This window comes from Eubalaena glacialis, chromosome 5 (assembly GCF_028564815.1).
Source record: "Eubalaena glacialis isolate mEubGla1 chromosome 5, mEubGla1.1.hap2.+ XY, whole genome shotgun sequence".
Classification (NCBI taxonomy): Eukaryota; Metazoa; Chordata; class Mammalia; order Artiodactyla; family Balaenidae; genus Eubalaena; species Eubalaena glacialis.
In genome coordinates this window covers 145,946,907-146,091,085 of record NC_083720.1, presented here as the reverse complement: position 1 = coordinate 146,091,085, position 144,179 = coordinate 145,946,907, and the positions used below count along the sequence as shown (strand labels likewise).

Sequence of the window (144,179 nt, the reverse complement as noted above, 5' to 3'; positions counted from 1 at the left end):
GTTGGCTCATGTGTAAAGTGAGAATTAAAATCGCACTTGTCTCATAAGGTTATTGTGAGTCTTAAATGAGATAATATATGCGGCATAAAGATACTAATTTATATTTTATTTTCCTTATGGTATAGAAATCAGCAGGAATGGGATTGTGTTTTATTTCCTTCCTTTTTTCCTCCTCGTCCCTCCTTCCCTCTCCTCTTCCCCTCTCCTCTTCCTCTCCAGGGTAGCCTGAATCGAATCCCTGTTTGTGTGGAGAGGGTGAGATGGGGTACGAAGACAATTTCCTTTTATGGTGACGGGGCTCAGGACACACTACCCCAAATATGGCACCTCGGCATAATGAATATTTTAAGCTGAAGGAGTTGGAGAAAATGGTAGGTCACGCTGAACTCTCCCCAACCCTTCTCCTCTGAAATAGGTCAAAAAACCCTCACGTGAGAGGTGCCCTTCCTGTACCCGGAGGGAAGGCACATCTTCATCTCTGAAGGCAAAGGGATGCCAAGGAAGAACCTGGACAAACAGGCCTTGCCAAGTTTCCCTCAGTTACTACACTCACCTCCTGAACTTAGCGTACCCCTCCATGACTATCCACTCTTCATCAAACCTAGCACACAATACTCAGGTCTAACTCTTTCTTTGGGACTTCATTTCCTTATAAAGGCTCCGGTGTAACGTAAAACTTATATTAAGTAAATTTGTATGCTTTTTTTTCCTATTAATCTGTCTTTGTCCATTCAATTTTCAGACCCAGACAGTGACTGACCCTAAGAGGGTTGATAAAAACTTTTTTGGCTTTTCTGTATGTGTGTAAACTTTAGCTCATTGCTGGAAATATACTAGAGAAAGGGAAAACAGTGGTAGCAAGAAGCAGGAGAGAGATTTTTCCCAGGCTGGAAGGCCCCAGAGATCTGTGGGTTCCAAGAGGAGAAGGAACCTGAGCCCAGATCCATGGCCGTGGCCAGAGGTGACGTGGTCTTGGTAGGTACTTTTATGGTGGCCTCATAGGCTGGATCCAGGCACCCAGACTCCCAGCCTTGAAATATCTCCACAACCAGGCCTGGCACAAAAACGCTAAGACTGCCTGTTTGGCAGCTTTATGAGAGTTTATAATAGCTGCAATAAAAGGGGACCAAAGAACAAAGAGGCTATTCCCCATTTTCCGGAAAGCACATAAACCTCACATGCTTTTAGGTGACTCCAGCAAGGAATAATAACTGAGATTGAATTTCTTAGTGAGTTTCACAGGATTGGGTTTGGTATATAATTTAATGTGATTTAAAGATGATAAAGATATACAACTTTTTTTTTTTTTTATATCAGGTTCATGTATATAGAGCATTCGACACAGTGCCTGGCAAATAGTAAGCACTTAATAATACTTACTATTACGGCATCTTTAATCTCTGTAGAAAACATTCTTATTACTTTAGTCCTTCTAAAGTACTAGCTGTTTGGAAAGCTTGCTAAGCTTTCTTTACTACATTAACCACCACCACCTGAGTAGTTCATGTGCTTTGATGTATTGTAGAATGGATGTAGCATCCAGTTTGTAGCACAGCAAGAGTGTACATTAAGATATGGAATGGGGGGGCTTCCCTGGTGGCGCAGTGGTTGAGAATCTGCCTGCCAATGCAGGGGACACGGGTTCGAGCCCTGGTCTGGGAAGATCCCACATGCCGCAGAGCAACTAGGCCCGTGAGCCACAACTACTGAGCCTGCGCGTCTGGAGCCTGTGCTCCGCAACAAGAGAGGCCGCGATAGTGAGAGGCCCGCGCACCGCGATGAAGAGTGGCCCCCGCTTGCCGCAACTAGAGAAAGCCCTCGCACAGAAACGAAGACCCAACACAGCCAAAAATAAATATAAAAATAAATAAATAAATAAATAAGACCCGGCACAACCAAAAAAAAAAAGATATGGAATGGGAATTGTCAAATATCTGGAGCTACCACCTCATTGTCAGCTAAGATTGCTGTTCATGTGCTGATGTTAATGAGTCAGAGTTCTGAAAATTTCAGGACAAAGCAGTTATAAGATCTGTGTTTCTCCAGTCTTTCTGGCCATATAACTGAGCTCTGAGGCCTGATGCTGGAACAAAAATTATTATCTGGGGGGGGATAGAATAAATCCACAGAGGTTCTAACCAAGTCCAAGTCTAATTCAGCTACAGAACAACTCAGTTAACTTGCAGATCTTTGCATTAGTGTGAGCAGCTTTTGCAGGAAAGAGCTCTCTGCAGGAGGCCCCTTTTGTCTTGTCACTTTAGCAAAGCTCTATTTTAACTAACTTCTGGCCCAAGCACAACTTTCAAATCTTTTGATCACACAAAGCCTTGCGTAACCTGTTGGTTCTTTCCTCAGATCGAAGAAATAAGAATTAAGAATAAGTAATTAACAGATGACCAGATCTTTTCCCCAACCTTCCCTTCAGTAATCTCACAAACTGTGTGAACAATATAGCATCCAAAGACCACAAGGAGTCAACAAGCCTTCATGCAATGGGAGATGGTGACAAATCTGACCACTATCTCATTGATTAACTGAGATTACTTCTCCATTTTCCCTTTAAAAACTTTCATGGCTGAACAGAATCTTCAGAGCTGGATTTGGGACACGAGTCTGCCTTCTCCCCAGATTGTCAGCTTTCTGATTAAAGCAAATTTTTCCATTCCTACCAACATCTGTCTCTCACACTGACTTCTGAGCAGCGAGCAGAGAGCCTTGAGTTCATTAACATTAGATTCTGACAAGCTCTTCCCTTCTGAAGATTGTACTGTCAACGCTCATCTCTCACCCTCACCCAGGTGCCCAAGAAAGAGAAACAAAGAAGTGAAATTAAGTGGCTCTGGCACTGCTAACATGGAATTACCAACAGTTCAAACATCCAAATTCTCAAAAAGAAAAACTTAAGAGCTCTATCCCCATTAATGCTCAAATGACTGTTTTTGAACACATTTCTGCCTCTTTATTGGACCTGATTAAAGTACCAAGAAATGTCACTTTACCAAATGTTTCAAAGTTATTAAGTGTTCTGAAATGACCATTCAAAAAGCTTCATGTTAAAGTAAAATCTCTTCTTTCTTCCACAGAACTGCTCCTTAATTTAACAAAGTGCAGCATGGAAAAATCTGAACTAATAAACAAATGGGAAAATAGATGCACAGAGAGGTAAGTAACTTGCTTAAGGTCACATGGTTAAACCTGGCAAAGCTCTGTCACCAGAGGTCTGATCGCAACGAGAGCTGATTGTTACTTGCGTTTCACTTTTCTGAGTTGCTTATTCCTTTCCCCATTGTTCTCATGTCCTCAGAAATATGTAAAGCTCCCGGAATGTTAAACCTTTGACGTATATTTGTTGCAAACATTTGCCCCAGTTTGTTCTTTATCTTCTACGTTGTTTATGTGTTTTGAAGGTTTTAAAAATTTTTTGTTATTTAAAAATATTTAAGGCAATATCTATCAGCCTTTTGACACATTAAAAAGCATATTTAACTTTTGCTTTTTTTTAAAAAAATTCTTTCTTTCTTTCTTTATTTATGGCTGTGTTGGGTCTTCGATTCTGTGCAAGGGCTTTCTCTAGTTGTGGCAAGTGGGGGCCACTCTTCATCGCGGTGTGCGGGCCTCTCACTGTCGCGGCCTCTCTTGTTGCGGAGCACAGGCTCCAGACGCGCAGGCTCAGCAACTGTGGCTTACGGGCCTAGTCGCTCCGCGGCATGTGGGATCTTCCCAGACCGGGGCTCGAACCCGTGTCCCCTGCATTGGCAGGCAGATTCTCAACCACTGTGCCACCAGGGAAGCCCCTAACTTTTGCTTTTATAAGTTCCTTCCTTCCTTCTTTCCTTCCTCTCCTCCTTTCTTTATCACTGGTGCTTTTTTTAAGAGTGTGAAAATAGGGAGTTCCCTAGTGGTCCACTGGTTAGGACTCCGTGCTCTCACTGCCTAGGGCCCAGGTTCAATCCCTGGTCAGAGAACTAAGATCCCACAGGCTGCGCAGCACAGGCAAAAAAAACTAAAACCAAAACAAAACAGTCGATTGCACATATATTTTTTCAAACAATGTCACTTTCCCTTCCGACTCCACCCCCATCATAAAGACTCTGGCAGCTGGGAGGCTGTGGTTAAGAATCACTTTTCAGCTGTTCACTGCATGATTCCTGTTGTTCATTTGCTGAATCTTTAGGTATTTTGAAAAGTCTAGTAAGTAATATTAATATATCTTATAATCTTGAACTATCACCACAGTACTAGAATGAACCCCACATTGACAAGATATATTGTTCTTTTAATATACCGTGAGACTTAAGGGTTTTATTTTATTTAAACCTTTCTTCTTTTCTTAAAAATTTTATTTATTTATTTTTGGCTGAGTTGGGTCTTTGTTGCTGCGCGGGATTTCTCTAGTTGAAGCAAGTAGGGGCTACTCTTCGTTGCGGTGCACGGGCTTCTCATTACAGTGGTTTCTCTTGTTGCGGAGCACGGGCTCTAGGCACGCGGGCTTCAGTAGTTGTGGCTCGCGGGCTCTAGAGCGCAGGCTCAGTAGTTGTGATGCACGGGCTTAGTTGCTCCGCGGCATGTGGGATCTTCCCGAAGCAGGGCTTGAACTCGTGTCTCCTGCATTGGCAGGCGGATTCTTAACCACTGTGCCACCAGGGACGTCCAAGGGTTTTATTTTAAAGAAAAAAATTTCCTGTAGCTCCTTTTAACATGTAAAAAATCATAAACCTCTTAACAAAATAGTTTCAGGTAAAGTGATTTAAATAATTGATTATATATTTAGAGTCAATTTTTGATCAATTAGAAGGAAAAAACAGATATTCTGAAATTATAAGTGAAATCGGAAATCTGACTTACAAAAACCTGAGCTATATACGTTTTCTATGTATTGAATAGCTTTGAATGTTAACTATCTGGGGGCTAATTTCCTGAGACAAGCACTTGGATGGGCCTTCAAAACAAAGCACCCAGAAATTTAAAACGGTTGAGCTTACTAAGTCTTCAACCTACAGAACAACAAACACAGTGAAAACTGCTTTTTTCCAGCAAGAATCATGTTTTATAAAGAAAATGAAAACAAAGTGTAGTATTCGCTTGGAGAAATGAAAATTTCATGGACGTCTTCAACCCTCTTAACTGTTGCTTGAAGTTTAAATCAGTCATTCTGTCAGGCAAGCTGTCTGTTACCTTGACATAATAAAGGCTGAGTTAGCCAGCACTTTCCAAGACACCTCCCGTGGTTGTCTTTTACTGATGGCTCATTCCAATTCTAAGTCTAGTTTAGTTATCTAAGTTAGCTAGACTAGCTGCAATACAGTTGTCAGATTATTCAGTGTTTTAATCCATTCTGGCTGCTATAACAAAATACCACAGACTGGGTGGCTTATAAACAACAGAAATTTATTTCTCACAGTTCTGGAGGCTGGAAGTCCAAGATCAGGGGGCCTGCGTGGTCAGGTTCTGTGTCTGGTGAGAGCCCTCTTCCTGGGTCCGAGATGGCCATCCTTTCCCTGTATCCTCACGTGGTGGAAGGGGCTGGGGGGATCCGTGGGACCTCTTTTATAAGGCCACTAATCCCAATCTCCTGGTTACCTCCCAAAAGCTCCACCTTCTAATACTGTAACTTTGGGGATTAGAATTTCAACATGTGAATTTGGGGGGAACATAAACATTCAGACCATTGCATTCAGTTATAGGAAGTAGCCCGATGACCGTTGTTTACTTTCTCTTGGGGGGAGAAGGGGTGAGAGGGTGAAGAAGTGGATTAAGTTAAGGAATACTTAGAGCTCGACTTCTCAGAAAATTGACAATTTCCAGATAAATGGATAAATTTCTGGGTTTTTTGATTAATGGCTGTCCTTTCATCTAGTTATAAACCCTGGAAGAAAAAAAAATATCTGGAAGAGTTAACTTCAGTCAATTTAGTTTACTGAAAATTTTGATAATCAGTGCCCTCATGCCAAACAACAGAGCTTTTATGGTATTTTGATTGACGGATATGCGTTTATGGAAGTTGGTGGTAAAAGACTCACAGTCAGCATTTAAAGTGCATTTATTTCAGTTAGAAAAATAAGGAGGTATATGTGGTTTCCTCCTAGCATCATGGGAGGGTGGTATTATGATCTCCTAGTGTGATGGTATCAGTACAACTTTAGTTGACAGAATAATAAAAAAATTTGAAGAGGAAGGCAAAAATGTCAGAAAAGTAAGAGGACAGAGTATAATAAGAGAGAACATCTAAACTCATTGCTTTAAAACACATGAAAATATTTTAGACATCATTTGTTGGAAATTGTTATGGGCTGAACTGTATTCCTCACAAATTCGTTTGCTGAAGTCCTAATCCGCAGTACCTCAGAATGTGACTGCATTTGGAGACAGGGCCTTTAAAGAGGTAATTAAGATCAAATGGAATCATTCAAGTGGGTCCTAATCCAATGTAACTGGTTCCCCTAAAAGAAGAGGGGACTTGGACACAGACATGCACAGAGGGAAGACCATGTGACGATAAGAGACAGAAGACGGCCCTCTACAAGCCAAGGACAGAGGCCTCAGAAGAAACCAGCCTAGTCAACACATTGACCTTGGACCTTCCAGACTTCAGGACTGTGAGAAAATAAACTTCTGTTGTTTAAGCCACCCAGTCTGAAGTACTTTGTTACGACCACCTAAGCAAACTAAAGAAGCAAAGTGTATACCCATCTGAGATAAAAGTGAAAGAAAACATAACACTCTAAAAAAGAAATGATATGAAACCACATTTAACTCCATATTCCTTTTCCTCCTAATGAAATTTCATTTCCTAATTGATTGCTGTTGTAAATCTGGAGTTGGTCTAGCACAGAATGATGTCATGGAGAGGGAGGGGCCGATTACACCACCCTGAAAGAGTCCTGTGGCCCCAGATCAGGGTTTCCAGGGCTCCACCTCAGTGAGCCCAAGCAGTCTTCCCTCAGTGGAGAGAGAATGCTGAGGATGTAGTACCTTGCAGAAAGAACCTCAATCTTAGGAAGATCTGTAGGAGACAAGAGGAGGACCAGTAGCTTGGTGGCTTGCAGGTGTCAGTTTACATTGCAGGATTCCCTTTGATGGGGTTCAGGACGTGCCACTCCAAAATATGGCACCTTGCCATATTAAATATTTTCAGCTGAAGGAGTTGGAGAAAACAGCAGAAGCAAGGACACTCTGATTTTGCCCCTACCCTCTTCCCGAAAACAGATCATAAAACCCTCATGTGAGAGCTGTCTTGCCTGTATCTGGAGGAAAGGAGCATCCTTACCTTTGAAGACAAAGGATGCCAAGAAGAACCTGAACAAAGAGACCTTGCAAATTTCCCCAGTTTACTATGCTTACTCATAACCCTTAGCCTCTCAAACTCCTCCATGACCATTCACTCCTCATCAAAGCTAGCATCAAATACTGAGCTTGAACTGGGTCTTTGTCTTCGTTTCCTCAAGAAGGCTCCCAAATCATGTAAAACTTATATTAAATAAATGTGTATACTTTTTGCCTGTTAATCTGTTTTTGTCAGTTTCATTTGCAGACATAGCCAGAGACCCTAAGAGGGTCGAGGAAAACTTTTTCCTCCCCTACACCTTGGTATCTTTCACATCTGAGCAGAACTTTTTGAACTTGAAACTCTTCCAAGAGAAACAGCTTCCTCACCTCCCCTTATCAAGAAACACTGCTGCATAGAATGACACTGTGAGGGCACTGGCTTCATCCATGTTCCTCCCTTCGTTCCAAAGACACCATCAAAGGCAAATGGTTTGAGGGAAAGAGGGTATGTTTTAGTTTTTAGGCAACCGAGTCAGAATGGTATCTGTAGGAAAAAAGTACTTCCTTCTGACCCTGCTATGCATCTGCTTAAATCTTTTCCTATCAAGAGTGAAGCTTGTGTTTGTAAAAACAGGATTCTTGCAATATAGCTAAGCTGGTGTGACTTTCAATGATCTGCCCGTAGACGTCTGTCTCAGTAAATAAGTTATTTGGCCTGAAGGCAAATATCTTACAGTATTATCTGCTCATGCTGAAAAGCGGATATAAAATGGGCGTCCGTGCATATGAAAAGAGAAGAAAGGGAGCCTTTGACAAGGCAACTACTTTATCAAGCATTCTGTGCCTCCTACCTATTTTGCATTTTCAGATGCAGAAATCTGGGTTACTATGGCTTCCAATGGTGTTAGTAAAATATAAGTTCCTGATGCATGTCTGCTTATGATAAAATATAGGTGCTTATGCATATTTGCTTTAAGCACATTTGGAGTAAGGAGATCTTTCCATTTAGGTTTTGCTAATACTTTTGCGAACAGTAGACCCCCAGATGCAACAAACTTACCAGGTGGCTCAGCAAGATCACCAGAAAATGGCAGCCTATGGCATCCCTCTGTTTACTTATTTTTTTTTGTTTGTTTCTTGCACCATTTTTGTGCTTCCTCATACAAACTTTGATTATTTAACTCAAATTGGGATTAAGGTTCTGACTAGAATGCCAGCTTATAATGGACAATGAAATATCACTGATGCAATAAAATTTCCCCAGAAATATAATGAAATGGAGAAAATGATATTCATGATATTTATCAGAATTCTTCCTGGGAGTGTTCTGTATGCAGTTGGAAGGAATACTTTGCTATTGCACTCTCCAGGAGCAATGCATAGTTGCACTTGCCAGGCTGCCTTTCAGAAGGGTGGTCCTGGTAGCACGAAAGATTTTATTTTGTGCTGAGTGGAGTATGTTAGTTTGGGGCCAAGTGGAATAGCTAGAAATAATAAGAGAAAGGCCAGTCTTTAGCAGTGGTGCATCTCCATGCAGCGTTTAGCATCACCTCAGTATGACTACCAATGATTATTAGAAAGATATACACAATACAATAGAATTATGGAGAAAGGATATTGAATTGGCAAATCACAGGGAACCCAAACAGCAAATAAACATATGAAAAGCTGCTCAACTTCACTGGTCATCAGAGAAATGCCAACTAAAACCAAAGAGATATTGTTCCACAGTCATCATATCATCAAAAAGTTAAAAGCCCAATAATATTAGGACACACAGAGGATATTATATTATTCTCTATAATTTTCAGTTTGTTTGTGAAATATTTCAACATAAATAGATTCGAAAAAAAAGAATATTGATTTGAAGGGATTCCCATGACGTGCGTCAGTCTGGCTGTGTTAACCCCTCTGCATTTGGCCCTGTATCACGTCATATGAAACCTTCTGACAATTCCAGTTCTCATGCAGAAAATACTCACACTGCAATTCCTTCAGGCCCAGGCATTCTGTGAGGAGCTGGGGGACTTAAGGCCAAAGGTGTAGGCGCCAGAAATGGAAGGAAGTTCCCTATGCTTTCTGATTTTCTGTGAAATTTCCAAAACAGAAAGTTAGAGATTTTATGTTGGGTTACCTATCTTCATGATGCTTAATAATGAGGCCAGAATTGTTAAGTCATGTGCTTTGGACTTAAGTGGGAAGTTAAATAAAAATATACTAAAGACCCAGGGAGGAAATTATTGCAGAGACATTATACGTTCACCACATCATTTTGTTCTCTTTTCATGTACACAGGAAGGCTACATTTACACACCCGTCTTGCTACTACTTGTGAGCATGTGACTGAGCTCTGGCTACAGCAAAGTAAGTGAAAGTTGCAACTTCTACACCTGATATCAAACAGCCTGTGTCATCTTCTGCTCTGTCTTTCCCTGTCCATTTGTCTGGAAATGAAGGACTATGAGAATGGTGGAACAACAACAACAAAATATTGATTTGAAGGGATTCCCACATTGCCCATGTATCTCCATCCGGCTCTGTCATGAAAGAAGTCTGGATCTCTGAGTCACCACATGGAGTAGAGCCTCCTGGGAAAGCAAGATAACTAGGAATGTCTGCACTGGGGACTCTGTGTGTATGTTAGAAATGCATCTCTTTGTGTTAAGCCTCTGAGATTTTGGAGCTACTTTAGTGCCAGAAATTAGTCTATTTGGACTTAACCCAGTAATTCCTTAGACTAATACATATTTTCTTAAATGTCCCAGGAAGTCCTTCGAATGTCCCAGAACAGCCACCATCTAACTGAGAAATATTTATTAGCTAGACATTTAAAATAAACAGCTTTGAAATGTCTCTATCTATTTTCCTCCTGCCATTGTCACCATAAGGAGAGACAAGGCCAGGAATATGACATGCTTTCTGAAGAAATGATATAAAAGCTGGAGCGGAAACTAGACTTTTGAACTCCACTGTATACATCTCAGGGTTTGGTATTAGTATAACTTCCTATTTCCTTTCATGTGTTCTATGTGAATGATTCGTTTCCAGGGGCAGGCAGGGGTCTGGGCCTGCTCCTTCTAGCGTAGCTCATCCAAATACATTTATTTAGTGAGCTGACGGATATGACTTCTTAGATTTTATCAGTATTTGGTTTTGCATTATACTTGTGACTAAGAGTTGGGGTTTTAGTTATGATTTATGTTGGAGAGTTTTTATTTTTCAAGCGGGGTAAGAAATAAGATTTGATATGTAGTGAATTTTTGAGGATAGATCTGAGCAAATCACCCCAAAATTTAGACTCTGAATGGCCACTTGAGACCAGACAGGAGTGACCATGTGAGGGTAGATCATGGCAACCACTACATGGTGAAGTCTTGATGTACATATCCAGCTACCTCCTCGGCATCTTTCCTTGGAGGCCTAATAGTTATCTCAAAAGGGACATGTTCAAGCGTGAAATCTGGTCTCCCTCCCATACTGGTAAATGGTTGCCCCATCCACCTCAGCATCATCCTTCACTCCTCTCTTTCCCTTTATATCTAATCTGTCAGGATAATTCTGCAGTCCTTCTTTCAAAATATACCCTAAATCCATTTTCTCTCCTGGATTATTTAATACCTTTGGACTGTTCTGCCTGTTTCTGTCTTTGCTCATGGTTTCCTGTGTCACTCAGATAAAGCCAACGTCTCAAAATGGCTTCCAGGTTTTACATGATCTGTGCCTTTCTCTCTCCTCAACTTTCTGCTACCTCATCACTGACCCCTCACCCTAGCACTCATTCTGTTCCAGCCACACTGACTTCCTTGATGTTTCTAGAACAAATCAGACATGACCAACCTGAGGGCCTTCCATTTGCTGTTCCCTCTATTTGCAACACTCTCCCCTCATTTATCCATGTGAGTTGAACGTCACTCAAAAATGTCAGTGAGGACTTCCCTGATGCCTTGAGTCTAGCAAGTCTTTTCCTCCACAGCCCCGTTCTCTGGACCACATAACTTCCATCCCTCTCCCAGTGGGTACTTCCTAGATCTTCCTACTGGTTTTATTTTCCTCTGTAGCACTTACTACCATCTGATATTCTTTTTTTTCTCTCTCTCTCTCTTTTTTTTGGTTACCATCTTAACCACTTTTAAGAGTACAGTTCAGTAGCATCAAGCATATTCACATTGTTGTAACGACAGACACAGAAAAACAGAAAAGTTGTCTAGAACTTTTTCATCTTACAAAACTGAAACTCTATCCTCAGTAAACATTAATTTCCCCTCCCTCCAGTCTTGGCAACTACCTTTCTACTTTCTGTTTCCATGATTTTGACTACTTTAGATACTTCACATGAGTGGAATTATACAGGATTTATCCACTGTGATTGGATTATTACGCTTAGCATAATGTTTTTGAGGGGCATCCATGTTGTTTCATGTGACAGGATTTCCTTCATTTTCAAGGCTGTATAATAGTCCATTGCATATGGGCAGCTATAACAAAACACCATAGACTGGGTGGCTTATAAATGACAGAAATTTATTTCTCATAGTTCTGGAGGCTGGAAGCCCAAAAACAAGATGCTGGCAGATTCAAATCTGATGAGGACCTACTTCCTACTGCCTCCTAGTTCCTTTGTAGCTGTTCTCTCACTGTGTTCTCACACGACAGAAGGGACGAGGGAGCTCTCTGGGGCCTGTTTCCATTCACGAGGGCTCTGTCCTCATGACTTAACCACCGCCCAAAGGCCCCACCTCCAAATACCATCACACTGAAGTTAAGATTTCAACATATGAATTTTGGAGGTCACATTCAGTCCATTGCAATCATTTTTGCAGAAATATTACCTAATTGGTATTGCATCCTTAGAGCATCCTATGAGGGGCACATAATGTCAGTTTGTCCCAAATGCAAAAATTAAATGGACCCCAGGCTTAGCAAGAGTGCAGTCTATAGACACTCATGCACTGCTGTGTACAAAGTTCACCCATGTTGTCCTTATTATCAAATAAAAAAATTGCATGAATTTTAGGTAGCATATTCAGCAAATAGATCTTTTCTTTTGGAAAAAAGGAAAGTCGACTGTTTCCCCTCCCCTCTGGTAGAGAAGAAATGGAAAAGTTTGCCAAGCAGATGCTGTAAATGTTGGCTAAAAGAATTATAAATTTGAGATTCTGAGCACTGTGGGAGTTCTTGTTATTACTGTCCTTGGACAAGTCATTTAGTTGTTGATCACCTTGTTTCATCTTCAAAATGATGGAAAATCATGCTTACTGCTCACCTCATCTCTCTCACAAAGGCACTGGTGGTCTAACCCAAGCAAAGGCACTCAAGGGAGTACCAATCCTGTAATTTAAATGAAAGACACACAGAGAGGCAACACTCTAGTATTATACAGACTGTTTTCATAATTAGCTTAACAGCAGTCCTTGGAAGCAGCAATTTTAATATATTGTACATTTTCTAAAAAGTAAACAACAGATGAGGCTGGGACAACCATATTGGAAGGAGCTGATAAAACACTGATCTCTAAAAACTCCCCTACAACGAAATACAATCCTGTAATTAAAATGAAGTCCCTATTTATTAAGGAAAAGTTAACAGGTCTTTTGGATAAGAGTGGTTTATAAGATGAATAGATCTAAGGCTATTAGAGTAGACAGTCTCATAGTTAAGTCTTTGGGGGGATGGCATTGCAATTATTACACTGGTATCAGTGTCAAAAACAGACACCGGGCTTCCCGAGTGGCGCAGTGGTTGAGAATCTGCCTGCCAATGCAGGGGACACGGGTTCGAGCCCTGGTCTGGGAAGATCCCACGTGCCGCGGAGCAGCTGGGCCCGTGAGCCACAATTACTGAGCCTGCGCTCCGCAACAAGAGAGGCCACGATAGTGAGAGGCCCGCGCACCGCGATGAAGAGCGGCCCCCGCTTGCCACAACTAGAGAAAGCCCTCGCACAGAAACGAAGACCCAACACTGCCAAAAATAAATAAATTAATTAATTAAAAAAAAAAAAAACAGACACCATGGAGCTGGACAAAATTAACCATGTTTTAGCCAGTTATCTTCTGAGATAATGTCTATACATGTTTAAAAACTACATGTAACTATTACAGCGCTCTTTCTCCCTCGTTGTCTTGACTAGAGTTTGCTTCTTGACAGAGGATGCTACTCTCTGTGCAGGAACTTGTTCTTCCAGCTCCCGTGTGCCGAAGGGCTGGCTGTCCGTTGTTGCCAGACCTTGGCAATCCAACCTTTGTGCAGCTTAGGTGTCTAGCTAGAGTCTTCAAAATCCCTTTTCTGTCAATGACCTGACCTTCTCACCCCTTCCCCTTGTTTATCCAACATCTTGGGACCTAGCTGACCCATCCACCCCCATTCCGCCACTGGAAATTTCAAGGAATATGTAGACTGTTGTATGGCCAGCTTCAGGGCATGTGATCTATGCTGTCACACAGAGCTCCACAATTAAAAGGGCCCAACAGTTGGTTAAATATTCTGCTTTTGCCATTTTGAAGTCCTCAACTTTTGAACAAGTTTTATTCTACAACAGGCCTCGCAACTTTTATAGGCAGACCTGATTTTGTTATAAGTTAGGTTTCCCAAGAAGCAGATTCTGAGATGGAGATTAGCAGAGAGGATGTTTATTGGGGATTGTTGGTATCACCACTTGTGGAAGCGGGGAAAAGGAAGGAACACTGGGCAGGGGGAGAAGCTGAGTTCTGACGCAGTCTCAGCGAAGACCTCTCCAAGCCCACAGGGAACTCTGATACTAGCATGGTCTTTAGAGTCGTTCTGTGTGAAGGCAAGGAAGCCAGGCTTTGCATTAACTGTCAAGAGGGGAGTACAGCTCAGAGAGCTGATTCTTTTCATCCAAGGAAATTCCAAAGAGAGCTTACAGCTGAGGGCCATCTCTCAGCAGCTGGGGGAATCTGGGTGGCACACCACAGCATCCACTACAGCTACCCGTTCAAACATTTTGCCCTTAGCTCTTCAGACGTCATTCTTCTAATAACCTCAAAACATTCCTGGGCATTTTGTCCTTGTGTGGACTTGCTTTACCTCAGAAATCTTCGTGTTCTCACTCCTACTGCTGTGGCTGACCCAATACGTTCATCACACAATTTTCTCTTTCTTGGGACAAAGAAAGACTATCTTTCCCATGTATTTAAGTTGAAACTGAGTCCCTGTCAACAGAAGTGTGAATGGATATAGTGTGCCACTTCCTATCTGAGACATTAAGGATGTATGTGGGTTCTCACACTCTCTTTTTCTTTTCTATAGGTTGGATGTAAAGATCTCTGAGATGGCAGAGTTACAAAATAGAAGCTGCCCTGGTCTGTGAGCCATTTTTGGAGTAGATCTTTCAGAGACAGCTGCCTCTTCCACTGTGATGACAGTGACTAAAACACTGCTCTTCCACTTCAAAAAAACAAAACAAAGAACAAAAAACATCAACAGAACTTCAGGCTCTTAATTTCTGCTTTTCTTCCAGATTCTCAGCCTCTCTTAGCCATCTGCCTTCCCAAGCCAATCTGCAACTCACAGTTGATCATGAGAAACAATCTTTCACCTACACCTTTATTTGCTTTGCACACTTTTCTCCTGCTGTGCCCTTTCAGCCAACCCTCAACTCCAGAGAAATTCAGCAATCCATTTTTTCCGCTCCTATACTAGAATGGCTCAGTACTGCTGGAGACAGTCACAACCATTTGTCTGACTAATGCCACCACAAAGTCAGATTTCCATTCTCAGCTAGGTCTTTAGCATTTCCTGGAAGTTCTGGCTCAGAACACTCTTCAGTCACCTCAACAACCTTTCCCAGATTCACCTGTTTCTACATGTTCTCTACTCAGTCCTTATCCTAATCTTAGCAGAAACCCTATTTCTTCCAGAAAACAAAACAAAAAAACTATAGACAGAATCTCTCTCCAACTTTTTACCTATACAACTTTGGATAGTACTCAAGAGCATTGAAGGGATAATTTTTCCTCTTGTGAATGAAAAATGTTGCCTGCCAGTAAACAAAGGATGTTGTACAGCCATCAAGCCATCACATTACAGCTGCCCCAATGGTGAGCCCTGAGGGAACTCAGGATAGAAACAGGATGCTTGCCGTCTAGCAGTGAACTGCTGCAGCCACCCCTGACTGTGCACCCTGAGGAGACTCAGGGTGAGAAAGCACAGGATACTGGCCCTAGATAGCTGAGGTGCCCATCAAAGGAGTGATTTCAGTGAGCCCAGACTCTTGCATCTTCCCACACATAGAAAAGTGCTAAATTCCTTGAGATGTCTGGTTTTCTTTAATTAACAGTGCTCTTTTGATGTTCTAACTACTTGGCCTTTGTTGCATAAACTCCTATACATCCTGGCTCCCCTCCTTGCCTCTTTGGAGCAGTCCCTCGGAGTGACCCAAGAGTCCTGTCTCCTGGGCTTGAAGTCCTCAGTTTTGTCTGTTGAATAAAACATAACTCTCAACTCTTAGGCTGTGCATTTTTTTCAGTTGACACCCTTTACATTTTTTCTCCTTTGTTTTTCTGAATTAAATTACAAATTAAGCCCACCTTTGAGTCCTCACCACCAGGGTTGTAAGAAATTCAATTTCCTCCTTGTTTTGAAGTTGTACAGGATCTAGGGAGCTTGTGTGGGGCCTGACACATGGGGAAAAGGCCTCTCGACTCCCACCTCTTATGGGATAATGTTGATACTTCAGGGTCCAAACCTGTGGGCCCACCCAAAAACTGGCAGCTCTACTATGTAGTGCCTATTTTCTGCTTGTTCTCTCTGAGGTGGGGTACCACTCTGCCTGGTGTCCGGCATTCCTGTATGGCCCACATCTAATTACTCTTTGAGTTTGGTTATCTCTTGAGATGCTTTCAGAGACTGGAGACACTAGTCTCTGCTTCTCGCAGGACATGTCAAAACCTCTACGCCTTCCTAGTTGAAGGGAATTCCATGTCCTTTCTTCTATGACTATTTCAGCTTCTCCTCTTAAAGTTATTCAACTCTCACTCCACTCCCCAAAGGGATGAGCTAGCATAACCCTCTCAGTGACTTTCAGTTTTTAAACACAAAAACTTGGGGGCAGTCTGTCTTCAAGAAACTTCTGCTTGACAATCTATAAGAAATGGATAAATTCCTAGGAACATACAACCAAGCAAGACTGAGTCATGAAGAAATAGAAAATATGAACAGACAGATTACTTATAAGGAGATTGAATCAGTACTCAAAAACCTCCCAACAAACAAAAGTCTAGGACCAGATGACTTCACTGGTGAATTTTACCGAACATTTAAAAAAGAATTAATACCAATCCTTCTCAAACTCTTCCAAAAAATAGAAGAGTAGGGAACACCTCCAAACTAATTTACAAGGCCAATATTACCCTGATACCAAGACCAGACAAGGACACCACAAGAAAAGAAACTTATTTACAAGGCCAATATCCCTGATGAACATAGATGCAAAAATCCTCATCAAAATATTAGTAAACCAAATTCAACAATACATTAAAAAAAAGCATATACCATGTTCAAGTGGAACTTATTTCAGGGATGCAAGGATGACTTAACATTTACAAATCAATAACTGTGATACACCACATTAACAAAATGAAGGGTAAAAATTATACAATCATCTCAATAAGATGCATAAAAATCATTTGAGAAAATTCAACATCCAATTAAGATAAAAACTCTCAACAAAGTAGGTAAATAGGGAACATATCTCAACATAATAAAAGACCATATACGACAAGCCCACAGCTAACTTCAGACTCAGTTGTGAAAAGCTGAAAACTTTTCCTCTAAGATCAGGTACAAGACAAGGATGCCCACTCTTGCCACTTTTATTCAACATAGTATTGGAAATCCTAGTCAGAACAATTAAAAAAAAAAAAAAGAAATAAAATTCATTCAAATTGGAGAGGAAGAAGTAAATAGACATGATAGTAATAGACATGATAGTATATATAGAAAAACCTTAAAAACTCCATCAAAATGTTAGAGTAAACAAATTACTATCATGTCTATTACATGATAGTAATAGACATGATAGTAATAGACATGATAGTATATATAGAAAAACCTTAAAAACTCCATCAAAATGTTAGAGTAAACAAATTCAGTAAAGTAGCAGAAAACAAAATTAATACACAAAAATCTGTTGTGATTTTATACACTAATAATGAACTATCAGAAAGAGAAATTAAGAAAACAATCCCATTTACAATTGCATCAAAAAGAATAAAACAGCTAGTAATAAATTTAACCAAGGAGGTGAAAGACCTGTACACTGAAAACTATGGGACATTGATGAAAGAAATTGAAGAAGACACAAATAAATGGAAAGACATTCGATGCTCATGGATTGGAATAATTAGTATTGTTAAAATGTCCATACTACCCTAAGATATCTATAGATTCAATGCAATACCTATCAAAATTCCAACGGCATTTTTCTCAGAAATAGAAAAAACAATCCTAAAATTTACATGGAACCACAAAAGACCCCAAATAGACAAGCAATCTTGAGAAAGTGAAACAAAGCTGTAGGCATCACACGTCCTGACTTCAAACTATATTACAAAGCTATAGTAATCAAAACAGTATTGCATTGGCATAAAAACAGACAAATAGATCAATGGAACAGAGAGCCCAGAAATAAACTGACACATATGCCACACTTTATTCTACTGTTGATAGAAATTTTGGTTGTTTATATTTTGGGGGGTAAAATGAATAAAACTGCTGAAAACATTCTTGTACATGTTTGTGGGGGGAGCACAAGTGCTCATTTTCTGTTGGAATTGAGTGGAAATGCTGGGTCATAGGATATGTGTATGTTTAATTTTAGTATATATTGCCAAACAGTTTTCCAGAGTGACTGTACCAGCTTATACCCATCAGCAATGTATGACAGTTCCAGTTGCCCTAAGTGTTGCAGAACCCCAGAAACCGTAAAGAAAAAAAAGTTGATGAATTCACATAAAGACAGACAAAACCTATGCATGGCAATAACTAGCATAAAACAAAGTTGGAACTCCAAAGGTAAACTGGGAAAAAAATTTTGCCATGCATCATATTTAAGGAGCTAATTTTCTTTAAAAAGAGAAAAAAAAAACACAAAACCCTGGGAGTCCTTTTAAATCAATTCAGAAAAGACCAACAACTCAATAGACAAGTGGGACAGGACATTCAAAGACAGTTGAAAGTAAAAACAAATAATCTTAAACAGGAAATGATCCCCAGTTTCAATCATATTAAGAGAAAAGCAAATTGAAAGTATATTGAAAGCATTTTTAATATATATGATTGGCAAAGAGAAAAAAGTTTGATTAATGTAGCTAAGATGTAGAGAAATAGCTACTTCCATTTAGTAATGGTAGGATTCTAAACTATGGAGAGCAGATGATATCCATTAAAATTAAGAATGCATGTACCTCAAGAGTGATATGGATCAATTGTGATGTATTACACAATGGAATATTACAGAGAGAAAGAATGAATGAATTACAGGACTTCCCTGGCTGTCCAGTGGTTAAGATTCCGTGCTTCCAGTGCAAGGGGCACGGGTTTGATCCCTGGTCAGGGAACTAAAATCCCACATGCCGCGTGACGCAGCAAAAAAAAAAGAATGAATGACAGTTCATACACCGTATAGATGATTCTCGCAAGCGTAGTGTTGAGTGGAAGAGCCCGACACCTAAGTTCAAAACCAGACAAAATTAATCTATGGTGTTAGAGGTCAGGGAAGTGTTACCCTTGATGGAGCTCACTGAAAGGGAACACAAGAAGGGCTTTGAGGGGCTTGTAATGTCCTGTATCTTGATGTGGGTGCTGGTTACACGGTTGTGTTTTCATTGGGAAAATTCATCAAGTTATAAACCTTGGATTTGTGTACTTTTCTGAATGTATGCTATATTTCAATAACAATTTTAAAATAAAAAGTGTATATACATAGTCAAAAAAAAAAACCTCACACATATGTTAATTAATTTAAGACAAAGGAGGCAAGAACATACAATGAGGACAGGACACTCTCTTCAATAAATGGTGTTGGGAGAACTGGACAGCCACATGGAAAAGAATGAACCTGGACCACTATCTTATACCATACACAGAAAATAACTTGAAATGGATTAAAGGCTTGAATGTAAGACCTGAAACCATAAAACTCCTAGAAGAAAACAGGCAGTACACTCCTTGACATTGGTCTTGACAATAATTTTTTGAATCTGACACCAATAGCAAAGGCAACAAAAGCGAAAATAAACAAGTGGGATTACATAAAACTAAAAAGCTTTTGTACAGCAAAGGAAACCATCAACAAAAAGAAAAGACAACCTACAAAATGGGAGAAAATATTTATAAATCAAATATCTGACAAGGGGTTAATAATCAAAATATATAAAGAACTCATACAACTCAATAGCAAAAAAATCCAATTAAAAAATGGGTAGCAGATCTGAATAGACATTTATCCAGAGAAGACATACAGATGGCCAACAGGCACATGAAAAGATGCTCTACATCACTAATCATCAGGGAAATGAAGATCGAGCAGATCAAGGGTACAATGAGATCACCTCGCACCTGTTACAATGGCTATTATCAAAAAGACAAGAAATAACATGCTGGCGAGGATGTGGTGAAAAGGGAACCCCTCATGCTGTTGGTGGGAATATAAATTGGTGCAGCCATTATGGAAAACAGTATGGAGGTTCCCCAAAAAATTAAAAATAGAATTCCCACACGATCCAGCAATTTCATTTCTGGGTAACTATCTGCGGAAAACAGAAACATTAACTTGAAAAGATATATGTACCTTCATGTTCACTGTAGCATTATTACAGTAGCCAAGACATAGAAGAAAACTTAAGTGTTTCATTCATCAGCTGATGGATGAATGGATAAAGATATGATATGTATATTTATACACACACATATACATACAATGGAATGTTATTTAACCATAAAAAAGAAGGAAATCTTTCCGTTTGCAACAACATGGGTGGACCTTGAGGGCATTACTCGGAGTGAAATAAGTCAAACAGAAAAAGACAAATACCATATGATCACACTTATGTGGAAGCCCCCCGCCCCAAAACAAAACTGGAACTCATAAATACAAAGAACAAATTGGTGTTGCCAGAGGCAGGGGGTGGGGAGTGGGCGAAATGGGTGAAGGGGGCAAAAGGTACAAACCTCCAGTTATAAAATAAGTTAAGTCCTGGGGATGTAATGTACAGCATGGTGACTATAGTTAGTAATACTGTATTGTATATTTAAAAGTTGCTAAGAGAGTAGATCTTAAAAGTCCTCATTAGGAGAAAAAACATTTGTGACTATGTGTGATGATGGATGTTAACTGGACTTAATGTGGTGATCATTTCACATATACAAATGTTGAATCATTATGTTGGACACCTGAAACTAATGTAATGCTATATGCCAATTATATCTCAATTAAAAAGAAGAAAGATTAGTGTGCCAGTTGGTTTAAGCCACTCGACTTTAGGGCCTTTTTGTTATCACAGCTTAGATCAAACCCTAACTAATTCATGTCATCCATTTATATGAATCATTTTCTAATAATCGTGAAAGTTTTACTTATGAGTATTAGAAAAATATGTTGTTCTCTATTCTTGGTTACAAATTCATTGTGAGGCCACACATTTATATTCCACTATTATTCACCACATTGTACAGTTTTCTTAACAAGACTATTTCAAATTTTAAAATTATGAGACTTTCAAAAACAAAATAGATTATATTCAAAAGCAAAAAAATAAATATATGTGTGTGTGTGTATATATATATATATAAATAAAATACTTCTGCTCTCTGCTTCCACTAAGCAAATGCCCTGAGGAATGGGACACAAATGCCTGGCCACCCCCTTGGAAAGGAGAAATTTTAATATGAACAAAACACAAATTTATAACTTAGTTGGTTATTTTGTCACTCTTAATTGCATCTATATCCATCCTTCCTCTTTTTAGGTTTAAGGTAATTCCTTAACCCTGACTTTCATCTATTCCGTTTCTTCTCCTCTGAAACCTTGATCAGGAATGACTTTCCTTTTTACAGCATCTTCAGTGTTACTCACCCTAGAAACATGCTTCAGTCTCTCCCTATCTGCAAATTGTCCTTCAACCCTGCGTCACTCTATTTTTTTAGTTAATTAATTAATTAATTAATTTTTGGCTGTGTTGGGTCTTCGTTGCGGTGTGAGGGCTTCTCATTGCGGTGGCTTCTCTTGTTGAGGAGCACAGGCTCTAGGCGCGCGGGCTTCAGTAGTTGTGGCACGTGGGCTCAGTAGTTGTGGCTCGCGGGCTCTAGAGTACAGGCTCAGTGGTTATGGAGCATGGGCTTCGTTGCTCCATGGCCTGTGGGATCTTCCTGGACCAGGGCTCGAACCTGTGTCCCCTGCACTGGCAGGCAGATTCTTAACCACTGCGCCACCAGGGAAGCCCAACCCTGTGTCACTCTTGAGTACTGTCCATCTCTCTTCTCTTTCAGAGCCAAACACCCTCAAAGGAGTCAGTCTTCGCTTCCTCGTCTTGCATTCACTCCTCAAGCCCCAGCTATCTGTCTTCTGACCACAATTCACTGAAACTACAGTTGCTAAGGTCATTTGTGACTTCCAGTTGCCAATGCCAGTGAAAAGATTTTAATTCTGATTTTGTCAGACCGCCTCACTGCATTTAAAATTGCTGATTTGCATTCTTTCTGGAAATTGCCTAAACTGTTTCTCCTTGTACCCACAATCTTCCTCTGAGCCCTCTGAGGGCTCGTCTTCCTCTGGGGACCCTAACATGTTGCTGATTCCCAGCAACTGACCAAGAATCACTACTTTTCTCATTGTACTCACCCTTCTTGGGTGATTTCATCCACCCTCATTTTTTTTAATAGGTAAAAAAAAAAAAAAAGGCTTAAAAATTTGTATCTGATGTCTCCTAAATTAAAATCTCCAACCCTGAGGTCTCTTCAAAGGCTCAGACTTTCGTATCTAATGGTCTGCTGGGCATTTATGCTGGGTGAGGAGCAAACTTACTCTCAGAAACCCCTTTGTAGACACATGTGGCAGATTCTCAGGGCCTTGTGATGACATTCATATATTACTTAAAAATATTCATTGACCTCACTATCTCATTAATAGTGTGGAAATATACATGTGCTAAATATTTTAGACATTTCACCAACCTCAAATACATAGAGAACATGAATTTAATGAGCCCCGTAAACTGTAACCTTTGGGATAGTGCCCTGAGCTTAATCCCTGAAGTGTCCCATGGGCCTCAAGTAGTCCAGATTCTTTGATGCCATATATTAAAAAAAAAATGGGCAGCCAAACCCTATCTCTGGCATGGTATTACACTTGCCTAAGGCGAAGCTTTTTATGAAAAGTATTTTTGGAGCAACAAAAAGGACGAAAAGCTGAGACTTCATCATTTTTAAAGAACAGGTTGCATGACTGCTGTGCCAGCTTTCTAACTGTGGCAGATTGTATTTTCACAGACTAAATGATCTTCTGCAAAGTGACCTTGTCACCCTCCCATCAAGCTATAGGAGCTAGTTTCTTCATTCCATTGAATATGGATAGGCCCTGTGGCTGCACTGGTGATAGAGTATAGCCAAAATGACTCTGCCAGTTCTGGGTATAGCCCTTAACTGTCCTGCTTCCAGCCACCATGCTGTGGGAAGCCCAGGCCACATAAAGAGGATATGCACAGGTGTTATGGCCCCAGCTGAGCTCCCGACCAAAGCCAGCATCCAAACCAGCCATGTGAGTAGCCGCCATGAATGTTCAATCCATCCGTCCTCCAGAACCCCAGCAGACATGACAACTGAGAGATCCCAAGGGAATAAAACCACCCAGCTGAGATCAGTTATACCTCAGAACTGTGAGAGATTAACAATAAGATTGTTATTTCAGCTGTGAAATAAAATTCGTATTTTAGGGCAAGACGAGAAAAATTTTAAACAAAACTTTTCTCTGCCCTTCGGCCTCCTCTCTCCCCTCACTGTGCACTGTATATCCTTCCCCATCGGCAGAAATACCTGCTAAACCATAGAGCAACATTCTCCTAGCGTCAACAAGACAACTCCTTAAAGACAGCATTCCTTCTTGATCTCGTAAGGGTTCACATGACACTTAGATTTGGATTATGTGAACTGTCAATAATATGTCATCTAATGTACAGCCCTCTGTCTCAAAAAACTTGTATAACTGAGCCTTGATTTCTAAAGGGCGGAACAGTTCTCAGAGCTTTCTGAAATGCTCTTCCTGGGTTATAATCCTCAAATTTGGCTCGAAGAAAATTTTCCATTTCTTTCTTAGATTGACTAATTTTTCATCAACACAGTCTACTAAGTTTTAGGGTGGTTTGTTATGAGGATAGATAGCAGAACACTAATAAATGCCTGTGTTTATGGCAGAATTTGGTCTGCAACTTGCTTTCTTTATAAGCAAGGTATTGAAGTTGTAGGGAGGCTTATCCCTTATCTACCCACCTCCAAATATTGTTGCCTATTGAGATCTAACAAAAAGAACCTATGAGTTATATGTGACCAAACTGACTTGGGGAGATAAGGCATTTCCCCCGGTACTAACAGAGCAAGAATTTCAAGGGTCAGAACCCAGATAGTAGGCCTGTGTAATGTGGTTTGTCGAATAACAGAACTATAGCTTCAAATGGTACCATAAGTTACTGGGTGCTGACATGGCTGAGAGTATAAAAGTCAGGAAAGCCCATAGATCTGTAATTCTTTTGTCCCTGTGTACAAATTGTTCATATACATTGCCTAGACACCGCATTTGCAATGTGTCTCCTTAAGATAAAAGGGAGGCAATGAGGAACTATGTCAGCCCTTCACATCCTTATCTTCGCATTGCTTATTTGCTGCTTCAGGAACCAGCCAAAGCAAAAGCAAGCTTGAATGAGTCAAGTCCATATTCTCAGCCATCCTGAAACCTGGCACAGGTGGCCTTGTACAATATCTCCATCCCAAGGCTCCACAGGCATCTCAAATGCATTGTGTTCCAAGCTGAGCAGATCCTATTTCCTCCTAAACCTACTGCCATTACCACCTTCTCTGTCTCAGTAGGTATTAATCTCCATCCACCTGTTCACCAGATTTCTCCTTCCACCTCTTTCACCACACCCCAAAAATATCTGAGGCCAGTTAATATGACTTCCTGAACAGTTTTTAGGAATCTCTTCCTAATGCTGTTTCAAGATTCTGGCCTCCATCATGTCTCATTTGGACATCCTGATTCATCTCCCTGCCTCCAGTCTTGTCTATCTAAAAACTCCCCCCTCTACTCAGCTAGCAAAGGAAGCTATCTACAACATAAATCTGACCGTGCCACTTCTTTGCCCCAAATCTGTTATCCTGAAAGCAGCACATGGCTTCCTTGCTCACCTCTCTTGTCTCATTTCCCACCACTGCTCGCAGAACACTGAAAGCCTTCTTAAGAACACTGCCCTCTCACAAAACTGAAACACTTGTCAAACGCCGAGCTCTTTCCTGCCTCAGTGCCTTTGCTCATGCTGCTCTCTGCTTGACATACCCTCTCTCCATGCCCTTCCCACCTTCCCAGTCCTCAGCCTGACTCGTTTCTTCACATTCTTTAGAACAGTAGAGCTTGAAAAGATCCTGTTCCCTAAGAAACACCCCAGGCCAATTACAACAGAATTTAGGCAAGTGGCTCCCAGGATTCGGCATTTTTTAAAGCTGCTCAGGTGATTTCCATGGCAGCTTAAGCTGAGAATGATGTTTTGGAGTCAGGATGCTCCTTTCTCTCCAGATTGAAATGCTCCTTTATAATCCCATCATGTTCTGTAACATCTGTTTTATTGCACAGTCCGCGATGCATTATAATCAGCTGTTTACGAGTTTGTCTCTCTAGAGGATATGAACTTATTTAGGGCAAGAACTGTTTTTTCAAATTCGTATTTTCAGTACTTCGCTTGGTGGCTGGTAGGTACTAAACAATCAATCACCCTTCATGAAAGAGACTGAATGAGAAAACAACTAAACTTATGCTAATAATCATCTTCAGCATATTCATATAAAAAGTAAATGAAAATGTCATCCTCTTTCACTCCAGCACTATTCATTTCTGGTAAGTCCCAAAGCACATAGGTATGAGTAGGGTTAGAATACATAGAGTTTGCTTTATGATTGGAAATGAAGATATTAACAAACCAGAGCAAGCACTGCAGATTTTGAGCAGGGTCCCCTCAAAGAGGCACTTACAAGCCCAAGAATGTGAGACGGGCTACTGAGCTGTAGTGAGAGGTAAATTCTTGCTTCAGAGAGAGAAATAGAAAAGTGAAACATTTAGGGTTTACTCAATAACTTTACAGGAAAAAAAACCCTTTTCTCCTATTGTAGTTTCATGAGAAACTTCATTGGGTGGGGCTAGATATAATAGAATATAAATGTGTACTTTTGAGAATTTAGAACACCGTAAAAAGGGAAATAATAATTTAGAGAATTAAATTATTAGAATACTGAATTAAATGAGAATGTTTGACATACATACCAACCTGAAAAAACATATTCTGGAATCACTGCAATTCACTAGCCCATTTCTGAGCATCCACATTTCAAGTCTCTGTGAACTGGAGCAAGAAAGTCTCTGATACCAAGAAACTTAGTCTAATAATAAGGGTAATGGGATCAATAACGTAAATACATATTTTGAGCATCTACTAGGTGCCAGGCTTTGTCCAAAGATCTTTACGCATATAAGGTCAGCTAATCTATGGTTAACTTGTTAGTCTCACTTTTTTAGATGAAGAAACTGAGACTTAGGGAGATTAAGTCATTTGCCCAAGGTTGATAAAACTAGGATTTAAACTCATATGTTTTTGGTTCTAAACCATTCTGCTTTCTTAACAGGGGAGATTAAATATGTACATCAATTACAAAAGTTAGAATGTGATATATGCTGCCAGCAAACAAAAGGCCATGAGAGTATGTAACATAAAGTTTTACTTCTCACAGGGGACGGATAAAAGCAGACATAATGGGGAAGATACCTGATCCAGCTCTCGTAACTCTCCTTAAGTTTAGTAACTCTCCTTGTTTTCTCTAGTGGTTTTATTATAAAATATATTTGGGTTTACGGAAGAGTTGCAAAAATAGTACAGGGTGTCCCCTTGTACCCTTCACCCAGCTTCCCTTCAGGTTAACATCTTACATACTCACGGCACAATGCGCAAAACCAGTAAATTAACATTGATACAACACTATTCACTAAATGACAGGTTTTACTCATATTTTCCCCATTTTTCCCACTAATGTCCTTGTTCCCGGCTCAAGTAACGAATTTTATCAGGAGAAGATCAAAGAGGAAGATATTCCAGAAAAAGGGAAGTCCCTGAACAGTGAAAACAAATTCTAAGCCCAGGATACTTCTTCTAAGATGACCAATGATGTTTAAGGAATCTAAATTGCTTTATTAGCAAATGGAGAATTTTCCATTGCTGTTTACCTTCCTGTCAGTCAGCTCTGTCTGGTTGAACATATAGTGATAAATAAAAAGGGAAATAATTCCTGTTATTCTCTTCTTGCTCTGACGTATTTTCCTTTTGCATCACCAGTAATAGAACATTAGGCTGTGTGCATTTCAGTGCTAATGCACTCTCAATGGCTTTGCTGTCTTGGTCTGACAGTTCTGGCCTCATTGTAACATACCACAGGTCTGAGAAAAATATGCCAGTCTATTCTGTATTTCCCCAAATAACTTTTTCATTTTGCAGGGTAGAAAGAACCTGCTCTCCAAAAAAGCATAAACAAAGCCATTAAGTTCATCCTACGTCTTCTTCTAAAAGGCTTTTAGAACAGCCATATTAAAAAAACAACCACCATAAACCCCATGGAGCAATAATACACTAGACATAAATTTAAAGAGTATGTCTCCATTAAAAACAACCATCACAGAAACATTTACCTGAGTCTCTGGCGAAATATGAATGATGGGAAATGTTGAACCTTGCCAAGTTCTACGTGAAGAACCAAAAGAATACTTTCTCAGAGGAATAGCAAACACGTCTCCAAGTTAATTTTCTTTTTTTCTTATTGGATTTGATGCATTTCAGCCATGTTCATGTTCATCTACTTTTCTATTTTGCCCTCCAGATAATCACCTGCATATATAATTTTAAAGGTGAATCAAGAAAAGTTAATCATTTTTTTAAAAAATAAAAGTCACTATCAACTCCCTTTCTTTGACTTTGAGGTAAAACATGGGACATATTCTGGCTGATCCAAGGCAGAGGCAGGGCTGCAAGCTGGCTGTGCCCACGTTATCACAGACAATGACTCAAAGGTCACCAGTCGTCAATACTTCCTGTTGTTGTCGGGACTGCAAACTGGCACATTTTTAGTGGCATTACTCATAACCGTGCTTTGGTTGTTTAAATTGGAAGGAATGATAATGAGAGTAATTTGGGGGTAATTAAGCCTCTCCTTTCCACCTGTCAGTTATGCAAACTAGAAGATGAACAGCACAGTCATGTGCCGCTTCAATTAAGAACAATTTCATGGGGACTTTGAATAATGTGGGTAGTCTATTAAAATGTTAGGGGGAAAAGTAGAAATCTGTTATCCTTTTTAAAAAAGTTTTATTGAGATTTTTATATACCATAGAATTTACCCATTTTAAGTGTACAAGTCAATGAATTTTAGTGTATTTACAAAGTTATACAAACATCTACCGGAATCTAATTTTACAACATCTCCATCGCTCTAAAAAGAAATCTGTGCCCAATTAGTCACTCCCGATTTTAACCTCCAGCCCTAGGCAACTACTGATTTTCTTTCTTTCCCTATATATTTGCCTTTTAGGGTTCTTTTTCATATAAATAGAGTCATACGATAGGTGTCCTTTTGTGTCTGGCTTCTTTCACTGAGCACATTTTTGAGGTTCATCCATGTTGTAGCCTGTATCAGTACTTCATTCCTTTTCGTTGCTGCAGTTATCCATTCTATGGATATACAACATTTTATCTTTTCACCGGCTGATGGACATTTGAGCTGTGTCCACCTTTTTGGCTACTGTGCACAACGCTGCTCTGAACATTCGCACTCACACTTGTGTGTGGACATATATTTTTATTTCTCTTGGGTAGATACGCAAGAGTGGCATTGCTAGGTCACATGGTAAGTCTGTTTAACTCTTTTAAAGAAACTGCTAAGTTGTTTTCTAATATGACTGTGTTATTTTACATTCTCAGCAGCAATGTGTGAGTGGCCAGTTTCTGCACATCTTTGGCAACATTTGTTATTGTCTTTTTTATATACCCATCTTAGTGGGTGAAAAATGGTATCTTATCATTTTTTTTTAATATAAATTTATTTATTTGTTTGTTTTTATTTTTGGCTGTGTTGGGTCTTCATTGCTGTGCGCGGGCTTTCTCTAGTTGCGGCGAGAGGGTGCTACTCTTCATTGCGGTGAGCGGGCTTCTCATTGCAGTGGTTTCTCTTGTTGTGGAGCACGGGCTCTAGGCGCACAGGCTTCAGTAGTTGTGGCTCGCAGGCTCAGTAGTTGTGGCACGCAGGCTCTAGAGTGCAGGCTCAGTAGTTGTGGCACACAGGCTTAGTTGCTTTTGGCATGTGGGATCTTCCCGGGCCAGGGATCGAACCCGTGTCCCCTGCATTGGCAGGTGGATTTTTAACCACTGCGCCACCAGGGAAGCCCTCTTATCGTGGTTTTGATATGCATTTCCCTAATGAGTAATGATGTTGAGTATCTTTTCATATTCTTATTGGCTTATTGGTACTGTTTATTGGTTTAGTTTCTTTGGATAAATGTGTATGCAAATCTTTTGTCCATTTTTGTATTTGCTTATTCCATTTTCTCGTCTCCTCCTGAAGGAAAGCACTATCTCAAATTTTAGGACCATTATTCCTTTGTGTAAAAATTTGTTTTAATAATGTATGGCTTTAAAAATTAATTTTATCACATGTCCCTAAACAAAACATTGTTTTGTTTTGCTTTTTCTTGATCTTTACAAAAATGGATTTATATTGTATACAGTCTCCATCAATAGAATCTTGAATATTCTCAAAAATCCAATTTTCATGTTGGATAAAATCAATTGTTTTCCAACAGTGGTGCTAGAATACTTAATGCAGAAAGTTATCTTTAAGTTTTAAAAAAAGTATATAAATGAGAACATGCAGCTGCTGATTCTTGTCTTTTGGAAAATTTAATGGAGTTACTATAAATAGGGTATAAGGGTGACAAAAAGCCCCCAGAATTTATGAACATCAACTATTGCACTAATCTTAGAACGCAGAGCTATTTGCCTCTAAGTAGTCCTATCCTCCTGGGAATTTTTCAGTTTGTGAGACTAATTTTTATAACTTTCCTGTCTCTTATTTTCTCTGAATCTGGTAATTACATCTTTTATTACTCTCACTACTTTCAACAGGTTGTTTTCTATCCGACACAGATGTAGAAAACAGATAATCTAGAATTGTGATTAGGATTAGAGTGACTGATTTAGGTTCTGATTAAGAGCCTGAGGGATTCCCTTGGAGATGAGTGAATAGGCTTTAGAGTATGGATTATGTGAAATTTATTTTGGTTGCAGAGGCCTTTTTTTGTTTCCTTCCTTTTTCTTAGCTTTTTTCTGAGGGGAGATTTAAGAGCATGGGTTTAAAGACAGATTTGGTTTTGCATCTTTGCTTTGCCATTTTATTGGCTATGAACACAATACTCCATATTCTTTATTCTCTAAATGGGGAGGAATGCATTTATCACATATACAATGTGATATCACAAAATAAGATGATATCTCTAAAGCATCTATCTCGAAGCATTGAGATGTGTGGATATTGTCTTTTTCATAATATGGTGTATCAATATCAAGCTCTCCAACTGTTCTTTGGTGACATCCGAGAGTAGTAAAAATAACAACAGTACAGACAAGAAAGATTGTACTTCTTATATAAGATATGTAAGGCTTGTTAGGACAAGAGAGGAAAGAATCGAGAACCAGTATTGGATGGGAGGGGAGGTGGTAGTGGTGAAGATGGTGACAGGGAGGAAGTATTCCAGGAAAGCCTGCAAGGAAAACTCCCACATTCCTGGTGAGACAAGTTGATGCCAGAAGGGGTGTACCATCAAGAGAGTCCTGAAAGGGGGCTTAAGCATTACGTAGCTCAGAGTTCTTAAATTTTATCACCACTAAGATTTTCTTTTATTACTTTTTCCTCCATTGACTTAATCTGTTCACCAAAAGATCTGATGTCCCAGTGAATTAACTATTGTGTGGGAGAAGAGTCTGGAGAAGAGAATGATTCTTCCCCCTTTTTCCTCTCTGGGATAATGAAGAGGGGATGGGGTGGGGCTTCAGAGACTGTAAGATAGTGGCTGACAGCACGTGGACTCTTCCCTAGCTCTCAACTTGGCTAGGGTCCATGGCTCTATCTGGGCTTTATATAGAGAAGCTATTCTCCCTCATTCTGCGCTGAATCTGGCTTAGCCTAAGTGTCCAGAAACTATAGGGTACATGAGCTTGTCAGTAACTCAAGGGTCCCACAGCACTGGAAAGTCAAGGAGACAACCTCATGGGCTTGGGAGACTTCCGTAGACAGTGTCTGCAACCAAGGTGATGGTGTTTACAATCTCGGATTTGCAGAGGACAGTTACCATCTAGCTGACAGGAGGGCAAAAATAGGATTTCACTGATCTGTGGGCATCTGTGTAACTTCCCAGGCATTCTCAGAACTAACTATGGGAGAAATGATTAAGGAGGTACCTGATAGTTATACAGATGAGGGTGATGAATCAGATAAATTTTGGCTTAAATGATAACATAAAGTCACTTAAATCCACAGAGAGGTCCCAAGATTTTTGAATTATGTAGATAATGATTTACAAATTAAAGCAAAAATAACCAAATGTATTAATCTAGGACCAAAGTAATAATTATTATAATTATATATTTTTACTAATAATTATATAATTATAAGTCTTTAGAAATGTGATGTTTTAGCTAACATATGTGTTGTCCTTCATGCATAGGCCCCTTGTAGTTCACAGATCTTTTTGATTACATTCTAGAATCTCCAGGGGTCTAAGGACCTTAAATTGGGAACAATGATATAGTTCATCTTTTTCCATCCATATAGGGATAAATGAGGCCTGGAGTGATAAAGTTAGTATTAGAACTCCGCTCTCTTTTTCTGACTCAGTGTTTTTCTATTCTTATCCTCCGTTCCTCCCAGTCATTTTAAATATCACTAGCCCATAGTCATGTGTTACATACAAGAAGGGAACTCAGCAAACATACAGAGCAATTAGAGAATTGTAAAGTGGTCACATATGCTGGTAGTCGATTTCACTCTAGAGATAAAGTACTTTTGAGACAGGCTGGGACCTGGGTCCCGGGACCCTTTGCTGCAGTGCTGCAATGCTTGCACCTAGACACACCTCTCCTCAAGCAACAAAATACAAAGAAACTCTATGGGACTAAAAATAACTGCGTGCATGCAGCAGTTGGGGCAAATTCTGGACCCAAAAGATACAAAGAGACCAAAAAAAAAAAACCAACTGCCACTTTTGAAGAGCCTGGAGCAAAAATAGGGGGCCAGAGCAAAAGCAGGGTACCGAGCATGCCCCCTGCACACAACACCACCAGAGGGGTTTGCAAAACACCTAAGCCTCCCCCATGGACACACCCGTACCCTCACCCCATATAAGGAGCAAGCTCGCCCCTCCTCAGGGAGTGGGCAAGCAAGGGAACCTACTGTTGGTTCTTGATCCACCGTGCTGCAGCAGGGGCCCCAATAAAGCCTTGCCTGAATTTCTTGCCTGGCCTCTAGTCAATTTCTGTTGATTGCGGAAGGCCAAGGACCCTGGTCGGTTAACACTTTGGTGTTTTGGGTGGAACCGGGAAGGGAAAGATGTCTCAGGCTTGTGGCAGAATGTCACCTTGGTTAATAATTGGGGAAAGCAAAAATAAAAGGCCTACTTACCTAGCACTACTTAAGAAGCCACAGTACAGAGCTCGGGAGGAGAAAGAACCAGCATGGCGGCGAGTTGGAGCAGGGACAGTAGAGGCTGTAGCAACTGGCCGGGAGAGAGTATTTGTGAGCTTAGTTGTCAGGAGGGAGGGAGAGTAAAGGGGAACTGGCACCTGGGTCCTGCGGAGGAGTCTCACAGAGGCTGGTCATCTAGGCCTTTCCAGCAGAGGGCAGTCACAGCTTGGTTTTTGTCCGGCAATCCATGCTTTCACACCTTGGGTTTCCCCGCCAGGTCTGAGCTAACTCTGGGGTCCCAAGCATGGGGTAGGACAGCTCCCTCTCTTCTGCAGGGGAAGTCTTCCCCAATCCGTAGAAAGGGAAAAGGTCTCAAATTTATTGAGACCTCAAATTTATTTATTGAGACCTCAAATTTATTGAGGTCTCAAATTCCAGAGAGGACCTTGGAAATCTAGCTACGTTTTCTCCTTCAGGGCACAGAACTGAGGGCCCATCCACATGGATTTTCTTTTTGCTTCCCTGCTCGCAGCTTTGATCAGTTCTCTCTTTAGCATATGTCTGTTCAGAATATGATTTAGACAAAGGCTTGACTGAAGGGGACTTCCCTGGTGGCGCAGTGGTTAAGAATCCACCTGCCAATGCAGGGGACACGGGTTCGAGCCCTGATCCGGGAAGATCCCACATGCCATGGAGAAACTGAGCCTGTGCTCTGGAGCCCGCGAGCCACAACTACTGAGCCCACATGCCACAACTACTGAAGCCCACGCGCCTAGAGCCTGTGCTCCGCAACAAGAGAAGCCACCGCAGAGAGAAGCCCGCGCACCGCAACGAAGAGTAGTCCTGCTTGCAGTAACTAGAGAAAGCCTGCGCACAGCAACGAAGACCCAATGCAGCCAAAAAATAAATTAAAAAAAAAAAAATGGCTTGACTGAAGTTATTGTTGCTTAACTGAAAGTTTCTTGCAAAAGAGAAAAAAATATAGATGATTGAAGGTGGAAAATCTAAAGTATTTAACAGATTTCAGAAATGTATGAGGAAAAAAAAAACCCACCTATTTAAGGGACTTCAAACATCTTGAAGACAGGTACTTATATTCAAATAATTATTTTACTAGTGATTCTTGATAATGAAGGGTAGCAGAATATACCACCTCAAAATATGCCCTTCAGTATATTGATTATTTTGAACTGTAGGCACTTGAAAAACAGCAAATGCAGAGAAAGGCTTTCTCTGAACTCTCCTTATCTGCCTAAAGACAGATCCTCCAAAAGAAACTCAACTGCCATAAATCCCCTCCCCAGGAGTCTCATTACAGGAGAGGGGACTGTTTGACACCCAGACAAACCATCATACCTCCAATCTATTCTTCTGCGGGACGATTCATCTTTCCTAAAAATCATTTACTCTCCCCTAAAAGGCCTACATTCCCTCTCCCCTTTCCCTATTAAGATGATATTTAAGCCTGAATTCTAAGCCACCTCAGAGAGTTGCGCAATTTTTTCCTGGGTTTCTTCCGTGTGCACGTGAGGTATACATGTTAATAACCTTCTGCTTGTTTTTTCTTGTTAATCTATATTTTTACTAAAGGGGTCTAAGCTAAGAACTCAGAAAAGTAGAGGAAAAATTCTTTTTCCTCTTCTACAATAATTTATTCAAGTCCATAGTCTACAACTCTCTGTTAATTAACTCTGTATTTAAAAATAGGAAAATGGAATGCTATGCTGTTCTTACTAACAACCAAGTCTTAGATCATATGTGCTATAAATGTTTTAAATTAATCGTTGTTTCTTTCTCTTCTTTCATTTGAATTTGGGATTCAAAGTATATTTTAGCCAAATCATCCAAACTATTTTTCTGTTCCTACAGGGAAGTTAATTCAAGAGACTCACCTTCCAATAAACTGCCAAGTAGTTTATAATAAAGTTTTACCTACTGCATTCTTTTTTGTAAATTGAAGTATAGTTGATTTACAATGTGTTACCTATTGCATTCTTAACTGTGTACTGTTTTGCCATATTTTCACGATGGATATAAAGTTACTAGTTACTGATGTTACAACTGAGTCAAGTAACTCTTTGGTTCCAAATTGTAATATTTTAATTCAAAGGTTCGGCATCCAATTCATATGTGTGTGTGTGTGTGTGTGTGTGTGTGTGTGTTGGCAGTCGTTGGGGGGCACATTTCCCCACATCACCAAACAATTCTGGGACTCCAGCTGGTGACCTACAATTCAACTCAGTTCTGACACTCCCTACTTGGAGATAGTGTCAGATCTCACACGTTAGGGGCTTAAGGGCTCAGTCCTACAAGACTGCCCCACCTCACCCCTCCTTTGGGCACCAAGTCCAGGTTGCCACCTGTGTTTCTGACCAACTGGCTACAGGTCAGAGGTTCCAATTACCCCCTCCTTGGGTTTGATTAATTTGCTAGAGCAGCTCACAGAACTCAGAGGAACATTTTACCTAACTAGATCACTGGTTTACATAAAAGGATATAATTTGGGAATAGCCAAATGGAACAGATGCATACGGCAGCGTATGGGGAAAGGGCACAAAACTTCCATGCCCTCTCCAAATGCACCAATCTCCTTGAAACTTCATGTGTTTACCAACCTGGAAGCTCTCTGACTCCCATCCTTTGGGGCTTTTATGGAGGCTTCATTACAAAGGCATGATTGATTAAATCATTGGCTATTGGTGATTGATCCAACTTCCAGCCCCTCTTCCTTCCCCTGAGAAAACCTCTAATTACACAATTAGTTCCCCTGGCAACCAGCCCCCATTCTTAGGTTTTGGTCCAAAACTCACTCAGTAACATAACAAAAGACACATTTATAGCTCTCATCACTTAGGAAACGCCAACAGTATTAGCTCTATGCTAGAAACAGGATAAAGACCAAACATATACTTCTTCTTACAGATCACAATAACCCAGTCAGAAACTTGAGTCCACAATCTCCCTCCTGACAATTCGGGACGTGAACCTTGGTTTACAGATTCCTACTGATGGATTTATTTGGCAGAAACACATTTATATACACCCAACTGGATACGAATATATAATTTTCATTTTTTGAGAGGAAATATTTTGTCCATTCTTGTAAGAGAATGAATAAAATTATTTTCCCTATCCTTGAGCAGGAGAGAAAGGCCATTATATTTCTAAGGCCTGGGCCTTCCTTACCTTGGAGGGAGGGTCTGACAGATTGAAGATTACATGCTCTAACGATGGCCGCATCAATATGTTTATTCAATCTTGCATGCTTTTCTTACCAGATGATTGACACTCCTCTCAATGGGGTTTATGTTCTCTCCCTAGAATCTGGGCCTTGACTAATGGATAGCTCAGAAGTGATGCTATGTGATTGCCAATGCTAAATCATAAAAAGGATGCAGTTTCTGTCTCTCTCTCTTATCCTGAAGGAACATAGGGTTGTGTTTTCAGATGAAGGGGGCACTGAGGGTGAAGTGGTGTTGACAGCTACAAACTCCAACATTTTTGAGGTGCCGTCTTATACTACAGGCAGCATGTGGGCTCAGAGAACTTAGATTTTAATCCTATTCATGTAATGGGAGCAGAAGCTCTGAAATCTGTAGACTGAATAGTCAATAGTGAAAAGAGGAAGTTTGCTTCTCCCTGACCTTTTTAAACTAAACAGAGAGTTTTCATTTCGAAGACTCTCCAGTATCGCAACAGTGGAAGTAGAGACAGAAAGAAAACCCAGACCACAGTAACCTTACCTTTCTCCGTGACTAAGACATGCTTTACAGGCGAGATAAGCATCACGAGATAGAACTAGACAACCTCTGACCCTTTAGCTCCAGGTTGGAAAATAACTTGTCTTTCAACGTGAAAGGATATGTATGAGAGTTTTTGATTAATGGAATAGTTTCTGATTTACTCCTGTTGCTTCTTGGCATCTCATTTTGAGGGCCACCAACACCAGGCAAGATACAGACAGTGAGAAGCCTTGTGGTCTGAAGCGACTGCTGGAAGGCACCAGTGTTTTCTATCACAGGAGCACAGCCATTAAACTGCTTCCACCTCAAACCCTCATGTACTGAGTTCCTGATGGTTGTGTGAGGACGCCCTCTCCCCCCACACTGTAACTCCTGGGGGAAGTCTGAGCATCTCAGGATAAATTATATCAGAGAACCCCAAGCTGAGTGCAATGAACCGTCGACATTCCTGTTTCACACCCATTTGGACCCACATGACTTCTCCAGCCAAGAAGATCACATGACTTATTGTTTTGTATTAATAAACATTGAACACTGATAGACCTTTTTTTTTTATCCTGCATTGACATCTGGTATTCTTTGTCATGCTCATGTCTCAGAGATCACAAACACAATAGGTCAAAGGGAAAGGAAACAACAGCCTGACATGTTTCATAGGAAAAAAAAGTATTTTCTTAAACACTATTTTAGGTCAGGTGTACTTCCCTCAACTATTGGTTCCAAACATGATTTAGGGGTTTTGGATAAAGGAGGTTCATTTCTACATATCGTATCTCACCATATATCATCTCCTCATATTGTATATACATATTTTATATACTATATATTTTACTATTTTTCTTTTCAGTGTTCATTCACTCAATTATTTTTCATGGTACTACCCACTTAAAACTTTCACATCTCATCAATGAATGTGTGAAAATGTACATTCAAGTTTACCAATATTGTGCTAGTCTAGTGACAAATAATTTGTAACATAATACAAGATACTATAAATACGCAGGAGTGCAAATCTACACGGTGACATTCTAGGCACTGTGTTTTCCTGTTTCCATCCTCTAACTTCTAGCTGGAACTCTAGAAACAGGGTCAGAGCTTCATCTTCCGGGCTCCTATAGTAACTGATAATAGCTCCACTGTGGCCGTTTTGATACTGTTGTTTTGTGGTTTATATATCTGGGAACCTATTAAAGGTTAGAGTGTGGGTCATTCACATTTTCAACACCTGCATGTCACATATGTGCTTGGTTCAGGTGCCTAATTTATGTCTACTGAAAGAATGGCTCTTCTGATGTCATTTGAAAAAAATCTATTATGGTTTCTTAGGTTAAGATTTTGGTTGACATTTGACTTAGTGGAGAAGAAGTCTCCCAATTATGGGCAGAGTTGGTTATTATGCCCTGGAAAGTTCTCAGAAGGAGATATGATCTGTTCCTGCTTTTTTAAAATTGAGAATTTACCTGCCAAGTCATCTGTATCTGTGCTTCTCTCTTTAGTATTTCTAATGTTTTTCTCAGAGAGGAAGTATTAATACACTGTGTCTGCCTTCCTTTCTTTCTTCAGCCACATCAAAAATGCCTATGGTTTCTGTTCTGTTGCAATATACAGCCTTGGAAGATAAATCAAAAACCTTCTTAAAATGAAATGATTATATCACTTATGAATTCGTAATTACTTTAAATGTCTCAGTCCACATTTGGCCAATGCTATTAGGATTAGTATCTTTAATTGAGCATTTCACCTTCAAGGAAAAAAGAAGTTCTACCAGGCCTTGGTTCTGTCCTAAGGAGAACGTACTTTAAAATGTATACCTTCCAATAATTTTATTAATTATTTTAAAATGTGCTCAAGGCTTGTTCATATATTTCATGAGTTACGTTTCTAAAGCTCATAAAAATTTAACTTAATTAATTATTACAAACACTTGTGAGGGTAGAAAGCAATCTCATTTGCTAGGAGACAAGAAATAACTTCTAGTCCATTTGTGTAACTGTAATTCAGATTGCACATAGAATAATGCCTTCATACACCCGGATCTTTTTTTCCCCCTTTTCCCAGAAAAGGGCAAGTAATTTTGTACAGTTTCAGTAAGGATTCTCCTATTTTTTTTTCAGTCTTGGCATAAAATTACTCATTGTGATTATGAATATGAGATTTGCATAGAGTAGGAATGGATATTTTGGTAACTTAACCTGTTTTTTTCTTCCTTCCATTTTCCACACTACTTGGAGGAAATATATCTAAGTGACCCTCATTTTCTTCTAGAAATAATTGTCCCCCCTTTTTTTTTTTTTAAACACTCCACCCCTGGTTTGAGAAGATTTGTTACCTTTATGAGGGATGCATCACATAACACTTCAGAAGCCTGAGTTAATAAAACTTTGTAAGGGCTAATAGGAGAATGAGGTCATAATAAGAAAACCACTAGGTTTTATTGAAGTAGTATCTAATATCCTGATAATCCCCATTTTTTTTGTCATCAGCGTTTTGTGTACAGTAAGGCAGCCTTCGTGAACTAGTTACGTAAGTAGATGATAACACGGAGCTTGAGTGGGTTTGAATCTTGGTGCCAACACGAGCTAGCTATATGCACTTCATCTCCCTGCATTTCATTTCATCTGTAAATTGCATTTCAGCTTTCATATGTAAAATGCGCAAGATAATACTACTACTTACATCACAGAGTTATTGTGAAGAGTAATAAGAGATGTATATAAGAAACTTAGAATAACGAGCAGTATGCAGTAAACACTCAATATACCTGAGCCATTATTATTAACAGCAACAGTCTGGGGAAAAAAACCACTAAAGTATAATCATGTATATATAAATTTAGTTGTGAGCAAGGGACAAATAATACTAATTGTCCCATTTTGTGAATGGGGAAGATGAGGCACATAATTTCATTAAACCTTTATCCTAAAAGCCCTGGGAAGCATGGGTACCTGAAGACATCTTGTAACAACCTAGTGCCTATTTCATACCAGGAAGCTTCTTTACTAAAATGACACTTTATCATACAATACAGAAAATCTTACCTGCATATGAGCTACATTATTTACACCAACAAATGGTTTTCCAATTTTATGGAGTATTCTCCCTAAAGGGAGGTGAGAATAATAAACTAATAATACTGGAAGGTGAAGGAGCACAGCTGGACGTAGCCAGCCAAAAGAGAAAGACATTCATCTTAAGTCCCATGTTCTACCATTTAAAAATGGGCACTCTGTCCTTTGATTCCTCAAACAGTCAAATTCTGGTAGGAAACAGTTGGCATTTTCAAATTGGGTAATTGAGGAGAATTCCATAAAGAGATTTACACGGATGTAGGTAGGTTTGAGGGCAATCACAAAATAGTCGTGCAGTACCAGGGGTCTCGAGACAGGGTTGGGCCCAGGACATCACTCTTAGGCCTGAGAAGTCAAGGGCAGGAGGAGTACCCAGGAGCCCGCCTAATGGAGAGGTCTGCCTGGCAGGGGTTTCGGCTTGGTTGAGCGTGACACAGCCGACACAAGGCCTCCAGATGGGGCCACTCCGGGAAATAATCGTCCCAGCCTTACTCTCTCTTCTCCCTGCCACCCATCTCCAGCCAGCAAGAGGACAGGCTGAAAGCAGTGGGTAGAAGCACGGCAAGGGGGCTTGCGGTACCCGTCCCTCCAAGTCAGCCTCCAAGCGCACGGAGCGGGATGAGTAAGGGTGAAGAGTGGATGGGGAAGGGCAGAGGGGAGATACCCGGCGTATCTACAAACATCTATGTTCGCTTCAGTGTTAAAGTGACTCACGTACTTACCCATTAAAGCTACCGTCAGATGTTTCAGGAACATTGATACTTCAGCATGGAAGGCTTCCTGTCTCCTGGTGGATAGCAAAGAAAGAAACAAGCCCTTGACTGAGCAACTGATCTTTGGCAATTTCGAATCCCTAACAGAGAGCTGTATTAGTTTTCCATTGCTATGTAACAAGTTACCAGAGTCTCAGCAACTTAAAGCAGTACACATTTGTTATCTTAACAATTTCTGTAGGTCAGAAGTATAGGTCCAGCGTGTCTGGATTCTCCTCCAAGTCTTGTCTGAGTGAAATCAAGGTGTCGCAGTTCTCACCTGAGTTTGGGGGTCCCCTTCCAAGCTCACTGGCTGTTGGCAGAATCCATGTCCTTGCCGTCATAAGGCTGAGTCGCTGTTTTCTTCCAGGCATCCGACGGCGGCTCCTCTCAGCCCCTCGAGGGTATCCCAGTTCCTTGCCACGTGGCCTCCTCCCCGCCAGTCAAATGGGATGCTTGCTTTCTCCCAGGCCAGATGGAATACGTCTCTCTGACTTCTGAGACCAGCCGGGGGTGGGGGGGAGGGGGGGAAGGTATCCTTTAAAGGGCTCACGTGATTAGGTCTGGCCCACGCAGTTAATCTATTTTAAGGTCAGTTGACTTGGCACCTGAATTACATCTACAAAATCACCCCACAGCAGTGCTTGATTGAATAACTGGGGGAAGGTGCGTGCGTATCAGAGGCCAGGAATCTCCAAGGCCGTCTGAGAATTCTGCCTACCTCAGTGGGTCTGAATAAATGGAAGAGGAATCACCTGGGACTCTGTCTCCTCAACCTGCGGAAGGTCTGATGTGGTCGCAGACCTCTAAAACCTGGGGTAGCTTTGGGGCCCCTGGACTAAAGCAGCTGCAAATGCAGATGCCCTCAGGGTCCAAGCAGGTAGCAGGGCTCAGTCACATGAACTTCCAGTATTTTCTGTGCACACAAAGCTTTACGTCAGGTGGCAAGGTCATCATTGGTGACATCATCTATTTCAGTTTGGGGAGCCCTCCTTGATTCAGCAGGCACAGGTCATTCAAATTGCAAATGCAGTCTCAACACAAATTTCAAATGCCCAGTCTCATGGAATAATCACTATTCTGTTTACAATTGAAAGTTCTCTCCTTATCAGCCAGACCCACAGACCCACATGAAGAAGGGGGCTGTGATTCGGCTTCTTGTTTCTTTCCACCCCTGAAAGATTCTGTTTCTGCCAGATAATCTGGATGAAGACCAGGGAGAGACGGGAAAGGATGGGCTCTGGAAAGTTCATACTTTCCCAAGTGTTGTACACTCTCTCGCAAGGGTTACACCGAACCCGCCCTCACGTGCCGTTCTGTGGCTTCTTTAGAGAACCCACCTCCGCCTCCCCTGCGTGCAAACACGTGCTGCTCCTGGGCGCATGCGCACACACCCTGGCTCCCTCCCTCCCTCCCTTCTTCCCACGCACACCCCACCAGGGATCTCCAAGTTGCATATTTTTATAGGCAGGTGAAGTACTCTCTTCCAACTCTTGGATGGAAAGCTCCTAACTCAGCCCCTGTGGATGTGAATCTGTTGTCTCCTCCAACTGCACGCAGCTGTGGCGGATAGAGATTTGTTAGTGGAGTCGAGCATATTTTCATACGTTTCTGATGCTCGCTTGTGCAGTTTGACAAATCTCTCTGTTGTATTCATCTTTTTGTAACTGATTTGTAGGTGTTCTTCCTATTTTTCTAGATTCCAATATTTTGTCAGTTATATCACTTCTCTTTCAATTTGCATATGGAATCTTTTATCATCTCTAAGTTTAAAATATTCGAGTAAAGTTACCAGTTGTTCCTTTTTTTCTCCTTTTTTGAATTGGTAATATTTTAATTAGCATTTAACTTTATATTTTAAAAATCATACTTGATGTGACAAAGTTAAAATCTTTTACTAATTCTTAAGGATCTGATAACGCTAAACGTTTGAATAGTGTTATCCTTATGTTTTAAACAAAAAAGGGAAATATGCTTAAAGTGACAATTTAGGCATGTCATAGTCATGTTTAAAACCATTCTTAGTACTTTTCTAGATTTATAAAAAGCTTACTAAATAGAAGAAAATAGCAAAATGCCAGCCTTTTTATAATAGAACGGTAACGTTCAAGCAAAGAACACAAAGCTCAAAGGAGTAGGGGAAGGAACTAAAATTTGTTTTACCTGTGTCATTTAATCCTCACAGTTTTGCAAAGTATGTATTGTTAACCTCAGTTCACAGGTGAACGCACTGAGCCTCAAAACGATTAAGGGCCCGGGCCAAGGAATTTAGCTTTAAAGCTGAAATTTGAACCCAGGATTCTTTAGTTCTAAGCCTGGGTAATTACCACTATATCTTTTTGAGACTCCATCTCAAGTCAACACTGAAAAAAAATTGCCTGAAAAAAAATGTGCATTTATATACAATACCTCCCAGGGTTGAGATGTATGTGGAAGTGCCCAACAGAATATTTAGCCCTTGGCCATTACTCTTTGTATTGACTTTTAGGCAAAAAGACCACAGATAATAAGCAAATACTTTCCAACATTTTAAGAAGTCTTATCTTGCTTCTAAACACCTAGAATATCTTTGACAATGACATTCTGCTTAGTTTTTTTTTTTTTCTTTTTGAATGACAGGCCAAGGTTCCTGTGCAGTTTGATTGAGAGGTGTCAAGTGGGAATAAAAAAAAAAGGCGTAGGAAAATATCCTCTCTTGGAAGCTAATACTCCCACCAGAAATCTCTTTGAGCACTTGCAGCTTTCATCCTGATAATATGAATTTCTACTATGTTAGTCCTGTATGATATATTTAGAAAAACCGGCTGTAGGACATTAAGATAATTCGAAGGGTCTAAAGAATTTAGAACTCTGTAACTTAGCTCACTGATAGTCTAGAATGGTGTTGAGGAAAATCAAACAATGTTGGTATTCATGAGTTCATTAAGAATATATGCTAGACTGAAAGCGATCCTATATGGTTTACAAAAGGCATACGCTTCACAAGAAATGAGGTATTTTGAGTTCACAGTCAGTCCAGTGAAACTGGATTATGCTAAGGCTGTTCTTGTGTTTACTACTTAACATTAAAGATGTGGGTGAGTGAGAACAGTTGGCTGGAAATGGCACCCAATGACAGGAATGCTTGCTGGTGGGACATAAACAGCTAGAGGCATAAGACAAACCATCTCAGCCCCACTGAGGACCCTTGCATTATCTGACATCTCCACGAATAGCATTTATATCTTTGGAAATGCACGAAGTTTAATTTGCCAAAATGAATGTCTAAGTATGCAAGAGTTAGGTAATGGCAGCTTCAGGACATTGTTTTAGGCTGAAATGGTGTGTATTTATCCATATAGAGTTGTTGGAGGGAGAGCATGGCCCTTGGAAGTTTTGAAACAGTCACTGTTTAAAGTTCATGGAAAATTCACTACATCATTTTTTGAGATTTGGGGTTAATAAATTTTATATCTATCCAGCTGTCCAGTTCTTCAGTGAATTGAACACAGATTCAAGGAGGCAAAAGGGGATCTAAATATAGTATTAGTTTTATTAATGATTAAACTGGATTGGAGGCCATGGCTAGGTTTTCTGTCTCCTTCTAGGAACCTAAACCGCAGGATCCGGATTTATTTACCCAGGAGTGGGCAGAAAAGCTGAAATCACACAGCAACACACCTGGGTGGCCATGGGCAGAGGCATGAGACAATATAAGCCTGAATATAGGTTTCCATGCTTCCACAGGAGTAGATGTACCCTGTACACCCCCCGCCAGTATTTCCATGAATGTCAACCTCTCATCACCTCTCACAGAGCAAAAGTTCATACGTGTACACACACACACACACACACCCCACCGTGCCATTGAGAGCAGGGAAAACCACTGCCTCTGATGACCTGCAGGCACTGTTGATTCCATAGGAATTCTATTTTAATCAAAGGAATAAACCCTTTCATTGTAAATACTTTCAGCTCCACTGCAGATACCTAGCAGAAGTGTGTCACACTGAAAATCAACTGATTCTAAACATGTAGGGCTAAGAGAACAATTTTGACAGCAGTGGCAGAAGCCCTAACAACAACAACAAAAAACAAAGACTAACTTTTTATCTATATTACATTTATTATGGGAAGTAAAATGCAAAAAAATCATATTTGACATTTTTTCGAGGGTAAAACTAAGTCATCACTTGAATTTCATTCATTCATCTATTCAAAAATCAAATCCAAAATGAGGGTGGATGTGCAGGTAATTTCAAAATCTTGATCTATCATAACATTCCAACTTTTCTAGCAAATGAAATTTTCTTGGTAGGTCGATTTCCGGAGGATGGGGACTTTCTTAAAGAAACAATTTAATGACCTTTGTATATTGACATCATGAAAAGACATAACTTTAGATTCTAATATTGATACATTCATAAATGGAATTTCATTTTAAATATTACCGTTTCTTCAGTGATTTAACATCACACTACAGTTCTGGTCTTTCTCTTTTGAGTATTTACACACATAAATGATTCTTATATTGACAGCTATAATTTTTCTGGTTGGCACTTAAATTAATACATATCTTCCAAAATAATTACATAAATTTATCTTTTAAGCAACAGTAGATATTGACATCAAGATTTCATGTATGCTGCTCTTATAAAGAAGGATGTTTTTAGTAGTTAAAAAACACAGCTAGCTATAGTTGTAATTGTAGTGTTCTTACGGTTGTTAACCTTTTTTTTAAATCTAAGATATAAAGATGGCACATTCAGTCTTTAAAATATGAATATGTATTAAATGGTATTATTAACTTTCTACTGAGAAGTGGTTATATTTGTACTTTGCCACACAGAATTTTCTATTAATGGGCAATTCTGGTATTTCTATTCATAACTTCAACCTAATATCCAGCCAACATAATTTTTAGTGTCAAGGAATCGGGGTCAAATCATATTAGGTTTTAGGAACCAGATCAGACTTTTTGATGTCTAATAGAGTACTTCCTTTTCAAAGAAATGAGAGGAACTAAAACAACATCGATTCACTGATTGGAATTATGATAAATTGACAAAGGTCATCCAGTGTTGGCATTTGCTGGCTAACGACTCTAATCTTGTTATCCAGTCCATACGGTATCACCTGTTGTCAATAATAGTAATTTATTTGAGTCCATCTTAAGGAAATCCTAATTGCTAGTCTCCTGTTATTCTACCAGCATCATCTATAATTTTAAAAAATAAAATTTTTACTCTATGACTTCTCTTTGGCGTTGCTAAACGTTGTTTTGCTGATCTCAAGAGAATAATGCCTGCAATCATGTTTCACTTCGAGTGATTATACACTCTTTTGAAATCTAGGGATACATCTCTAAAATGTAGGGCTTTTATCAGCCTGTGCAAATAAACATACTAATAAATGCACAAATGAAGTCTATGAAACATAATTGGTTTTCCCTGGTGTTTGTCATTTCCACATATAAAATTAGGTGCTTAAAGAACAGCATTAAATCTTTGAAGCTGCTCAAGTACCTGTCTGTGCCTCAGTAAGATACCAACTAGATTTTCGTGACTCAGTGGGTCTGGGCTTTCCTAAGCGCCAAATCTGCTACCAGGGAGTAACACCATTTAATGGAGAGCATCTGATCTGATATTAATATATGTAAAACAGAACAGTCATGAAAAGATGCCGTTTTCAATTAGTTGTTTTAATTCGTGATTGATTTAAATATACCAGTATGAATAAAATGCATTTATGTGTGCATATATAGGCGGGTAAGCTATTTACAGTTATGTTACGTATACATTTTTATGTGTAGAAAATGAAAATACACATTGATTAGCCCTTTTGAGGCTTTTGAACAACTGTTTCTTCTTCCTGCTTTCCTGCACTGCTTTGAAGATTTAGATAATTCATACAAGGTATGTACACAATCACACCCATAGTATGTACATCCTAATCACACACTTAACACAGAGAAGATGTGTGAGGAATGTAAATCAACCCAGTGGTCAAAGAACTGACCTTACCTGTGACTAATGGTGGGGAATTAGCCCTGGCGTATTTAGTAACATGCCAATGAACTGATGACTACATTCAACCTTTGTGATAATTATGTTATCTACTCTCGGAGAGGATTAAAAGAAAAAAACAACAGCCATTTCTGACCTGCAAAAATGAAAGGACAAATTCTGTTACTTAACACCCACACACACCCACACACACACACTTTAGTTGGTTTTATTCACTTTCAGCCATGTGCCTACCTCATGACAGAGCTTGGCCTTAAAATGGGATACAGTATGTTATTTTTTTCTACACATAAAAATAGAAAACCAACGACTTACAGACTGTACACACTTACAGAATCTACTGACGTACCACAACCAGCTACAGTGTAATAATGCACCACACAGTGTTCACACGTTAGTACAGCAGAGATAAATACATTTAGAAATGTAGTAGTAATTGTTAGTATATTTCCTTCTTGAGTTTTCAGGCCCTGTTGACCTTTCTTGACCTCAGGCAAAGGTACTTCCAGATGCCCTTAAAAACAAGAATTAGTCTGTCCTCCCCTGTAGGGACTGTAATACTGCAGTCTCCTGATTTACCAACATCATCTTAAGACATGACAGAAAGCATTATGGAAAATAATTTACTCAGAGATGTGGTTAAAATAAATGCCAAGAAGTCTAAACTGAAATCATTAAGAGATACTGATAAACATGGGTAAGCCTCCTCTGCTCGTTTCATAGTTTGCTCTGTTACATAACACAAAAGCCATACGAACCAGAAAAAAAAAATGTTTAACTGCTCAGAAGTTTTGCTGAAGAATAATTTAATTTTCAAAGGAACAAAGAGTAATGCTAGCAGCAATGTTAAAAATCAAGCTATCATTTTCACCCTGAAATAAGCCGATGACCTACCCACATCTTAAGAGATTGAGAAAGAAGTTGGCATTTCTCCCACATTTAATTCTCCTTAACACACTTAAGTCACTAGGGTATCTCTCGTCATAATTATCACCATGCCGGTTGATCATCAGTATCTTTTTCTGAAGGGTAAAATATGTGATCTTTATTCCAGCCAATCGATTTTGAGCTTGAACCCAAAAGGATACTTGATGAAGAATTAGTATTTAGAAACGCCCATCTGGAACATCATTTTCTGTAAGGCATTATTTCAGGCCCCTTTTGATATGAGTACTCTCATTTTAGTTATTTTGCATTTGAGAACCCTTTTTTTTTTTTTTTTTTCATAGCTAAGGCTGGTAATCCTCTAGGCAGAGTTAACTGAATTGCTTTCCTGCAGGCTAGTGTCCAGCAAGAGTAATCACCAGACATTTAACCCTCCATTTCAACCAAGTTTCGGGTTGGAGCTGTCTTGAGTTTTAAGCTAGCAAGATTCTTGGTGATTCCTTCGGTCTTGGCTAGTGTTAAGACAGAGCTGTTAACCACAAAATCTAATGCTCACGAGTGCTGTACCTCTTTATGGAGCTCCTAAACGAGTTTTTCCGGCAAGAAAGCAGAAATGATGCCTTTGCTTATTTTACCCTGTGGGTTACGGTCAGTCTTCATGGAGCAAACCATAATTATATAATGATGCGCCCATGATAGATGCACTTGCTGGTGTAACTGTCTCTTTTTGGCACATTATTGCTTGGCTTTAATTTCATTATCAACAGTCTTTATTCTCATGATGAGTAACTGAGATATCTGGGTCTTAAAAAAACACACACCAAACTTGGGAATAACAACTTGTTGCACCATTCTGGCCTCCACAGTCATTTCACCAAGGCCTGCTGTTATTTCAATGTCCTTTGTAATTATCACCTTGATTTACCTAATAGCCAACAGTAATTTTTCAGGGTTTTTTGTTGTTGTTATTGTTTTTAATCTATACATATATACAGATGTATTGGATTTGCTTTGAGAGAGGTTACTTGGTTGTGGCTAGTGAGTAGTTTAGCTGGTGAATGTTCACAGTTAAGAGCAGCTGTAATGAACTCTGGCAGATGTCACTGATTGTGAGACAGAATTTTTCCACCTCCATCCATCTTCATTTATGTCCTTGGCTATTGCAAATCAAGTTTATTTCTGTAGCCAAGGAGAATTCGTTTTTTCCAAGAGTAGGATAAAGTTCAAGGAAATCTGTTTCAGTCTTTACAAGACTATTTTTTTTCCCTTTTGCAAAAATGTCTAAAATTTTGTAGACATCGTTAAGCCCATGTGTCTGCACAGATGACATTTATAATTACTCAGCCGGTTGCAGAATTTCATTAAGAAGGATATAGTTACAAAGATGGACAGGAGATTCGGCATTATCACCTGTTATTTGCCAGGTGGCAGCAGGTGACCCACCTGTGGAGAGATTCAACCCAAAGGGGCCACACATGGAATCAAAGAACATTGCTAACAGAAAACAAAATGCTCAGATATGAATATAAAATAGCAAACACTGAGGCAGACGTGGGCAAGACTTCTGATTCACGGTGTAGACAAAACAGGGGTAGAGACAAGACGGTCAGCTCATTTATCCAAGATACTGCCGAGTTCATAGTATTACTATCACAAAGGGAAGTTCACAGGCTTCATTTCTCAAATACCACTTAGGACAAAGCTGGAGAGAGTAAACAGCGCCATCTCCATGGCAGCATTGTAGATGATTAGTAAGTCAGACAGGTAGAGGCCTACACAAGGCTACAAGTGCCCCATTTTCAGTAAAAACACATACACATATATGCAAACCTTACCCTAATGTATTGTTTTTCTTTATACTGATTCTTCAAAAGTAGACGAGGGATGTGGTAAATTATGTGGTACTAGAAATGGACAAATTTTTTAACACTTGCACAATATGTAGGAGGAAGAGAAGACAATTTCTCACATGTTGGCAGCAAAACAGTAACGAAGTGGATACAACAGAGCCAAACAATTTACATTAACAGCATACTCATATATGTCCTCTGTAAACAAATTTTAAAGTCACATCGTATTCTAGTCTTCATGTGGTATATATACAGGTATTCCCCAAATGATAGGAACTCCTAGAGATGAGAGGAAGAACATTAGAATAAGCTAGGAACTATAAAACCTTAATACTCTGAAATGCAACCCAAAGCCGTTTTCCTCTTCTGCTGTCTACTTTAAGATAAGCTCTTATTAAGAATTTGGTTCCAAAATTCAACCTCTAGGTATATGTTACACATGCATATTCGGTCCAATTTACTTCAGTTATGATATTTAACCTATAACATGGAGAACAATGGTATCCAAAATAATAAATATTAGACAATTCTAAAGATTAAACGTCATCAAAAATCAAATTGTAGTCAATATAGCTGACTTGTCAAGGTAGGAAAACACAGTAATATTTTTTATAAATATTTTTATAAATTTTGGATGCAAACAAAAAGGTTTCTGGTTAACTTTGACCTAACAAAACGTTTAACTTATACCACTGATCCAAAACACAAAGCTTAATTAGGATTTTACTGTATATAAATTAGTTGGTCTGCGGCATCAAGGGTAATAATCCAGAAAGACATAATTAGAAAAGCACTGAAGATACATAGATATGACAGTTGAAGCGATCCCATTTTTCGTATAGTCAGAAAGATAGAAAAATCAATATTTAAATTAAAAATCCTAATATTCACTGGGTAAGCATCTTCACATTTTAAACATTTAGATGTTCGAACTCATCTCTCTTTTGCTACTGGTTTAAAAAATATCTTATACTTATTTACTTAATAAAATATCTCCTCCATTTATTTCAACAACTAAAATGCATTAAAAAGGACCAAAACATAACTAAAAGAAATTAAGGAGAAAAACATCTTTCAACCCAATGTGTGTCATGCAGGTAAGGAAAAGAAGAACAAGTTCAAAGAGTCTGCCATGAAGATTATTTTGAAACTTCATTTGTTGAATGAACCTAAGGAACCACAAATGATGTCCTGAATGTGTATGCTGTGTCACAGATCGAAGTGAAAGAACATTTTCAAATCGAGGTTTTGTCCTGAGGGTCCTTGGGGGATCATAATGCAGAAACACTGCTGTCTTAAATAGGCTCCTGTTCACTGAATGAGCTACTTCTGTGACTTGTTTTTCAAAGCTGTTCCTTCTGTAAGATTCAGTAAGCGAGAAGAAAGCTTTTATAACATTTTGTGACAGTCTTTAGAGCGTGGTAAAGATCGAAAGTAAAAAATTAAAGATTAAGAAGTAAAGGTTAGTTTCAGTCCCAAAGAAAGTCAGCTAAAGTGACTCCATCACACATTAAGCTTTAATTTGAGGGGCATATCTACAACACCAAATTCAGTTTTAATTTATTGAATTTTATTAATTTATTTTTAATGTGTGACAAATGCCTACAACTCTCTTCGGCCTCTGTTTCCTTTTACTATTTATAAATCATGTGGTTACTCCAAACTCATGAAAACAAATATTATTACCAGATGCTGAATTCTTCCTTTTCTCCTTCTATTTTAATGCAGGGAACAGCCTGTTCCAGCCAGTTCAGAGCAGAGGGTGACCTGGGGCCCGCCCATCTGGAATGGGTACTGCTGACAGCTGCCACTGTGTACTGAAGGTGTTCTCCGTGTGTACACAGCACGTGTGAGGGAGACAGCCAGTGAGCGAGACAGGAGGAAGGTTACATACTGGCAAAGGCATCTTCTACAGAAGTGACATGGACACTACGGCACATGGGTATTTAAGGCCCAAAGAGAGAGTTTTAGACTCAATTCACTAATAATAATTTGACTGCTAATTTGATGGTAATTTCTCCTTTAGATAGCCTTCTTACTAGAGGCCAACTGGTAAGAAACTGAAACATGTGCTTTATTAAAAAATTCATTGTAAGTTTCAAGTCTAACAACTCTAATTGCCATTCTCCGGCTCTGAGAATGCCGTGACTGGTCTACTTATACAGGCTTCATCGACAGTCCAATGGCTTTGAAAGGAATCAATGGCTATTTACTAATTTAGGTTATGTCCAGTGTAGCTTGTGGTGTTAAAGTTTACGTTTGAGATCCCCGCACCCCCATATATTCAGAATCTTCAAAAGAGAGTTAAAAAAAAAAAAAAAGCCAAAACAGAAACTGTGCATTTACTGCACAAATGGCATTGATGAATCTCTGGAGAGAGAATACACGGCCAGACAATCTTTTCTGGCTCATGAAGGGCAGTGCGTTTAGAGAAGGCAGCCAATGCCCCTCCAACCTCTAACAGTGATTTTCTAAAAGCAAGGTGGAAACCAGCAACCTCCCTGCCAGTCCAGGAGGGGAAGCCTTTCAAGGACCCTCGCTCACTCCCCTCTTCCTCACTACCCTGACTCAAGCCACTGTTGGTCACCCCAGCCCAGTGCCCTGCACAGCACTCAGGGGCCCCAGGGACACGCTCCCCTATGGAGACAGCTGAGGGCTCAGCCAAACAGGTGCCTGTGTTCTCAAGGACCAAGCCCACCCAAAGCTCAAACCATGTTTTTGAAAAGGCGGCTTCTTTTACTGGGTTTGAAGGATGAGATATGATGGTATTTCTCTTAAAATCAAGAGGCTTGCAGAGGTTACCTTTTTAGCACAGATTAGACTTAAGTAATTAGACGATATTAGTCTACATACAAAAACAGTAAGCGAGCTCATTTCTATTTGACTACATTTTCTATGAGAAGCTACTGAACCAAATCAAAACAAAACAAAAAAATGCATCCTGTTTATAGGAGTCTCAGTTAAACCTGTTGTTTTTGTTACTCAGGAGGCTTTCTTTTTTTCAACACAGAAAAAAGTGTTTGGTAATTGGCTATTTATAATTCCTTACCAGAACCATAACTTTCTCAGTAGAATGTCATTGGAGAACACCTGAACAACATAAAATTCAGTATTATCCATAATTTGAGGACTCTCTTCAAGAATTCAGTCACACGTACTTCCTCTAGGGTAAGGAAATATGAATTTAATCTAGTTACAATCACAGAGATGCCCCTTTCCTTCAGTGCAGGAAAATGTGTATATATAAATTCATGTTTTATGTGGGCGGTATTCATAGTCAAATGCTTTGCTAATTTTTTTCCTAATATAACTTTCTTACGTTTATTAACGGTTATAACAAGGTTCATATAAAGGGTTATCTGCAGATGTTTACAAATATTACTTCATATTTGGCATTTTATGCATTTAAATGCTTTTATTTATTATCTTCTGGCCGAGGAATGAGTCAAATTTGTTTCCATTTTTTACATGATATTTCTCATCACCTACTTGAATTTTGTGTGGTATCAGCATTCTTATTGCAATGGACTAGAAAATATAACCGTGTTTTTGCTAAGAGTGTTTTTGCTATTTTTAATATAAAGCAGGGATTTTAATGGAAATACCACAGTGTGATAAATTGAGTGAGTAATACAAATTGACACGTGTAATGATCATGTTATTCTATAAGCAACATTATATTAAAAAACCCACTGAATGTTTTTTCCTTTTAATGAAGGCCGTAAACCTTCAGTGAAGCTTGCTTCTTTTCTTTCTTTCAAGCTGAAATGATGTATTATTTATGGACCCCCCCCAATCAAAGGACGCCACAATCCTTAATAGCAGTTTCCTCAAGTTAATGCTTTCTCTTCCTGGTCTCTCAGAAAACACTAAGTAAGCTTTGACATAGACAGAGGGGTATCTATGAAGACCGTAAAAGTATACAAGGGCTCCCGTACATGTTCCTTTTCAATCTAATACAGAGGAAGGAGCGGGACGAACGCAGCAGTTGGGCCGTCGAAAGTTCTGCAACATGGACTGCAAAACACTGGGCTGCCTGCCTTTGAGCTTTTTATTTGAAGAAGTATCCGAGGAGATGGATCTCCGGCTCTGGCTGTTTTGAGCTTTGATTAATTTCTCGTGTTCCCTGATTTGTCGTTGTAAATGGTTCTGGATGGCGACGCCCAGGGACTCTGGGTCCAGGGAAGCGCCGTACACCTCCCAGGTCATGCCCTGCTCGTCCCACACCACGTCCCGGACACGCCTGGACTGTTTCAACTGCAGCCTGGAGTCAGCACCCAGGTGCTTTTTCTTCTCTCCCGGAGTGAGTCCCACCTGGGCGGCAGCTGCCGTCACGTTTAACTTCTGCTCCTTGAGGAACTCGCTGACCCGGCTGGCCCGGCGGGGACTGGCTTTGACGGAGCGAGAAGGGGTTCTCTTGCCAGAACCGGGACTGGAGTCCCCCATCGAGTCAGACGGCAGGCTTAGGCTGGTGGCTGTCTTGGGCTGTCTGTTTTCTTCCACGCTGCCCTCCTGGCTCCTTCTAACTGGGGAGGGTGTAGGACTCGCAGCTGAGGCGGTGCCTCTACTTTCTGGAGATTTAGGATTGAGCAGTACGGTTTTGGCCTCTGCCCTTGCCCTCGGGTCCAGGATATCGATGCCAGGAGATTCTTGTTCTCTTACTATCTGAGGAGATGCAAGCTTCTTCTCTCTTGCGTCCCCTTGATTCGTGAGATCCAAGTTCCCGGACTGGTCAGCTCTGCTGGCAGGGCCACAAGAGTTGGAGAGTTTCCAGTCTGGGTCTGGTTTGTGGCCATTGGTGGTTTCCGCTGCAAACTCAGATGGCTTCGTTTCAAATTTCCCTAATCCGTGACTTGTTTCAGCTTGACATCCTGCACTGATAGAAATCTGGTCACTGAGGCTAGCTTTCAGGGAGGTAGAATTAGTACCCCAAAGCTGTCTAGAGGCGGGCTCTTGCCCCACCTGGGTCATTCCTGCTGACCTCCCATCTTCTTTACATGTAGCCTGAGCATTACTGGATGCCACATTGATTGATGAGCTTTTAAGGACCTCAGCCGGTAGGCTCACTGATGTACCTTCCCCCCGGAAAGCTGCAGAAACAGCTGCAGCTGGCTGGATGTGCACCTCTGGCGTGATGCCAAGGCACTGACCCGCCTCCCGGGGGGCTGGGGTGCTTGCAGACAGCTCCAATGTGTGGCTTACGCGGCCACTGCCGCGGCAGACGACACGCAGCTGCTCTTGTTCGAACTGCTCTGGAGCGGGGGTTTCTTTTAAGAACGCAGTGAGAATGCTGGGGCTGGTGGACACGGATCTGCTCTCGACACTCGCCACCGCCTGCACCTCAGCATCTTGCTGAGCCCTGGGGGGAACTTGCTTGATCTCATTTTCAGCTTGGTTGGTCATCGTACTCACTTCTCTGAACCTTGACCCCTGAGGCTGGGCTGGCGGCAGCATCTTCTCTGGATCTGGAGGAAACATGGACCCTCCGCTAGGGAGGTGGGATGGTTGAGGTGCCACCGAAGTCACGGCCTGGGGGTCTGAGGTCGTGGGAGAGGGTGGTTTGTTCTCTGAACATCTAACTTCTCTGGCTGGAGAGTCACAGGACCTTGTCTGGGAACCGCAGACGGCTCGCTGCCTTTCCCCTTCAGGTCCCCCTACAGGAGCAGAGGCAGGACTGAGCGCCCCGGCTGCTGTATCTGCAGGTTGCACCCTTCCCGGGATTGTTTCTTGAGAAGGAAAATAAGGGGGCACCTGGTCTTTGCCACGGATCCCTGCCACCGGACAACTTGACTTCTCAGCTTGCTCTCCATCTGCAGTTCTCTGTGGTTTCACCAGAGTGTCTTCAGGTCCTGATGGGAGGCTGGAGTTGGGCTGGTCCCCTGGGATGGCCGGGTGGGCGTGTTGATTGGCTGGCACAGTAAATGTTACGTGTATCAGATCCTTTCCTGCTGCAGAGCGTGGGGCTGGTGCTGCGGGCTCCCCGCTCCCTGGCAGCTGGGTATTGCCAGGAGAGTTGAGCGTGGGAGATGCTTTCCCCACCTCACTGACAATGCCAGCAGATGACATGGCTGGCTGTGTGGTCTCATGCTCACTGGCCTGCATCAGGGCCTCAGCAGCCGTCCTGGGACTGAGGTCTGGCTCTGCAGGAGTGCCGGAAAGGCCATTGGTGTTCCTACCCAGGAGGGCTGGTTGAGGCCGAGGTGAAGCGGCCTGAACCTCTCCTAGGTCCTCTTCTTTTCCAGAAGCTGCAATCAGGGACGTTTTAGCCGATCTCAGAGGGTCAGGTACAGTCCCCATGGAATTTCTCTTCGGGAAAATCTCAGAGCTCTCCCCTCAGCAGCACTCCCACTGGGAAGCGGTCGTAGGTCAGAGGGAAGATGCAATCAGAGACGGTTCCTCTGAAGGACCAATCTGTGAATCAAGGAAACAGTACCATTAATACAGTACAGCATTTGCGGATGGAAACTACACCAAATTGTCACTTGTGTAAGAACTCATAAGCCCATGAAAACTTTTCTTCCCATATCTGTTGATATAAAAATAGATCTTGGGAAGAAAGATTCTGGAAAAATTATTTTAATTATACAGGTATTATTCTGATATATTAGTTTCTGCTTGCATCCCATTGCTGTCCAGCAAATAGGTTTTTAACGTATTTACCTACGCACTTGATAATTACCTCATTTGAGTAATCCGATTTACCAGATATCAGAAAATCCTATAAAGCTACTGTAATCAAATGAATAAGTATTGAAATAGGCCTAAACAGATATGTGGAATAGAATATCTAGAAATAGATCCAGATATAAATGAGGATTTAATATATGACAAAAAAGGCATTTCAATTTGGTGACAAAAGGATGGGTTATTTAATATAAGGGGCTGGCAAACTATTCAACCAGAAGAAAAGAAAACTAGATCTTTATCTTACACCACTTCCAAAAATAAATCTTAGATGGACTTAGAGAGATTAAAGGTTAAAATATAAAATAATTAATTAAATAAATAATCCTGTTAAGAAAATGTAGGATCATAAATATAATCTAGGGGCAGGGTAGGTAGGCTTCTTTTGGCAAGGCAGAAAATACAAAAACTATGAGAGAAAACATCAGCATAGGTGACTTAAAAAATGACAAAACTTTTGCATGGCAAAAGATGACGAACAGATACGATAGGTTTAAAAATGTTTGTAACCCTAGAGGACAGGCAAAAATATCTGTAATATAGCAGAAGCTCTTAAAAACGTACAAGGAGACAAAATAATCCACTGGAAAAATGGATAAAGAATATGAAGGAACAGTTTGCAAGATAGGAAATCCAATAGCCAACAATCTTATGAAAAGATGATCAAATTCATTTGTACTCAAAGAAATGCAAATAAAGTAACAATGAGATTTTACTCTACACCAATTGCACTTGCAAAAACTTAAAAAAAAATATTGTAACACCATGGCCTGGGGCGATCTAGTGAAGGGAAGTATTTTCATTAATTGTATGTGCAAATGTGTATTGCTGCAGCTTTCTTAGGGAAGCAGTTTAGCTTTTAAAACTAAAAATACACACGTCCTTGACCCAGTGATCCTATCCATAGAAATAAAATACCAGCATATGTAGCTATACATACAAGTATGTTTATTGAAGTACTATTTGTGGAGACAAAAAATTCAGAATAAACTGATCTCCTTGATTAGGTGGAAAGGCAGAGTAAATCATGACAAAGTTCTATGGTAGAGCATTATACAACCATTAAAATAAACAGTTAATTAGACTATAACTTTTCACTTGGGAGAAATTTCCCCAAGGTATGGTTGAATGAGAAAAGCAAGGTACAGAAAAGAATATATATGTTTTCATTTCTGTAAAACAATGACCTAAAACACTACATATGTATGTGTTATGTGGGTGTGTACAGATATGTTTGTGTATGATTATATAAATTCTAAAAATATACAGAATGAGACATATTAGGTGGTAAATGGAGGGAGTGTGATGACTTTGGAAACAGGGAAAAAGAGATGGAGGTATCCAGAAGTATTTTGGATTTTAAAAGTATATTTTAAAAAGTATATCTGAATTTTTTAAAGTATTTATGAAAATTTATTCATGTGTTTATGCATAAACATTTTTTAGAAAGGAAAACCAGACTCCAGCAATGGTTCAGAAATTAGTAGATGACTGTTTTAATATTACCTCTATCACTCATAGGTTCTGTGACCTCATGGGAATCACTTAATCTTTCCGCACCCCAAATTAACTCATTGGTGAAATGAATTATGTGATTTCTAAGGACTCCTCCAGATCCAAAAATCAAAGATCCTACTGTTTTGCATGTGTTGGATAATAAATCAAACAGCACAATCTTAACTTCAGCTTTAGGGTCAAAGTAAGGCAAAGGCAAATCTGGTTGGGCCCAGATTTTGAAAATAAATAATTTTATATTTTGGTTCAATGTTATTTGGCTGATCTATCATATGACACCTAACAATTAATCCCACTTATCTTCTTCCCCAAACCAGCTCTTCCTTCTAACTTCATTATTCATATTAATGGGTTAAATATTCTTGGTCTTGACAGCTTTCTGCTCATTCAAACCCTGTCCCCAGGTTTATATTCCCTTTCTTCCTTTCTGGAGTTTTCTATTGCAATCACTTGTTGTGGCGCAAGCCCATCTTTCCTCTCCCTCTTTTGCACCTGTCTTTATTGTACCTTTAGTCCTCTCTCTGAGCCCCTTATCCTCAGAAAGCCTACCCATTCTTCAAAGCCCCACTTAAAGCCCATATCCTTTCTGAAAGCCTTCTAAGGCCTTTCAGGTCATAAAGTCTCTCTCTCTTTTCAAAATCCTACAGCTATGGTCATCTGCGTCCTTCGTATTGTGCTTTCTATGTACTGTTTTTCTACCGCTGTTACTTGTATAAATGCCTCATTTCTCCCAAAGTCCTTCAAGTCTCAGGAGGTAAGGGAACTAGCTTATTGATTCTTTTCTGTTCACTCCACAGGACACAGCGCAGGGTCTTGCGCACAAAAAGGTGTTAATTGATTCCATTTCCCTCCAAAATGGCCATTATTAAGCCCTGCCAAACTTCAAAATAATAAAAAAATTTAACCCGTGGCATGAAATATTAATGAAAACACAATGTAAAAGAGTGCTATTTTTAGAAATAAGAACATGGTTGTATCTTATCTTTGAGATTTTATGTATCTGTAATCCAGGTCTAGACAATTAAAAACAAGTACATTGGCCACCTGCTACTAAAAGCTGGAAGGTCTAATAAACCCAGGAGGACAGAACATCTCCTGTGTTATTCGGCTGGAGCCAAGAAGCCTGGCTTGCCAAAGAGGACTGTAAAATACGAGCACCTCAGAGTTCAGCAACTGAAAGCTGAAAGACTTAGAAAAGATGAGGGACTTCATTAAACTCCCAGAAGTCACTGAGTTTACCCCCATTTCCCACAGAGAGCTGATTGTACTGGTTTATTTTTGAAAGGATGTTTTCTTTTATTTGCTTTGTTAATAGTGGCTAAATTATCCATCAATTCAAGAATCAAGAAGAGGGACTTCCCTGATGGTGCAGTGGTTAAGAATCTGCCTGCCAGTTCAGGGGACACGGGTTCGAGCCCTGGTCCGGGAAGATCCCACATGCCGCGGAACAACTAAGCCCGTGTGCCACAGCTACTGAGCCTGCGCTCTAGAGCCCGTGCTCCGCAACGAGAAGCCACCGCAATGAGAAGCCCGCGCACCACAACGAAGAGTGGCCCCCGCTCGCCGCAACTAGAGAAAGCCCGTGTGCAGCAACAAAGACCCAACGCAGCCAAAAATAAATAATAAATAAATTTATTTAAAAAAAAAAAAGAATCAAGAAGAAAAGCCCAGATTGCTTGGCTATCACCTGTAATTCGAAATCTCTTGATTCAAGGGTAGATAGGAAATCAACACTACTCAAAACATATCTGCTATTGTGATTGTCACAGCACCTCCAGGAGCCCCGGAAAGACTGCCTAAGCTCAAGAAGCAGCCCTCCCTCATCTGCCCCTCTCCTCTCCAGCCAAACAGCAGAAATCTATAGTCTCTAATAGGTTGGACAAATAGGTCATTTAAAAAATGTAATTACTTGGTGGCTTAGAGTGAGGAGTAAAAGTCTTTAAAAGCAACGGGAGTCCATTGTGATAAGATTTAATAACACTTAAAAATGAGGTTGCAAACAGGTGATCCACAGACTGAATAAATTCCTTCTGCAGGTCTGTGTGTGTGTCCTGTGTGATTTTCCCTTCCCTTCCCTCCCCTTCCTCTTCCCCTCTCTCCTTGCCCTTTTCCTCTTTCCTTCCCTTTCTTTTCTTTCTTTGTCCATTGAATTGATCTTTCATAAAAATCCAGATTTCTCTCTTCTTGCTTCTCTTAAAAAAAAACTCAGAAGGTATGCATTTCCAGGTAGCAACACTAGGTGGCGCAGATAAGGGCAGTCCCTCTAGAGGGCAGGGACGCTCCTGACTCCAGATTGCCCATTCCTCACCTAGCCTGCTTCACTCCTTCACATAACTTCCCCCGGCTCCAATGGGCAGCTCAGTTTGAGAGCTTTGTTGTAAGTGCACTGACACAGTAGACTTCCCAACCTAATTTTCAGTCCTCTGTGGACAGTTTGGCATTGTGTTAGCCTCTTTAAAAAACCTCATATTTAAGCTTTGATCTCTGTTAAAAGAAAAAATTATTCTTATACTTGTTAAAATGATAAGGAAGATTCAGAAAGATTGAGCTCAACTCCAAATATGTACACAAGAATGTGTGGGGATTTATAACCAAGGGGTAGGTTTGTCAGTGGATGCAAAATGATTAAGAAGAGACATCAAGGATAGGGGGATTATTGCAGAAGGCAGGTCAGGTGATCAGATATCACCTGGGGGATGGTGAAGGAGGAGGAATTTGATTGGATATTGAGAATGATCAGATACCATGGGTGGGAGTATTCTCTCTACACTGGCTTAGCAGGCTTCTTGCTAACACTGGACTCTGCAAGGGCAGACAGGGAAGCCCAAGACTGAGGCCTAATTAAGAAGTGGGCTCAGAGGAGTGTGACTCAAGTTTGCTAAAGGAAGGAGTCCTTGCCTTCTCATCAGCATCAGCAAATAGGGAATTTCTTTTAAGACTCTCTGGAGCATTATGACTTCTTTCTGAATTGGGCATGGATCCCACAGAAGCTAACGGTATCTCTAAGTGAGTTTGTCTTTAAGTCTGACGGGAACTGGATTCTTGACAGCAGGTCCCTTTGGCACTTTTGCCTTTAAAATTGTGAGCAAAGATTTAAAGCCTTGTTCCAGCAATGCAGCAAGCCTGCAGGGTACACATTAACGACTTTTTACAGGGAAGGAAACTGAGGTTCAGAGATTAAGTCACCTACTCAAGGCTGAATACATCTAATTCCAGTTGAACTGAACTCTAATGAATGGTAATGCCTGGGCCCCTTCTATGTGCTTCCTTATTATCTGTAACTCTGGAAAGAAAATGGAAAGAAAAAAAGTATATCTATCTATCTATCAATCATCTATCTATATCTATCTATCTATCTATCTATCTATCTATCTATCTATCTATCATCTATCTATATCTATCTATCATCTATCATCTATCTATATCTATCTATCATCTATCTATATCTATCTATCTATCATCTATCTATATCTATCTATCTATCATCTATCTATATCTATCTACCTATCTATCATCTATCTATATCTATCTATCTATCTATCATCTATCTATATCTATCTCTCTCTCTCTCTCTCTCTATCTATCTATCATCTATCATCCATCTATCTTCAAAGGAGAGGGAAACTTCTTTTTGTAAGTCGTTTGCAACTTAGCAGCAGCCTGGATGGTACTGACACCGACTACAGTGGCATTCATAACTGGTCACTTTATGAAAAGCCCGGCCTGTTGAAAGCTGACACCACCTCTGCTCATTCGGAAAATAGTAGGTTCCACTACGCTGCCACGCTGCCTATTTTCATAACAGACACCCTTGCTTAATAAGACAGGTAGCAGGGAATCTCAGCCCTTTGTGACTTGCTCCAAAGCTGCTCCGGTGGGAAGAGCATTAGACAGAAAGAATGGAGAGAGGCTTGGCAGTTCCGGACCAGCAAGATGCTGTTACCCTGCAGGTCACGGTGATAACCCAGTGGGCAGCAATTACCTTCGCCCACTTCATAACAGCTGCACTACTAGAACAAGGGCTCCAGGATGTCATCAAATCTCTTTAGTGACATTAGGAAAGTGTTACAGGGACCTTGGTATCCCCGTCTCCACCCATCGGACAGCAGCCTTCAGATGGATGGTACAAAGACCCTTAGAGAAGAGTGAGGTGAAACCTAAGAGACTATTAATCCTCAAGAAAAGGATAAAGAAAAAATGTCATCTGGTATCCTATTTAATCCAATTTTATTTGCCTCCTTTAATCGGGAACGTTTGCCTGGATCATTTGCATTCTGAACCCAGCAGATCCTGCCAGTTTAGTTTTAAGGGGAGGTGATTCAATCCCAGGAAACACCCACAGGCTGGGAAAAGCAGTTGCTTCTTCTTTCTTTAAAAAAAATCATACCCTCACGCTAATAGCTGCCTCAAATGCACTCTTCAAAGATACCAGCTGAAAAAATTGGTTCTTCCCTTCGAACTGCATCTAAAGCAAATCAGAAGGGCTGAAGAGACAGGCGGCCGCTTTGCTTAGTGCCAGCAACAGTGTCGTGGACTTTCAGTTATAATGGCTACTTTAATAAAGGCTTGTGAGAAACACACTGCGTCCCTTCCCTATTCAGTTCTTCTTTTGTTCCACAGTGTTTTAGAAAAACAAATACCTGGCTTGTTGTCTCACTGAATTCCATGGTAAGCAGGGCTGGACAAAAACCGAGAAGTAAGAAGGGCCTTAAGAAGCTTGAAGACCCCAAATATATCCTCCCTTTTCGTCAAATATGATTTGAACAGACGGCTTCTAAATTCACAACAGATTAGAAGCACACAGTACAGCAAGCACTTATTGCTTTCTGTATTCCAAACACTGTTCTTTATACGAACTATTTAACCCTCAGAACAACTTTAGGGGCATGGTCCTACTCTGAGTTCCACCTTGCAGAGCTGGAAACTGAGGCAAAGTCATGCAAGCAGTAAGTGGGAGAGACCAGATTTAAATCCAGACCATCTGGCTCCAGAGTCCACGTTGTTAACCAATTTGACACAGGGCAGAGACGGGCATTTTTTCTGGAGGCAAACTCAGGGACCTGGGCAAGAAGCATCATCAATGAGGGAAACAAGAGAAAACTCAGAAAATATAGCCTTGAAACCATTTACTTGTTCAAGCTAATAGAGGTAGACTAGGCAACACAGAAGTTCCTGATCTTCATAATGATTAATCCAATTTGGATGTTTTAAGGGCCACAGAGTTTTCTGAGAAGGTGATGAAAACCATGGACTCTCGATAGAAACGCACATGTGCACACACACATACATGTTTGCAGATAATTTTAGGAGGTTCATGTCTGGAAACCTTTCCAAGACTGCACGTTAGTATTCTTTTGTCTAAGGCACTGGAAAATGTCACAAAATGGAATTTACCTGCCTCAAAGAGTTGTTATAGAGCTTAAATAAGTTAAATACTCTGCATGGTTCTCGGAAAATAACAGATACACAATCGGGAATTATTATTACTTAAAAATTATTATTTTGGCATCATTTACCTAAGAAGGTAGAAACTATGCAATCTCTTTCTAGAGAGTCCAAATTAAACGTTCTAACACTTAAATAAGTTTACTATATGTTCGCCCAAACCCCTGCCCAAAGACTATCATTTGAAGAGGAAAGTTTTAGCTACCTTGAAAATCAACACAATAGTGAGCTCTATTCTTTTTAGATCATGTGGGAAATGTGACCTTTTGGGTTCTTTCTCAGCAAAGTCGACTCAGGTTTTAGTAACCTTCAAAAATTAACCCCTCAATAGCTCCACTTTCCTCACCTGTGGAGATAATTCATAGCTAGATATCAAAGTTGCTGTTTTAAAAAGGCCTTGAAATCGGTATTTTTTAAACTTGAACTCTTCTAGGGAAGAGACGATTAAAATATTTAAGTTTTGCTATTTCTTTACCTTCCCTCATCAAGCTGTCTCTTATCATTTACTCGGTTTGCCTGATAGATATTCAAATCTGAATGTTTTCCTTTTCTCTCACAACTCAGCTTTGAAGGTCTTCAACTGCAAGCTTATTTTAATGGGAAAGAGAAAGCAACAGGATCTCAGGGCTAAATGGTAGTTAAACACCAAGCCATTGGAAATAAACCCAGCAGTTCGGCTTTTGCATTTTTTTTGTATTTGCATTTTAAACTCAGATGGGATCAAAGCTGCCCCGCATCCCAATTTTCTGCAGGATCTATTTAGCGCCACTGAGCCTTACAAGCAAGGATTCTTGCCCTTGCTTAGTTCTCTCCGACCTTGGTGGTCCGCTGATGCCCTTTCCCCACCCACACCAGGGGATTCTCATTAAAACAAGGCCTTGGCTCCACCCGCTGTCCTTCAGGCCCCGTGCCTGCCCAGGTGTGGTGGGCCTGGAGGGGGCCGCTAAGTGGAGACCCCTGCTAGCGGGCAGTGGGAGGAAAGCTTACGAGTGATTTCTGTGTTTAGCTCAAGTCACACTGGGGCCTTTAGTCCTGCTGAGTTGGGAAAGTGTCTGGTGGCAGCATGTCTAGTGATGGACACAGACGTGAAAAGAGAGCTGTGCACGGTCAGTCGGGGCTCTTCTCTCCTGGGGAACGAGGTGGGGAGGTGGGAGAAGGCTAAGTCAGGAAGCAGACGGATCCCTCAGGGCCCTGCGCCTGGCTCTTCTACTGTTGGTAAGGAAGGAGGACCCGAGCGTCTGGGAGAATCTGGGGTGCTCTTGAGAAGGAAGAGTTTCTTTGCTGAGGTTGGGATCTTCTTTGGGTTTGGTCTGAATTGTGATTAACAAAAAAGAGAGAGAATTAAACAACCTGTCGCTCTCCTGCTTTATAGACTGTGAAGTACTAAGTTAGGCCTCACTGAGGTCCTTACAATTTTTGATTTTTGCCCTTCAGGAGATTTCAATCCATTTGAGGAGACGAGACAAATTCAATCAGAAGCTATAAATGAGCAAGCTAGTATATAATTAAGTGACTAATGCTGTGGTAATAAACCACAGTTTACAGAAGTTTAAGTCAGGGGAGAGGCCCATGTTTCTTATTCAGCTGACACTTCCTGGTACAATTCCTCTGTTGGCTAGAAAAAATTACTTGCGTCAGTCTAAAGAAAACTGGACATTTGAAATTAGGAGAAAGTAAGCAAATAAGAGTAAAAAAATGGCCTTTGATTAAAAATAAAATAGGGCTTCCCTGGTGGCACAAAGGTTAAGAACCCTCCTGCCAATGCAGGGGACATGGTTCGAGGCCTGGTCCAGGAAGATCCCACATGCCGCGGAGCAACTAAGCCCGTGTGCCGCAACTACTGAGCCTGCGCTCTAGAGCCCGCGAGCCACAACTACTGAGCCCGTGTGTCACAAAAGCCCGTGCACCTAGAGCCCATGCTCTGCAACAAGAGAAGCCACAGCAATGAGAGGCCCGCGTAATGCAACGAAGAGTAGCCCCTGCTCTCCACAACTAGAGAAAGCCTGCGTGCAGCAACGAAGACCCAACGCAGCCAAAAATAAATAAATAAAAAATAAACTAATTTTAAAAAAAAGAAGTGAGAGAAAAATAAAATAATCCCTTAAGTCACACTGAGACAACTAGAAAGTACTGTTAACATCCATTCATTCATTTAATAAGCTGAGTGCTTTCTTTGTGCCGGATATTCAGGATACAAATATAAATAAGATACATTCATGCTTCTGAGGAGCTCACAGTTCCTATAAATCATTAATTTCAATACAATATAAATGTTGGAGAAGAAACAAAAACCAAATGTACTATAGAAGCACAGAGGACTCGTTATTTTATTTGGCACAGACCTTAGGTCTCAGAGTCAGGGATCCTCAGCTTTGTAAAAGATGTATTTAATACCATCAGCAGGATGTAGACATTGATCTAGGGCAGATGTCCTTACTCTGCACTATCGCCATTTTCGACCAGATAACTCTTTGTGGGGCAGGAAAGACAGGTGACTGTCCTGTGCCTGTAGGATGTTTCCCAGCATCCCTGGCCTCTACCCACTAGATCCTAGCAGCACCTCCACCTCCTAGTGGTGACAATCAAAAATGTCTCCAGACATTGCCAAATGTCTCCTGGGAGGCCAAACTGTCCCCAGTTGAGAACCACTGATCTAGGAGACAAACTTATCACGTTGGATAGAAAGCAACATCTTCAGAATGAATACCTGTGAGTTGATGTGAGACCCTCTGAATTTACTCCAGGTACACATGAATTAACGATACAGTTTTCTGCTCTCAAGTTAAAGATAGTGTTCTTCATACTCTACCTGTGAGAATGCAAATGTTTTTTTGAGAATGCAAATTAATACAACTTTTATAGAGAACAATTTGCCACTATTGGTCAAAAATACAAGGTGAAATACACTTTGACTCAACAATTCCACCTTAGGTACTCCTCAGGTAACCTTATGAGTAAAATAGATAAATAAATGTACTAACTGATATATGTACAAGGTTATTCACTGCATGAAATAACAAAAGATTAGAAGTAATCTAAATGTCCTTTAATAGGGAGTGGTTAGTTACAAAAATTATGGCGCTTCCATATAATGATATACAAGCAGCCGGATTTAATAACAACGAAATTCTTTATGTATTGCTATGGAGTAGCCTCCAAAATATATTGTTAAGTAAAACAACAAATAAAACAAAACAAAAACACAATGATAGTTAGAAAAAACCCTAAGATACAGAGCAGTATGTTTACTGTGCTACCAAGTGTATTAAAAAGGGAAAAATGAATCTCTTTTGCTTGTATATACATAAAATATCTCTGCAAGGGTAAGTAAGAAATTGCTATCAGAGGAAGGTAACTGGGTGCCTGGGGGGTAGGATGGGTGGAAGACTTTTCCTTCTATACCCTTTGGTACTTTTTGAATTTTAAACTATATGAATGTATTACCTATTCAAAAATAATTAAAAATTTAAAAGCTGGTGTCCCCCCCCCCAGGCAAAACTGAACATGCCTGCACCCTGAAGCTTTTCTATCACTGGTGATGGATTTGTGCCGATCTATCCTTCCACACTCTTTCCAGCTGCTCTTTGCTCTGCAAGGAGATCAGCCCAGAATGCAACCAGTTAAAAAGAAACCATAATTTCTTTATCCATTTTGGTTATCTACAAGCTTCAAGCTAGATGATGTAATTATTTTTCAAAGTCAACAGCTGACAAATGCTTTTTAAAGCGATGTCTGTTGGGCCACAAAATAAAGTTTACTTAAGTTTCTTTTCCCAGACTCTCTGACTCCTTTTTATCAGTTGATTTCTTTTTTTCCCCTCCTTTCCTATTCTTGGTAGCTTGAGCAGTTGGTCCTCAAATCATATATACCTCAAACAATAAATCCAAGGATGACCTAAAGCCAAACTCTGGGAAACTGGGTCAAATCATCAATGAAAATGATTAAGAAAAATGTATTTATTTTGCCGATATTTTGAGAATCAACTACCTGTTAAGACATAAAGTTTAGAAAACATATTTTAATTGCCAGTTATCAAATCCACCTCTTCTATCTCTACCAGGCTTAACCGAATTTATCACATGTCACAACAGTGCCATATCATACTACTTGGTCTCATTTAGCCAGTCCTGAAAAACGTACCCTCCACTTCCTGCTCACGCTGTCTTTCTAAAACAAACATATACTATGTCACTTCTCTGTGCAAAACAATTTTAATGGTTCCCCATTACCTATAAAATAAGATACATGCTCCTTAGCACAGTTTAAAAAATGGCCTTCACTATCTGATCCATTTCTCTTGTTGACAGTGATATCCTCTCTCATCATCTGTCAGACCTCGTATGTTACTTACTTTTCTTCCAGCAAGCTTCAAAGAGGGTTATTATCTTTATTTTACAGATGAGAAAACTGGGGCTCAGAGAAATCCAGCTCACCAAAGTTGCACATTCAGTAAGTGGCACAGTTGGAATTCAAATCCAGGTGAGTCTGAACCCACACTCTACTGCGTCCAAGAGCACAAAATGGGAGGTAAAAATGAATTCATGATGTATGCACATTAAAGATAGCAAGAGGGGAAAATCTGCACAGCATTTTGGAAAGATAATATCTCCTTAAGACCTTTTCTGATCACATCAACCCAAAGTGATTGTCCCATCTCTCGTCTCTGGTAGTAGATTGTTCATTGTTGTACCAATGGCACCTTGTACATTGTGCCTCATCCTTTGTTCTCCAGGTGCAGAGGGCACAACTAGTGCAGAGGCAGGAGCTTGTGGGGAAGAGAGAAGAGCTTAGCGTGGCAGCGGGAGCTGAGTAGGAGGGCAGGGGAGTGAAATCAGGTGGAGGGATCGCACAGGGCTTCTGTAGGTCTTTGCTCATGTGTCGCCATCCCAATGAGGTCCCTCCAGACCAGCCTATTGTTAAATCGCCAGTCCTCTGACTTCCACACTCTGTCACTTCTGAAGTCCTACTAAGCTTACTTATAATTCTACTTCTGGGACCTGAGCCTAAGGAAGTAAACAAAATGACGGGTAAGTGTTTGTGAACCATGAAGCTCACTGGAGGGTTATACAGCAGAAGCTCTCTACCTAACCCCACCCAGCTAAAGAGCCTTCCACTCTCAAGGTAGGCTTTGCTGGTGAGGCTCACGACTCATGGAACCTTGTAGCTGGTAGCCCTCTCTCTGGCGGTCCTGCCTGACTCTGCTTCTATCACTTACATTGTATTAAGACCGAGAGTCAGCGGCTCTTCCTGAACCTGCCTGTGCCAGTTGCCCTTGTTCTTGTCACCCCATCATCTGACTACAACTGTATTGCGTTAAAAGGATAACTTAAGGGAAAAAGTGTTTTTTTTCCTGGAAACTAAGTTGAATGCTTTGGGAAGACTTGACAAAGGTGGGTCACTACAAAAAAGGAGCGATTGAATTAGGAATGGGTGAGACAGCTATAAAAGGGAACAATAATTGTAAACACTTAACATTCTTAATTAGAAATGCTTTGCTTCACTTTAACAAAGCTGAAGTAGAAAAATATTGAGAGTCCATTATGAGTTTACATAAGAAAGAGGCTACAAAATTCCAACTAGTGGTTCTATTCTCAAAGAAAACATCTGCCCTGTATCAAAAGGCTAGTGAATGATGCAAATTCAAATGTTTTAGTTGGAAGGAAAAATATCTTAGGAATATACGTATCATTTTCATAATTCCTAATTTTCTCTAATTTTGATCAATTGTATCAGTAAGTTGTGATGCTACAGGCTACGAGAAATTTATATCTAATATAATACGTAGAGAAAATACATACGTAGAAAAAAATATTAGAAGGAAATGTGTAAAATGGTGAGTCAATATATAGTAGTTTTATGGGTGATTTTTAAAACTTTATTCTTTTGTACTTTTAAAACCCTGTAAACATAGTCTTGGTTCAGCTGTGTAAAACTTAGCAAAACATGCAAAGAAGAGTAAGAATGGAGAAACACGATTACTGTCAAATCAAACTCCATAGCCCTGAGGTTTCCTATTTTATAACGCATGTTAAAATCTTGGGTTTCCCATTGCTAAGAGTATTCATGGTGTAAAAATGGGAAGGATGTTTTTCTCGAACATTGCACTTTCAGACCTTGTTTTATCTTGATGCACTCTCTGGGTTTTCAGATATTACACCAGCTCTTTACTTTGTCTAAACCACTTCTGCACGCGAGTCCCCAGTATACAATTAGACTCCACTAGATACCTGGGAAGAAATCTGGGGTTAAACCTGCCCCATTGTGGTAGTCTTCTACGTTGCTGCCTTAGAAGGATTACAATCGCCCTGACATCTCTGGTTCAACAGCATTTACATGGCTTTCCTAGGAATTGCTTATCACTGCTCCTCCTCAGTCCTTGACATTCTTTCCTACCTGGGCTCCAGGCAGCTCTGGCTTCTGGTTTAAGCCATTCACATGCCACCGTCATTTCTCTCTTCTTGTTTTAAGACGTATTACATCCTCTTTCTGTTTGTTAATGTCTGAAAGTGCTACACGAATTTGAGTCAGACCTTGAATGACAGGGAAGATTTCAACTGTACAAAGGGGAAAGACACAGACACAAAAAGAAAGACGCAGACATGGGGAAAATATACCAGTTATTCAAGGAAGAGTGGGTTGTCCTGAAAATTTAAACATAGTGTACTCATATGCAGGAGTGTCACTAAAAATGTTTATCAGCTAGTACGCGCCTGCATGCGCCTGACTTATCAGATGGGATGCTATCTGCAAAACAACCGATACTGGTACGCAGGTCCATAAAAGTGGCTATTGGGAGCTAAAAGCTGATATGGTAGATCAGGTGAGACTGGAAACCCTTTAATGGCTTTGTTGACATATTTGGGTTTTTTTGGTGGGCAGTAGGAAGCTACCAGAGCTTTTCCAACAGGCCAGTGAGACAATTAGAAAGTTTACAAAGGAAGCACGTTTCAAGTTGCACCGACTAGTCGAAAAGAATCCACAGTTAGGGAGATCAATTACAAGGCTACTGCCACGTAGAAGGTAGGGAGAAGTCCATCAGTGTTGTTAGTAGTAAGAGAAAAGAGACGTGAAAACTATGGCAGAGGTGGCACGTGGGAAGCAAGGGGAGGGAAGGAATGAAGGATGATTCCAAGATTTCCAATCAGAGTGACGGGGAGGATGTTGGGAAGGTTGACAAGACGATGAAGGAACAGGGGCCGAGGCTGGACGGGAAGACTTTTAATGGGTGACTGTTGCCAAAGGTGGGTGAACGGCATGAACTGGGGTTGGGGGCTTTAGCTACTCCCCACTGCTCTCTCTATGCCCCTGAATTCACTCCAAACCCACATAATCCAATAAAAATAGTGCACTTAATATGCAGCCTCCCTTTGCAGTTACAATGGCCCTGCAATTCCCTTTTATAGAGAAATTCTGGAGCCACTACTAAGGTACCTAAGGGGTGAAAGATGGCAGTAGCAGGCCTACAAGCAGCAGTGTGCTGGATCTCTGTAATCAGTGTGTCTGTAATCAGTGACATCACCGGCAAACTCCAAATCTCAGGGGTATTTTTCTCCCAGAGAGCCAGCTGTTAAATATTTATACCTTTCTTGAGAAGCTGGCTATGGAAGTAAGAAAAACAGTGAAGCTCTTGAATGATTGTAAGGCAAATCAGTTGGAAGGCGAAAGGGAGAAGCATATAATTTTGAGGTATGCTGGATATACACGTTATCAAGGTTGAAGGAAGGTGGGATGGCAGAATTTATTCCCATCTGGAAGGAATCCTCTAAACATTTCTAAGTTAGTTATTAGTTCCTCGAGAGAAAAATTTCTTCTGATTTTTAAGACAATATTTAATACTCCAGTACAAATTATGTTTTTCAGAGATGGCCATTGTAGGTGGCACCTGTTTCTCACCCTTCCTGTGGCAATGGTGCTTCTGGATTTCCTTTGCAAATTTGGTTAATTATTCAACTGAGCAATAATGACTTTTTCGGTGGGCTAGCACGCTTAATGTGTAGCAGTTTTTAAAAAGATAACAATTCACCTCAATAGTATATCATTAAACTTCTCTTTGAGGGCACCTTTCTGGAAGTAGGTCTATGTTAAAATGTCCACCCCATCCCCTCTACAACCACATCTGCCTGGCCTTTCTCCTCCCTCCTCCAAAAGGCTAGTGTCGTTGGTATTCACTCTTTTCATAATGAATCATTTCTAAGGCTTAATCCCTCAACTGTGAAATTTATTACAGAAATTGTTAACCAGAGCAGGCAGGATACAAGAGGTGATCGTGCCTAAATGACATTTTGGTTGGATTAAGGTTAAGATACCCATTATTTAGAACCATATTCTCCCATACAGGACAAAACACAGTTCTTCAAGCCTACTCAGGTGTTGAAAAAACTATAGATTAAGCAACAGGGATTCCCGTTTTCAAGGCAATGATTAGGCACTATCAAAGAATCCAACCTTTTGCTATGTGGTTTGATACATAATTGGTGATCAAAAATATTTGTGGAGAGACAGGAATATGTTTCTGTAGCAATAGGATTCTCATTGCACTAAGCTTTAAATCAAATATTTGAGGAACTAAGGTAATACATGTCCCTTTCACTTAAAACACTTTTAGAACTGTCAGTTTAATTTAGCCAACCAACAGCATGTAAATCTTGAGCATTTATTTATTCTCTTAGTCAACCTGAGTATCTTTAATTCTCATTCGGGGAGAAAATATTACACGAGTCCTGTTGATTAATTACCATTTTAAAGTTACCAAAGCAGAGTACATAGTGACATGAAAAAACATAAAGGAGGTGAGGAGAGGGATGTGATAAATTGATTTACCATAAAAAGGACAAAAGGAGTGGGAGAAAAAAAGATAAAGGGCTTCCCTTTATCTGGTGGTCTTAGTACAGCTTCTCAGGGATGAAGAAGGCAGCTTAACATTGATAACCTCTGGGGTCTATATCAAATCCTTGTGACTAAGTCAGTCTCCTCGCAATTTGCTTTGATGCTAAGAAAACAAAGGTCAGTTAACTAGAATCAAATTAACTTATCAAAGTTGTCAAACAAAGGTAGGCCTCACTGAGTCTACACTGAAATACAAATGGTTCATCTATTTCTTACTCTTTCAAACACATTTTGTTCTTATACGTATTATAACATATTTGGCATTTTTACTTTTTCGTTTGCTATGGCATCTTTCCTATAAATCTCATGCATGGAGATACACATAGGAGAAACAATAACTCATGACATATATTGCTAAGGGCCAAGTGAATGACAGAACACAAGATGCAGCATGATGCAGACGCTGGAATGTGGCACAGCAGAGAAGGATAAGAGTGCACTGGGGAAGTGGCAATTGAGGGAGAAGGCAAACATTTCAGAGGCTACAATGCTCAAGGACAGCTACAGTGGTGAGTCTGTGAATCAGAAGGATTTGACACTATGAATACAATATGTCAGACTAAGGAAAATCGAGTATTGTTTTGAAGAGTGTACACCCCATCATATAGGTTAGCAATATGTTATGATGTGGAAACGTATTTTGTTGAGCACATACTATGCTCTAGGTGTTCTTATGTCCTAAAGACTTCATAAGCATGATCTCATTTAAAACCCACAATAACCCTATGAGGTAGTACTCATTTAACTCGCATTTTATAGTTGATGAAACTGAAGCTCGTAAAATTTAATTAACTTACCCAAAGTCAATAGCTAATAAGCGATACCTCTGGCTTCAGAGTTCAGATTCTTTCAGCTCATTGAAGTGCTGGGACTAGGCGTGAAGCACACAGGACAGGGATGGCAGCATCAAAGGGCAGTGGGCAGTACACGGGTATATGGGAACGCTGGGGGGAGTGGAGTAAAGGCAACGGACAGGTGGTTAAAACAATAGTCTGGACAAACAGTGAGAAGGAAAGTGGAAAGAGAAAGACATGAATGCAATACATCTTTTGACGGAAGAATTACCAGGACTTGAAATTCTAACTGGTTAGAGGGGATGATGGAGAAAACAAGAACCTGGAGACTGGGCCTACGTGTTGGTGGGAAGGCTGTAAAAATTAGGTCTTTAGTATAAAGCCTGCAGGGAGTGGATGGAAAGGGGAAGGCAGTACAGTCACAGAATGGCAATTGCTGGTGTTGGATATTGGACGAGTTACACTTTACCACACCACACAGAACTCTGCTAATCCCATAAGGAGTTTCCTTTCAGAGTTTTATGGTCAGTCATACCATCATGGCAGTCATGATTATATTAGCACTTACTATTTTAAGATTTATAAAAATAACATTTTCTTTTCACATTCTCAATCACTCTTTGGGCATTAAACTCAAACTTCCATTTCCCCTGATTTTGTTTGGTACTCTTCTGATGGCATGTTTCTAATTGTTTGAAAAGAACTGTGGTTAATGGGATTTTTGCTTCAATGGAATAGTCAGGCTACGACAAATTTTCTCTGTCAATATATTAGCTATACCAGTGGATTTCAAGCTTTTTTGACACAATCCAGCTTTTAAAAAATACCTCACAATCCAGTACACACATTTGTATCCAATTGTTTAGTCCACTAAGATAAAATGGTACTAAAAACAATAGTTCTGATATTTCTATTCAATTCCATCCCGTTTAAAAATGCTGACTAGATGCAAACTATTATATATAGAATGGATAAACAACAAGGTCATACTGTATAGCACAGGAACTATATTCAATATCCTGTAATAAACCATAATGGAAAAGAATATGAAAAAGAATATACATACACAAATAACTGAATCACTTTGCTGTACATCAGAAACTAACACACTGTTGTAAATCAGCTATACTTCAATAAAGTAAATTAAAAAAAAAAATGCTGACTAAAACCCACCAAATTGATATCTGTAGTGACCCAAAGATTGAAAAACAGAGAGTTTAACTCAGAGCGCCAAATAAGAGGTAACCATGTGTTCAGCTTGGGCCTCTGGTGCCCAGCACAGAATCTAACACGTAGAGCTTTAGAAATGTTGCAAACAAGAAAGAGGGAAGGAATCACATCTTTTTGGTAGATCATTTCTTTTTCTTAAGAAATATCTGGTAAATTCATTGCATGACCATCTCAGTTTATGCCATCTGCAAATTTAGTAAATGTGTTCCCAAGTCCCAGATAATCCCAACTGTAGCATTAATCCAACAGCTACAGCAAATTGGAGTTTAAATCTTCTGAAGGTCACGGACAGGCATAGGAGCCATAGAAGTGGCAAGAGGAGCTTCAGCCTCTTTGGCAAGCACTGTGTCCTGGTGACTTCTGCATTCTCCAGGAAGGGGCCAGGCAAACTGTGTGTGTCTGTGTGTGTGCGTGCAGTGGGTACACTCACACGTGGGTGTAGGGGGAGGAAAGCAACTAACCTAAGAGTAAAGCAGTGCCTTTGTCTGAGAAGAGAACTCAAATAGAAGACAGGTTTGGCCCTGTGATTTGAGTAATAGAACAAAAGCTAGATATCTAATTTTAAAGTTTTACCAATGATGTTTACATTGTATTATTGAAGATATTCTTCTTTTTTTTTTTTGAAGTTTTTCTGATGTGGACCATTTTTAAAGTCTTTATTGCATTTGTTACAATATTGCTTCTGTTTTATGTTTTGGTTTTTTGGCCCCAAGGCATGTGGGATCTTAGCTCCCCGACCAGGGATGGAACACACATCCCCTGCATTGGAAGGCGAAGTCGTAGCCACTGGACCGCCAGGGAAGTCCCATTTCAAGATATTCTAATCACTAATAAAATAATAGCGTCCTGCCTGGAGTCAGCAGTCGCTCCATGCTAGACAGAGTTAGCACATTCTTTGACCTCAGGTTGTATTTGAGTATTTTGGAATCAGTAGGAAAAAAAAGGAATCAAAACAGAGATAAAAGACAACAGGATAGCTTTCTTCTTCCTTCTTCAGAACAGATTCGGATTCCCCGACAGTTGGACTAGATTTGCTCTGGCAGCTCTGTGCCCCTGCTGACATGCTGAGAATTGCGTCCATCCTTGGAGGAGGGGCGGAATGCAGCCCTTCTTCCTCCTCACTCATTTCCTGCCAGCCCTGCAAAGAGCTCTAGGAAAAATGATTGTGCAACCCCTTCCTTGGCTGTTATTTATTTCTTCCTTAATGAAATAGACCTTTGTTTGCCTCCCTGTCAACGTCACCAGTAATGACGAACTGTAATGTCGTCACCATAATGCAATCTGGGATCCTAATCAGATTGCTTAACATTTGCCAACACATTTCATAAAGAAAAAAAGGAAAACAAAATCCTAATCTGCCTAAGCGATCTTAACAGTGGGTCAGTTTCACGTGGTTCTCTCAGTTCCATAATAAATAATGTCTACAGTTTACCTAGGCCAGGCAGACTTAATTTCAAGGGAAGTTCCTCTGAGCCTTACCTGTCTCAAGAGACTTGAATTCCAGGAAATTATTGCTTAAAAACAGAATTACCTGTCTTGGAGCTCAGAGCTATCTTGTCCCTCTGCCATATAGCAAATAATATAGAGTATTTTTTGATACTAACAATGAATTACCAACCATTCTTTCATAAATATTTATTGATCACCTACTGTGCACCAGGTATAAACATGTATAATTGTATTTTATACAGTTTTTACTCCTCTTATTTATTCTATCAACTGTCTATACACTGATCCTTTAAAAATTAATTTAAAAAATTTTATCCAAGTATAGTTGACTTACAATATTACATTAGTTTCAGGTATACAACATAGTGATTCAATTATTTTTATAGCTTACACACCATACAAAGTTATTGCAATATTACTGACTATATTCCCTATGCTGTACATTACATGCTCATGACTTTTTAATTTTAGAACTGGTAGTTTTTACCTCTTAATTTCCTTCACCTATTCCGCCCATCCCCTGACCCCCCTCCCCTCAGAGGCCAACCACCACTTTGTTCTATTCTTGTTTCTGTTTTGTTACATTTATTTGTCTTTTAGATTCCACATCTAAGTTAAAGTATACACTGATCTTTAGTCCCTTTCAGAATATTTATTTTAATTTAGTTATTATAGTTTTGCTAATGATATTCTAATTCACATTTTAATGCAATCTTTCTTAATTATAGATCCCTTTCATTACTTACTATTGCACTAGACACATCTGTTATTGCCTAGAATTTAGATTTTCCTTTTCCTTATTGATACATGTAGAAAGACTAGCTGAAAAAGATACCCTCAGTAGTTAGTTTCTTTTAAAAAAATTTTATACAATAGAAATAGACATTGATATAATATCCGTTGTATAAGAACATATAAAAATGGCATGACAGGCCACGGTGACCCATGGGGAAAAGGATAAAGAGAAATTAATTAATTATTTAAATAATTAAGATAGCGGCCTTTACAGACCAGTGCTCATAAACTGAGTTGAGAAATATGATGAATGCAACCACCAACATTAACTATAAGTAAATTTTAGAATATAAAAAATTTAAGGAAGAAACTTAAAAATTCCTAATGTCACTCTGGAAATACCATTAAACTTTTTTTTTAAATTAAGACTTTATTTTTAAAAAGCAGTTTAAGGTTTATAGCAAAACTGATAGGAAGATAGGGACATTTTTCACACACATGCATAGCTCCCGCTATTAACGTCCCCCAGCAGAGCGGTATATCTGTTACAACTGATGAACCGACGTGGACACAGCATTATCACCCAACGTCCATAGTTTACATTAGGGTTCATTCTTGGTGTTGTACATTCTGTGGGTTTGGACAAATGTATAATGATGCGTTCCCATCATTATGGTACCATACAGAGTAGTTTCAGTGTTCTATGTCACTCTGTGCTCCACCTATTCATCCCTCCCCTCCCTGCCCTTCTTTTTTAGTACATGTGCTGCCTGAGTGAGCACCCTCCCTGCCCTTTTAATCCCTGGAAAACACTGATTTTTTTTTTTTTAATTATTATTTTTGAGGTCTGTGTTTTCTCTTTTTTTTTGAATTTTTGAATTTTATTTTATATATTTTCTTATACAGCACATTCTTATTAGTTATCTATTTTATACATATTAGTGTATACATGTCAATCCCAATCTCCCAATTCATCACACCACCCCCACCACCCCCCCGCCACTTTCCCCCCTTGGTGTCCATACGTTTGTTCTCTACATCTGTGTCTCTATTTCTGCCCTGCAAACCGGTTCATCTGTACCATTTTTCTAGGTTCCACATATATGCGTTAATATATATTTGTTTTTCTCTTTCTGACTTGCTTCATTCTGTATGACAATCTCTAGATCCATCCACGTCTCTACAAATGACCCAATTTCGTTCCTTTTTATGGCTGAGTAATATTCCATTGTATATATGTACCACATCTTCTTTATCCATTCATTCGTCTGTCGATGGGCATTTAGGTTGCTTCCATGACCTGGCTATTGTAAATAGTGCTGCAGTGAACACTGGGGTGCATGTGTGTTTTGAGTTATGGTTTTCTCTGGGTATATGCCCAGTCGTGAGATTGCTGGGTCATATGGTAATTCTATTTTTAGTTTTTTAAGGAACCTCCATATTGTTCTCCATAATGGCTGTATCAATTTACATTCCCACCAACAGTGCAGGAGGGTTCCCTTTTCTCCACACCCTCTCCAGCATTTGTTGTTTGGAGATTTTCTGAAGATGCCCATTCTAACCGGTGTGAGGTGATACCTCATTGTAGTTTTGATTTGCATTTCTCTAATGATTAATGATGTTGAGCATCCTTTCATATGCCTCTTGGCCATCTGTATGTCTTCTTTGGAGAAAAGTCTATTTAGGTCTTCTGCCCATTTTTGGATTGGGTTGTTTAGTTTTTTAATATTGAGCTGCTTGAGCTGTTTATATATTTTGGAGATTAATCCTTTGTCTGTTGATTCGTTTGCAAATATTTTCTCCCATTCTGAGGGTTGTCTTTTCATCTTGTTTGTAGTTTCCTTTGCTTTGCAAAAGCTTTTAAGTTTCATTAGGTCCCATTTTTTTATTTTTGTTTTTATTTCCATTACTCTAGGAGGTGGATCAAAAAAGATCTTGCTGTGATTTATACCATAGAGTGTTCTGCCTATGTTTTCCTCTAAGAGTTTGATAGTGTCTGGTCTTACATTTAGGTCTCTAATCCGTTTTGAGTTTATTTTTGTGTATGGTGTTAGGGAGTGTTCTAATTTCATTCTTTTACATGTAGCTGTCCAGTTTTCCCAGCACCACTTACTGAAGAGACTGTCTTTTCTCCATTGTACATCCTTGCCTCCTTTGTCATAGATTAGTTGACGATAGGTGCGTGGGTTTATCTCTGGGCTTTCTATTGTGTTCCATTGATCTATATTTCTGTTTTTGTGTCAGTACCATATTATCTTGATTACTGTAGCTTTGTAATAGAGTCTGAAGTCAGGGAGTCTGATTCCTCCAGCTCTGTTTTTTTTCCCTCAAGACTGCTTTGGCTATTCAGGGTCTTTTGTGTCTCCATACAAATTTAAAAATTTTTTTGTTCTAGTTCTGTAAAAAATGTCACTGGTAATTTGATAGGGATTGCACTGAATCTGTAGATTGCTTTGGGTAGTATAGTCATTTTCACAATGTTGACTCTTCCAATCCAAGAACACGGTATATCTCTCCATCTGTTTGTGTCCTCCTTGATTTCTTTCATCAGTGTCTTATAGTTTGGAAAATAGTGATCTTTTCACTGTCTCCATAGTTTTGCCTTTTCCAGAATGTCATATAGTTGGAATTATACAGTATGTAGCCTTTTCAGATTGGCTTCTTTCATTTAGTAATATGCATTTAAGGTTCTTCCATGTTTTTTCTTTTCTTCTTAGCATTGAATAATATTCCATTGTCCAGACAAACCATTGCTTACTTATTCATTCATCTACTGAAAGACATCTTGGGTGTTTCCAAGTTTTGGTAATTACGAATAAAGCTGCTATAAGCATCCATATACAGGTTTTTATGTGACTATCAGTTTTCAGCTTATATGGGTAAATACCAAAGAGTGCAACTGCTGGATTGTATGTTAAGAGTATGTTTAGCTTTGTAAGAAACTGCCAAACTGTCTTCCAAAGTGGCTGTACCATTTTGCATTCCCACCAGCAATGAATGAGAGTTCCTGTTGCTCCACATCCTCATCAGCATTTGGTGTTATTATTTTTTTGGATTTTAGTCATTCTAACTGGTGTGTAGTGATATCTTGTTGTTGCTTTAATTTGCATTTCTCTGATGACATATGATGTGGCGCATCTTCTCACATGCTTATCTGCTATCTGTATATCTTCTTTGGTGAAGTATCTGTTAAAGATTTTTGGCCCATTTTAAAATTAGGTTTGTTTTCTTGTTGAGTTTTAAGAGTTCTTTGCATATTTGAATTAACAGTCCTTTTTTAGTTTTGTCTTATGGAAATATTTTCTTCCAATCTGTAGTTTGTCTTCTCATTCTCTTGACATCATCTTTCATAGAGCATAAGTTTTTAATTTTAATGAAGTTCAGTTTATCAATTTTTCCTTTCATGGATTGTGCCTTTAGTGTTGTATCTAAAAGGTCACCACCATATCCAAGGTCATCTTGGTTTTCTCCTATGTGATCTTCTAGGAGTTTTATAGTTTTGCATTTTACATTTAGGTCTATGATCCATTTTGAATTAATTTTTGTGAAGAGTGTAAGATCTGTACCTAGACTAACTTTTTTGCATGTGGATGTCCAGTTGTTCCAGTACCATTTGCTGAAAAGACTATCTTTGCTTCATTGTAGTGCCTTTGCTCTTTTCTTCATGATCAGTTGACTATATTTATGTGGGCCTATATCTGGACTCTAATGACATTTCAATGTTCCATTGATTTATCTGTTCTTTCACCAATACCAGACTGCCTTGTTTACTGTAGCTTTATAGTAAGCCTTGAAGTTTGGTAGCATCAGTCCTTCAACTTTGTTCTTCTTCAATATTGTGTTGGCTCTTCCAGGTCCTTTGCCTTTCCAAATAAACTTTAGAATCAGTTTGTCAAGATCACAAAATAACTTGCTGAGATTTCAATTGGTTTTTCGTTAAACTTATAGATCAAGTTGGGAAGAACTGACATTTTGCCATTACTGACTCTTCCTATCCATGAACATGGAATATCTCTTCATTTATCTAGTTCTTTGATTTCATTCACCAGAGTCTTGTAGGTTTCCTCATAGATTTTGTACATATTTTGTTAGATTTATACCTAAATATTTCATTTGGGGGGTGCTAACATAAATGGTGGTTAGTTTCTTTTGAAAAACTAGACATCACTCTTATGTTTCTCTACAGAAATAACAGGTAATCTGTTACACATGAGAAGTATATCCTCCCCTCACTCATCCCAAAGCCTCTAAAACTAAAAGAGAAGAAACATAAATGTATTAGAAAATAATGTGAGTGCATTGCAATCTGTAAAGAAACAGGGAAAGAACAGTTACAGATTATTATTATTGTCAGGCATATTGGCAGTGTTTCCCAGCCTCTTCTCTATTACCCACATGACGGGAATTCAAAGGTGGTGGTATCATCATTTCTCCTACTCTCATTTGTAGAGTGGGTATGTTGGCTGGGTATGTTGGTTGCCTGCCAAGAATCCAGCAGGAGGAGTTTGTCTCCTGCAGCTTTAGTCTGAACATATACTTAATATTCCCATAATGGGGAGAGGAGGGATACATTCATAATATGATAGGTTATCATAATACATGTCATATGTAAGACTGGATACTATAATGTAAGACCAGACACTACAAAGCTCCTAGAGAAAAACATAGGCAGAACATTCTTTGACATAAATCGCAGCAATATTTTTTTGGATCGTCTCCTAGAGTAATGGAAATAAAAGCAAAAGTAAACAAATGGGACCTAATCAAACTTAAAAGGTTTTGCACAGCAAAGGAAACCATAAACAAAACAAAAAGACAACCTATGGAATGGAAGAAAATATTTGCAATTGATACAACTGACAAGGGATTAATTTCCAAAACACACAAACAGCTCCTGCAGCTCAATAACAAAAAAATCCAAACAACCCAATCAAAAAATAGGCAGAAGACCTCAACAGACATTTCTCCAAAGAAGACATACAGATGGCCAACAGACACATGAAAAGGTGCTTAACATTGCTAATTATTAGAGAAATGCACATCAAAAATACATGGTTTTGTGAGTACTGGTGAGGTATCACCTCATACCAGTCAGAATGGCCATCATCAAAAAGTCTAGAAATAATAAATGCTGGTGAGGGTGTGGAGAAAACGGAACCCTCCTACACTGTTGCTGGGAATGTAAATTGGTGCACCACTATGGAGAACAGTCTGGAGCTTCCTTAAAAAACTAAAAATAGAGTTATCATATGATCCAGCAATCCCACTCCTGGGCATATACCTGGAAAAGATGAAACTCTAATATTAGAAAAGATACGTGCACCCCAGTGTTCATGGTGCACACAGCCAAGACATGGAAGCAACCTAAGTGTTCACCAAGAGATGAAAGGATAAAGATGTGGCATACACACACACACACACACACACAATGGAATATTACTCAGCCATAAAAAAAGAATGAAATAATACCATTTGCAACAATATGGATGGACCTAGAGATTATCATACTAAGTGAAATAAATCAAAGACAAATATCCTATGATATCACTTATATGTGGAATCTAAAAAGATGATACAAATGAACTTATTTACAGAACAGAAATAGACTCACAGACATAGAAAACAAACTTATGGTTACCAAAGGGGGATGGGGAGGGAGGGATGGATTAGGAATTTGGGATTAACAGATATACACTACTGTATATAAGACAGATAAACAACAAGGTCCTACTGTATCACACAGGGAACTATATTCAATATCATGTAATAGCCTAAATGGAAAGGAATCTGAAAAAGAATATATATGTATGTATATTTGTATAACTGAATCACTTAAAAAAAAAGAAAAAAAAAGGATATGGGTCAAATATGCTTGTTTGGGCAGACCTAAATATAACGCTTTTTTAATGTCTTTTTTTCCTTTTCAACAGTTCATTCTGATTCATTAGCTTCTCACACATTTTGGGAAGGGCCTTCAGCCCAAACAAAGAATTTTTCTGCTAGAACCATTAAAGTTGGGGAGTGTTATGATGGAGAAGTGTCCATTCTCCATCACAGTGGCTTTTGAGGTTACAGCTGAATTCTTAAAATGGCTTAGGAATTGTAGATTCCAGCCCAAACGGTGAAAAGAGTAGCCAGTGTTCCCTCTATTTGTGGGCTAACCTCTCAGGAGAAGTGGCCGATCCCGCCCTTGTGGGGCCTGTGTCTAGGTGGGAGGCAAGATGATCCCAGGGGAAGACACAAGAGACCTGCAAGAGCAGAACATCTGTCTGCAAGAGGCAGTCTGTAGTCCACACACTGCGCATGCCAGGGAGGGACCAGGAACCCCAGGGAACACAGGCTGAACTATATTCTACTTCCAAACCACTGTGCTTTCTTGTGCTGACCCAGATGTTGCTCTACGTGGCTGCCTGCCCATTATCACTCCACCTATCAGATCTACAACTTGGCTTTTCCCCTTGTGTCATGGGACCTTGGAGAGTCAGTCCACAACGGTGACCTTAGATTACTTGTCTGCAGAGAGGAAATTGTCATGTTTCACTGCTGGGCCACTTGCTGGGCCTTAGTCATTCCAAACTCCTTTTTTCTGTCCTCTGTCCTTGGGTGTCTGAGGCTCCTGGGTATAATTTCTTGTCACTAGTTGCTCATTATTTGACTCATAAAGCCCAACCTTCATCACTGCATTCCACCCAGCCTCACGCTGCCATCACTGGTGACCTCGATGTGGATGAATCCAAAAGACTTTCTGCCTTCATCTTAGTTGACCTCTTAGCCACATTCAACATGCGACTATTTCTTCTTTGAAATGTGTGCCTCTCTTGGCCTCCATGACCCGCCGTTTATTCGTTTTCTTCTGTATTTCTCTGCAGTCCTCCTTGGGTAGCTTTTCCTCCTTAGCTCTAACTGCCAGAGTTTGTTAGATTTATTCCTCGGCCTTTTCCCCCTTTTCCTTAAAGGGGATCTTACCTAATCCCACTGCTTTATAACCCACCTTATCAGTTACTTTTAGCTGCAATATTGCTGTGTAACAAACTATCCCAGAGCTCAATTTCGGACAGCAGTGAGCATTTTCTTCATGAGGGAATTGAGACTCATTGAGAAATGTCACCTTTAGGGGACATAAGTGACATAAGCCTTCAAATCTGATTCTTGGATCACTGCATTTTCTACTGTATTATGAATTTAGAAAGAAAGGAACAATCATATCCATCTCATTTCTATCAGTAGACAGTGTGGAGTTATCACATTTCAAAATAATTTTTTAAAACTCCCACATATTTTTTTCTCCAAAACTCTGTACAAACATGCCATTAATGTCTCTTGTTAACCTTCTTTATTTGAAACTTAAATGAGAGCTTTCATCCATTTGCCACAACTATACTATCATATTCAAATTCTCTTTCTCTCTAAACCATTGTGAATGGTCAACCCCTACGAAAGTATTAATTACATGCGATTTTCAAGTTCAGTATAATATAATGTTACGCCTTTGGAATGAAAGAGGTATCCATTAAGATACTTTCGTGCCACATAGCAACAGATGATCCTGGTTAGCTTACAGAGAAGGGGGATTTATTGGAATAATAATAACAAACACCTATAGCGCTTACTTTGAGTAGGCACCATTCTAAGCATTAAACTCATTAATTCCTAGAGAACCCTGTATATAGGCACCATTACGAGTCCCACAGATAGGGAAACCAAGGCACAGAGAAGCTAAGTGATAACTTGCTCCAGGTCACGCAGGTAGGATTTGGCCAAACTGGATTTGAACCCAAGCCATGTGGCTCCAGAGTCTTTGGCACTATAGCCTATCAAAGGATATGGGGTAGTCATAGAATTGAAGGAGAGGCTACAGAAGCAAGGTAGAAGGGGGTAGAAGCCAGGGTATGGTAAAGAACTGTCACTGGGATAAGTTAACTCTAATCACCCCCTCCCCCATCCCCCAAACCCCTGTACCAGTTAAGGCTCCAGATTCAAAGCCCTAGGAGAGAGGCACAATTGACCCTTGCCTGGGGAGGACAGGGCATCTTGTCTAAGAGTTCTAAGGCTGCAAACATAGCAGAACAATCAATTCCCCAAGAGGAAATGGGAACGTTGTTCCAAAAGGACAGGGAATGGATTTGGGAAAGGTAGCCAGCAAAAAATGCCCATTTCATGGAGAATGAAGGAAAGATTTTTATTCATATTAACAAGATGTCCACATAGCAACTGTATGAGAAACCCCTCAACTGCCTTAAGAACATGTCCTCATAGACTCCTTTATTTGTAAGAGATATCCCTACACTTTTCCACCTTCCACCTCTGCCCCAAGGCCACCCTGTAGAACCCATATTTTCCCACTTGAGTTGGATCACAGCATGCTTAAATCCCCATCATTAGGGGAAACCCCTTCCCTAACCCCACGGAGCTATTGACTCCAATAGATCTTCGATTCCCTCACAATCCAACTTCTTGAAAAGACAGTCCACAATCCCTACACGCCTCCCTTGTCCCAAATCTACTATGGTCTTGTTTCTTCCTCTGTCATTCCTGCCACTCCACTGAAACTGGCCTTGCTAAAGCCATCAATGACTGGATTTTGCCAAAACAAACACTCTTCTCTCCTTATCTCTGCTGACTTCTCAGCAGCATTTGACAGTCTGAGCACTGTGTCCTTCTGGAAGCTCTCTTATCTGTGGTATGCTCTCCCTGGGTTTTCCTCTTGTTTCTACAGAAATCTCCTCTTTAATGCATTCTTTGGTTCTTTTTTCCTCGGTTAATTTCCTTAATGTTGGCATTTCCCAGACCTTCTGCTCCTCTCCTCACACTCAACTTGAGGGACACAATTACTTATATGTTCATGAATCTCAAATCTCAAGCCAGAACTGCCTATTGATCTCCAAAATAGCAGCTCTCCACTTAGAAGTGTTATTGGTACCTCAAATAGGTCCAAAAACTCATCCACCTTTACCTCTAAGCATGTTCCTTCTCCTTAATTATCTCAGCGAATGTCACCTCCATCTCCTCACGCAAGCCAGAAACTTCAAAGCCATTCTTGTCTTTCTCTTCTCCTCCTTCACATCTAACTAGCCACCATGTCTCAGAGATCCTTCTTTCTACATATCTCCTCTATGAACCACCTCTTCTCTAGTCTCCCTGCTGCTGATGTAATGTAGGTGCTTATCATTTCTCATAAGAATTATTTCAAGGACTTCCTATATAATCTCTCTGCCTGCAATCTGTACCTTCTTCTCTTCTCCACACTGCTGCCAGAGAGATTTTCTAAAATGTAAATATGATCATGTACCTTCCAGAATTAAAATCCTTCTGTGACACCCACACATTTCATGAGGAAATTCAAATTCCTGAGCTTGGCACACAAAACTCTTTGTGACGAAGCTCCTGTTACCTCTTAAGCCTCATAACTTGTTAGGATTCCCAGAGCCTTTCAATCCAACCGTTGACAAGCATCCATGGTTGCTCAAACATGTCAAGGTCCCCACGTGGCTTTATCCATGCTGCTTCCTATTTCTTGAATGCCCTCTGTACTAGCTGAATACTGTCCCCTAAAATTCGGGTCCACCCAGAACCTGTGAATGTGACCTTAATCCACAACTAGGGTCTTAGTAGATAGAATCAAGTTAGGATGTGTCATAAGAAGAGGGAAATATGGACAAAGACACAAATACAGGGGAGAATGTCCCGTGAAGAGACAGGAGCAGAGATTGGAGTGATGTATTTACAAACCAAGGACTGCTGGCAACCACCAGAGCTAGGAGAGGGACATGGAACAGATTCTCCCTCAGAGCCACTGGAAGGAACCAACCCTGCTGACACCTTGATCTTGGATTCTAGCCTACAGAAGAGTGAGAGAACAGATTCCTGTCGTTTCAAGCCACCCAGTTTGTGGTATTTTGTTATGACAGCTCTAGGAAACTAACACACTGTTCCTAACTCTTTACTCCTTTGTGAACCTTAGTTCAGCTCAGCATCTCCTCCTCTGGGAAGCCTTCTTGGAACTTTCCCACCCTAAGCCTTTCCCAGTCCCTGCTTTAGATACCTCCCCTCTGTTCTCTCATTGCCTCTGTGCATATCTCCATTATAATGCATTGCTATGCCGTCCATCATTGTTGTTTATTTTTTTCCTTTGTTTTTCTTTGTTAGGCAGTAAGCTCTGAGAGAGTATAGAGAGGGTGCCTACATGGCAGCCCCAGTATCCTGCATGGCACTAACAAGAGAAAAAATACATGCAGTTAACATTGGTAAAAGTTAACATGCCTCAAAAGAAGTGTGATTTTATTTCCTTCAAACAGAAAGTTACAAATCATCAAGTAGAGTGGATATAAATTAATGGGAAAAATAAGATCTCACATAAGACCAACAAGGTGCAATGTATTGCCAACAAAATTACTTTAACATAAAGGAAGAGCTTTTTCTATTATTGAAGTTAATTTTATTCACTAGCAATGATGAGAATTATGTCCATGCTATCTCAAATCATGATTTGTTTGCTTTGCATTTTTATTTTACTGCTTTGACCAGCACTTTATAACAAAAATAAATATTATATGATTATCTAGGTAATAGAAATATCCTTTTCAAACAATAAAATAAATGGAAGCCGGGAAAGTTTACATCATGCCTTGTCAGCCTGACCATGAGCAGTTGCAGTCTCTCTCTTGCTTCAGCAGTGTGCATACTTCATTGGGATAAACCCACAGGTTCATAAGAGTTCATTAAGAAAGGATCAATGCAAAGTGTGTAGGATGCTAGCCTGAGAACTTACTTGTCAGATGTGTTGGCACTTTTAATTAAAAATGACCTCTTCATGGCCTGAAGTGGCTTAGTGGGTTATTCCCACTTCGTTATCATGGGAACTATGAATTTACGTCAAAGATCTCACAAATCTGTGGAAATTCACCTAATAAAGATATAACAAGCTGGACTTGTTTACTTTTAAGAATTCATTAATCTGATTATTTGTCATATATGCAATTATATTACTCTCAGATGGTAATGGAGGCCATTTTTTTTCTAAAAGTGATAAGAACATCATCTACATCTGTTCAGGCCTAATAAGACAACCTGTTATTAAGATTAACAAAGCTTGCCAAGGGCCTTAGTGTGTTGCTTGTAAAACCTCTTGCTTAATTGAAGGCTATGAGATGAGATTAAAGCAGGGCCTTCACAGTAATTATTTTTTGTATTCACTCAACTCAACACAGCTAAATAAAGGGCCTGAAGTACTAAACATGAAACATATTACTTTTTTTTAGCTATTCCAAACTGTTTAACATATACTAGTGCTGAGCCTCTGGTAGGTACTAGAGAGACACAAAAATGAGCAAAACTCCATCCCTGCCTATAGGGGTTGGCATCTGCTGGGGAGAGAGGCAATTTCAGTGCCAGAGATTTCAACAGGAGCCCAAGAGGAGCATCAGGAACAGTGTAAATAACCACACAGATCATGGTACACACAAGGACAGCTCCAAGTTTAATGAGCAGTGAGGGGGAAGGAGAAATAGTAAGGCATGAGGCATAAAAGGTGGAAATAATGTTATTTATATATGTGACATTTAAACATGTATATTAACTCATTAATTAATTCATCAAACATTTATCAAGCTTTTGCTATGTCCCAGGCACTGACAATATCATGATAAGTATATACCAGTCCTCACTTTCAAGAAGTTCCTCTCCAGTGGGGGAGGCAGAAACACAAAGGGATGATTGGAATATAAAGTAATGAGCTCCATGAAAGAATAAGGTACAGGGCATGAGGAGAGCACACTGCTGGTGCAACTGAGTGAGGGCCTACCTAGGGATTCTGAGTGTAAGCGACAGCAAAGTTGCCTTGAAAGTCAAGCAGGAATCCTCAAAAAAATATTAGCAAACCGAATCCAACAATATATAAAAGAGGTCATACACCATGATCAAGTTGGACTTATTCCAGGGACACAAGGATGGTTCAATATTTGCAAATCAATAAATGTGATACACCACATTAACAAATGGAGGGATAAAAATCACATGTGCATCTCAATAGACACGGAAAAGGCATCTGACAAAATTCAACATCCATTCGTGATAAAGACTCTCATCATGGTAGATATAGAGGGAACATATCTCAACATAATTAAGGCCATTTATGACAAACCATAGCTAACATCATACCCAGTGGTGAAAAACTGAAAGCCTTTCCTCTAAATTGAGGAATAAGACCAGGATGTCCACTTTCTCCACTTCTATTTAACATAGTATTGGAAGTCCTAGCCATGGCAATTAGACAAGAAAAAGAAATAAAAGTAATAATAGTAATATAATAATAATAATAAAATTTGGATAAATTGGAAGGGAAGAAGTAAAACTGTCACTATTTGCAGATGACATGATACTTTATATAGAAAACCCTAACGTCTCCACCCAAAAACTATTAGAACTTATAAATGAATTTAGAAAAGTTGCAGGATACACGATTGACATACAGAAATCTGTGGCTTTTCTATAAACCATCAATGAATTATCAGAAGGAAAAAGTAAAAAAAAATCCTGTTTAAAATTGCATCAAAAAGAATAAAATACCTAGGAATAAACTTAACCAAGGAGGTGAAAGACCTATATTCTGAAAACTGTACACTGATGAAGGAAATCGAAGATGGTACAAAGAAATGGAAAGATATCATATGCTCTTGAACTAGAAGAATTAATATTGTTAAAATTACTCAAAACAATATACAGATTTAATGCAATCCCTATCAAAATACCCATGACATTTCTCATAGAACTAGAACAAATAATCCTAAAATTCATATGGAATCACAAAAGACCCTGAATTGCCAAAACACTCTTGGAAAAGAAGAACAAAGCTGAAGGTATCGCCCTCCCAGGCTTCAGACTATACTACAAAGCTACAGTAATCAAAACAGTGTGGTACAGTAATCAAAACAGTGTGGTACAGTAATCAAAACAGTGTTTTTGTACTGGTACAAAAACAGACAAATAGATCAATGGAACAGAATAGAGAGCCCAGAAATAAACCCATGCACCTATGGTCAATTAATCTAGGGCAAAAGAGGCAAGAATATACAATGGAGAAAAGGCAGTCTCTTCAGCAAGTGGTGCTGGGAAAACTAGACAGTTACAAGTAAAACAATGAGATTAGAACATTTCCTCACACCATATACAAAAATAAACTCAAAATGGATTAAAGACCTAAATGTAAGACCATAAGCCATCAAACTCGTGGAAGTGACATTAGGCAGAACACTCTTTGACATTAACAGTAGCAATAGTTTTTTTGATCTGTCTCCTAAGGCAAAAGAAATAAAAGCAAAAATAAACAAATGGAACCTAATTAAACTTAAAAACTTTTGCAAAGCAAAGGAAACCATCAACAAAACAAAAAGACAACCTACGAACTGGGAGAAAATTTGCAAATGATATGACTGACAAGGTGTTAATATCCAAAATATATAAATAGCTCATACAATTCAATATCAAAAAAACCCAAACAACCCAATCAAAAAATGGGCAGAAGACCTCAATAGACATTTTTCCAAATAAGACAAGCAGATGGCTAACAGGCACATGAAAAGATGATCAACATAGATAATTATTAGAGAAATGCAAATCAAAACTACAATGAGATATCACCTCACACCTGTCAGAATGGCTATCATCAAAATGTCTACAAATAACAAATATTGGTGAGGATATGGAGAAAAGGGAACCCGTGTACATTGTTGGTGGGGATATAAATTGGTGCAGCCACTAAGGAAAACAGTATGGAGGTTCCTCAAAAAACTAAAAATAGAGCTACCATATGATCCTGCAATTCCACTCTGGGTATATATCCAAAAAAAACAAAAACACTAATTCGAAAAGATATATGCACCACAATGTTCATAGCAGCACTGTTTACAATAGTCAAGATATGGAAGCAACCCAAGGGTCCATCAACAGATGAATAGATGAAGAAGATGTGGTGTGTGTGTATATATATATATATATATATATGTATATATATATATATATATAATGGAATATTGCTTAGCCATAGAAAAGAATGAAATTCTGCCATTTGCAGCAACATGGATGGACCTAGAGAATATTATGCTTAGTGAAATACGTCAGACAGAGAAAGACAAATACAGTATGATATTATATCACTTATATGTGGAATCCAAAAAATAAAACAAATGAATGTAAGTAGCAAAACAGAAATAGACTCACAGATATAGAAAAGAAATTAGTGGTTACTATTGGGGAGAGGGAAGGGGGGGAAATTAGGGGTATGGGATTAACAGATACAAACTACTATGTATAAAATAGATAAGCAGCAAAGACAGATTGTATAGCACAGGGAATTATAGCCATTGCCTTGTAGTAACTTTTAATGGAGTATAATCTGTAAAAAGTACTGAATCATTATGCTGTATACCTGAAATTAATATAATATTGTAAATCAACTGTATCTCAATTTAAAAAAAAAAGAAAGTTGAACAGTTGTTGTCAGCGAAGGGGAGAGGGCATTTCATGTGCACATGAACAACAACATGTAGACAGATGTACAGAAGCGAGGGACAGTCTGTTGGGAGGAGTGACTGAGGGTGGGACGGGGTTGGGACAACTTGTAGCTGAGCACTGCTGGAGCCCCAGGTCCAAGGCCGATAGCACACAGCAGCCACCTGTCAAAAGAGGAGGCTAAGGGGAGTAACAAAACAAGACTGCTCTGGGCCTTGTATGGCATTTGCCCAGGTCACAGAGGGCTTGACGGGGCAGGTGTGTGGAGACTGGAGGCAGAAGGACCTCTCAGAAGGTGACTGCAGGAGGTACTGAGAGAACCAGGGTAGTGGTCACAGGAATAGAGGGGAAGGGATTGGTCTAGAAATACTAGAAGAGCTGAAATCTCCTGTGCGCCATGGTTGACTAGATGTGAGGGACAAGTTAGCAGGAGGATCCAAGGTGTCAAGATGAGGCAGAACGGTGGTATCAGGATGCTATGGCAAATGCTATTATGGATGTACTCATAGGGTACCACATACGTCTGTGAGGGAAGGGACCCCACCCACCTTGAGGAGGGTTCTGGAAAGCTGTGCTGAGCAGGATGGTCCCTGAGCTGAGACCTGAAGGGTGAAGAGTTAGCCGTGTGAAGGAAAGGATGGTTGGAAGGAGGTCACTCAAGGCAAGGAAACAGCATAAGCAGAGGCAGGAGACTGAACGCAACACATTAGAGAACTACTAGGAGTTGGGAGTTACTGTGTCCCTTACCTTCAGGAAACATTTCTCTGTGTGAGAGCCTACATTAGCACGGTTATTTAGAGTGTGCTTCTAGAATCAGATGATTTGGATTCACACCCAGCTTGCCACTTATGAGCTGCGTGGCCTTGGGTAAATGACTTAACTCCTCCGTGCCTGAGGCTTATAACACAGGGATGGAAAGAGAGGTTGTTGTGAGCTCTTAGAAGAGAGCTTGGCACACAGTGTTGGCTAGCAGTAGCAGCAGCGTAAGTAGTATTAGTGATGGTCATAGTACAATTGCTTGTACTTTCTTACTAATGGAAACTCACTGCCAGGTGACCTTCCATGTCCACTGCCCATTCCCCACCTCCCGTCTCTCACTCCACCCACTCCATAATCACAGAATAACAAAAAGATCATGGTCCATAACTTGACATTTTAATTATGAAAATGTGTTGGCAACCTCAGGCTGCATTGCAAAGATCTCAGTTCTCTACTCTGTCATCCAATGCACTTCTTTTCACTTTTCTCAAATCTTACTATGTCCTTTCTCCATAATTATTCCTAAAAGAAATTACTCAAGATTCCCTGTACATAAACTGAAAGTAAGTCAGCATCCAAGAATTGGCAGAGGAACTGGTGTTTGAGAGGGAAACACTATGAACAAGTAGCTTGTTAGAACATCCACTCTTTGCCTAAATCTCTAACTCTGCTGCTTCAACTGCTTAATTTATCCTCAGTGGAAAAGGAAGTCATGCACTAGCTCTCCATTTAGATTCATCATTTTCTAGCTTGACTTCATCAGTTGCTAATCTTTTCAGCTCTCTCCCTTTTCCTTTTGCAAAATATATCTTTTTCCTTAACTCTTAGACATTTTACTTTTGGTTGAGGTTGCTCAATTACACTCATTTTTTTGAATAGAAGGAATATGTTTTCCTTATGTAAATATACATAAAAATTAAGAGGACATGATGCTTGAGTAGTTGTCATATTCTCTGAATGTTTTAACAAGAGCAATGAAAAGAAGTAGAAGTCAGAAAGGACACCAGTTTGCAAAATATGAAGATGTTCATTTCAAAAGCTGAACTTGCTTCAACAAAAGTATGGTTTTTGCTGATCATCTTGTTAAAGTTATACAGATGATAGTATCGGGTGGGTGATGCTCATTATAACCACTGTATAATGACGATCCCAAAAATCTTGTCCTCAGCTTTTTGATTCCTCGTGCTCTGGCTGAGGCTGGCTTCAGAACAGCTTTGATATTTCTCTTTCAGCCAAATTCACCTTTCATTGGTGCTTTCCTATATTCTGTCTTGATCACATGGGATATACTTTCTTTTCATCTGAGAATCTACCTCATATTTGGAAAGCTTACTTTAAAAAATACTAATGTTCTTTTGTCTTTTTTTTTTCATGTTTTAAAAGTGTGACTCCGATTTAAATGTATTTCCATTTCCTATGTACATCTCCTCTTATACATTAATTTCCTATTTTTATTTTATCCCTTATCATTGGTTCCAGGAGCTTTTTTACTTTCATAATGAGTAGAAAACAAAAATCTCAAGGAAGAAAAATCACCAAGTACTGACAGGGAAATATATGCTTTATCTCATTACATTAAAGATACCTTAAATATGGTAAAAACCTTAGATACAATAAAGCCACTTAAAAAAAAAACCTCAACTGTTAATTTTACAAGGATTTGAACAGTAGTACCACAAAAATACTTATAAAGCAAATTATTATTTTTTTAATCTACTACTCTCGTCTCAAATTCCTGAAGAATTCAGTACTGAACTCAATGGAAAACTGAACTGAATTCAATAAACATTTACTGGAGATTCCTATGTATAGGGCATTATGTTAAGTTGGGGGGGGGCTATGCAAAGATATAGAAAGATATAGAAAAGCTGGCTGATATGCTCCACAATTGACCATTTTAGGGAAGATATACCCCTAAGGACAACTATAATACTAGGCATGTAAAGGAAAGTGCTATGGGAGTACAGGAGGGCAAATGTTTAAGTGACACTAGAGTGAACTTCAAAGGCTTTTTGGAAGTGCTGGGTAAGATTTTTTAAAATACATACATATAATGTTATTTCCTTAAGCCTTGACATTTTGGGGTTATATGTTATTAGAAGTTAGTCTACTCTGGCTTATATATTTAAACTGACTAAATTGGACTGTGTGCTATTTCCTAGCACATGGTAAAGATCTGAGTTGGGCTTTTAAAGTTGAGCTTTGGGGCTGAAAGGGGAAAGCCTAAACAAAGATTCAAAGATGGGAAATTATAGACTTACTGTGGTCCATTATGCCTGGAACTTGAGTATATGAAGGGGAGAGCTGGGAGTAGTGTATAAACAGGGTATGGGTTGGGATACTCATTGGGAAACATGGCTCTAGGCCCAAGTCTATTATGAATAGACTTCAATGCCAGTTAAGAAACTGAATTTTATTCTAGAAATTATTTCAAAGTTCCATACTTTGAAGTAAGTGAAAAATAAATGACTCCATTAACTAAAATGTGGAACGAAAGTAGAGAAAAAAATGTGTATGTTTAGAAATGTTTGAAAATTTAGAAAATCATAATAAATCCTGAAGTTAAGAAAGATTGATGGGCCGATTCCATGATAATACTGATTTTTACTGATTACTGTAAAGATAGAAGAAAATTTGCCTTGGTTTCAGTGTTGGGACAGCAACTTATATCAAATGATGACAAAAAGGTGTTATCAATTTCCTTGGGAGGTCCCACAATTTTTTTAATTGACATATAGTTGACCTACAATATTATGTTAGTTTCAGGTATACTACACAGTGATTCGACATTTGCATACATTATAAAATGATCACCACCAGTCTAGTAACCATCTGTCACCAAAGTTATTACAATATTATCGACCATATTCTTATGCTGTATATTACATCCCAGTGGCTTATTTATTTTATAACTGGAGGTTTGTACCTCTTAATCTCCTTAACCTATTTCACCCCTGCAATCCTTCCCCTCTAGCAACCACCCATTTGTTCTCTGTATCTGTGAGTGTTTTCACTTCGTTTTGTTTTGCTTTTCATGTTCCCACATATAAGTGAGATCATATGGTATTTGTCTTTCTCTGACTTTTTTCACTTAGCAAAATACCCTCTAGATCTATTGATGTTGTCCAAAATGTCAAGATTTCATTTTTTATGGCTGACTAATATTCCATTATATATTCAGTTGACTCTTGAACAACATTGGTTTGAACTGCTCAGGTCCACTTACATGCAGATTTTTTTCATTAAATAAAGTGCTACACAATCTGTTTGGTTGAATTCACAGATGTAGAACTTGAAGATAAGGAGGGCTGACCATAAAGTTATATGCAGATTTTCAATAGCACGGGGGTGGGGAGGTCAGCCTTCTATCTCTCGTTTTGTTCAAGGGTCAACTGTATATATAACATCTTCTTTATCCATTCATCTACTGATGAACACTTAGGTTGCTACCTTAGATATTGTACGTTATGCTGCAAAAAAATTGAGGTTCATTTATCTTTTGAAATCAGTGTTTCATTTTCTTTGCGTAAATACCCAGAAGTGAAATTGCTGGATCATATGGAAATTCTATTTTTAAATTTTTGAGGAACCTCTGTACTGTTCTCCATAGTGGCTGCACCAATTTACATTCCCACCAACAGTGCACAAGAGCCCCCTTTTCTCCACATCCTCCTCAACACTTGTTATTTGTTGTCTTTTTGATGATAGCCATTCTTACAGGTGTGATCACATTGTGGTTTTGATTTGCATTTCCCTAATGATTTGTGTCTGTTGGCCAACTGTATGTTGTCTTTGGAAAATGTTTATTCAAGTCATCTGCCCATTTTTCATTTGCGTTTGTTTGTTTGTTTGTTGATGATGAGTTGTATGAGTTCTTTGTATATTTTGGATAATAACCTCTTATCAGACATATCGTTTGCAAATAATTTCTCTCAGTTGGTAGGCTGCCTTTTCGTGTTGTTGATAGTTTCCTTCACTGTGCAAAAGCTTTTAAGTTTGATGTAGTCTCATTTGTTTATTTTTGCTTTTGTTTCCCCTGAGAACAGATCCAAAAAAATATTGCTATGATTTATGTCAGAGTGTTCAGCCTATGTTTTCTTCTAGGAATTTTATGGTTTCAGGTTTTACATTTAAGTCTTTAATCCAATTTGAATTTTCATGCATGGTGTGAGAGAGTAGTCTGGTTTGATTCTTTTGCATGTAGCTATTCAGTTTTCCCAACACAATTTATTGAAGAGGCTGTCTTTTCCCCATTGTATATTCTTGCCTCCTTTGTTGTGGATTTATTGCCCATATAAGTGTGGGTTCATTTCTGGGCTCTCTATTCTGTTCTACTGATCTATGTGTCTGTTTTTATCCCAGTAACATACTGTTTTAATGACTGTCTTGTTGTGGTCCTCTTTGGGTTGACCCTGTTTAGGACTCTGTACTTCCTGGACCTGGATGTCTGTTTCCTTTTTCAGGTTGGGGAAGTTTTCAGCTATTATATCTTCAAATATGTTCTCCACCCATTTCTCTCTCTCTTCTCCTACCAGCACCTATAATGAGAATGTTAGTACACTTGATGTTGTCCCAGAGGTCTCTTGAACTGTCCTAGCTTCTTGTTTTTGTTTTTTCTGTTTGGTTTCCGTGTTTCCCACTACAGTTCTCTTGAACTGTCCTAGTTTCTTGTTTTTTTCTGTTTGATTTCCGTGATTTCCACTACTCTGTCTTCTGGTTCGCTAATACGTTCCTCTGTATCATCTAATTTACTGTTGATTCCTTCTGGTGTATTTTTTATTTCAGTTGTTGTATTCTTCAGCTCTGTTTGGTTCTGTACATTTTGTAACTCTTTCTTGAAATTCTCATTGTGTTCATCCATTCTTCTCCCATGATTGGTTAGCATCTTTATGATCATTACCTTGAATTACTTATCAGGTAGATTTCTTACTTCTACTTGTTTAGTTCTTTTTCTGAAGTTATGTCTTGTTCCTTCATTTGGAACATATTCCTCTGTCTCCTCATTTCGCCCAATTCTCTGTGATTATTTCTACGTGTTAGGTAGGTGGGCTATATTTACTGATCTTGGAGAAGCGGCCTTATGTAGGAGATGTCCTATGGGATTCAGCAGCCTGCTCCACTCTGGCCACCAGAGCCATATGCTCTAGGGGTGCTCCCTATGTGCACTGTGTGCACCTTTCTGTTATGGCAGAACTGACTACTGTGGGCACACTGGTAGGTGGGGTAGGCTTCCTGTGCAGTTGGCTACACGGCACAGGGGGCCATGGGGTTGGTGCTGGCCTGCTGGAGGGTGGAGTTGGGTCCCTATGCAGCTGTCTGCATGACCCCACGGTGCTCAGGGCTGACACTGGCCTGCTGATGGGCAGGGCTGTGTCCCTAGTATTAATAGGTTATAGGGAGAATTCCAAAATAGTGCTTGCCAGCCCTGGTGTTATCACAGTAGAATGAGATCCCAAAAATGGTTGCTGCCAGGATCTTCATACCCAGGGGGAGTCCCAGTTGCCTCCCATTTCTCCAGGAGGCTCTCCAAGATCAGCAAGTGGGTCTGACCCTGGCTCCTTTCAAACTACTGCTTTTGTGTCGGGACTCAGAGTATGAGATTTGGGGCACACCCTTTAAGAGCAAAGTCTCTTGTTTCCTACGGCCCTTGGGCTTTCCTGAACATAAGCCCCCTGGTTTTCAAAGCCAGATGTTCTGGGGGCTTGTCTTCCTGGTGCAGGACCCTCAAGCTCAGCCCATTGTAGGGCTTGGACCCTTTGCTCCTTGGGGAGGACCTCTATGATTGTTATATTCCTTCCATTTGTGGGTCATTAGTCCAGGGATGTGAGTTCTGACTACACTGTGTGTCTGCCTGTCCTACCCATTTTGCTGTGGTTCCTTCTTTGTGTCTTTAGTTGTGAAAATTTTTTTTCTGTTAGTCTTCAGGTAGTTCTCATAGATAGTTGCTCTGTAAGTAGCTGTAAGTTTGGTGTGTCTGTGGGAGGAGGGAAGTTCAGGGTCTTCCTGCTCTGCCATCTTGGCCACCTTCCCTCTACAGTTTTTTTTTTAATTAATTAATTAATTAATTAATTAATTAATTTATGGCTGTGTTGGGTCTACGTTTCTGTGCGAGGGCTTTTTCTAGTTGCGGCAAACAGGGGCCACTCTTCATCGCGGTGCGCGGGCCTCTCACTATCGCAGCCTCTCTTGTTGCAGTGCACAGGCTCCAGACGCGCAGGCTCAGTAATTGTGGCTCACGGGCCCAGTTGCTCCGCGGCATGTGGGATCTTCCCAGACCAGGGCTCGAACCCGCGTCCCCTGCATTGGCAGGCAGATTCTCAACCACTGCGCCACCAGGGAAGTCCCCCTCTACAGTTTTTTATTAATCATTTGAACACATGGAATAATGTGCCACTGAATTTCAGAGCCACAAGGATCTTGAAAGACCACAGCATCCTGCGCCTTGCCTTGGATAGTTTTCCGCAGAGTTATTGCAGATGTCCCTGAGCCTTTTCTGTTTTCTCACTACGTTTCCTTAATTGTGTACATTTGTACGTTTTCAAGATGGCTGGTTTGAGATGAGATGCAAGATGTGATCCTGGAAGAGAGGGGTTTCTTTGTTTTGTTTTTTGTTTTTGTTTTCCTGTTTTAAAAGCAAACTTGTTTTTACCTGAATCAAAGCAGAGATGCTCAGCCTCTAAGATAAAAATTTAAAAAATAATTGGCATGGCACAGATAGATTTTATGATTCTTCTATGCTGTCCTGATCACTTCTTCATTAAGACAAAGTAAAAGTGTCTACATCAAACCAATATTCTTTTAATTTTTTTACCTTCACTAGTGATTTTCTGGGTAAACTAAGTTTACATTGCCACCTTCAGGATTGAATGTTGCATTAATTCCATATAAATGATACATTCCACATTAGGGCAGCGGGAAGCAGATGGGAAAGCTCTTCTTACCCTGGGTACCTTTGCTATGATTTAACTTTGGCAGGGATGGGAGAAATGTTTTTCATGCAGGGCACCTTCATGAGTTACTGAAAAACAATATGCTCTTGTCAGGACAGTATGGAGCTCTTCTGAAACCGGGGCGGAACTAGGTTTTACGCTTTAAAGGTTGGGAGATGTTATTATGCAGCAAATTTAGCCTATGATTTACTTTTAAGAAAGGAACACCACACATATGCAAAATTCACAAGGCTTGGGTTACATTTTTTTAAATTCCTAAAGGATATTGAAAAGGGGAATTAATTTCCAGTAGCAATGCTAATAATAGCTCCTATTTTAAGCCTGTTATGTATATTGCACTACATACTGTTTCTTATTTATTCTCCACAACAAGCCAGCAAAGAAAGTATTATTTTCTTAAGTTCAAAATGAGGAAACTAAGTTTTATTCCTCATCTGTCTAGAAGATGGTTTTCCCTGCTGACGCCCGCCTCTTCCTGACACTCTTCCTTGTTGACTTTCATTTCCACTTTTGGATGGTCCCTTTGTAGCCTTAGATCAAACTTTTTCCTTTTCTGACCCCTATATTTGGGTTTTACTAGGAATTCTTCTCTTCAGTCCTCTTCTTTCCTGTCCTTGGAAATCTCTTTCACACTTAGGGTATCTAACGGTGCTGACCTAATGGCTGTAATTTCAGGCACCACTTTTTCCCCCAACATTGCCGTCCGTCTCCATTTTATAGCTGTGGACCTGCATGTCATGCCAGTATCCCAAACTTAACATCCAGCCTAGGATTGGACATCAGTCAATCAATGCCAAAATGAACTTTCCCTCTTGACTGCTCTGTTTCTGTTAATGGCACCAATGGTCTCCCAGCCAGGTCTGGCTTAAAACCCTGTAGTGATTTTGACAGTTTAAGCTCCCTTATCCCCTATAATCATGCAGTCACCAATTCGTGTCACACCTCTGCCAGAAATATTTGCAACTTTCTTTCCGATAGCCGAGACTCACATTTATATAGCTCTTTAAAATATACAAAGCTCCCACAGATATTCTTTCTTATAATTTCCACATTAACCTCATAGATACAAAGACTGAGGCTTCAGAAACTTATGTGATTTGTCCCATAGCTTAGTGGCAGAGTTAGGACTTGATCCCAGGGCTTCTGAATTCTGCAACCCCTGCCTTCTCCAAGTCATGCTTGAGCTGGTGTAGGTGCCTCAGGTGTGGTCTTTCTGCTTTGCTCCAGTACAGCTAATATAATCACTAATAGTCACTGTCTCATAATCACTGTCAAATGACATTGTTTTAAAACGGACTGATCATATCATTCTCAGCTCAAAATCCTTCAGTGGCTTCCTATACTGAAAAATGTTCAGAAGAACACTTCCAGTTTGATTTCAACACCGTTTTGGAACATTGCTTCCCCCAAGCACCCTATACTCCAGCCAAACTGAACAAGTCTCAGTTTCTCAAACATGCATTTCTCAAGCATTTGCCTGCATTCCTGTGCTCAGGCCATGTACCCCTAGAGTGTGTTCTCTGTCTCTGTTTTTTCTTTCTCTTATTAATTAATTCAGAAATATTGATGTATCAATAGTGTATCAGGGACTGGACTAGATATGGGGGAAAACTAGTAAACAAGACAGAAAAGACCCATTTCTCAAAGAGCTTAGGAACTAAGAATCTTAAAGTTCAGGACAAACGCCACCCTCTCCGCAAAATAACCTTTCCTGATGCTTCCTGGCAGGAAGTGATGACTTCCTCCTCTCAACAGCCATAGTACAGTGAGAAAACCTCTATTATAGGATTTATCATAATCTGATTGAATTATAGTTATTGAGTCACTTGTCTTATCTCTCACCCTAGGTTGTAAGCTCCATCTCTGACAGAGATTCTAAGTAGCTTGGTATTAGCGCTCACAGCATGTAGAGCAGCACTTCCCATATTATAAGACCTTAATAAATCACACTGTAAATAATTACTTTCAGGGTCTGTGAATATGAGATTGGGGAAGGACGGGGGCGCAGCCCATTTACACACAGACAGCAGATGACACAGAAAACTCACACTACTCTCACACACATCCACCGGCTGGTCAACATAACATCATTTGAAGCAACAGAATTGTCAGCTGATATCCAGGGCCTCCCTCCATTTAAAGAGAGTTTTGAGATCTAAACTAACCCAAGATTTCTGGACATCAGAGCACAAATCTGTTCAGTCTGCACATTTTTCTGTGTCAATAAACAGAGACTAGGATTAGCATCTTCTCCATATGGCCTGCTTTCCTGATTTCAGAACCAGGAGGATGCTAAAATTTGGACCATGATTCGAGGCTGAATTTATTTTTTAAGAATTAAAAAAAATTATGTACAGTAAGATTTTCTTCTTTTGGTATACAGTTCTATGAGTTTTGACAAATACATAGTTGTATAACCACCACCACAATCAAGATATAAAACTATCCTATCATCCCCCAAAGAAATTCCTTTGGGAATTGACTATTCCACTGTAGTCAAACTGTGCTCCACTCCTGGTTTTGCTTTTTCCCGATTGTCGTGTGATGATAAAAGTACAGAACTGTTTTGGGCTGCCTTCTTTATTTGGCATAATATATGTGAGGTTCATCTGTGTTGTGTATATCAATAGTTTGTTCCTTTCCACTGTTGGATAGTATTCCATTGCACAGGTGTGCCACTGTCTGTTTATTCATTCTCTAGTTGAGGGATATTTTCAGTATTTCCTGTTTTTGGTGATTATGACCTAGAAATAGGTCTTTGTGTTACCATAGGTTTTTATTTCACTTAAATAAATAGGAGTGGAATTGCCAGGTCAAATGGTAAGTGAATGTTTAACTTTATAAGTAATTGCCAGATTTTCCATAGTAGCTGTACCATTTTGTATTCCTACTAGCAGCACATGAGAGCCCCAGTTGCTTCACATTCTTGCCAACCCTTGGTATTGTCAAGTTTTTTTGTTTGTTTGTTTTGTCTTTGTCATTCTAGATGTATAGTGTGGAACAGAATTTTAAAACTTCATCTTTTTAGAACCATAATATTTCCATTTCCATATTAAGCACACATTTAACACTTCCTCCTCTCCCTTTGCTTGAATCTCTGTGTTCTCTCTCCTACTAGACTGCAGATTCATTAGTGGATAAGGAGTAAATCCTAGCCACCTGTGTACATATGATGCACTGTTACCCCAGCCCAAGTGCAGAGATTTGCAACAATAGGCCAATACCACATGCTTCTTCAATAAATGCACCTCTATGATCAGATTAGATCAACACACACAACAATACAACTAATGCATCCAAAACGTAAGATAGTATTGCCTAATTTCATCAGTTGTTGTATACCACAGGAATTTTTATAAAACTATGCATTTTCCTTCCTTGTTATGGATATTTCCATTTTTATTTGTGTAAACTATAGATTTTTGTTTTCTTGCTTTACTAAGCAGTAAATTAGAAAATATGGTTAGCATGGCAAAATATGGTTGCGATCTGTTTTTTGACAGATTTCTTGTGCGTATATGAAAGACAAGATTTTTCTTCCTAGTACTTAAGTAAGGGATAATGGATTATTTATTTATAATTTATTTTTTGAGTTAGATCACTTACTTGTATGTTAATGTGTTTTTTAAGTGAGAGAGAAAAAGCTGAAATTACAAGGGGTACCCAACTGTAGACATCATTTATCAAGTGAGTTGGGGGCCAAAAAAAAAAAAGGGGTTGAGAGTCACTGATAATGACTCAAAGAATCTCAAAAGTGGAATGAGTCTCAGAAGCTCTGAAGGCCAACCTCCCAGTCATTGTAGAAATTCTGGCTATAGCAGCTGGTTGAATACTTCTACCATTAATAAGCTCACCACTTCATATAGCACCACTGTATACATCCTTACAAGCAAAAGAGTCTCAAAGATAGCGAGGGTGGGAGGGAGGGAGACGCAAGTGGGAAGAGATTTGGGGACATATGTATATGTATAACTGATTCACTTTGTTATAAAGCAGAAACTAACACACCAGTGTAAAGCAATTATACTCCAATAAGATGTTAAAAAAAAAAAAAAGAGTCTCAAAGAAAAACAAAAAATAAATAAAAGAAACATTGGGAAGGCAGCTTCTCTCTCTAAACGAGCTTTTGCTTTTCTGTAACGTGATATTATACGAACCTTCTGTAGCACCTACAGAAATCTAAAAATGGAGTTTGGAATCTACTGTGGCAGAAAATATGTTTATCATTATATCACCCAGACATGTGCTGAGTTAATCTCATTAACTTTTATATTGCAAGATGATATATATTTTGAAGAGATGAGCTCAGTGGCTTAAATGACATAAATCTTGGAACTTTTTTTATAAATACTCCTTCTGAAGCTTTAGTTTTTGAGTGTAAGTAAACCAACAACTTATAGTTGTGTATAGAAGAAAATTTGTATAAAATAGAATAAAACGTCTGCAACGTAATCCACGAGCAGATTGGATTCTGAGTCCTTTAGCAGGAAGGATTCTTGCAGAATTCAAAAACAAGGGACTGTCTGACCTTAGACATTTCTCTTCCTATTGGCTAGTTTCTGTGATGGTTTTGTACCAGCTGTCAATTTAGCTCAGATGGAAATCCATTCCCAGAATTCCCTTCTCTAAATGATTCTTCGTTACAGTTGGTTACAAGGGAAACCTAGGTGAGGTTTGGAAGGCAGAAGTGAAGCGGCAGTGTTTCTACTTTTAGAAGGGCAGTGCGGTGCAACAGGTGCTGGGCGCTGATCTTCCCGTTCACCTTGGTGGAGTCGGGCAGCAGCCAGGCTTTGGTCCTTTGCCTCCCGCCAGATCCCCATCTTCACCTTCTGGCCCAGGTGCACGAACAATTTTGCAGTGCGGAGTGCCAGCTCCTTCCACAGTTCTCCCAGGTCACTGAGGCTGGAGGAGACAGGAGTCCAACACAGGTTCTAGTCTGTCCTTGCTTGTCTCCACTTCACATCCAGCTTTTCTTTCCACTGCCAGCTCTGCTAACCTATGATGACTTCAGACCCAATACCAGATGCAAAAGCAACCACTGCTCATAAACTTTTCTATAAGCTCCCACAACTGTGCAAGGTCTAAAACTTATAATAAATCCATTATTCCAAATCACCATAGTGGTTCTGCTTTCCTAACTGATATGGCTTCCATTAAATCATTTCTATTCAGAATACATACTTGGTTACAAATATTCTCTTTGTGCATGGCTTTCTTTCTTTCTTTGAAATTTATGATAGTGTCAAATGCAATCGTACTGATTTATTAAGCCTAAGTATATCATTTTATTTTACCTTCTCTTTGAGAAAGGGACTTGAAATATGCTCTTTTGCCCAATTCCCCTCAGAACTACTGGGCTGGGGAATTAGAAGTTTGATGCATCACCAGAGAATACAGAAAAACTAACAAACTAATTTGAACTTTGGTGCAATTACTAGCATTAAAAACCACCCGCACTAACTAGCTGTTTCTTCAAAATAGGTTTTAATGTGACACTTGGAATGTTATATCTGCTATGACAAAACATAAACATTAAAATTTTGAAAACAATTTCAATTAATTTTTATCACAATGTATGTGCACTGAAAGTAGATAAATACTGCCATGAATGTTTCAACCTCTTATTCTTAATATCAAGATTTTATGGTCTTTTAAGGCAGGGATGCATTTTTCATCTTTACATCCTCCCATAGCGGTACACGGATAAGTCCTTATTAAACATCAATTGAACTGAGTAAAAAACAAACTTCAGCTTCCTGTTTTTTACAAGAAAGAAAAGAACAGCAGTGCATGAACGAACAACCACAAGCAACTGCATCCTCTGATGCTTTTCTCACTATTATATAGAAACTCCAGCAGGAAACCACAGCTATATCCTTTTTGCCAGTATAGGAGAATCTTATGAATTGCTGGCAAGCATAAAAGAGCTCTATTGACATTACACAGATGTTTGTGACAATTTCTACTTACGACACTCAGGTGCTTTACAACATTTTTGCAATGTTTCTCAAGGACAAATTCCCAAAGAAATATAGTCATAATAATAGTTATACCTTAACCACGTGTTTGGGGGTAAATTATATAGAAAAACAATAAACACCACTGAAACTCAATTCCTCCCTCAATGTAACTGAATTCAAAAAAAACACCTGAGGTATTCCTCATTTCACTCAGACCTGTAAAAATTTCTAGCTGACCAACTGCATTGCCCTCTACTCAAAAATCAAGAAAGTACTATTTTTTTTCCCTTTGTGTTCAAAAGATCCCAAGCATTAGACCACTCTAGCTATGAAAAATAAAAAGCCCTTTTTGTCCATTCTCATGTGTAATCCCATTCAGGATTTGCACAACACATGTTTTAAATTTGTAATGTGAGCCTTGATAATGTGTTTTTATCAATGAAGGGACTTTCCACTGAAGATCTTTTAGTTGTTCAGGAAGCACAAAGAAAAGATTATGGCAGAAGTCCAGGGCTTTCCAGGGCTTTAACTTCAACGGGAATAACAGACATGTATACTCATTTAAAACTGAAGTCAGGGGTACAGAATTCTGTAGCTTTCTTGTTTGCCCACATTACCTAGTATGTAAGTTCTCCATAGAATGTTTGTTTCAGGAGTATGTGGCGTAAATGAATGAATGCATGAATGCTTGTTGCTGACGGAGGGGGAAGATGAGAAGGGTATCTTTAAGGTCCAGAAAAGGCTGAAGAGAACTAAAATGTAGAGAACAGGCCCAAGAATAAAGACTGTTAAAAATAATTGGACAGAGCTTCCCTGGTGGCGCAGTGGTTGAGAATCTGCCTGCCAATGCAGGGGACACGGGTTCGAGCCCTGGTCTGGGAAGATCCCACATGCCGCGGAGCGACTGGGCCCGTGAGCCACAACTACTGAGCCTGCGCGTCTGGAGCCTGTGCTCCGCAACAAGAGAGGCCACGATAGTGAGAGGCCCGCGCACCGCGATGAAGAGTGGCCCCCGCTTGCCGCAACTAGAGAAAGCCCTCGCACAGAAACGAAGACCCAACACAGCCATAAATAAATAAATAAATAAAATTAAAAAATAATTGGACATTAGAGCTAGAATTGATCTTAGGGATTCCTGGACTAACCTTCTCATTTCTAGAGAGAACCTGAGGTGCCTTGGGCAATGACATGATTTCATGTACCACTTTCACAGATTGTGACACCTGTGTACCTCTCTCATGATTTCTGTCTTATGTACTTCTTATCTAAATGATTTTTGACTTAATATTTTTCATTCAATTGACTGTAACTGCTGCACTAGTTAAAAATATTAGCCTAGCCTTAAGAAATGATACCTGTAAGATCACAGGTTTGTTGTACCAGTGATATGTTTTTCATATAGCATATTTTAAAATATATACTTTAAAATTTATTCTAAGTATTTTTATATTAAAAGAAATTCATAACTATTCAATACAAAGTAAATCCGTATACTACCTAAGATCATCTCACAGGTCACTGATGGAAATCTCCCACACTTTGAAAAGCAGTGCATTCTACTGTGTTACCCTCTGGAACAGAGTTTGTATTTTGAAACAACACAAAGTGGTAAAGACATTCCATATTGATGACAAGAGTCCAGTGACAAGCCTAGTGCCTGCAGGGGACTTCTGTTTTCTTTCTTTTTAACTAGGAAAAAAATCAATCACTTATTACTTTAAAAAAACTAAGGCAGAAGTCACGACTTGAAAACAATTAGTGGATTGTCATGTTTGAAATGGACAAATATATGTCTATCCATCCTCCTGACAAGCACCATTAGTTTGTCAGAAATAGAGTTTTAAGAAGGAATTTGTCTCAAATGGGCCTCCTGTACATAGATTACCTTTTGTTCAGCCTTCAATTTGCAACCAGAACACTTAGCTGCAAGCTGTAATAAGGAATCGCTCACTTTCATAAGTAAATGAATGTCTGTGATTAAAACATCAATCACGGAAACACTAGTTCTATAAATAGTTTCTAGGTCCAAAGTCCATTGGGAAAGCTAAACACAGACTCATGCCTGGCTTTCTTTCTTGTTATATGTGTGTATGTGCACGTGTGTGTGCACGTGACTGTGTGAAATCGGTTTTTCTTTCAAGAAACAGACATGTTGTTTGTAGGACATATGTGTCACCTGGATATTCTGATAAAACGTTTTGTTTTGCTAGTTTACCACCTATACAAAGATTTTTAAAGTTTCAACCTAAAATGTTTTGTCCTTGAGCTCCCCCTGTTTGCTGAAAGAATGACTTTATCACTGATCTAGAAGCTTTCACATTTGCTCTTTAAACAACATGAAATGAAATCTGAGATAGGAAAGAACAGTCTGTAAAATCCTGCCCATTCCTCGTATTTTGACTCATAGTATTAATGTTAATAATGTTCATATATTGCAGCGTATGTAGCCCAGTGCCTTTGAAGTTGTAGACAACTCTGGATTCTCACACAGCTCTATCAATTAGTATCTGAGGGACTCTGGGCAAGTTACTGAATCTGTTTCCTCCTCTCTAAAATGGGGAAAATAATAGTACAAACTTCACAGATTTGTTTAAATGAGAAATGAGTTTAGCAGATGCTACTGGCAGAGGAGCCTAAAGAATGAAGTTTTGAAAGAGTCAGAGGTCATTAATTATACACATCTATAACCTACCCATGTCCGGTTTCCTCACAGTGGAAAGCAGATGGATAAAGAGAAATGTATTCCGTTCTCTCGTGCCCCAGAACCGAGACGGCAAAGTGGCCTGAGTGGGTCCTTTGGTCTCTTGCTCCCATTTACCCCGCTTTACTTCCTCTTCCCTCATGTGTCTGGCTGGTCTTTTGTTCCTTCCCACTCATCATCATTAGTTCTGTAATCCAGGTACCCTCCCCCCTTTTCCTTCTGCCACTACCTTCTGGGCAGCAAGGCTAGGAAGTTCTCCTCTAAGTAGGGGTAAACACACAGAGATGCAGTCATTCACCAGGGCTTTGCAGAGACGTGAATTACCATTTGAACTTTCAGGGTCCTAACCCTGGAGAGGAAAACCAGGGTAAAGTGATGAGCGCCACCTTAGAAAAAAGAAGATAGTACGAGGGCATGGGGCATCTCACTGAGCAACTATGAAAACAGACAGGTATTTTCAGTACCCTGAAACGGGTACATTACCCAGTAATGATCTGACTCAAGATCATCCCCCCCAGGGTGGAGGTAATCCCTGAGAGTGTAAGTAATGGTGTAAAACCATGACCTTTAAACCATCTAATAATACACTAGTGTATCACAAACTGTTTATGAGCAATGATAAAGTACCAATGACAACAAATGATTTATTAAAAGAATAATTTAGAGCAGTTTTCTCTCATGTCAGCTATGCCAATCTCGATAATAGTCATTTCTAGAATAACGTTAACCTCATTCATCTCAGTTGCATTTGTAGATGTTTTCTTGAATAGAAAAGAAAGAGAGGGGATGAAGTTACACAGAGTTTCTGGTATACTCATGGGGAGGAAACGTCCTATAGTATTCAGACTAGCCACCAGCAGAAACTTAGAAGACTTCTTAATCTTATATCTGTCCCATCTTAGTCACTCTTGGGACCCTCTGTTTCTTAGTTGTTTTTAGCAGGATGAAGTTGAAAATACATGTGTCTATGTTTTTATTTTTGATGGCATGAAGGAAGTACAGTGTGGGAAAGACTTCTTCTAGTTTTCATGTTGGCCTGGCTAGGAAAAAAGGAACCCAGGTGTGGCGAGAAGGTGGTGAAGCTGTGAAGACGGACGGAAATTGAACTGAATTGCTGGGGCCTGAGGAAGGAAGAGGGAGGTACAGGGGTTGCTTGGTTGGGACTGAGAAAGGAGTCTGGTTGTTAGGCTGCTGGGGAAATCCCGGAGATCCTGACCAGGAAAAGAGTCCACTGTAAACTTGCTGAGCCACATTTATCAATAAGGTTATCTAATCCAGTGGTCTGGGAATTATTTTGAAAGTTCAGATTATGTTTTATTCAACTTTGAATCCCTAGCACATAGCACAGGGTCTAAGATATAAAGTACTCAACACCAACTTATTAAATGATCCAAGCATCCATCCTCCTTAAATCAGGGCCTTCTGCCAGCCCTCTCTCACATTCTATCCTTCAACTCCTAAATAAATTTCTACTTCCAGTTTGAGGAATGCTTTTCTTTGATTTACCAAGCAGAAGTACTGATGTACCCTCAATCCAGTCCAGTTCAGATTATTAACTTTTATCATCCCTTCCTGAGACTTGGACTCACCACTCAAAAGCCACAAACCCCAGAGGGATGATCTTTAAAAACCCATCACTGCAATTTGAAACATCAAAATAACCACCAGGGGAATAGGAGAATAGTTTCATAAGAGAGCATAAAAGTTTCAGTGTAACTAAATTTAAGGTACTTAAAATCACTAAGAAAAAATAACTTTATCCCTAAAGAATTTGAACACCTCTGGTTTTGTATATATTATCAATACACTTCAGGTGATGCCTACTACTTAAAGATTTGGACATTATTCTAGAAGGAAATACACTCTGTCCCAAGAAAGCACGGAGTCGATGTAGCACCGTGTCCTCCGCTGGCTTCCATTGATACTATTCTCAGCACTGTCTTCTTGGAGTGAAGCTGCTGAAGCACTGATACTTTGGGCTTAATAATTAGGTGCGACGACGTTTTTAGAAGTAAAGTGGGAGGCGCGATGTGGAGGTGGCGGGCATGAAGTGTGCACGAGGAAGGAGAGTGGCAGCGGGAGTTGAGAAAGTAGGAGAGATGTCAGAGCTGGGAAGAGCTTTCTCTACTTTAGGGATCTGCCTGCGTTTTCCATCTTGTCGTCTCCAAAGGGCATTTGTTTTTATTTACAACACGAGTAAATCAACCCTGACAGAGTCACCATTTTCAGCCACATGAACAGAGCAGTTCCACACAATCAAGTAGCCAGACTGCACAGGGATCTGGGCAGCTGCAGCCATGGGTTGGAAGCACAGCCAACTACCATCGTTAGGTGACCCTTCCTCAGGTGTGCAGACCACAGCTACAAACTGGGATACGAGTTGATACCACCCCTGATGGTTTATTCTCAACTGCCCTGCCTACCAAACAGAATGTACCATCTACTGAAAGCTCGAGATATGCTTTGGGCTTTCAGGAGGCTATGCATGTGTAGTGTCTATGGAAAGAGTTGTACGTAAAACGAAGATATGGTGCATTTAAAAATATATAAAGCTAAACAACAAGGACCTACTGTAGAGCACAGGGAACTCTACTGAGTATTTTGCAATAACCCATAAGCGAAAAGAATCTGAAAAGGAATATATATATATATATACATATATATACACATATATATACACACACACACATATATATATAACTGAATCACTTTACTGTACACCTGAAACTAACACTATATTGTAAATCAACTATACCTCAATTTTAAAAAAAGCAAAAAAAAAAAAGCAATCCAATGTAAAACTGTAATCATTGGTCAAGTTAAGGAATAAATAATTGATCAAACTTTTCATTTGTTTTGCTTTTTGCAACACGTGGTAGAGTAAAAAGAAAGCAAACAAAAATTTCCACTATTCTCTTCTTAACAGACCAGGTCAACTCAGTTTGTATTCATTACCCTTTCACAGAAACTACATATTCTGATGATGAAAACTGTTTAGACTCTCGCTATAGTTTACGGGGCTTAACTACATTCAGCACAATGACCTCTCTACTGTGTAGAGTCCCATCAATTTCATGAGCACACTCAGAGCACTGGAGAGCTCAGTGGTACTTAGAAAACATCTAGTCCAGGCTTTGTGAACTCAGTATCTACAGCTTCTAGGTAGCTCACACAATTGAGGGAAGCTGTTGAGTACAAGGGACTTATATGAAGTCTCAATGTCAGGGAGACAATAGGGAGTAGTGGGGTCTGAAGTGTAATAAAGAGGTAGCACATACTGTTATTCAACTCCAGCTTAGAGAATGTGGGCTGGTGTTTCATTTTTATAATAGATCTTCTGATTTTTAAATACTGGCTTAATTAAAAAGAAATACCTGCAGGCCAAGTAGAACATGATCGTCCTGCTGGGCCCACAGACTGCCAGTTTTCAATCTCTGATCTGTAACATACATCCTCAAACCTGTCTGGGCAGTTTAAGCGAAGTGCAGCAGATCCCTCAGATGCTCATGGCAGAGGATTCTTTTGCTCTGAGAATCTACATTTGTAGACAAGAAATCATCCCCCATGTGAAAGGAGAAGGCATAGCCATTTTCACTCAGTCAGAGCTTAGCCCCTGACCCTGACATTGACAGATTTCTGCTCTCTGACTGCTTTCAGAACTTGTTCAACATGAAAAACAAAACCAATCCTCCACACCCATTTGTCATAAGCAATTTTTACATATTCAAGGATGCAGGGGGAAATGTACATCTATTTGTTAACCTTAGCTCTGATTAAAATTCTCATTACCATTAAAATTCTAGTCACTTCATTTTTGCCTGCATATTTCAAGGAGAAATAATTTATAGGATTCAAGGAAAGGCATGCTTAGAGAACAACACAAGTAAGGATAAATTAAAAAAATTCATGCCATGAGGACTTCCCTGGTGGCGCAGTGGATAAGACTCTGTGCTCCCAATGAAGGGAGCCTGGGTTCGATCCCTGGTCAGGGAACTAAATCCCACACGCATGCCACAGCTAGGAGTTCACATGCCGCAACTGGAGAGCCTGGGAGCCTCGGCTGAGGAGCCTGCCTGCCTCAACCAGGAGTCTGCGTGCTGCAACTAAGGAGCAGGTGAGCCACAACTAAGGAGCCTGCCTGCCTCAACTTAGACCTGGTGCAACCAAATAAATAAATAAATATTTTTTTAAAAAAAATTCATGCTATGTATAAAATAGTAGTTAGAAACAGGTCTAAAGAAGCGTGGAGAGTTTGCTGAAATAATTGAGCTTTAAACCATGTTTTGAGGGGATTGAGAAACTAATTTCAGATGAAGAAATAAGCATTCCAAAATGATGTAATGGCAAAGGCAAAGACCAAAGTCCAACAAAGTGGAACCCACAATGAATCAAATATCTTTTGCATTTTTGAACAATAACAAATCTTTTAAAAGTGTATCATGAGAAGGCACATTCACATCAGAGTGAAAAAAAAAGAAAAGCAGTTTAAAAATTCTATATTATATTCGGCAGCCCTGTCCTACACAGGTGTAATTCAGAACAAATACCCAGATGCGATGCAAAATTCTGAATCCTGATATTTGCCATATTGTCCTTATTAAGGCAGACATACAGGCACAGGGTATTAGATTTTAGAAAAGTTGTCAACAAGAATTGAAACAAAAAGATTCTCTGATTCCTCAGAAAATATACTGAACACAAACATTTAACTCCCTCAAGCATTTAATTTACCCAAAGTTTTACATTATAAAGAAAGAGTCTCCCATAGACACAATATGGTTAGTTTAATTTGAGTCTATTTAGAAGTCAATATCCTGAAAAAACAATCAAGAATCTGTCCACATAAAACATCTTGAGTATTCCCCCTAAACTAGATCTCCCTCTTTTTTGGACCATTTGCAATTCAGGCTTTAAAAAAAAAGGATTCTCTGCAACTCCTTTGCCTCCAGAAAATTAGTAGGTGCAATTAGATTTTTTAAGGAGCTCTGGAGCTCTCTGCCCAGCTGTCTGTTACTGAATTAGCAACAGTCCTGAGGTCCCTAGAGGTGCTTGTGACTTTGTGGATTTTTACTCTCTGGCCTTGAGATTTTTTCAGGGATTGCTTGCTTCTGCCAGTGTCACAGGCTATGACTACTGACTAAAGCAGTCTTCCTAGGGATGGCTTGGGTATCCACTGGGTTTAGGACCCAAGAATTAACATTTTAAAATTGAATCTGGTGTGTAAGGCCAAGAAAGCACCTGGCCTCAGATCACACAGCTGATCCCCACAATTTTTCTGCCCCATCAGACCCCTGAGACAGAGATCACTGCACTGACTCGCAATTTGGGAGGAAGGGCTGCAGGAGTAATTTGATTTCCCTCCCCCTACCACTGACGAGCCCTCAGACCCTCACTTCAGGTCCTGTTCCTCCTCCCCTTAGTGGAGAATCAGTGGAGAATTAGAAAGCGGAGGTCTAGATTGTTTTGCCCCAGTTCTAAGAGTGATTTAGGACAATTTACTAACTTGTCTGGGACTCACCTGTAATCTGTCTACTTCCTTGTATATAAAGGCAGGACTAAACAGGGGTGTCCAAGTCTGGCTATTGACATCCTTTGGAGACCATTACAGAATACAGATTTCTAAGCCCTACCTACAGATTTGGATTCAGATTCCATAGGTCATAGCATTTAACCCTCCAGCTAAGGGTCAGTTACTACTGACTGAAAATAATAATTCGGGCCCTCAATTACGCTGCTAGCTTCAAAGTAAAGCTGACAGTCTAATTACAGACATGAAAAATTAGAAAGTTGCTACTGTATTGCCAACTCTAGCATGCCCAGATAAAAAGCTGTGAAAATTTTTCTCACCAGCATTCAAGACAGTAATCTGAATTGCAAGAGTATGTACATATATGTATATACATCTTCCCCCATGAAATTCAACAAATGCCTTTTCAATTCAAATGCAGCCTCTAAATGTTTTTATTATTCCAGACTTGACTCATGCAAAAAAGTTAGATTATCACTAGTCTAAACATTCTGATGTGGAGAAAGGTGAGTCCAGGACATCTTTATAAAAAAGTGAATTTCCATATTTGACTGCCTTTCAGATCAATTAATTGAAGCACATGAGTCTCTATTTTAACCGGCAGTGGTTCTCCTGGTTAAAGGTACAGCTTTATTCAAGAGGATATCAATATCATGAGATTGTTTTATTGCTTAGGAAAGACAGCAAGAGCTGAGAGTAGCCCACCAAAAGTTTTCAGAAACACAAGTAATGACTTTTTTCTCTGATTTTACCTCCTCAAAATAACTATTTAGCTATAGCAAAACATTCTGATGTTAATTTCTCAAAATGCCTGTAAACATATTTACATATTTAGCTAAAATGATGGACAAGTCAGAGAGCAACTGAAAGAGAAAATCTGGCAGTTTCTGCCCTTCCTTTTGGGATTCTGAGTACCAAGCGGTCTGATTCATCTTCACAGAGCTGCCGGTGCCTAGCACGGGGTGTTACACCTACAAGGCACTCAAGAAAGAAGACTTGTTGAAAACGATAGAAGGGTCTGCTCTATTTATGACAATCACTTGATCACCCTTGCCCCTCTGTGCCAGTGACTATACTTGTGTTCTGAGAAATGAAATAATCATGCTATAACGTGGTGTATCACATAACTTCAATAACTCAACCATTAAATTCATGTGAAACAAGCCTTAGCCATTAAATTACTGCAAAAGAAATAAAAAGATGGCAGGAAATAAGAGATTAATGACTGACATTATGGCCCTTCTGTCTAGATTTTCCTAAAGTACCAGGATTAGGAAAAGAAATCTTAGATAGAAAACAAATAAATAAATGATAGAAATAAGTGATTTTTGAGTCATATTTTAGTCTAAACAGAAATTCTGCTGTAATTCTCTCCCTCCCAACTCAATATTCATTTTTTTCTTTTCTAAGTGACTCTTAAATAAACCTCACATTACCCCACCTCCTTCTTTACTTCCTCCTCCTATATCACCACCCCTTGCTCACTGCCCACCCAGATCCATCCATCTGTCATAAACTACCTCAAGTTCCACCTCCATTCTGAACTTTTTCTAGACTAATTCAGTCCCCAAGGATCTCCCTCTCTTCTGACTTTACTGCCATGAATTTACTGGTAAATTATGATGCCTTGCCTTTCTCAAGACCAGTTTGTTATTCAGAATATGGCATAAATGCTTGTGTAGTAGATCTCTAGCTGACTCTCAGGTTCTTGCAAACTGGAAGCATCTCTTCTTTGTATCACTTAAAGCAGTAGCTTTTGGACCTTCTGAAACGATGCATAATAAGATATACGTTTTATCATAGTCTGATGTGTATATACATATAGATATCTATTTAAAAGTTCCAAGAACAATACTTATTTACCCACCTATTCTGTTTTACTCTATTTTGTTTTTCAAAAATAAAAGTGCTATCAGACCCAGTAAACTGACTTCACAACGGGTTGTGACCAGTTCTAGAAGGGCACTTATTGATTACTCTGGGATTGCTGTATGTAATTTCCTTCACTTTAAATAATTTTATAATTATCTGTGGCCTTTGGGCTTTTCCTGAGTTCCTTTTTTTTTTTTTTTTTTTTGCCTTTTGGAGTCATCTGGGACAATTAAATGCTTGGAATATACAAGTATTTTCCATTCTTTTGCCCTGAGCAATGCTGTCATAAAGATTCCCTGCATTTCTATAAAACTCAAATCTCCATTCCCTCATTCTCTTTTATTCTCACAATATGCACAGTAGGTGGTAGACATTTTGTGGATGAAGAAATTGAGGCACAGAGAATTCTGACTTCCTCAAGGACATATCTCCCTTTTAATCAGGCTATTGTAAATTAAGGTAAATATGGTTTCTAGATAGTTGAAAGAGATAAACTTGGGTAATATGAACAACACAGAGCCTCAACATGAATGCATTTACCTAACGTGTCTGGATCAAATGGTCTCCTGACCAGATGAGTTAGCAGCTCTTCTGGATTTCAGTTTGAGGATGGATCCACTTCCTTCCCCATCCCCATCTTTCCATCTTTATATCCTCACAGTGTTTCAACCACCTAGAGCCACTTGTTCTTCCTGGGCCTCTGTATATTTTGGTCCCTATACCAGGAGAGCCCTTCTCTCTCGTCTTCGCCAGGCTAGCCCCTCATCCTTCAGGTCCCTGGGACTGTGCTTGTTCCTCTCCCCCTCCACACCCTGGCTGCCATAGCACCCTGGACTCTCCCCGTCAGAGCACTCAAGTAGCTGTTCCTCCCTCCCTCCCAAGTCCTGCAGGCCGAGACTCTTCTATTCCACAATCTAGGACCACGTCGAGTTCAGGATAAAAATATGTAGAAGGCATAAAGGAATCAATAAGAGAGTGCATAAAGAGGTGCCACTGAAAAAGTTCGAGTGTGATCTGGGACTGGAATTGTGTGTCCTGACCCTCCGAGGCCAACCTTTCACGATTCTGTGATTCTATGATCAATATTTTAGTGCTTCCTTGAAGGCTGCAAATTTTGTGACTGGAAATTCATACAGTGAAGGATAGCTGTGTCTAATACATTCTTTCAAGTTCATTTAGGGCACAACCAAGGATAGGTTGAAAGGACAAATAATTAAGTGTATTGGGCAAGTGTATTTGTTTTAAGGCAATTTTTTAAAAACACCCAGATTTTAAAACTGCTTGTTGGAACCCACCCTGCCCTCCAATTGAGGCGCTTCTGATTCATATCATGTCTCAGTCCTCTGTTTCCAATATGAAGCTATACACTTGCAATTTTGCCCTCATCATTTTCATAAAAGTCTAATAATTAGTGATTGGGTGAAGCCTCACGGCACCAAAACACACTTCACAAGGATCTCCGTGAGTTCCTCTGCACTGTTTTCAAAATAAATTCCGATGATATAACATCTAGGCTTGCCATGGCAATTACTACTTTTTTTTTCTGTTTATGAATCAACAACCTCTCCCCTCCACTAAACGCACCAGAAAGCTTGAAAAATGTTCTTCGTGATCTTATTTCAAAAGAATATTCTCTAATATAAATTCCTGCCATTCCCAGATAACAACAGAGAAGATTTCCTTCTTTAAGCTGTGACTCATGTATCTTTGTTCCCACAGTTGTTACTCAGGGCAGACCAATGGTGAACACAATGGAAGAGAAAGAATAGTTTATAACTGGAAAATAAGCAGATTCGGGGAGAAGTACACTCAAAGCATTATCAAAGTAAAATATGCAGCTGTACCAGCAAGAGCAAACAAAAGCCCACGCAGGAGATGTGTAAATATTTCATGAAGCTAAAGCCTTAATCAACTCTCTCTCCAAATCTTGCTGGTGCTGTAAACACTTCAGTTCCTTCCAGTCCCACCATGACCCAGATTCTTTGCAAAAAAAAAAAATGAAAACATGGTCCAATGGATCTTTAACAAATGTGTTAGGAAAAATATTGACATGGAGCATATCCAAGGTATTTGCCTTAACAGGAAGAAGAGGATACCTTAATAAAAGGCGGTTGCTTCTTGGTGACTTTCAGAGCTTCGTTTCTCCCCTCCTCCTCCAAACCATTGCCCTTTTCCCACCACCTGTGCTGCTTTCTGGACCTTCACATCCTCTTAACCTTGAACTACCTACACCCCAAGCCGAGATTTCTCCCGATGCCCCTCCGAAAAGCCCTTGAAACCTTTTGGGGCTTTGCTGCCTTCCCACCACCCAAAATGCACTTTCCAGGGTTTAAATTCCTCTCTCCCCCCCCCCCCCCGCCCCGCCTTCACTGTCCATTGTTGCGTCTGAAATTTTGCCTGTATCTTGTAGATCTGCCTGGTTGGCATAAGGATCTGTCTGGGTATTGGCTGACAGTGTTCTTCAGTGATTTCTTTTCTAAAATCCATCTCCGAAGAACTGTTTATAGCCTCTAGTCTCTACCCTTATTCAGTGTGGTTCCAAAGTTCACCTCTAGATACTAAACAGGTCTCTGCAATGATTTCCCTTTATCAACCTCTGCCCGCCCTTCTCTCTCCGCCTATCTCAAGAAAAACTGTATATGTGTACATGTGTGGATACACATGCACACAAACGCATGTATATTATATATAACGATAGTATGTTTCCCTTAAAGGGAATAAGCGTAAGAAAATGAGAAGAATGCCTGTGTAGTATTGCCAAACACGCGCGCACACGCGCACACACTCACACACACACACACACACTCCTATCTGGATATTCACAGTGTGCAGACCTGATTGATTATAAATACTTCTCCCAAGCACAAGAACAGCAGGCGTCTTCTCTCTTTTACCTTCCAAGCCAGAGCCTAAGGGAGCAATGACCTTGCCGAGAAATTCATCACCTGCGAGAAAGACGGCCCCTCCTGGAGCTCAGGCTGGGACGGGGACGAGAGCAACAGGCAAAAAGGACCACCTGGCGAAATGTGGGACCGAATCCACTCCCCATCAGTACTGAGCACCCCGCAAAGCTCCGGTCCCCTAGGGCTGGACGCCGGGCAGAGGTGGCTCGGGGGGGCCGGCTCCTGCCGCGGCCGCCGGTCGCCTACCTGCTGTCGCCCGGCTCTCCCCGGCGCGGCGGGGCCAGTGCCTGCGCTGTGCCGGCGGCCTCCGGTCGCATGTCCCGAGCAGCGGCTCCCGGCGCCACACCGCTGGCTCGGGCGCGCTCGGCAGCGGCGGTCCTCCTCAGTCGCGTTCCGGGAGCGAGCTGGGCGCTAGCAGGAACTGCAATTACTACGCAAAGAGCAGAGGCGGCGCGCAGGGGCCGGGCGGAGACGCCGGGGGGCACCGCGGGGCCGCCGCCGCCGCCGGGCACTGAGCCAAGCTGGAGGTGGGCGTTCACGTGCCCGACTGCTCACCCGTCAGGCCCGGGCTGCGGCCATCTGTCCTCGCCGGCGGTGCTGCTCCGCCCGAGCCTCCGGGGAAGGGGCGCGGGGGGGGGGCGGCGGCGGCGGCAGCTCGGGCAGCAGCTCCGGCAGCAGCAGGCCGCCGAGCTCCGCCCCCGCCGCGCCCCCGCCCAGCCCGCTCGTCCCTGGGGAGGGGCTTGCGGCGGCTGCTACGGCGGGCCGGGGGGCAGCCGGGCACGGGCTGGCGGGCTGCGGAGCCCCTGCAGGCAGACCGGCAGCAGATGGAAAGTTAAGAAAAGGATTAAGGTAGAGGGCTTGGGGCCGAGAGCGACTCAGCAGGGATTCTGGCTCTTGCTCCCTCCCGCAGGTCCCCAGACTCCATGCTGCGTCTAGACGCCAGCAGACGGTTTCTCATAAAGCCACGCGCCGGGGAGCTCTGAAAGCAGGGAGACCACCCAGCGTTTCCTGTGTGTTGCAACATGTACGGTACCTGCGTACATGGAGATGGCATTGTTGCTAGGGTTCCTGTCTCCCCGCCCCACTGCGCTCTCCTGGGCGTGGATGGCTTTGGAAAGTGTCCACTCAAAGCGGCTCCAGCAGCACTGAATGGATGTGTAGTATGGCTAGCAGCTGTAGATGGTGCAAATGATTCAATGAAAAGAAATCATACTCAGGATTTGCTGGCAGGCACTGTGCGAAATGCCCTATATGCAGCCTCTGTAATTCTCGTAACGACCCAGTGAGGTGGGTGTTATTCTCCACCTTATTGATGAGAAAACGGAGGCTTTGATGATTCAGACACTTTGCTTGAGGTCACACAGTAGTGACCTGCACAGTTGGGATTCAAAACGCTGCAAAATATATCCTCTCTCCCATGGGAATCACCTGGGGCTCTTGTTAAAATGTAGATTCCGATTCCGTATGCCCAGAGTGGGCCTGAGGGTCTGCATTACTAACAAGCGCACAGGGGGTGCCCGTGATGCTGGCCAAAGGACAAAACTTTCTAAACCACTAGGTCAGGGATTTTAATAAGTTTTTTCCTTCACGGCAGCTCTAGGTGATTGACAGCAACTTCCTAAAGGTGGGTTAAGAAGGATTCTAAGGCTGTGTCTTGGCTTTTGGGCAAAGAATGTTGCAGTCCATTAGCCATGTTCAACTGGGTTAACGGAGGGAAGTTTGTGACCAGGGTGCCAGGTGGCCACTTCTACCACTGCTAAAATAACACGTGGGTTACTGAGGGTGGTTATGATGTAACATTCAAGGATGGACATCTTCATTCCAGTCCTCGCCCTTGTTTAGAAAACATGAAGTCAAAGTTTTACACCTAACATTTGTATAACACAAAACACTTTGCACAGTGCTCACATGAATAATTTTATCTGTCTTCATAACGACGCTGTAAGGCAGGTATAATTTTACTTTACAGGAAAGGAAGCTGAGGTAGAGTGATTTTCCTGATATTACACAATTAATAAACATGTGGTGGGGACTAGTTGTGACAGATCCCTAGCTCAGGACTTTTTTCTTATTATACCACTGTATTAGTTTCCTACTGCTGCTGTAACAAATTACCACAAATTTAGTGGCTTCATACAACACAAATTTATTATTTTATAGTTTTTGAGGTCCAAAGCCTGAAAATAGGTTTTGCAGGGCTAAAATCAAAGGGTCCTTAGGGCTATGCATTCCTTCTGAAGGCTCTGAGGGGAGAATCTGTTCCTTTGTATTCTTTCCCAGCCTCTAGAGGCAGCCTGCATTCCTCGGCTTGTGACCACATCACTCAGACTTCTGTTTCTATCCTCTACTCTGACTCTGACCCTCCTGCATCCCTCTTATAAAGACTCTTGTGATTATGTTGGTTCAACCCAGATAACCCAGAATAACATCCCCAGCTCAAAATCCTTAATTTATTCACATCTGCAAAGGCTCTTTTGCGATGCAAGGTCACATATTCATAGGTCCCAGGGATTAGGATGTAGATACTTTGTGAGGGTCATTATATCTACCAAAACTTCACTTAGTGCTTATCCTATAGTTTCTACTGTATTTTACTCATCCTTCTCTTCTGCTTGATTTCTCAGACTGCTGGGAAGTTCTTTCAATGGAAATATTCACTTGAAAGTCATTCAAGAGACAATAACAAATGTATAGTGGCGAGAAATACCCCGAGGCCATGAAAAAGCCATGAGGATGCCTAGGATTGTGGTCAAGAAGTGGACACATAAAATTAGGAGATACTTATTGGTCTGAATGGCACTGAGGTAATCCTTAGGGGACGTCCTAACCACAGGTATAGGCTCACTTTAGCAATACAGAATTTTTAAAATAAATTCTGCTTCTCAAAGGTACATTGTTCTATGATGAATAAGGCAATTCAAAACTCATACAAAATTGAGTACAACACCAAATTCCAAAGAGTAATAATTATCGGAGTGATGATAAACATTAAACCAGTATGTGAAACAAAGCCAAATCATATTATTGAACACCTCAAGGAATTTATAGAAAGACTCTGACATGTACAAGGTTAACATTTCATTAGGAACACAGAATTTATGGAAAATGAAAATAATAAAGGATTTAAACAGAGGAAAGAGGAGAAGCAACGTGAGATGGTACTTGGTTAATTGCCAAGTGAATCAGGTAAAGTGAAAATTTTATTTGGAAGTTAGGTTTATATAGGGGAGTGGAAATAAAACTGGAAAGGTAGGTTAGAGAGTTGTGTTGTGAAGGCTCTTAAATGTCAAGTTACAGAGTTTAGACTTAGCCTGAAATAATAACAACAATAATAATACCTTATGTTCACATAGTGCCGAGTAATTTACCAAGTGCTTTTTACATATTTTCAGTTTTTTGAGTTCCTTCCCTCTGCCCCCAGAGAAGCAGGCCAATATGCTCACAAACACATGAACACATACGCCCCTCACATCGCATGGGGAAGGAAATGCAAGTTTCTTATCAAAGAGGTGTTCTCAGCCACTCTATATAAAATAGCAGCTCCCTCCCCACTTACCTGTCATTCTTCCTATTCTCCTTACCCTGCTTTATGTTTTTCCATCAGACTTCCTACTGCATTCTGTATTTATTTGTTTATTGTATGTCTACTGTCTATGAGAGCAGGGACTTTGTGTCTTTTGTTCTCTGCTAAATCCCTATCACCTAAAACAGTACACACCATTTAGTAAGGGCTCAGTAAGTTGAATGAATCATTATCCCCAATTTATAGACCAGGAATCAAATCCCAGATGTTTAAATAAACTTTGTTAGGTTCCACAGCTCTTCAGTTCCTTTACCAAGACTGAAGCCCCGTGTCCAGCCAAATGCTTTTTTGATAGTCTATTTCCTTTCTGAGTGAAAGCTCTTAGGGCTGTTTAGACAGGGGCAGCACTGTATTTTAAAAAGATGAGAATTTGAGATGAGAATCTTCTCTAAATGTCACATCTTTCCTAAAAGCTTCATCAGTTTAGCTGGATTGGCAAGAGGCATTGGCGGGATGAGTTAGCAATGGTAGATTCTGGAGGGCTGCCATCACTCCTGCATTAGTTGGCACTGAGTAATACTGTAAGTTGTTTTGTAATTGTTCTCTGGTTCATTCATATGTGTGTCTTGACACTTTGTATTACACTTTTTGGGCTCAGTGACTATAACTTCTATTTTTTTTTTTGTTTAATATCCATGCATTCTGCCCAGTGCTGGACTCTAAATCGATTTTATCACTGCATGGTTACAAAATGGCTGCCATTGCTTTAAAAATCATATCCTTACAAACCACATTCAAGACAGTGTAGGGGATTCAAATATGCCACCGCAAAGTATGCCACTTTGGCATAAGGATTATTTTGAGCTGGAGGAAAATGAGAACCAACAGATGCAGACAGAAGCCTTCTTGGAGTTTCCCTTATCTGACTAAAACCAGAAACTTCTGAGAAGTGAGGATTACCCTAAATCCCCTCTCCCAGGCAGTTTTAAGGCCATGAAGAAAACAGAAAGCTGGCACCGAGATAAGTCTGCAAACAAATCTTATTAAAATAACTCATCTTTAATTAGGTTTCCCCCTATATATTTGCCTTCCCACAGTTTGCTGCCCCTAAAAGCCTAAACCCCTTTTTCCTGTGTCTTGTTATCTCTATACAAATTTACTGTTTTTGTGAAGATGCTCTATAAGCCCAAGTTCTAACCACCCCTTTGAGTTACTCATCACTGAGTTTCTTCTGCATCTACGCCTGATGTACATACGTATTAATAAACTCTGTTTCTTTTTCTCCTGTTAATCTGTATTTTGACTGTCTAATTTTCAGGGCCCCAATTAGAGACCCTAGGAGGATAGAGGAAAAAGGTTTTTTCCCCCTCCTATATAATAGGAAGAAAAGAATTCCAGTGGAAAAGGGAACCTCTTCTTTTTATGGAAGAAAAAAATATTTTCCAGAACCCATTCTCTTATTCCCAAGTCATTGGCCAGAATTCAGTCACCAAATCACCCAAGGAGGCGGTGAAAGTGAGCGCCTAGCCAGGAGGAACAGGCTTGCTTTGATTTTTCTAGGCTGGTTGTCCTGGTGCCCCAGTCATAACCAAGGTTCTGTTATTAAGAGAGAAGGAACGTAGGCTCTAGGATCAGCCCTTAGTAGTGTCTTTCACAGAGAATCAGTATAGAAATACTGAAGACTCACGGTAAGGTCCATTTTGATGTTACCTGACTGCCTTTGGATTTCTGGAAAACTAGGGCCAGTCATATAAGTCAGGCTCTTACCTATTTTCCTCCCTTCGCTCTCTCTCTCTCTCTCTCTCCCGCCCCTACTCCCTCCCCCGCTCCTTTCTTGTTCTTCTTTTCCTTCCTTCCTTCCTTTCTTTTTCTTTCTTCCTTTCTTTCTTTCCCCTTTCTTTCTTTCTTCCTTTCTTTTTCTTTCTTTCCTCTTTCTTTCTTCCTTCCTTCCTTTCTTCCTTCCTTTCTTTTTCTTTCCTCTTTCTTTCTTTCTTTTTCTTTCTTTCCTTCCTTCCTTCTCCCCTCCCCCTCCTTCCCTCCCCTCCTCTAATACTAAATAGCCTCTGCAGCATCATTTTTAGTCATATTTAGTATTCTACTGTATATTTAATCAGTGCCCTACTGTCAAAGGTTTAGATTCTCACCATCTGCAATAGTCTTAAGATAGGCTTGTTCAGTTGATTGGATAAAAGACACTCAGATCACTGCTTGTCACACCAGCGTCTCTCTTGCTGCTCCCCGAGCTCACATTTTCCATTCCTGCCCCAGTAGTTTGTAAAGCACACGAGTGTATTTTCCCACAGCACCATGACTTTGTTTTGATTTGTACCCGCCCCTCACCCACCTCCCGAAACGCCCTTTCCTCAGAGCCACTTGTCAAATTCCTGTTCCTCTGGTAAAATCTAGTTTAGCTGTCCCCTCTTCCAGGAACCCTTGCCCAGACCACCCAGCCCCATATTTAATTACTTCTTCCTCTGTGATACGTCTGCACCGGGTATCAATCTCTGCTCTGCTTAAAGCACTGTACCAGAATTTGTGTTTTTATTTGTTTTTCTCCTTTAATAAACTCTGAGTCCCATGAGGACAAGTCTTTGTATTGTATTATTTTCTGTTGTCAAACTTGGCACATTGCCTATTGATTGTCAACATTAGTAGAATTTCAGGCCGGCTCAATTTTTAAAAGGACTGACTCTGCTTCAGTTGTTGTGCTAGGCATTTTAAAGTTTATTACTCTATTCAATTAAAGTCAGAGGAGATGGAATGATCCTTTTACAACAAAAGACATCCAGCTAACTTTAAGACAAAGGAGGGGTCCTAAGTTACTTTAGGCTCTGAAAACCGTGGTTGTGCTGACGCCATCGTCATGGCTCCGCAGTGGGGCAGTGTTTGGTTTGTACTTGGCCATTTTTGCCATATGCTCTTAAGGATAACCGTCACCTTCCATTTAAAAATTACATGTCACACACGTAAAAAATCTATTTCACACAGGACCATTTTTTCAAGTGATTATTTTCCCCAGGAACTTTTAGGCTATGAGGAGAAGAAAACACACACACACACACACACACACACACACACACACACAAATATGCTGAGCTGACATCAGCTACTGTGAACTTGTTTGAAAGATGCAGGGAGGGAAGGACACACAGGGACCCATTTATGGAAGAGAGCTGCTGTTTCTGTCTTCTAAACTTCCACTGAGGAATATCCACTGAGGAACCACACCTCAGTCCATGTGCTTAGGTGGAGCTGACCTTGATCCAGGGTGCATATATGACCTAGGACAGAGCAATAGGAGGACCACCTGTCCCTGGCCATAGTGATCGGTTCACGGACATGTGCAAGACCCAAACTATGGCTGGAACTCTTGGGAAAGATGGGGTCTCCTGCCTAGTAAAATGTAAAACTGAGGCTGCTAGTGGGGACCACTTGGAAGAAGCTTGCATGAGGGAGACATGAAGACAAAAGAAAGGAAAGCAGGGCTGGGAGATGGAGAGAAAGAGACAGAGTTCTATGTCTGGTGATATCATTTAAACCTCTACATTCAGCCATCCTTGAATTCAAGTTCTACTGTTGAATTTTACACTGCTCAGTCATTTTCAAGGTGGGTTTGTCTCCTGCAAGGGAAGAGTTCTTATAGGCTCTTATAACAGCTGCACAGAAAGACTTCGTACGTCCCTCAGAATAGAGCAGCAGACGCAGTGACTGGCAATGGCGCTTATGGTCCAACAAGAAGCTCTGGTGACTTGGTCACACTATTCCTTAAGAAGCAGCCATTTGCTCTTGCTTCTTTTTCTGAAGCCTGCAAAGGACCTTGTAACTGTCTTTCTTTCCGTTCCTCTGTTTACACCACTATTCCCTGAATTCTTCTTTTTCTCTGCACAACTTGCGTTCAAGCTTCCCAAGAAAGAGAATCTGATTGACTACTTGATACATTCCCTTAAATGTACGAAGTGCTTTCTTGTAGGTCGTTCCCTCTGGCATGATTTCCTGCCCCAGATCTGCCCCCCCCCCATTTTTTTGGCCAATGTCTATATATCTTTCAAGTCTTAGGTAAAGCCATTTCCTCTAAAAAGGCTATCTGAGACTCTGGGATTGGGTTAAGTACTTCTCCTCTGTGTTCTTAAAGCACCTACCTGTTCATCACTTGGTATTACATTGCCTATTTATTTGTCTGCCTCTTTACCACAACTCCTAGGCTGTAATTTCTTCGAGGACAGGACTTTTTTCTTGGTTTACGAGTGGCACCTGGCGTAGTACGTAGCACATAGTCGATACAAAAAAACAATATTTGTTAACTATTGAATAAAATAATTGACAGTTAGATTAGGGTGTATCCCCAGTCTCTATCAGAAATACCATTGACCAAAATAGCAAGGGATCTTCAGAATTAGTTCACTCAACATGTTCAAGGTGTAACATCAGGAAAAGGATTGGAATACAACTAATGTAAAGAAAACTTTAGCGTGAGTTGAAAGTTCATATGACCATTTAACTTATGTAAATATAAATACATAGTATTGGGGAGGGATGGTGAGAGAAATACAGCAATAACAATTCATAGGATACAGGCATTAGGGCATGACATTCCACCATTTAGCATTTGACCCGGGGTTAGCATGAGATAAGAGACAAAAACCTGCTGTTCCCTCAGTAAGGCTCTCATAGCAGAGTTCTCTTGACAGACTGGGGAGTATTCTGGTGTTTAAAGGTCCCTTTTTTCCCATAAAATATGGCACCTGAACACAATCAATGACTTGCTTGGGTATTAGACCAAAGGTTCAGAAATCTGTTCCAATGCTGGAAGAAAGGGTTCAAAAGAGGAGATACTACTTTCTTCTGAGAAAAATTGATAGATGATTGATAGATAGACAGACTGACAGACAGATAGATGAGCTAGTGTTGAATATATCTTTTGATTGCAGAGGCTTGGAAGTCCCTGCCTTTCTCTCGCACAATGTTGCTACAGACCTCAGGCTTTTCGCCATATATACTCAAGTTTTCAGATCCAAAGCCAAGTCTAACAAAGACAGGCAGTAGACTCTCAGCCTCCAGCTGGTGGAATATGGAAATAAGCTCACTAAATTTCCACATTGAACGTGAAATGACTGAGGTGGGCCCTGGGCCACCATGTCTACAATGATGATCAACCTTCATCTCTGTTCTCCACCATGTTCTCCTGGTTCATATGGGCCCACTTCTGCCTGCTTCTCAGTAATGCTTCATCTGCTGGCATTTCAGCCTGCTTGTTTAAGACCCCAACCCTTCTTTTCCCTTGCCCGTCCTTCTTCTCCAAGGGCAATGGGCTAATGGTACTTGGTGCAACTTTCTCCAGTAACTGGGTAAAGTTCAGCTCTAAATTGGATGGACCTCCTGGAAAGAGAATGCAACTAGCACATGGCTTCAGGTATAACCACCCTCTAGAAACTGGCTGCCTTGCCTAAGACTATTCCACCTTCTTAGGGGAGCAGAGACTTCTAAGACTACTCTACCTTCCCCCCACCTTAAAGATGTTGGCTGTATGTTATAAATTTGCTGTGTTCTTTCCAGGCACTATTACTTTTTTCTGAGTTAGGCCTATAAACCAAATTCATTTCCATAGTACACATTTCCCTGGTTCTCTATCCTGCTGACATCACCAACATTCTCCATAAAAATGCAAACATTATTCCACAATGTCCATCAACTGATAAATGGATACATAAAATGTGGTATATCCATACAATATAATATTACTCGTCGATAAAACGAATGAAATATTCATAGATGCTCCAATTAAAAAGTGGGCAAAGGATCTGAACAGATATTTCTCCAAAGGAGATATAAAATGGTCAATAAGCACTTGAAAAGATGTTCACTATCATTAGTCATTAGGGAAATGCGAATCAAAACCTCAATGAGATACTAACTACCTCACACTCATTAGGATGTCTACTAACAAACAATAGAAAATAACAAGTGCTGGTGAGGATGTGGAGAAATTGGAATGCTTATAATTGCTGATGGGAATTAAATATGGTGCAACTCCTTTGGAAGAGAATTCGTCAGGTCCCCCAAAAGTTAAACATAGAGTTATCCTAAGACCCAGCAATTCCATCCTTAGTCTGTACCCAAGAGAAATTAAAACATCTATTCACACAAAAACTTGTATGTAAGTGTTCATAGCAGCATTATTCATAGTAGCCAAAAAATAGTATTAACCCAAATATCCATCAACTGATGAGTGGATAAATAAAATGTTTATTTACATATACTCTATATTTACAGTATATCCATAAAATATAATTTTATTCAGAAATAAAAAGTAACAAAGTATTGATACATGTTACAGCATGGATAAACCTAGAAAACATGTTAAGTGAAGAAGGCAGCCACAAAACACCACATATTGTAGGATGCCACTGATATAAAATGTCCAGGATATGCAAATCAATAGAGACAGAAAGTAGATAAGTTGTCGCCTTGGGATGTAGGGCTGAGGGGAGGAGAGAATGGGGAGTGACTGGCAATGGGTATGGGATTTCTTTTTGAGGTGATGGAAATGTTCTAAAGTTAGATAGGGGTGAATACACTAAAAACATTCAATTGTACGCTTTAAAAGGGTGAATTGTACGGCATGTAAATTATATGTCAAAAAAGCTGTTTAAAAATATTACTTTGACTAGTTTAGACTGATGGAATACTTTTTGAGAATTCTTAACTCCCATTATTCCAAGGCTGAGCACAGAAACAACCATTTCACCTCTAATGCAGCTTCCTTAGTGCTTCGTCCTAATCAATGACACTTACCCTGCCAAATACGTCAACCACGCACATGAACTGATACTCTGGTTTGCATGCCCATCTCTTGTGAGTTTTTCCAGTCCAAATAATTTCCCCAGAGTTTGATCACACTTGGGATGAACTGATAGAATTAATTTTAGCAAACCGCAAAGCTAAACCCCTGGCCTGTGTTAGCCTCACACAGGTACTGAATCCCCAAGAGACCCTCCCTAAAATCATTAGCCAGCCAGCCAGATGGCCTCTTGCTCTTCCTTTTTGACAGGTCTCAGCTACAATAAATTAGATGGAATATTATTTTTCAGTGCAGAACTATAAAGATTCCTGCTGGGAATTTGCAGTATCGTATCACAAAAGAAAAATAAACCAAAAATAAATGAAAAATAAGATATAGTTCTTGATTTTGTCTTCTGTAATGGATGTGAAACCATAGCAAGAATAAACAGTGATTTGGCATTCAACATCACCACTACATCAGTCATCAGAACTGAATTAATGAATGAATAAACTCATGTCATAAGAATATTGTTTGTAGATTGATGAATGTATCCTGTTTGCCCCAGATTGGTTAAGTTTATCTAGTTATCATGAAATTGCCCAACTCAAGGAATACAACTTAACTTGTATTCTGTGTAAATGGTGTTTTCCAAATTTGAACAAAATGGAAAATCTGATTTATTTGTTAGAATGGTAGGAAAACCTGGAACCTCAAAGAAAAAGTGGTTCTTTATAGCCTATCTTTCCTCTTCCTTCACCCAAGGGTAGAATTGTACCAGGTATCTCACTTTACTTTCTGAAACCTGAAATCACTACAGCACACATTATTGATGAGTCAATGGGGTTGATGCCTACTCAAGATCCCAGAGAAATTTAAGCTATATTTGGTTTTTATGGTCTTATAGACTCATACGCATTGATAACTGTATTAATATTATGACATCCAGTTGGCTCAGTTTTCTATGGCTGGTCTTCACCACGAGGTGGTAGCCGGGACATGATTGATTTTTAGGTGAGTATCAAATTAGAAATGGGACAAATGCATTTTGTAAACTCACATCCAGTTTGGCTGCTGTGTCTTAACCCTGCTCTTTTGGCATGGGTGAAGGCAGAACCAAATATCTAATCAGTCCATGAAGTGCAAATAACATGGTGGAATGGGATTTCTAAAAGTCATGATTCCCTACCCCGAGAGGCATGGTTATTAACCATGCTAAATATTAAGATATATATATATATATATATATATAAAGAGAGAGAAAGAAAATGCTTTATGTACAAATACAGATGTATATGAATATATGTGAGTATCACAGAAAATATATACATGTACATAGGGGATCCACAAAGTCTGGATACATAGATAATGTTTTATTTTTTATAGATTGAAGGTGTCTCTGACAAGATTTACCTTTTTCCAAATGTTACCATATTTTCTGGAAACCTTTTATGCACATGAAAGATGAATGCAAAAAAAGACTTCTCCAGTTAAGAAAAATACTTGATTTTCCTAATCATCTAATGGGTTATTATTTCTGTTTGTTATTTCCAGGATTAATTTGTCTCTCTAATTATCCATTTACTGTAAGCAATCTCCACATTTCTCTATAAGACTTTCCTGGAAGTTATATCGTAAAGTATGTCAGTGTGAAATGGATCTTTTTTTCCTATAACAATAATGTTACCATTAGGCCTGGCTTCTCGGATCATGAATTCAACAACAAAACGACTCAAAGTTAAAAACTAACAAATACTAAAATCTCTACAGTCATTTAAAATAAGATTATGTTCTAAATTTTATGAAATGACATAAATAGGTTGTGTACATCAATTATTCACGGGATCTCAATGTACTACAGTACATATATAATAATAAAACTATTATAACTGTACTGTATCATAATGACTTACTTAAAATGAATAATCCAGCACTAATAACCATTGCATTAATTATATATGATTCAAGGAACAATTTTGTTTGCATTCTTACAATTTGGAAGGAGTTGAGAAGAATAATGTTTTGCCAAATCCTTATTAAAACTGCTTAGGGAAGTTTGAGTGGTTGATATTTTTTTCTCTTGTTAAGTTTTCCTGCATCAAGAAGTCTTCAAAATTATTGAACAGTTCTGATGAACACATATTTGTTAAGATTTTACCAAATGCCAGATACTACCCTAAGCAACGAGGATACAAAGTTGAATAATACACAGCCCTGCCCAGGAGGAATTCATTGTTCTGTAGGGGAGACAGACACATAATCAGTTCATTTCCATATAGGAACGAGTTATGCATGAAGCACTATGGAGTACCGGGCAGCTGGAGTTTTGTGAAAAGAGAGGATCTTTGAAACGAGTTAAATCCAAGATGGATAGGAGTTGATGAGATGAAGAAGTGGAATGAACAGGAGATATTTGTGAGAGAGGATATCCTGGGCTGTGTTCAAAATGGGTCATTAGAAAATAGAGCCATTGCACTATTACATATTTGAAGTCTTTATTAAGAAACACAGTTCATTCAATAAAATGCTTCCTGAGTGTTTTATCATGTATTGGGCAATGTTCTAGGTGCTGCAAATACAGCAGCTAACAAAACAGACAAAAGTCTCTGACTTTCAGGAGCCTACATTCTAGTGAGAAAAACAGGAAAAATGGAATGAACAAATAAATATATGTTATAATGTCAGATAGTGATGAATGACATAAAGGGAAAAAAGCAGGGTGAGGGACTAGAGAGTGACATCTATTTTTAGATGGGGGTGGGTGTCAGGGAAGTCCTCTCTGAAGGAGTGGGTTTGAGTGGAATGGAGTTAGAGGGCCAGCTGTGTGAATATCTAGTGCAATAGCACTTCAGTTACTGGAAATAGCCTGTACAAAGGTTCTGAGACAGGGACCTTGGCTTAGTATGTGTAAAGATCAACAAGGAGGCCAGAATGTTTGGGGTACAGGAAATGAGGGGAAGAACGACAGGAAATGAGTTGGTAGAAGTGGCCAGAGGCCAGTTATATAGAAAACTTATCTCTACCGAAGTTGTTTTCTCTCATTCAGAGCCATACTATATTTCCCAGAATTCCTTGCAGGTAGGGGTGTGTGGCCATACGAAAGAGTTCTAACCCCTGGGAGGTGGTAAAAATGCTGTATATGACTCCCAGACTTACTCACATAAATGTTCTGCATGATTCCCGCTTCTCTCTGATTTCCAGTCTCATGGAGGACTCCAAGGCCTTGAGCAGTCCTGCGTCCCTAACTAAGCACGTGGAAGACTGCTCATCGACTAGGAACATTTGCTCTGTACTTTGTATAAACAAAAAATACAATAATAATTCTCTTGCACCTGCACCTTTTGGGTGTAAACACATGGCAAAGATATAGTTATTTTTATACTATAGTTTCCAACAGTATTTTTAAACATTTTTTTCTCCCTGTAGGAATGTTCCTCTAGGTTCACTTTTATTTCTCCTATCTTTGTAAAGTGTACATGATGCCACTATGAACATTCATTGCTTCATTGTGTTTTTATTGAGCATATACTCTGTCTCTGGCACTGTTCTAGGTGCTAAGATAGAAAACTCCCTGCCCTTATGGAGCTCAGGAAAAATAAATGAAATTATAATATAACTTAGCTTGGTTTTACTTTTGGTACTGGTTTCCAATAGCCATGGTAAGAAAGGAACACAAATTTAGTGGCTTAAAACCACACAAATGTATCCTCTTCTAGTTCTGCAGGTCAGAGTTCTGAAATGAGACTTATGGGGCTAAGGTATTGGCAGGGCTAGTTCTTTCTGGAGGCTCTAGGGGAGAATCTGTTTCTTGTCTCTTCCAGCTTCCAGAGGTTGCTGGCATTCCTTGGCTTGTGGCCAAATCACTCCACCCTCTGCTTCTATCATCACAGTTTCTTCTCCTCTGTCTGATCTGCCTGAGTCCCTTATTAGGACTCTTGTGATTTTATTGGGCCTACAAGCATAATCCAGGATAATCTCACCATCACAAAATCATTTATTTAATCACATCTGCAGAATCCCTTTTGCTACGTAAGGTACCATATTCACAGGTTCTGGGGATTAGGCTGTGAATATCTTTGGGGGAGGTAGGGAGCAAGTTTTCACCCTATGACACTTTTTCAATATTTAAGAGCAAAGAACTTATTTCCCTCTGGGGAAAGCTTCAGTTGGAGTGTCATAGAAGTTGTTTTATAAAAGAAAAATTTCATTTACTTTCTGCCAATTTGCAGATAGGCTGCTACAACAAGAAGGCACACGTGAGCTCCGTTTTACTAGGTAGCAGGTGTTCACAGACTCAGCCTCACCACTTTCTAGCCTGGGATCTCGGGCAAATTGCTCAGCCTCTGTGATCCTTAGTTCTTTCATCTCTGTAAAATGGTGATAATAGGACCTTTGTCACGTGTTGTTATCTGTTGTCTGAGGATCATCTGAGATAAATATGAAAAGCATTAGGCTTATTGTAGGCAGGGTTTCCCAACTTCTGGTACCCAGACTTCCAGGGGATCCACAGACAGGATTCAGTGAATCTCTGATCCTCTGGATTTACATGCAAGATTTTGTTTGTATGTATAAACACACGCTTTTTTTTTTTAGGGGGAATCTTATCTCTATTTCTTATTACATTTTCTAAAGGTCTGTAAACTTGTCAAATACTAAATATCATTGTACTAGATAATCATAATGGTACTTCCCTTTTTCTTTCAATTTCTCCAGGAGTGGGATTGGCTCCTCCATCAAAACCACAAACTTGACATGTAGGCAAACTCTTTTGAGTGAATACTCAGAACCTGTGGTGACATCAGTGGTGCATCCTTTTCTCTTTTTATAATGGTGGTTTCTGGTACACAGAACACATCCAGTTTAAAGTAGATGATATGCTTACCTATCACACATCAATATCCTTATGATATTATTACACTTAAAGTGTCATGTTCCATTTCAGCTTCCTCTTAAAGGAATAAGCATGACTTCAGCTGTCAGCAACAATTTAGGCTTGGTCTGTCTGAATTTTTAAATCGCATTTCCATCCACATGATTCAAAAGTCATCAAACACTCCTATCTTCATTTAGCCAACACTCACTGGCAAATTTTTCAACTTGCCCTTTTCAGCCCAGCGCACTGAGCCACAAGCATGTTTTGAGGATTAATGTGATTTGAATGGAGGCCCTTGATTGAGGCCGTGTACATGGCTTGCTTATTTCAAGACACAGAACTTCCCTGACGTTGTGGCTCCATGATATGATCTTAGCACATTGTATGATTGATTGTGAGTTTCTTGAGAGCAGAGTTCATATTTTGTCCATTTTTTTTAACCCCTTACACCTAATACCACACCTAGAATATAGTAAGTACTCAGGAAATATTTGTCATATTCAATCAAATGTTTATTAATACCAAACTCATATTTTTTTCTCATGAAATCTATCTTCCCTTCTATTTTCTTCTCTATTAATGATATCAGTTTGAAACTGTGATTATTTATATCAGGGGTCAACAAACTATGGCCCTCAGGCCAAGTCTGGCTGCCACCTATTTTTGTAAATTGAAAGTTTAGTTGGAACGTGGCAGAGTTAAGTAGCTGTGAAAGACTATGTGGACTGCACAGCCTGAAATATTTGCCATCGTGGCCTTTACAGACAATGTTTGCCAACTGCTGGCTTAGGTGAAGATGCCCAGCAAAGTTCTCTCTTGGGATGGAAAAGATTTCTGTCCACATTGCTTTCTTAAATATGGACTTTTCTCACTGATTCTCCCGCAACTTATCCTTGATCTTCCCTTACGCTAAGGGCCACCTTGTTGTTGAACTCATCGTAAATCAAGAATAACAGAGGTGACCTCTGAAGGGCAGGAATTGCATCACATTTATCTTGCCTCCTTGACTGAACTCAGTAACTGTTGCTTGTGTGAGTGTGATCTTCTCCAAATATCTCAGCAAATACCTTACTGTTTGTGATCATCTCTAGACTTTGTTGTAGGTATTTTATGTAGAGCGTAAAGGTCTTTGGAAGATATTTACCTGCATCTTAACTGCAACTTCTGTACAAGTAAATGCTTCAGGGCCCATTAAGGGAGAGTCTTCAGAGTGGGCAAAAAGCCCAGAAATGGCATCATGCGAAACAGAAAAGTATGCGAAGGGATAAGAATAAAATATCCACTGATTTTCTGCAGCACTTTTAATGATTTTAGAGTGTACTGTCTAGCAACAAAATCATTAATAAGAAAAGGAAGATCTATGGAACATGGAGTGGCACTTTATGTTCCATCTCTTATCTAAAAAAATAAAAATATATAAACGGCTAATATAAAAATGGGTATAAAACAATCTTACTTAGTAATGGTAAGAAAGACATGTCTTACTCTGGACTGGTTGAGTGACATTACTAACCCACAGAGGTTGAAACGGATGAGATCAAACATTTTAAAATGTTTCCTTTTTAGGAGGCTCCCCAGATCGGCCTCCTTAACCCCTAGGGTGTCATTGGAGGAAGACTTAAAATTGATGAATCTATTTCCTCAGATACTCTAGTGATCTGATGACAGAGAAATCTGAGCTTTCATAGCGCTTCCTGAAGTATAAAGAGAATTCTTCGATGTTAAATTTTGGAACTTTATGCACACACATAAACCTGGGGATATGTGGCACACATTTCTGTCATCCAATGGCTACAAAATAGCATTAAAAACTCTCAGGTACATTGAGATAAATGGACTCATCCCAAACCCGAGCTCACCACCACACAAGGAGGTGAAAAGACAATGAAGGTTACCCCAGGGTACGGATGGTCTGGGAATGGGAATGGAGGGCTATGGGGCAAAGGTATTTGTTTTCTTTTCTTTTTTGTAGTTTTCTCTGATTGTGGCAACATAGGTTAATTTTGTAATTTATAACATATTCTAATAACAAAACCCCCAAAGACTACAAATAGTCATATATAAGCTGAGTAATGGGTATTTAAAAATTTTGAAGTCTAGAAATATTTCAATTAACCAAATTTGATCAAAATAATTAAGTACACACACATCACACAGAGACACAGACATATGCATATATTTCTCTGTCTGTCTAGCTATCTACCTACCTACCTATTAGATTATAGATAGATGAGATGCTCTATAACAATATCTATTGCTCAGAGAAGTTTTTGGCAATATGATTACCATAGACATAAGACCTGTACACATTAGGGTGAATAGTAATAAGATTTCCTCTTTCATATGTTGCTTCATCTCTGAGTCCTAGGAAACAAGAGACAATACACTCTTTATTTATGGGTTACAATCATGTACTCTTTACCTTTAGTCAGTTATGGTCCGCTATTGCCTTTGAGAATAAATATTCCACTGCTACTTGGGTACAGATGAGAGATTCATTCATCACTAGAACAGAAGAAAGACACTGGATTCAGGAAAGTTATTTTTGCACAAATTTAATATATAAAACAACTCAATCATTAGTCTTACTGAAAACATAAAGCCTAAGTCCTCTTGGGCCATATCTCAATGTTAAAAGATTGTTGAATAACTCTGGACAAGATTTAACTTCTATGTTAATGTGAAGGGTAGGTCAATTTTTATTGCTGGGGGAGTCAACATAATTATGTAATATTTTACAAAAGTTAAGAGACAGTAATAAATCTCTGATCCTTCATGTCTTTGTATATACCTTGTTCTAACCTAGAAACTACTCCTCTGACAGCTCACGTTTAAATCTTTTTAGGTATACACTGAAAATTATGCCAAAACTCCACCCCTGCCAACCACACTATCACCCTCATCACCTCCTACATTCCTTCTATCTTACTGAGTATTTCTAAAACCTTTTTAATCTTATTGTTTCCTTCTCCCACTCTATCCCATAGTTAGTACTTATTTTTGCTCCACTTTTTGGATTTGAATATTATTCTGATGAAGAAGTGTCAAGCTTCAATCTCCAAATTTTCCTTTGCTCAAGCATCGCCTTAAACCCACTCAAATCTTATCTCACCAGGGTCCCCAAATGCCCTGCTGAGTTGGAGAGTCTAGTAATGTGGATTTCACTGTTCTTCCTGTTGAAAATGTAGACTACAGGTTAAGTAAAAAGCACAACTAAATCAACAGTCTCATTTTGGGCTTCCCCAGTTCCTCTTTGTTACTAAGACCCTAACAATGGAAAGCAAGCAAGCCAGAGCAGGGGCAGTCTCTCCAAGGCTGGGCATCATTTCCAAACCTTCAGTTTAGGTGTAATACATCTAGAAGATTATAAACTAGAATTAAGTTAGAGGAAAAGAGGAATCTGTAAAGAACACCTGAATCAGGTGAGACACAAGTGGAAGTAATCTATATCCTTAACTTACCTGTTGAAAAAATTTTGGGGGCTTCCCTGGTGGCGCAGTGGTTAAGAATCCACCTGCCAATGCAGGGGACACGGGTTTGAGCCCTGGGCCAGGAAGATCCCACATGCCGCGGAGCAACTAAGCCCTTGCGCCACAATTACTGAGCCTGCACTCTAGAGCCTGTGAGCCACAACTACTGAGCCCACGTACCACAACTACTGCAGCCCGCGTGCCTAGAGTCCGTGCTCTGCAACAAGAGAAACCACCGCAATGAGAAGCCCGCACACCGCAATGAAGAGGAGCCCCTGCTCACCGCAACTAGAGAAAACACACATGCAGCAATGAAGACCCAACGCAGCCAAAAATAAATAAATAAATTTAAAAACAGAAAGAAAAAATTCTGGGCTTCTCAGACTTATCTGTAAAGGGAGCGTCATAAGATCTATCTTGTAATTTATCATAAGAACGGGCATAACGTATTTAAAGCACATAGCACAGTACCAACACAAAAGTAGAGCTCATTTAATGGCAGTTTTTGTTATTATTTTTTGCTTCAGAGAGAGCAGGGCTTATAAATGAATTAAGAAACAGTTAAAATTTTCAGAGCCATGGTGGCAAACACATACTTCTGGAGTATCAAGTAAATAAGAAAGGGAGTCTAGAGAACTTGGCTGTGACAACATTTGTCTTCACCCAATGAGAAAGTCATCCCTAATAAACTCACTCAATGCTTTCCTCACCAAGGTCCCCAAATGATCTGCCAAGTCTGAGAGTCTAGTAATGTGGATTTCACTGTTCTTCCTATTGAAAACGTAAATAGGTATCTTAGTTATAGGTTGCTATAACAAAAATACAGACTGTCCCTAACTTACAATGGTTCAACTTACAATTTTTTGACTTTATGGTGGTATGAAAGCAATATGCATTCAGTAGAAACTATACTCTGAATGTTGAATTTTGACCTTTCCCTGGGCTAGCTTCATGCAGCACGATACTCCCATGATGCTGGGCAGTGGCAGCGAACCACAGCTCTCAGCCAGCCATGAGATCATGAGGGTGAACAACCAATACACTTACAACCATTCTGTTTTTCACTTTCAGTACAGTATTCAATAAATTGCATGAGATATTCAACACTTTATTATAAAATAGGCTTTGTGTTAGATGATTTTGCCCCAAAGTAGGCTAATGTAAGTGTTCTGAGAACATTTAAGGTAGACTAGGCTAAGCTATGGTGTTCTGTACACTAGGTGTGTTAAATACATTTTCAACTTGTGATATTTTCAACTTACAATGGATTTATCAGATGTAACCCCTTCGTAAGTGGAAGAAGATCTGTAGCAGATCTAAGACTGGCATAGATGACAAACATTTATTTCTCACTGTTCTGAGGCTGGGAAGTCCAAGATTAAGGTGCCAGGAGATTTGATGTCTAGTGAGAGCCTGCTTCCTGGTTCATAGACAGTTGTCTTCTTGCTGTATCCTCACATGATGGAAAGGGGGCAAGGGAGCTCTCTGAGGTCCCTTGTATAAGGGCACTAATCCCATTCATGAGGGATCTATCCCATCACCCAAATAGTTTCCAAAGGCACCATCTCTTAGTACCATTACATTGGGGGTTAGGGTTGCAGCATATGAATCATGGGGGGAAACAAATATTCAATGCATTATAATAGGTTAAGTAAAAAGTACAGTTCAATGCATTATAATAGGTTAAGTAAAAAGTACAATTAAAAGCAACAGTCTCCTTCTTTTGATCCATTAAACTCTACCCCTCCCCTAAGACATGTTTTCTCTTTTAGCAGAAAAGTGACATGTTGGATCTATGCTCCAATGGCACCTGAAAACCTCTATTTACTATTAGAGTATCCAGAATATAATTATGATGTTCAGCCCCAAATTAGGGCAGAAGATGGCTCTGTTCTTGATGTACAACAAGAAGGGTGGAATGGATGAGTTTGAGCAAGATTGGCATTAATTCATTTTTTAAATGTTTGGTAGAATTCACTATCTGGTCCTGGGCTTTTATTTGCTGGCAAGTTTTTGATTACTGATTCAATATCTTTACCCATTACTGATCTGTTTAGATTTTTTATTTCTTTATTATCTCATACTGATAAGTTATATGTTTTCTAGGAATTTATCCATTTCTTCTAGGTTATCCAGTTTGTTGGCATATAATTGTTCATTGCTCAAACTCATCCAAAATATTGAAGAGGAGGGAGTACTTCCAAACTTATTTTATGAGGCCAGCATTACCCTGATATCAATGCTAGATAGTGATATTAAAAGAAAAGGAAACTATAGGCCAATATTCTTGATGAATATAGATATAATAATTATCAACAAAATACTGCGAAACTATATTAAACATAGTACTGGAAATCCTAGCCAGAGTAATTAGGCAAGAAAAAAGGCATCCAAATTGAAAAGAAAGAGGTAAAATAGTCTGCTGGTGACATGATCTTGTACATAGAAAAATCCTAAACTCCACCAAAAAATTGTTAGAACTAATCAATGAATTTAGTGAAGTTGTCGGATACCAGATCAATATACAGAAATCAGTTGCATTTCTATAAACCAATGATGAACCATTTGAAAAAGAAATTTAAAAATCTCATTTACAATGACATCAAAAATAATAAACTATTTAGGAATAAACTTAATCAAGGAAGTGAAAGATTTATACACTGAAAATTATAAGATATTGATGAAAGAAACTGAAGACACAAATAAACAGAAAGATAGCCCATGTTCATGGATCAGAAGAGTTAATATTGTTATAATGTTCACACTACTCAAAGCCATATATATATTCAATGCAATCCCTATGAAAATTCCAATGACATTTTTACAAAAATAGAAAAAACAATCAAAAAATTCATGTGGAATCACCAAAGACCACAAATTGACAAAGCAATCTTGAGAAAGAACAAAGCTGGAGGCATCCTATTTCCTGATTTAAAAGTATATTACAAAGCTATAGTCATCAAAACAGTATGGTATTGACATAAAACCAGATACATAGACCAATGTAACAGAACTTAGAGCCCAAAAATAGACCCTCACATATACAACCTACTAATATTTGCCAAGGGAACCAAGAATATACAATGGGGAAAGAATAGTCTCTTCAATAACTGGTGTTGCTAAAACTAGATAATCACATGCAGAAGAATAAATTTAGATGACAATCTTACACCACTAACAAAAATTAAATTGAAATAGATTAAAGATTTAAATATAAGACCTGCAACTGCAAAATTCCTAGAAGGAAACATAGGAGAAAATATCCTTCATATTGGTCTTGGCAAATTTTTTGTTTTTTGGATTTAACCTCAAAAGCACAAGCAACAAAAACAAAAAGAAATAAGTTGGGCTACATCAAACTAAAAACGCTTCTGTACAGCAAAAACAAACAAACAAATAAAAAAAACCCAAACAAAATCAACAAAACAAAAAATCAACCTACAGAATGGGAGAAAATATTTGCAAACTATCTATCTGATAGGGGTTACTAATATCCAAAATATGTAAGAAATTTATATAACTCAGTAGTTTAAAAAAATCTGATTTAAAAATGGACAGAAGACATTTTCCCAAAGACAACATACTGGCCACACAAATGGTCAACAGGAACATAAAAAGATGTTCAACATTGCTAATCCTCAGGGAAATGCAAATCAAAACCACAGTGAGATATCACCTTACACCTGTTAGAAAAACTGTTATTAAAGAGACAAGAGATAACAAGTGTTGGTGAGGATATGGAGAAAAGGAATTCTCATTCAGTGTTGGTGGGAATGTAAATTGGTGAAGCCACTATGGAAAACAGTAAGATGTTCCTCATAAATTACAAACAGAACTACCATAGGATCCAGCAATCCCACTTTTGTGTATATATGCAAAGAAAATGCAATCAGGATCCCAAAGAGATATCTGCATTCTCATGTTCATTGCAGTATTATTTGTAATAGCCAAGATATGGAAACAACCTAAGTGTCTCCTATGGGTTAATGGATAAAGAAGATATGGTATATATACACAATGGAATATTTGGCCATAAAAATAATTAAATCCTGCCATTGTGCCTTATGCTAAGTGAAATGCCAGAGGAAGACAAATAATGTATGATCTCACTTATATGTAGAATCTAAAGACATCAAATTCATGAAAACAGAGAGTAGATTGATGGTTACCAGGGTCTGGGTTGTGGGTAATGGGGAGGCGTTGATCAAAGTGTATAGACTTTCAGCTACAAGAGAAATAAGTTCCAGGGATCTAATGTACAGCATGGTGACTATAGTTAACAACACTATATTCTACACTTGAAAGTTGCTATACATGTCTATCTTAAATGTTTCACCATTTAATAACAACCCGAAGATGTGAGGTCAAGGCTGTGTTGACTAACCTTACTGTGGTAAACATTTTGCAATATATATGTATCAAATCATTACATTGTACACCTCAAATTCATATGATGTTATTTGATGATTATATCTCAATAAAGCTGGGGAAAAAATCAAAAAAAAAAAAGAAGGGTGGAGTGAAAGGCAGGTTAACGTGTTTCCTTTCAAAGGCCAGTTGTATGGCATCATTAACCCAAGGTATTTAGGAATGTCTTGAGGCTCTTCATTATTTTGGCCTTTTAAGTAGTTTTACTAACTCCATTTGGAGAAAGTCACCTACACAGGACTCATTTATGAGAGACAAAAAGATGAAAGAGCTATTGAGGTCCCAGGAATTGGCCTCACTGTTCCAGGTCCCACTACAAAGAACATGTTGACTTCTGATGGTGATGGGGGCCAGAAAGCAACACCATTGGGTTCTGCTTTTCCTCTGACAAAGCATATGACCTCAGACAAATTGCAATCTATCTGGGTCTCGTATTTTTCATCTAGAAAATATGGGAGTTGGACTAGATGACTACATTCCTTTAGCTCTAATATCATATCAGCATCATTATTTTGATTACCGTTCTGAACTTTCACATCCTCCAGGGACCCTGGATGCAGGAAATAAAAATTGGACAGGAAGTTAGTAGCCCTGCTCCCTTAATGGCTGGTGGAGTGATAATGGTCACTGGGCCTCAACTTCCTCTTCTGTAATGCAGTGCAGTGAAGAAAAAGCCAGGCATGTTCCCTGCCCAGAGTTCCTAAAAATAATTTTAAAATCCAATCTCCTGATACATAGAAGGACTTCTCATAAACCTAGGAACAAAATTCACAGAAAAACAAGGTTTCACCAAATAGCTTTTTGTTTGAGTGTGTCCAGTGCATGAGTTTAATGAGCAATAACTGCTTAATATTAAACTCTTGCCCTTATTTGTGAAGAAAAACAAACAGCAGAAAAATCCACATGTGCTACTGTATATTACTAACCTTACAGATAGCCATTTCTGAGAATTACAAAGAATAATGGGGAGACGCAAGAGGGAGGAGATATGGGGATATATGTATATGTATAGCTGATTCACTTTGTTATACAGCAGAAATTAACACACCATTGTAAAACAATTATACTCCAATAAAGATGTTAAAAAAAAAAAAGAATAATGAATCTTAATTATCAAAGAAAGGCAGTGCATTGTTCTTTACCATTGGGTAACTTGTATGAGGACAATCAATTACCCTTCCCAACTCTGAGAATCCTGGAGGTTAGAAAGGACATGCTGTTGTTTACTGTTTAGTAGATGTAGATTGGCTAACCAGAAATCAGATTATTTTATGTTCACATTTCAATTAAGCAGCAAGGAAGATAAACAAATAAAACTAAATATAGTATTACAGAAAAAACTCTTTCCAGTTGTCTTCTTTAAAATTTCCCAAGCTTGGACGACTATAAGAAATATGAACCAGAATCTTTTCTTCCAAGTTGTGTATTTTGAGAGGCCAATGGCCCCCATGTAATAGATTATCTAGGATCAGCCAACTGAGTCATTAATGAATAAAGGCTTTGTAGCTATATATGAGCAAAGAAGTAAAAGAATACATGGATAAAACTTCTAGCCATAACTTTAAAAAATATAGTGTTTATTCCTTGATTCCTCAGTACAAAGTAAGCATAGACCTAATGAATTCTTGCTGCTATTACTATTGTTATTTTCTCGGTTTTTTTTTTCTTGACCCACGTAATATCAAAGTCCAAGTAGCTAGAAGTGTCTTTAAATAGTGTTTGGATATTTTTGAAAAATTAAGTGAATAATTCAAATATTTAGGATTTTTTGAATATAGGCTAATCTTTCATATGACACAACATTGCACTTTAAGAGTATAATCCTAGCACATTACAAAAAAGAAAGAAAAGAAAATGGTGATTTATGTAAGAGAGAAAGTTGGTTTCAATGCTTTAGTTATAAATGCTACTTTCATTGACAGGAGAAAATATGTTTCTTAAGAGTTCCACTTTCGGGGCTTCCCTGGTGGCGCAGTGGTTGAGAATCTGCCCGCCAATGCAGGGCACATGGGTTCGAGCCCTGGTCTGGGAGGATCCCACATGCCGCGGAGCAACTAGGCCCGTGAGCCACAACTACTGAGCCTGCGCGTCTGGAGCCTGTGCTCCGCAACAAGAGAGGCCGCGATGAGAGGCCCGCGCACAGCGATGAAGAGTGGCCCCTGCTTGCCGCAACTAGAGAAAGACCTTGCACAGAAACGAAGACCCAACACAGCCAAAAATAAATAAATAAATAAATAAAATAAAAATAAAGGAATTCTTTTTTTAAAAAAAGCAAAATACTCCATTATATTAAAAAAAAAAAAAGAGTTCCACTTTCTAAGGTTTGTTTCTTTCTCTTGAGTACTATCTTCAGAGATTTATGACTAAGGAACTCCCTGATTAATTCCCTTCAGGAGACATCAGGAGGCAGGTAAACTGAGAAATGGAAGGAACATCCTTCCTTAAGTACCTAAGCCTTCTCTTCATTGTGTCATATCAGCACAAGGGAGTTGTGAGTTTGGAACCTTGGAACCTTTGCCATGGCAGCGTAAAACCATCACGAACAGACTAGTGAACCTTGAATGGCGGACCTTGAGAGAACCTCCAAAGCATCATCCCAAAGGCAGCAACATCCTTGAAAAAGCCAGCATAAGCTCATTTAGTATATTCTGAGAAGGTTCTGAAAATATAAACTTGTGTGCACGGTAACCCATATGTTGCCAGACTGTGGGGTCTTGGGGCCACTGAGGTCTTGGACAATAATTGCTATAGTGTTTCCTTAATTTCTCTGCTCCCTCCCCAGAATTCTCATGGGAACCCCCGCCCTTTCTTTTCTTTCCTCTCTCACTTCAAGTGTTCTGGGGACTTCATATTCTTTCTCAGTGGCTGCTACAACTTTGCTGCTGCCAATGCCTAGATCATTCCAGGCCTGTAAGTGTTGCTGCTATTGCTACTCCCATTCAATATTCTTGTTGCTTTCTCTTCCTATTGTTACTTTCCCTTGTTGTCAAAACTTCTGACATTGGTACTAACAATGATGGAGAGAAGTTTCTCTATTGCTGGTTAATGCTTTCTAGGCCTCCAAGGCTCCACTTGGCTGCTTTTTCCTTACTAATTCTGTATTAGGAATTTTGGATATGATTACCAAAGCCCAAGGTTAGCACAGCAGATATATTTCTCTTCAATGATTGCTGAGTTACACAAAATGAGGCATGTGTTTTATCAGCCTAAGATCTCTGCCTTCTCTATGTTCTGATTCTGAGGCCTCTCCTCCTACTCCCCCTCTTTGTGTGGGTGCTAAGATTAGGCCCAAAGTTTCCTCCCCCAAAACCCAGGAGATCCTGTTAATAGAAACGTTGGTGTTATGGTCTGATTCCCCAGACTCTCCAAGGCAAAAACAGTGATCAGAATCCATACTAGTTTTCTATTCCTGCTGGAACAAATGACCATAAATGTGGTGACTTAAAACAACACAAATTTATTATCTTATAGTTTGTAGGTCAGAAGGCTGGTGTGTGTCTCATCAGACTAAAATCAAGGTGCCAGCAGGCTATGGGGAGATTATGTTCCCTACTTACTCACGTTGTTGGCAGAATTCAGTTCCTTGTGGTTGTAGGACTGAGGTTCTTGTTTTCTTGCTGCCTTCAGGTGGTCATTTCCAGCTTCTAGAGCACACCACATTCTTTGGCTCATGGCCTGCTTCCTCCGTCTTTCAAGCTAATGATGGCAGGTGGAGTCCCTCTCATGCTTAGATTCTTTCCTTATTCTTCTTACATCTCATTTCTTGACCTTTCTTCTGCTTCCAACATCTGCATTTAAGAACTTACATGATTAGATTGGGCCATCTAATCTCAAGGTTCTTATCCTTAATCACATCTGCAAAGATAGTTTTCCTTGTAAGATAACATTCTACAGATTAGGACGTGCGTATCTTTGGGGGGGGGTCATTATATTGCTTGCCACAGAATCTGCTCATTGATTCTTATTGTATTAGTGTTACCAAAAAACATGACTAGTGTCTAATAGAAAGTTACAGACTGCAATTTGCTCTGTATTAGATGACTTTGATTGAATTAAGAAATTGAGATAAAGTGGAAAAAAGATATTCATTAAATTATTAAGTGGAGAAGTTCAGATGGCTTCAGGCACAGATGGATCCAGGAATTTGCCTTTCTTTATCACATGACACTTCACTCCTCTGTGCTAATTTCAAATTCAGGCAGGTTGTTTCTTTGTCTCTAGGTTTTTGCCTTATCATTCTAGCAATGCCAGTAGAAAGAAAGGTTTTCTTTCTCAAGAGTTCCAACAAACATTTGGAGGACAATTCTCATTTGCCCTGCTTTGTCATATGACCATCTTAAAAGCAGACACCCTGTAGTCAGAGTAATTCAGTGCTTTGATTGTCTAGACATGACTCACATGCTTAAATCCGGAGCCAGGTGATGGGGTCAGGCCCACCTAATCACATGGAATGAAAGTGGATAGAGGTACTATTATCTGAAGGATGTGTGAATGCTGAGTAAGCAAAAACAACAGATGTCTATCATTTCTCAGAATTTTTGGAAAATACTACATAGAGATTTAATATCTAAAAGTAAAAATATAAGTTGCAAGAGTAAGAGAAAACAGAAATAGGTGGCCTTTCTATAATGCA

The 144,179-nt window shown here is 39.7% G+C and overlaps 1 protein-coding gene across 1 annotated transcript; it reads right to left on the bottom strand.

The window, feature by feature from the left end:
- Window positions 1-52,110: 52,110 nt before the first annotated feature.
- On the bottom strand, window positions 52,111-117,094 carry GPRIN3 (GPRIN family member 3). The gene is made up of 2 exons (XM_061191730.1): window positions 116,721-117,094; window positions 52,111-54,970 (listed from the first exon to the last, which is right to left on the bottom strand). The coding sequence occupies exon 2, from the start codon at window positions 54,854-54,856 to the stop codon at window positions 52,508-52,510; it is 2,349 nt and encodes a 782-aa protein (XP_061047713.1). The 5' UTR covers window positions 54,857-54,970; window positions 116,721-117,094; the 3' UTR covers window positions 52,111-52,507.
- Between the last annotated feature and the right edge of the window lie 27,085 nt (window positions 117,095-144,179).

Excerpts from the sequence above, each read along its gene's own strand:
- GPRIN3 (XM_061191730.1), bottom strand. The coding sequence starts at position 54,856 with ATGGGGACTGTACCTGACCCTCTGAGATCGGCTAAAACGTCCCTGATT.